General features: G+C 41.0%; 6 protein-coding genes and 1 pseudogene across 9 annotated transcripts; 5 read left to right on the forward strand and 2 right to left on the reverse strand.

The window, feature by feature from the left end:
• Positions 1 to 4,049: 4,049 nt before the first annotated feature.
• On the reverse strand, positions 4,050 to 22,115 carry cdh16 (cadherin 16, KSP-cadherin). Of its 2 annotated transcripts, XM_068335968.1 has the most exons (18): positions 21,994 to 22,115; positions 21,492 to 21,542; positions 21,287 to 21,385; positions 19,805 to 19,939; positions 19,347 to 19,476; positions 19,089 to 19,247; positions 17,819 to 18,015; positions 14,397 to 14,522; positions 13,962 to 14,112; positions 13,126 to 13,338; positions 12,147 to 12,223; positions 9,773 to 9,964; positions 7,535 to 7,776; positions 7,286 to 7,416; positions 6,853 to 7,092; positions 4,980 to 5,096; positions 4,722 to 4,838; positions 4,050 to 4,448 (listed from the first exon to the last, which is right to left on the reverse strand). In XM_068335968.1, the coding sequence occupies exons 2-18, from the start codon at positions 21,534 to 21,536 to the stop codon at positions 4,348 to 4,350; spliced, it is 2,472 nt and encodes an 823-aa protein (XP_068192069.1). In that variant the 5' UTR covers positions 21,537 to 21,542; positions 21,994 to 22,115; the 3' UTR covers positions 4,050 to 4,347. The 2 variants fall into 2 exon arrangements, with proteins under 2 accessions (XP_068192069.1, XP_068192155.1); XM_068336054.1 differs by lacking the exon at positions 21,994 to 22,115 and having other exon boundaries at positions 21,492 to 21,624.
• A 134-nt stretch (positions 22,116 to 22,249) lies between these two features.
• Positions 22,250 to 25,063, reverse strand: rrad (Ras-related associated with diabetes). The gene is made up of 5 exons (XM_068337997.1): positions 24,909 to 25,063; positions 24,270 to 24,660; positions 23,673 to 23,746; positions 23,383 to 23,587; positions 22,250 to 23,225 (listed from the first exon to the last, which is right to left on the reverse strand). The coding sequence occupies exons 2-5, from the start codon at positions 24,640 to 24,642 to the stop codon at positions 22,948 to 22,950; spliced, it is 930 nt and encodes a 309-aa protein (XP_068194098.1). The 5' UTR covers positions 24,643 to 24,660; positions 24,909 to 25,063; the 3' UTR covers positions 22,250 to 22,947.
• A 4,321-nt stretch (positions 25,064 to 29,384) lies between these two features.
• LOC137594174 (ATP synthase F(0) complex subunit C2, mitochondrial-like) lies at positions 29,385 to 31,470 on the forward strand. The gene is made up of 5 exons (XM_068313484.1): positions 29,385 to 29,440; positions 29,716 to 29,816; positions 30,417 to 30,488; positions 30,770 to 30,969; positions 31,102 to 31,470. Exons 2-5 carry the CDS (start codon positions 29,778 to 29,780, stop codon positions 31,214 to 31,216), a joined length of 426 nt encoding a protein of 141 aa, XP_068169585.1. The 5' UTR covers positions 29,385 to 29,440; positions 29,716 to 29,777; the 3' UTR covers positions 31,217 to 31,470.
• Positions 31,471 to 33,946: 2,476 nt separating this feature from the next.
• nsun3 (NOP2/Sun RNA methyltransferase 3) lies at positions 33,947 to 37,117 on the forward strand. 2 transcript variants are annotated; one of them, XM_068318404.1, is made up of 6 exons: positions 33,947 to 34,160; positions 34,269 to 34,372; positions 34,463 to 34,980; positions 35,156 to 35,310; positions 35,475 to 35,596; positions 36,312 to 37,117. In XM_068318404.1, exons 1-6 carry the CDS (start codon positions 33,990 to 33,992, stop codon positions 36,616 to 36,618), a joined length of 1,377 nt encoding a protein of 458 aa, XP_068174505.1. In that variant the 5' UTR covers positions 33,947 to 33,989; the 3' UTR covers positions 36,619 to 37,117. The 2 variants fall into 2 exon arrangements, with proteins under 2 accessions (XP_068174505.1, XP_068174507.1); XM_068318406.1 differs by having other exon boundaries at positions 36,284 to 36,529.
• A 15,670-nt stretch (positions 37,118 to 52,787) lies between these two features.
• Positions 52,788 to 97,824, forward strand: LOC137602421 (ephrin type-A receptor 6-like; annotated as a pseudogene).
• A 757-nt stretch (positions 97,825 to 98,581) lies between these two features.
• arl6 (ADP-ribosylation factor-like 6) lies at positions 98,582 to 102,629 on the forward strand. 2 transcript variants are annotated; one of them, XM_068325411.1, is made up of 9 exons: positions 98,582 to 98,735; positions 99,277 to 99,430; positions 99,577 to 99,638; positions 99,721 to 99,789; positions 99,878 to 99,972; positions 100,068 to 100,197; positions 100,425 to 100,480; positions 100,780 to 100,792; positions 101,203 to 102,629. In XM_068325411.1, the coding sequence occupies exons 2-9, from the start codon at positions 99,311 to 99,313 to the stop codon at positions 101,234 to 101,236; spliced, it is 579 nt and encodes a 192-aa protein (XP_068181512.1). In that variant the 5' UTR covers positions 98,582 to 98,735; positions 99,277 to 99,310; the 3' UTR covers positions 101,237 to 102,629. The 2 variants fall into 2 exon arrangements, with proteins under 2 accessions (XP_068181512.1, XP_068181597.1); XM_068325496.1 differs by lacking the exon at positions 100,780 to 100,792.
• Positions 102,630 to 104,309: 1,680 nt separating this feature from the next.
• slc5a7a (solute carrier family 5 member 7a) lies at positions 104,310 to 110,705 on the forward strand. Its single transcript, XM_068325285.1, has 9 exons — positions 104,310 to 104,421; positions 105,084 to 105,309; positions 105,628 to 105,741; positions 106,151 to 106,306; positions 106,419 to 106,567; positions 106,779 to 106,922; positions 107,639 to 107,792; positions 108,603 to 108,820; positions 108,913 to 110,705. Exons 2-9 carry the CDS (start codon positions 105,126 to 105,128, stop codon positions 109,582 to 109,584), a joined length of 1,791 nt encoding a protein of 596 aa, XP_068181386.1. The 5' UTR covers positions 104,310 to 104,421; positions 105,084 to 105,125; the 3' UTR covers positions 109,585 to 110,705.
• The last annotated feature ends 5,708 nt before the right edge of the window (positions 110,706 to 116,413 follow it).

Consider the following 116,413-nt stretch of genomic DNA (forward strand, 5'->3'; position numbering starts at 1 on the left):
CACATCAAATACTAATTACATCCCGCTTCAAAGTGGTGATGTACTGTAATTGTTAGTGTTCAAATGTTCGTCCGTACGTCCACCAAATATTTTAAAAACTGTTGCAGATAGAAAGATGACACAAAAAGCACATTACTCGGGCGGCAAAGTGGATGAAAATGAGATGATGATTTAGACCTTGAGAAAACTAGGTCAAGGTAAATTTCAACTTTTGTACGTCAGGAACCGGAACAAGATAGATAGAAAGACAAGGGAGAAGGCCAGTGTGAGTAAGATCGTAGATCAAAGCTACTGCTTTGATCTATGAAAAGTACTAGCTTTGATCTTTGACCTATGCAAGTAGGTCAGGGTAACATCAAAGCACTAGCTTTGATAAATTACAGTAGGTCAGAGCACTAGCTTTGATCTTTGACCTAGCTTTGAACTACTGTCTTACTCAAGTCAGTGCGGATTCTTACAAGAAGTGCTGTCACAACGGGTGAAGAAAATCGTGATGGTAGGTCAGGGTAAGTCGCGGGATGTTTGCAGTCTCTGACTACCTGGGTTCTTGTTGGATTTTGTGCCTAAACTTCCAAACTCAGAAGACATGAAGATGCTCAATATGATTACAAACGCATTAGACCGGGAAAGCTAGAAGTCTAAAAATGGAAAAGTGATGTGAGCTGTCCTTCATTCACTTTTCACCCTATAGTTGACTTAGACTATTTCAAAAATCAACACAAAGTGATTTGTGTGTATGTGTGTGTGTGTGTGTGTGTGTGTGTGTGTGTGTGTGTGTGTGTGTGTGTGTGTGTGTGTGTGTGTGTGTGTGTGTGCGTATGTTAGGTAAGGACTTGTTCGGCTTCCTTTAAAAAACAAACAAACGTCCTTTTCTTTATGGAGGAGACGGGCGTAGGTGGTTGTAATGGCGGTGACGTCTCCTGCGTTCGAGTGGAGGCCAGTTGTGGGGGGCTTCCCCCCATTCCTCCTCCTCCTCTTTCTCTTCAGTCCGGTTGTCTCATCTAACTGAATAATAGCATAATTAAAACAAATAATAAAATGCAAATTATGCAGATGGAGCAGTGCTACAAGTAGATTATATAACAGATGACCTATTTTCCACAAGAGAGGCGTGTTTTTCCTTGATTTTCATAGTCAATAGCTGCTTGCCATGGCCAAAAGTGACGCTGAGGTGAGTGGACCAATACGGTCAAGTTATACAACAGAAAAAAAGAAAATCAATATGTTGATAGATGCAAAAACTTGTGGGAAGCATGGGTGACAATTTGTGGGGTAATCAGTACAAGCAACCCCTTCAACATTCAGAATTTATTCATGTTAATGTGAAACACTGATTTCAGCAGCTTCATTATTTGTTGATTTTGGTGTCATAATCACCAAAAGATTTATCAAAGATATTTCCCTGTGGTACCAAGACAGGAAGTGGCTAACATATACTAGTAGAAAACTGTCAAATTTGGACAGAATATGAAATACACAACCTTAAAATAGCCACAGTTGAGGGGAAACTCGGAGCAGAGGGTGGAAGGATTATGAAAAACACTGTTCCGGTAACTGAGCAATGGAAAACCGTTTGGCCCCTTGAGGAAAAGGCGGTCACCGCTTCACTGTTGCCATCCTAAAGTGCCCGTCCACATGTGGTGGGTTTGACCCCTCAGTTCCCCAGACACTTCTGTAGGGTAATTTGGGACACATATAAGTTCAAGCAGGAGTTTATTTAACTTCCAAAGGGAAGGCTCGACACCGAGGGTCAAACTAATCCCTTTCTTTTTGCTCCCTCGTCTCCCACAGGCTTTTTTCCCCCTATTTTTTATTTTTTTGAGCTATGTTGTGCTTTGACCGGAACAGCTCTCCGATGTTATAAATATCCTATAAACGAGGAGTGGGTGCGTACGCTATCAGCAGCATTATTTGTATGTTTGATGAGTCACTGGACACGGAAAATAACCAGTTGAGGAAACATGATGTTTATGAATATGTAAATGTGGTTATTTTTAGATTTTTCATAACGTTTCTGCTCCATTGCTGACATTTGTCCTCCTTGTTAGAACAGTTCAGACAGAGAACATCTGAAATTGGGGGTTTTGGCTTATCTGACAACAGTCTGCATTTGTGACACATTGGATATTGGAAAAAGGCATTCTCTGAACCGAACAAAATAATGCAAACACTTTGTTGATTTGAAATATATGCTCAAAAGTCATGAGGTCAGCTAATAAAATTGTTTTAGCTGATTTTGTTTTTCTCCACTCTGTTTTCACCGATATGAATACACGTAAAGGTTCTTAGGTTGTAAAAACCGTTGGGGTCTCAAGGTTGGATACAATTGTCATGTTATTGCTAAATGACTTTAATTTAGCATTTTTGCACAAGTCTTACTGATTGATCAACCACAACGGCACAATTGATTGATTGATTAAAACAAAGTTCTGTCATTTAATCGTGTAGCCAATTCGATATTGAGAATGCTTTAGCAATATCCGGCAACATCCGCCAGACGTGGAGCAACATTAACGTATTACTTGAATTTATGTCTGGTTTGTTCTGGTGAATAAAAAATAAATATTAATGCTAGTCAAACATCTCCTATTTATTTGAATGACCCAGCTAATTTCTAACTTTGCATCTTTGCCCTCCCATGCTTGAAAGGAAGCAAAAATCTGAAATTCAAATTTCTACCTATTTCACAAAGACAGTTGAATTAATTAAGTTTTAATCAATTGGTTTCTAATACAAGCAGTCTTTTTTTTTTTAGCCCTTTTTTTTACCCATTTAAGCCATTTGTTTTAAATGTGGTGTCTTTGAGAGGGTAAATTATCCCAAGTTAATTCAATTCTTGTTACAGCAGGCTAATAGGTGACTATTTAGCATCTCTTTAATTTGCAAAGCTCTGTCTGCTGTGAATGGGAGGTTGGAAACTGCTGTAACAATGTCATTCAATGGACCTTCAATTGCTGAGCTATTTATAGCCAGACTTCGGTGTCAGTAAAGCACTGCTCGTCTCTTTGGTCGTCTGGGTCAGCATTTATAATGCAGCTATCACAGAGACTGGAGCTTGTAATGTAATTAGAACGATTTCAGCTAGTCACACTCAATTTGTTGCTACAGTGAAAGGTAGAATGGACAAAAGATAATCTACGTAGCAGAGATGATGAACACCTTCATCGCTACAGGGGCTCAGGCACAGCATCATATAGATAAGTCATTCAGAATAATATTTGTATTTCTTCTCATTCATGGTTTTTCATCATTCTTGATGTGACTTGTATCTATCCATCCTATAGCATAGCAATTTAACAGCCTGATGTATTTAATCCTTTAAAGCCTTTCAGGATTTTGAGACTTCTACATATTTTGATATTTTCTTTCCTTGAAAAGCTGATGTATGCATTTGCATGATGCATGCAAAAAATTTCCAGATTATGCAAAAAATTATGCAAATTAAAGCTCATACATACAAATCAATTTTAATTTTTTTTTGACAACTCTGTCAAAAAAATTTTTCCTAAAAATTGATTTTATTGTCCCGGTGTCCGCGTGGGTTCTCTCCGGGTTCTCCGGCTTCTTCCCACCTCCAAAAGCATGCACTTCAGGTTGATTGGCCGGTCCCAAATTGCCTGTAGGAATGAGTGTATGTCTGCGTGTTTGTATGTCTTTGTATGTGGCTCCGCGGTGCACTGGCGTCGTGCCCGTAGTGTCCCCCACCTCATGCCCTATTCCAGTTGGGATAGGCTCCAGCTCCCCGTTACCCGCTACGGCGACTACAGCGGCGGTACATGAAAATGAATGATTTTATTGTCAATTAGTTCAAGACTCAACCTTTAAAGGGTTAATTCACAAGAATAATTGGATTAAGATGTGAAATTTTGGCATTGCCACAAAATATTTTCAAAATAAAATCTCGAGAATTTACAAATTTTTATAAGTTTCCAATGCAGCGTTGAATAAAACGACTTATAGACTCAACACTAAGAGTCATGACTTTTTTCCCCAAAAAAACCCAAAAGATTTATGGTGACAATATATTTAATAGAATATAATGACTTGAAACGTTTTAACACTTCAGTTTTTGGATACAAATGAACAGATGCATAGGAATAACAAAACTAAAAACATAACAAAATATCATGTCCCAAGCACAGAGCTATGGACTTTACATATATTGGACATCATAATGAAAGGGGATATCTTGTGTTCAGAGGTCAGTGTGCATTCAAACATTGATCCAATAAATGAAATTCACTGTAAATTCATTGTTGACATTCATGAATACAGTGTCCTAAAGCAAATAGTGACATTGATTCAACTGGCATGAGCAGGAAAGCAGAACAGAAAGAGTGATCATAATTACAGGGATATCTTCAGGGGAACTGTCTCCTGGTTAGATTTGCTCTGCCGTTTGGGGTTCTGGTAGGACAGTCTCACAAATACTACAATGAGGACAGTTCCTAGAAAAAAAGGAAGATTATTATCGTTTTCAAGTCTTTAAAATCTACAAATGTTTTACATTAAACCTTGAAAAATCTACTGCAATCCAATGCAATTGTCCTGTAGCAAAGTGCAGCTGCACCAAATATTTTTATAAACTCAGCTGGGATAGGCTCCAGCTCTCTGTGACCAGCTACGACGGATAAAACGGTTCAGAAAATGAATGAATGAATATTAGTACATAGGTAATGGAGCTTGTAATGCATTCTAGGCATTGATTCGTGTCTACTTACCGATGAAACCAAAGGTGCCCAGCAGGATGCCCACTGCAGATTGAATGGTTGGCATGCCCTGCAACTGCTTAGCGGGCATTTTGCAGTTCCCTCTGACATTGCAGGGACACACCGTCACTAATAGGAGAGAGTAATGGAACAATATTTAAAACAAATCTTGTACACCAACATGGCTGTAGATCTTTGATAATTGTTTCTACGCTCATGCACCATAACCTCCCAGTACTCCCAGCTCATCAGTGAGAGCGTCAACGTTACCTGGCAGATTTATGAAGGTGCTCCTGGGTGGAGAACTGCTGTCGGAGATGGTGAAAGGCACAGTGTAGACCTCAGGGGCCAGGTATGGGATGTTTAAGGACAGATTGGTGTGAGTATCTGAAGGTCAAAAAAATTGTAAACTTTAAAAAAAAAATTAACTTATGCATTTAACAAGATTTCTTAATGAAAAAATATTTGCATGGCTCTTTTAATTTTTTTTGTTTTCATACTATGAATCTAAAGAAAAAACACATTCTCAAAACTCCATAACAACAACACATTAAATGCGTGACTGGTTTGTCCATGGAGGTCTGGAGTGTGTTTCTATCTTATCTCTGTGGATCAGTCTAAAACACAGGCCTGGCTGTGTGACGTAAAAGCCACGAATGACGAGAAGTGTTTTATCAAGCTGTTTGAACCCTTATCAGAGGGTCTTAACCTCAATGTTTTACCTCGCCTTCATTCCCCTTCATGTCGTATACAGTGCTCCCTCGTTCTTTGCGGTTAATCCGTTCCAGGAACCACACACGATTGAGGAATCCGTGATTGAGATTGCGATCTATTTATTTGATTATTCACGGTAATTTAAACGTTTATGAACCCTCCGCATACTGATATTAAACCACCTTCTATCTGCATTACTTTTTCCCACACTCTTATCGACTGTTTAAAGCACTTGTGTGTCTCATGTCAGTCAGAGACTCACGGAACGGAGCACACTTCCGGATGCCATCAGCCAATAGAAAGCACGTACGGTATCACGTGACTGCCAACTAAAAATCCGCGATGAGGTGAAGTTGCAATCGTATATAAATTCTATGTACTGATAGGATAGCGATTGTTTTCATTGGTTGGATTTTGACCGCCTGCCAACCTCGAACTGTTTTTTTGACCATATTGCTCAATTTCTCTCCTACCTGCTGCCCACAGTCATAACAGGAACCTTTGTGTTGTCATGGCTTTGGGTTTCGATAGTGTATTTTTTTCTGCGTAATTACATGATACCTGCCACGTGTGTCTCCTGGTCCTCCCCCGACTGTTTGCACCTGTGTCTCATCAGCCCCTTCCTATGCATATAGTCTGTGTTTATAGCTCGTCTTTGTGGGTTACCTCACTGAACTAATGTGTCGAAGGTATGAACCACTCTGTCCCCCATGTGGATTTCGCTCCAACTGTGACAGGAAAAAACTAGAATTTGATATTGAAAATAACTGTTATTTGAACATGACACATGTCCGCACATTTAATGTCACTTCACACAAACCCTACAGCCTACATTATATTGGCTCAAGCTCACAATATGTTACAGCTGTTACTGGCTGTGACCAGGTGCAAAGCATTCTGTAAGATTCCTTTTTTTAGCCTCCATTAGCTGGCAGGGGCCCAGTGGTGACGCCAAAGAAATTACACAGAAGATATAATTACAGCAGAGCTCAATCAATACTAACAGGAACATGGGAGTGAAAGCGAGAGGTAAAAACTGCCTGAATGACTAAATGACGGACGTCATAGTGGTGAATCGTTTGTATGAAACAAGTCTAACACAAACACTTTACAGCTGAACAAAGGGATACTTACATGTCACTCGTTCTCGATCAGCATGAAAGACATTATGCAGAAAGAAAATTGAACAATTTCCACATGACTCAAAAGCATTTTTTGGCTGAGACCAAGTCAGTCTTCACTGGCTATACTTACAAAGCCAGTCATCACAATGCCACATCAACTTGATGACATCAAATCAACTCTTTTACCCTCCGAACTTATTCCAAATCAGCCTGACCCTTGAAGACAGCATTTAAATGTCTATCTTAAGTCCTCTCAAATGTACATGTACACATATAAAAGCAACAAGCGTTTGTGGTCACCTCACCATTAATAGGTGTTAGCTTCCAGTTACGTCGAACGGTGGCGTCGCTGCGCAGCGAGAAGTTCAGTCTTCCTCCATGCTGGGGCCCGTCGCTGTCCCGTGAGGCCAGCACCAGAGCTTGGTCCTCCCAGCGAGGCGTACACAGGTACTTCCAGGAATAGTCACCGACAAGTACCGGACTGTTGTCGTTCACATCTAGGATTTGTACAGTGACCAGGGTGGATGCAGATAAAGAGGAGTTTCCTAAGAGGTACACAAGAGACCAATTCAAATATAGCTCAGCAGCTTCAATTCCTGTCTTGGGTCAGTAGATTTAAATCAGCTGCTTTCTCTATATTTCTCTAAAGTGAAGTAAACTGGAGGGTTCTGATGTCAAGGCATTAGGAAATGTTGAATGCTACTTCTAGAATTCATAAAGAAAGTAATGAACTCTTACGTCCGTCCACTGCTATGACCTCCATGGTGTAAGTGCTGTTCTCCTCTCGGTCCAAGGCCTGGACGGTCTTCAGTTCTCCAGAATACTTTCCAATTGAAAAGTATTTCTTTGTGTCTCCTTGAAGAGAGTATCTGTACGATCAAAAAAAAAAAAAAAAAAAAAAAAGGCAGTTCATTAAAGCAGTACATCAAGAGGTAGGTAGGTAGGTAGGCAGTTACACCTAGAGCGTTCATCGGTACTGAGGCTCACCTGATAGGGTGAGAATCAGGGTCGTAGCCGCGGATGGTGGCGATGACCCGTCCTGGCTCCTCGCCTTCTCTGACGGTCACTTCATAATGGCTTTGAGACAAGATGGGACCCTCGTTCACGTCGTCGACATAGATGGAGACTGTCGCTGTGGATGCTGGTCCGTATCGGCCTCGAACCAGCGCCACCGGGTTCTGAGCACTCAACACAAGGATGTACTCGCTCTCACGCTCAAAGTCCAAGACCTGTAGGGACACAAAGGAATGCTTCACAAAACATCTGGCCATAAGCTAGCAACAAACCTTTATTTTGCCTTAATAGCCGCTGTGTCGATTTATTGTTAATGCAGTCTTCTGAATCCTGAGCTGAACTTGTCTTTGCTGTATTTTTGGATCTGCTGTTCTTTTCTACGTGTTCTGACTGTCCATGAAACAAGACATTATTAAACCAGCGGTGCCTTACATCATGCGTTTCAGGCTGAGTGCATCGCTGTTGCCAGGGAGAAGAAAAGCAGACCTTGCAGGGTGTATGAGTACCGCTGTTAACTGGAAGTGACGCATCGACTCGGTGTTATCAGCGCTAAAGAACATGAGCGTGGTAGCTGGAGGCTATGCTCACTAAACTAAAATGAGTCATTACTCAGCTTCACCTGATGTTAGTACTTTTGATTTATTCTCATATCTTGATCTCTCATCACCTTCACGGCTAAAAGCTAATATTTACAATGAAAAGACAAACTCAGGTATAAATGATGTTCCACAGGCATTTCAGTCAGAGTCATATTTCTGGGATATGAAAGTCCTACAGGCTTGTATTTCCACCTACGGCAAAAGATTGAAGCCTCTTAATGATGTGGAATAATCCTATTTCCTATGTAATAATCCTATGATAAAGAATTATGTTTTGTCTGTGTCTTTTTTTGTTGAATCGATCTTACAGTAAAATATATTGCAGGTGTTAAAGCGTCAAAATCAAATGTAAGTTTGTTTGGTTAAATGTGCATGGATTTTATGCATTTAATTTTCATACAATATGCTACTGACAGATTAAACTGAAGATTCACAAATTTGGTAAGTAATGAATAAAGATTTATGCTACCATAACTTTAATTATATCATTAAAAGAGTGATTAATTTAACCTTTTATAACATGCTCCTATTCCCACAAGCTTCAAATGGAATTTTGAGGCTTGTTACCCAGAACAATTGTTACCCAAAAATTGTTTCGGGTAAAAAAAATTTTTTTTGCTATATTTCTGGTATCTCCTTTTCTCCTTATCTTGATGAGACTCTCCTCACTTCCCGAGTGAGCGGTGAGTAATTTCTATAACGAGATTTGTCTGCCTTCCGGTAGTGACCTCAGTGTAAAGCAATTAATTAGAGGATTTGTTCAAATACATTTGATACCACAGCGGCTTGGTTTGAGAAGGATGTTACATTTTGCTAGACTGAGACTGACAGCATACCTTTTAGAAATTGAAGGTTAGACGTAAATGAAAAAACATACAAGAGTTTGGAAAACAGCTGCTCAGACAGGTCTGAATCCAATCCGTCTAATAGCATTCCGAAAAAACAGAAGTCCTCGTGTGCCGACCTGATCCAGTTTTAGCTTTTCAATATCTGCTTTATCTCAGCAGAGCACGTGCAACATGTTTTAATCACATTCATCTATTCTCTCATGGAGGTTGACAATACTGTCTCCTGCCTGGCCCACTTATGGCAGCATCGGTCTACACACACACACACACACACACACACACACACACACACACACACACACACACACACACACACACGCACACACACACTGTGCTGGATTAATGGATACAGGCGAATGGGGAGGCGGTCCAGGGGCAAGAGAGATTACTGGGTATTGTTTGTGCTCACTTGTCTTTGTTTGAGGCGTTCAGGGATGAAGTATTGACATATTCTGTTCGAGGAAAGGCTTTTTTTTTCTCCTTTCCTCGCAAAAAAAAATAATAAAAAAATCCCTGAAGCTGCGCGTGGCTGCTATTCTGGCACAGCCAGCATCTGAATCAGGGGATGGATATGTGCCATCAAGCCAAAAATGAACTTTTCTTTTAATATTTGCGTTCTCAAGAAGAAGACATGTGTCTGTCTAAATCTCTTGCAACCCAAACAGAATGAAGGAAACTATTAACGTGTTGGTTTAATTGAGATTTTTTCATTTTTAAAATAAAAAATTTGAATCCAATCAAATTTACATTGTGGGACTGTTTACCTTTGAAAGCACGAGAGAGACCTCATTGGTCTGCTTGTCCGGCACTAACGTAAAGACCTCCTCCTCATTTCCGGCCTCTACGTTGTAGTCCACCTGCCAGCTGTCTCCTCCTCGAACATCTGCATCTCCTGCCAGCATGGCGGTTACCGTGGTGCCCACCGGAGCGTTTTCTGGGATGTGAAATGGCCCGTACTGGTGGGAAGGGAAAATGCATGAGAAACTAGCAACAAAGCTCCATAAATAGAAGTTAATAACGATAAAGTCAGAACTCTTTTTGGTTTCCTTTTTTATTGGAGGTGGGGGTTGAGGTCACTGGTTTCTCGTGTTATTGTCATTTCACATCGTGTTTGGGATAGTGAGTGAATTCCCTGTGCTGTCATGGCGGTATGCAGCAGCATATGGACGTACATTTGCCCCCTCTTGCCCTCTCGGTGTTAGCTGACCTTCATCCACACACCTCTGTGTGTTTGGACAGCCGTTTAATCTGCCACTCACAGATGACCTCTATAGAAGCTGCTGGGCCTGTGATCTGGCTGCCCCCGTCCACTGGGTCCGCAAACCCAGCCCTGTCACCACTCGCCTCCCGCATCACCCCCCGCCACCTCATCCCCACCCCACCATAGCGCTGCCTTCACATCTCCATGGAAAAAGCTGCACTACTCAGGCATGACCTCCTCAAGAGCATTTTCCACCTCTGCTGGTGTGTGTACGTTTGTGTGTTGCTACATGTGTGTCTGGGTGACACACGCATAAGCATGAAAAAATAAAAATTGGGAAAACCAGAGGACACAAAGAGATGATAGATGTTATGTCAGTAAAATCTATTGTGGAATCCCTTCCTATGACGTCATTTGACACATCCGTCTCCTGACGTTGCCTTTGGAGATGCTCCCGCCGGACTCTATAGCCAATTTCCTCTGTTAAATTCCAGGGCAGTACCTTCCCTCCCTTCTCAAAATAAAATGTTCCTTTACAGCTCACAATGTCAGTGTAGTCTTTAAGTGTCAGTATGATCTGACGTGGAGAACAGCCAAGGACCGGTTCCCCATTATCACAGCATGATGGCTCTCCCACGTAACTTCCAGCAGTAATGACTTTCCACCCTCCTATGAAGAGATGTGGGAGAAAAATCAGTTGATTTCTTCAACCTATTTTTCTTTTGTTGCCAAAATGAAGGAAATGACCGTCTTCTTCCCGGGGCCCGTGACGACAGCGACCTAAGTTGCTTTTCCAAGATAGAAATTGGAGCAAGAAGGTGTTTTATTATAGCCAATGCATCATATGTACAATAATACTTGGCAGTGAGAGGGCTGAGAGGAACATTGTGGTCTATTTCTGAAGGGTCTTTCATGCTTTTATCTTGTAGGAAGTCCAATTACATGCTATTTTGTACGATGACTGAACAAAAATAGTAATTCTTGTGCAGGGAGAACAAAAACTGTACAAAGGTTCAAATAGATCAGTGACTGAATGGACTGAAAGAAATAAAGATACCTCTAAGAAACAGTTAATTAAAGTTAGGAAAATTGGGAAATCTAATATTTGAAAACCAAAGTGGGCTTCAAATTTAAAAGTATTTTAAATGGAAGCAAACATATAATCATCATCATTTCAATTTTTCTGCTTTTTTGTACTATTATAAAAGCAAATAACACATCCAGGGTGTGAATTTTACTGTTTTCATCTAGCCATTCAATGACGCAAGAGCAGAAAATCAAAGCAATAGGTGTCGCAAAACTTTTGAATGAACAGAATGGAGAGAATTGGAAAATTGCTCGTCCTTTTTCTTCATACTTTTGTGTTTGTTTTTGCATGTGAGACTACAGGAAATTCAGGACCCCTGGGGCAGAAATGAGCAAGGAACATTGGCCTCTGAATTGCTCATCTCGATCACAGCAGAATAATTATTTGAAGGAAATTGCCTCAGCTCAACAGGGGCTGCAAACAAGAAGTTGAGAAAGCCTGTTTGAAGTATTTCAGCCATGTATAGTTTTACCTGTTGAAAAAAAAAATTCTCTTACAACACCTCTGAAGATGGTGATTCTTGCACCATTTCTGACATGTTAATTGCACTGGCATGGAAACTTGGTGTAGATCTGACTATAAACAGATAAATGGAAACTTCTGCTAAGAAAGAAAGAATACAGTTAGACAACAAAACCACTTAGTGCACAAAGAACTGAATAAAACTCCTCCAGTAAAACGGTGCCATCACCACAGATTAGAGGGCATATCCTGTTCCCTGCCAGGAAAATGAGATCAGTGCCCTCCTGAGCAGATTCACATCTGTTTAGACTTTCCAAATATATTGTTTATCGTGTCTCGTGCGGATTGCACCATCACAAGCTTCGGAGTGTTTGCGTTATGGTCGTACCTCGTGTTGGGAGAAGACTGGCGGGTTGTTGTTCTCGTCCTGCACAGTCACAACCACGGTGCAGGAGCTGTTCAGGCCTGTTTTAGACACCAATCTGTTAGTGATTCAGGGTCAGCACATCATGCAAAGCACGTTGAAGGAATATCAAGTACCTCATTTTCACACCCTGATCATTGAGTCATGCAGAGAGCGTCACTGGATCCCTGAGGCTAGCAACGGATCGACCCAGAGTGGCAGCGAAGCCACTGACACACTAGCTCACAAGGGCAATATGTCATCTTACATTCTGGCACAGTAATTGCTTCATAGCTGTTGCATTTAGTCACAGTCGTTCTTCAATCTATGCCCTCTTGGGCGGTACGACAACTTGCAGCTTGATTGCCACCCGTGTCTCAATTATGACTCATGCTCTGATTGGCCGGGGAGTCTACGCCATCAAAAGTTAAATAAGGGGGATGGTAATAGGAAAGCTGGACTGATATAGGTCTATATTAGGGAGGCACTATTTTTATTCTTAATGCAGTATTCTTCCACAAATTAGATTTTTTCTTATTTCTGTTATCTCCCAACATTAACTGGGGGAACTGAAGCACAGTTACGGCATCGACTACAGAATGTCCTCAGATAACATTTGGGCAAAGGTAACTAGATTTTAAAGAAATGTAGTCATAAAAAATAATAATAACCACATAAAATAAATAATACATTTCCTGGATGGATCTTTATCTCTAATTACTCTTGATGTAATTTCCCAATTCAGCAGGAAGGAAGACCAGCAGCGAGGGAAGTCATACTAAAAAAGCATTTGAACCTTTTTGTAAGCCTCGCAGTGGTTACCAGAGGAATGAATCACAATATGAGAAAGTAACAATCATCATCGTCGTCGTCGTCGTCTTTGTCGTCGTCGTCGTCATCGTCATCGTCATCGTCGTAGTCATCATGGTAGTCATCATCGTAGTCATCATTATCATCAAGTCACCTTTGGCATCCTCGGCAGTGATAGTGAGGGTGTATTGAGGAGCTGTGCCTTCCATACTATCTGCTTGGACTGAGATGACCCCCGAGTCGCGGTCCACCCTGAAGAGGGCGCGGGGACTCTCCGGGATTTGTCCCACCAAACGGTAAAAGATCCGCACGTTGTCCGTCTTGGGATCATCGTTATCGGCGGCCTGCACCGTCAGAATTTCTGTCCCTGGGGAAATTCCAGAAAGGACATCTAAAGTTGAAACACGATGTTCTGACGTTGTGTAACAGGACAATCACATAGTAAATAGAAGGAAGGGAAGGGGTGGAAGAATAAAGCAGAATTCCTGCTTCACTCGAAGATCACATAGATTCACTAATTGTCCCCTTAATGTCGCTTCCCAGAATCAGAGCCTGTTTTAAAGCGTTAACAAAGGGAAAAAAAGCTTTCATGTCCTGTCACAACACACCGTGTGCTTTTTATGAGCGTGGGTAGAAGTGAGAGTGCTTTCCCCTCTCGACCTGGCAAAAATCCCAATCTGCTTTCACAAAAGGTATCTGGCACTGTCAGCACTTTTATTACCGTAGCTTCTCTTCCAGGCAGCGTTCCTGGGAAATGTTGTGAAACAAAAATCCCATCATGATGTAAATGGGATTGTTCTTTAAGCAACATGGGTTTATCATTACCAGTAATTTATAACTCGACCATGTGTTTAACGTATGGAGTGTATGACTGTTAATATTGTTACACAGAAGAATTTTGATGATGGATTGATGCCCGACTCATTTTCAAGTTGTCCAAATATTCTTTGAGTGTGCTAAGAAAATCTAAAGAAAAAAGCTGTTTGTTACCTCGTGCCGCCAGCTCCTTGACCACAGTATGATACTGGGCCTGTGGAAATGTGGGTCTGTTATCATTTGCATCGCCCACCATCACCCTCAGCTCCACAGGCTTGGCAATCGCTCTGCCATCCGGACGCTCGACCACAATGCTAATCTGAAACTGACACAACAAAGAAGACCGGTCAGACATAGGATGCATGGATGGATGGATGGATGGTTGGATGAATGCATGGATGGATGGATGGACGGATGTGTCACATGTGATTTTGAAGGATTGTGACATAAAGACGATATCAGAAAGACATAAAAGTTGATGTCTTTAGTTAATGCACCGCACATCTCGCAACCTCTGCATTCCCAGTGTTTAGTTGCTTTAATGATTATCGTGTGCTGACAGCTGTTTTGGAGGGGGGGTGCAGGTGGAAAGCTTTCAGTTATGCAGACCTGGTCCTGTGTCTCTCTGTCCAGGGGGGCATTGAGATAAATGACTCCTTCTCTGCTGATGGTGAAGAGCATCTCTGGAAACTCCCCCTCCAGACTGTACTCTGCTTGACTTCCGCTCCATTTGACCTGGACACACCCACACACACACACACACACACACACACACAGACCAAATATTTCTACCTATTATATTACTGTTGTCGGTATGGATTGCAACAGGAAAGGCATTCGGCATGAACCGCTTGCCAATTCAAAATCTGCAGATCGCAAATAAGACAATTCGCTATGGCGACCCCTGACGAGAAAATAAGAACAATGTTTATTTCATCCTCAAACTCAGGTGCTCTGGCAGAGGTCTTGGACTCAGAGAGAACCTGATGTTGGACCTGGAGTTTACTGCAGACAGTGTATGCATGTATATATATTTATGTACTGTAAATATGGAAGTGCATGCGGTATGATTAAACACAAACATTACCACGGCAATCGTTTTGACAACACAGATATAAATGCTGTTTTTGTATCGTTGTGTGACGGGACAATTGTCCTGCAGCGTATACCTGCAAAGCCACAGCAGGCTGCATGATGTAAGCACAGAGCTGAGTGACCATTTATTCACATGATAAGCAGCTAACTGACAATGATGTGGAACAAAGAGCGCAGCCAAAACTAACTATGCAGGCTGAGGGGGATTTTCCACTCTGCTTTACAGCCCTTGACAGAGGGCTGTGCAGTGGGGCTGAAAGGGCCCAACAAACATCACCCAACAAGGAGAGGGCCCCAGATGCAGCAGCGCTCATGCACACCACAGGCCATGTGTGTCTTCTCAACACACTGTCACACACTCCTCCCTTGTTTTGGAGATGGCTGCTCAAACACCAATGCTTGTGTATACAGAAGGCGGCTTCGCGCAGCTGCGTTGGGTTTGTGGACCTCAGAGCCTTAAGGATATGTTTAAAGAGCTGATTAATGATCGCACGCTGCTCTACATAAAGTTTTATACAAAACATACATGAAGTCATCTGTTTTGCCTCTGTCAGTGTTTGAGTTTGCAGAGCAAATTCTGTCTCTCCGCTGAAGTTTTTTTTTTTTGTTTGAACTGCGTCACCGTGGTCTGCAGGGTTCTCAGCGAATTAAAGGAACGAGTGCAGAATAAGAAAATAAATATCAGCCCTGAAACCGTTTGAGGGCCACAGATTCTCGATGTAGTTGGTTATGGTGGCCTTATGCCACCAATATCTGCATGTGCGGAACAATAATAAAGAACCAACCATAAATTATGTGCATAAATAGCACATATTCAAAACTAGCTACCTGCCAATGATGTCCCATGCTTGTAGATTGGGTAGCATCATGTTTCCAGATTTGATAATGTAGCACTGGCCTAAATTAACTAGTAGTCTCCAACTAATTCTGCAACAAAATACAAGATTTAATTTGACTGAGAAATTGCAATTCAATCAGCTAAGAGTCTTTATACATTAATTCTAAGGCCTCAGTTCCACTCTAGCATCTCAAACCTGATTGCATTATATAACCAAAGTTTCGGGCAGACAATCAGAATATTGCAATAAATAAAAATTCACCTCTTGAGCTCCAGTGATGCAAAAGCATTGAAAAAAAAGGCCTAGATTTAAAAATATAACCAGAGCTTGCTTTCATCTCGTTGCAGAATCGGTCAAATTGATCATGATTGATTGATCAGTAATCTCGACTGAAATCTGACTTTTATAAAGAAGACCACAAAGAACACTAAACCACATGTTAATTCCAGAGTCAGTAACAAGACGGCACTTGTTCCAGACGTGATTCCATTTATCATGGGACACAGGAAGGAGAACCAAAGAGTGGGCCTTGAAGGTGACATAACTGGTTTGTCTCACCACCTACTGAGCACAGAAGTCCAGTCATTCAGCGTGGGAGAAAGAAGGCTTCCCCAAAGTAAACATTCATGTTAAACTAATCCAGTTTGTTCTGATAGGATAGGAATAAAACGGATACTGTGACAAAACAGTTTATGGTCAGTGGTGTTCTTCTCAACAATTCAGCGACGGAGGCTTCATTTCTCACCGTCTTCACACGTTTTTCATTAGAAATGAAATCAGATACACTGAAATATTTCCACGTAGCCTCATTTACACGTTGAGGCACACACGCGGCATTTAAATGTGAAAGGGAAGAAGCTGTTTTTCCTAGTATTTGCTGTTAGGTTTTTACACCTAAAGGGCAGATTTAACTGTTAATCTGAAGTGGTCTTTGATAATATTTAAAAAAAACCCAAAACCTAATGTGCCTACACATGTGAATCCACACGTTTTGAGTGGGTGGAAGTGGCTGTTGGAAAGGGTGCGATGAGAAGCGGAGGGTGAGTGTGGAGGAGGTGGGAACGCAGGAGGAGGGGGTGTATTACGATGCACCTACCGTCCACAGCCACTCATAACCTGCACTATGTGTTCAATTCCACATCACAATGTGCTCTGTGATTCTCAGAAGAGAATAAAAGATCAGTAGTATTCTGTGCGTGCACAAAGAAATCCTTCAGAATGATAATGACAAATTATTTTCCATGTAGTGCAAACCCTTGGAGGACTTTTAAGTTATTTATAGACGTCAAGCTGATAGGGATAATAGTACAGCAACCAAGGTGAGATAAGTGCAGGGACAGACGTGTCGTGAGAATGAGAGAAAAGCCTTTAAATGAATGTTACATTAAACACTAAAAAAGAAATGAAGGATAGAAGCATTGACTTAATTAAAACAGACTTTTATCCTGAATTCAGAGCGTTGATGGATGACTGGGTATCATCTGTGTCACACTTTCAGGGATTGGTCCACAGTTAAAAACTGACTCAGTGTGCTTTCTGACTTCTTAAAGAGGGCGACAACATTCAAAATGTACTTAAAGAGATTTTCCTGCTTTACAAATGAGCGATAATTGTTATAAAATGAGTAAAAATACGTTTTTTTTTTCAGGTCAAGGTAATCCAGTTTGATTTATATGTTCAACAAACCACTAAGAAAAGCTGCCGATACTCTCTTGAAATTGCAAATAGTGTAATGGATAAATAAGATTTTATAGAGACTATATAATCAATCCAGTTTTGTTTTATACTTTAAGAAACATCACCATATTTATGCTAACCTGTACAAGTTGATTAAAATTCTGTATGTGTGTGTGTTTCAGCTGTGTGGGAGTGAAAGTGATTACAGCTGTTAAAGTGACTCATTCAGGAGGTGGTCTGAAAGGATGCGTGGCATTTGAACAGCATCAATAATTCAGTATTTGGTCACTTAGAAGGACTCAAGAGGCACTAAAAACAGCAACGGGCAATATGATGACACTTTACTCAGTCGAGACTATTGACAGAGTTTGTTTGATTGTAAAATGATAGTTAACGGTAGGAGATGAATATGCATCTCACCTGTGAGATGGGGATGGGGTAAGGGCCTGGGAGGTTCTCTTGGAGCCGTACAGGGTCGGGTGAGGCCCAGGTGTTTCCGGTCACCTCAACAGTAACTATGCCAGTGGTGAAAAAAGCGTTTGCCTTCCCAGCCATATCCTTCACCATCACCGAGAGCTTATACCGGCCACACATTTCTGGGTCCAGAGTGGAGGCTCCTGTTGGTCACATCGAGATAACTCCTGTTTTCAGAATGATTCATTTAAATTTCCTTTCACAACAGAAATCACTTAAAGGGCAATTACCGTACTGCTAACACGCTTTAAGGACCTACTAACTCACAATGTCCTCTCTTGAATGGTGATCACATTAAAATGTAATATCAAGACGGTGAGCTGATTTTTTTTGGTATGAAGAAGCTTTGTCGAATCCAGCAGCAACAGCGTAAAGTCATCCAGCGCTATAAAGAGCTGTAACAAAGGCCAATAGTTACAGGCCAGAATGGCACAAACAAGAACAAACAAGAACAAACAACACCATCACAAAACCAGTATCAGGTCTAATCTAAATGTATTTGCATGCTGTTATGTCTGTGTTGTCGGCATCATTGTTATATCATTTTATTTAATCATCTGGGTTGGTTGCTTGGTTGGTTCATTAGTTGGTTGGTGGTGTATTTGTTGGTTGGTTACTCGTTTTGCTATGTTGGTTGGATGGTTGGTCGCTCGGCATATTAGTTGGTTGGTTCAATAGTTGTTTGCTTATTTGGTTGGGTGTTTGTTTGTTTGGTTGGCTGATTTTTTTGGTTGGTTGGTTGGGTCATTGGTTGATTGCTCTTTGGTTGGTTGTTTGGTTGATTTGTCAGCACCATCACTCTGAAGCATCTCAGTTTTCCATCAAACCTGGTGAAGCGATGGGTCTTAGTCCAGATTAGATCTCATTAAATTTGGTTCACATCCATATAAAAAACGTGGATCCAGGTTTTTTTTCACTTCATAACTGAATTTAAAGGGAGCTAGATTGAGTGCCGTTTTGGATTATCCTGAATGTCAGATGAAGATACACTTTGATTTCTAGAATTTAAATATTTCTCTTGTATTGATTTCCTTTTTCCAATTTTATTCAATATAACTACAACAGGACTTCTGAAAGAGAGGAGGTGGTTCTGCTGTCTTCACACATTCCGAATGAGAACTCCATTTATTAATTAAACTGCGACTACTTAAATTGTGACAAAAACACAAAAACAGAACTAGTGTGACATTAACTGAATGTTTTTTTTTAGACTGACCTTCCTCGGTGAGGGAAACCTCTCCTGTGACGGAATCGATGAAGAACATTTGGCTTGAGGGAATCCTGGGTGTCTGCTCCATGAGGCTGAACCGCAGATCCGAGTGGGCCGTGTCGCGATCGTCCCGATCCAGCGCCTCCACCCGCATGAAAGGGATTCCTGAGACAGGTGGAGCATGGTGAGGAGAATCCTCCACCGCAGGTACCTCCATCAATCACCAGCTTAAAACTAACTCCACCAACTTCATCCGTCTCCTACCTTTGAGAAGGCCGAGTTGAACGCTGCCTCTCACGCTCTCCTGTATGAAAGTGGGCACGTTGTCGTTCTTGTCGATGACAAACACTTCCACGGTGAAACTCTTCCTGTGTCCTGATGATCTGAATGACACCTGAAATGGACATACAAACACACACGTGATTCACATTTATCAACAATTCAGGTAACACTAGTGGAAATACAATAATTCAAGTCTTTATTTTAAATAACCACATTAATCACATCAAGAAAGTCAATTACGTTGTAGCTCAGGAATATTTTATTAATTATATTTTATTTATCCATGCTAGAATTATATTTTAAATATCTGCAATTCTTTGTTTAAGTGGTCAAAAATGAATTTTAGAAAGAAATTTCCACCGTTTTCCATCAGTTACAGTCCTTTGTGTTTGATATAGGAATATACTGTATATTATAGTTGGAATTAAATTATCTGCTACCTGCAGAGAGTAGGACGGCTGTTTCTCTCTGTCCAGTGGCTTCAAGGCGTACAGAAACTGAGCGTCCACTCCGAATATCCCCTCATCGTCCCCTGTCACCACCAGGTCACTGTAATTACTCGGCAGGCTATGGAGCTGAACGAACAGAACACAGTTCACAATTCATCAGTTTTCCTTCCCATTTCATTCCCGTGAGCACAAACAGTGAAGTGTAGGAGGTCTGGAGCAGTGGTGAGATGTTGACTAGACACAATAATGTAGCACAAAGCCTCCACGTCCACGCACGCTTTTTTGGATATGTCAGAAGTTATTTCTCACATTTCTTAGCATCAATAAAATCTGTGCAAACTAAAAAAACTATAAATATATGCAGTGTCTATGATTTCAGAGCTCTTTGATTCAGCTCTTCTGGCTTGAAATTACCTAAAGCCTGAAGGTAACAGATTCACATCATTCAGTATCACTGTTTTGCTGGATATCATGTTCTCTAATTGCAATCAAGCATGTCAGTCCCGTTCTTAGCGTTCTGCATTGAGCACTTAATTGTGTATCATTCCACTGCTGAAATTAGTCCTCACAAACACACACTGCTGTTTGTATGTGCTAAAAACAAGGACACCCATCTTTTTCAGGAACGTGACTTAACCGTTTATGAATCAAACAGATGGAAAAAATGAATTTCATCAGTTGTATATTAGAATCTTATTGAGGTGACTTGTTTTCAAGGGTTTATATCTTCAGTTCAAATACAAAACAAGATGATTCTCTCAACCTTTGTCTTTAATTTTTCGAGCATCCTCTCCCTCAGTTAATCTGATGACCAAATTATTGCTGTAATGCTTGTAAAATACTTCAATATGTTAAAAGAAGGCTCTTTGATTACTCTGCAGGAGGGATGTGGGTCCTCTAAAAGCATTAATGTTGAAATTAATTCAGGAACATTCAAGAAATTCACTTAAAAGCACCAACTATTAGACCACTGTCCTTTTCATTCATAACGCAAAAGTTTTTTATATCGAACATCCATTTGTAAGCACTCCAATTATATTCTGCTGTGGCAATGAAGACAATAAAAGAGCGAGGGGAGAAAAATACACTCTGCCTTCATTTAGCCGTCTTTATCTTTCCACCATATGTTTTTTCACACTTAAGCAGACTACGGTATATATGAGACATATTAACTGAAAAGGAAATGAAATACAGGTACTTCAATTAGGATGTTCAACTATTCCAAGTTATTACTGTATATATGTCTACCAACTTATCCACTATATAAAACATGTGCATTGAAACTGCTATTCATTATTCCATAATTTTCTTGATTGATTTCGTATTTATGTTTTGCACACTCTCTAACCTCTTTGTGATCGTCAGAATAAGGCCAGGATTATAAAAGTTATATTTTATTCTTCATTTTATAGTAGATTATGAGCCCAAAAAGAACTTTTACTCATTCAATTTAAGTACGTTGAAATGCCTTACCTTGGCCAGATACCATGGAAAAATTCCATCATAGTTTTCAGGGACACCGATTTTAACACTGGCCCCATGGCATGGGGCTAAAGTGTAAAGAATTTTCAACTGCAAAACAATAATCAGATGTCTCAGTGACATTGTTCACGATGCAAAAGGCCTGTAAGTTAGCAAAAATGTGACAATTACAAGTAAGTAAGAGATGCAGTCTTACTATAAGAGCTATGATGAACATCGTTGCAGCTTCACTGTCGGCCATGAGTTCCTGTAAATTTCACACATTTTTAAAGCTCTGTCCTGCAATCAGCACAACTCTGTCTTGTTACTGATTCACAGCAGTGGAATTCTTTCATATGTGAATATTTCACAGTTTTACAAACAGCCTGAATTTGAAAGATATCACCACTTGAAGCACACAACAATATCTGAGTCAGACAGTACTGAACAGAGTACATTAGAGTTGACCAAAACAATTTTGATGCAGGAGGTTTTGTCATTTTATTGGAGCTTTCGTATCTGTCAAATATCTCTTTTTATTGATACCTAATTTCAGGCTGTGGTGCAGCTTAGTACTCCATTAACTCCCTTTTCAGCTTTCAAAGTATAACAACAAACTTTAAATATACTGTTGCTTCACCAAATAGCACCGTTACAATTATAGAAGTTCTATAAATCAAACATCCAAAGCACACCACAGAAAATATTTCCTGTCTTACCTTCTCCGAAATGATGTGTGTTCTCCCTTTGAGAGCTGGGAAGAGTTTAAATCAGGGGGGAAACTTCTATTCCTCACACAGATTAATGGTTAACACCTTCAGATTAACATGCTTAACTAGCATGTTTCCTTCCTGTGAAAAACCAGTGTCTAGTAAGGTTCCACTGCTCCGATAAAATCACAGGAATATTCATGAAGGACTTAAAGTGTCTAAACATTCCCTTCATGTTCCACTTCAGGAAAAATTACAGACAAGATTTTGTTATTTCATTTCATGTTTTATTGAAAATGAAAAATCAGAATGAACAGAATTTCCAAAATCATGTCCACTGAAGTGACTCAACTTATTGCTTCACTCAGACATTCACACCATGAATTCAGTGTTATGGAACACACATTTTTTTTCATCTTATTTCTGACTAGACCACAGCTACTCGGCCAAGGCACGAACCTGCGTGCCGTGTTTCAAGTAAAATGTAACCACCGAATGTCGTGACCTTTTACCGTCTTCTACAATAATGAGATGTTTGTTGAATTCTGCGTCGTTCATTTCACAATATATACATCAACCCCCAGCACTAACGAACAACACAATAACCCAAAGACAAGGCAAACTTAGCAACGGATTAGAAACGACAAGCCTTTGTGTGTTTTTTTAATATATATATAGATATATACTGATCATATCATGACTGCAATATGCTCAAGGCAAACAAAGAGAAATAAACAGTAGAATAAAATAAATGTTTGCAAAGCTTCATGCAAGTTATCACCATTATTATAATAATGGGATCACTTTTTAAGTCCTCTCTGCTTTTGTTTGTGTCTAAAAAAATAAAAAATATATTTTTGTCCAGCTCTATTAGTCCTTTAGGGTTAGTGTTAAAACACACACAGCGTCAGGTCTTCAGAGGCCAAAGAAAAGAAAAAAAAGTCCGTCTGTCCCATCTGGTCCTCAGAGAACCGTTAGGTCGTGGCAGGACTTTGACTTCTGCCTGAAAGCCATCTTCTTGTTCTTGCGTGCGACCATGCGCCCGAGAAACCTTCTCGCCTTCTTGCTGATGCTCTCCCTACGCCTGCAGTTGGCCATGCGTCGTGCGTTCTCCTCCTTGCTGTCTTTCCTCAGGCGGATCTGTCTGACGATGCCCTCGAACAGGTCCTGCACGTTGTGGTGAAGGGACGCGGACGTCTCGATGAACTTGCAGTCGAATACCACCGCGCAGGCGCTCCCCTCTGGAAAGGAAAAAACACAAACATGTGGAGAAAGAAAATTAATATTCAAGATTACAGCTGACAAACATTGAATTGAAAATATTTTGTTTTATTTAACAGCTTAAAATTTGTAATAGCTCAGCGGATGTTATAACATTCTAGGCTCAGATTGACTCACCGTCGACAGACACCTCTCTGGACCGCACCAGGTCGCTCTTGTTACCCACGAGGATTATGGGAATGTTCTCTGACTGTCTGGCTCGACGCAGCTGAATGCGCAGCTCTGATGCCTTCTCAAAGCTCGACTTGTCAGTCACGGAGTACACAATGATGTAGGCGTCTCCCATCCTCATGCACTGCTCCTTCAGCCACTGGCTATTATCCTTCAGACAGGAACAGAAACCAAGAGGCATCACAAACCATCCCAGCTGCTTAGTGGGCAAAATGCACGTGTGATATGACACTCACCTGCTCCCAGATGTCGTACAGCAAAACAGACGTCTCTTCTTCATCCACCACGATAGATCGGTCATATGTGTTTCCTGGGGGGGACAACGGAAAGAGACGCTGTGTTAGACAAAGACACATATCTTTTCTGAAAAGCTGCACCTGTTGCCAGTGCATTGGGTCCCCCCCACCCCTGTTTTTTATGAATATTGAGCGCAGCATCAAGAAATTGCTAGCGTTTAATTTTTTTTCTTCCCCATTACTTGAGGTGTGTCTGACAGCTGTGCAACTGAAGGCAGGGCTGGTGCCTTATTGTAGGTGGAAACTGAAATAATCAATGCATTTAAAGACTTTGTTTGTTCTCATACGAATAATTCTGATTTAAAGCTCACGAGGATCATTTTTCCATAGTCCCTGCAGATGTGTGGTAATTGGGTTTATTGTCTTTATATTTTGGTGCTTAATATCTCAAACATGAACTGAATTAATTTGGACTTTTCTATTTATTTTTTTTCCAGCATCAAGTAAACCAAATCAACCCCTGCTCATTCTATCCTCTCCCTTTCTGCATGTATGTGTGGATTGGTTGATGAGTCATCCTCGTGTGTAACCATTTACCTGCTTCATCACAGTCGTGACCAGCATCCTCGACCCCTCCAAAGACGCGCGCCAGGCTGGACTTGCCGACGCCGTGCTCGCCGAGGAGAACCACTTTGTAAACCTGAGACTCTGCTTCGCTGCCGGTGGAAATCACGGAGTCGGAGGAGTCCGATGCGCAGCTGCCTCGGTGCTGCTCGTTCACGGAGTATGACGCGCAGCGCAGGAGGTTGGACAGCTCGTCTGTTTGTCCGGTCTGAGGCATCGTGGCGCGCAGGTCACGGTCGTCCACGGGCATGCTTCTCCGGTGTAGATTCGGTAGATTCATCGGGAAAGGCACACTCCCTCTTCTCTTGTCCATGTTCCGTAATTTCTCATCTTTGTTCAGAGTCATTGTGCGCGTTCCAAAGGTCTGCGGATAGATTTGACATGCGTAAATTCGTGGCTCGATCGCTCCAAATAGGTCTAAAAGTGCCAGCATGGGGTTGCAGCGCAGGATATTGTCACAGGGTAACATAAATATACGTAATATGATAGAATATAAACCTTTGTTAGGGTCAGTCGCCTGAATATACGGCTTTTCTGACACAAATACTCAAAAAACCCAATCGCAAAATAAGACTAAGTGTAAAAAGTCTCACGATGGTTAAAGACACTTACTCTGTGCTGACGATTAAATCCAATTATCCTTGTTTTGAAGAGCTGCAGCCGAAAAGGCGATTTGACTTGAGTCTGATCAGAGGCTCTGCTCAGCCTTTTTATACAGAGCTGGGAGTGACGTCGGCAGGGATTCGCCCCAGAGAACCACGTCTCCGCTTACCATAGTGGTGCGTAATGGTAACATCAGACAGAAGAGGGGGTGTATGACTGGAAGAGCTGAGGAATCTCCCTTCCGCATCGCCAAATGGAGAGCGTACCTCTGGGGGCGGACGTGGATGAATCTTTAAGGAGGGGAAGCCCACAAAAAGCTAAACTGATATAAATATTTAATGAATTAAGAGACGCTCGGTCTTTATTTAAAGATTTCAGATGTGAAAGTATTCTATAGGGCCTAATGGCTAATGCACAGAATCAGATTTAAGATTGGTCATCCTTCCAAAGCGGAAGCCATTGTTACAAATACACAATATTACAGCAGTTTCAGTTTAATGTGGCGGGGATGCTACGTTGACAAATGCATAAGAATGTCTGATAATTATAGAACCTGCTGCCTTACTAACATACGACATACAGTATGTGTTATTGATTCCGTTGAATGTGTGCACCGGGCGGCGTCCATTTATCCCACTCACCGCCGCACTGTGTGGAAAAAAAGAAAATCCATCCTCAGAATCATAGCTGATTCAATTTGCACTTCTAATTTCTCCTGATGTATTCAAATATTTTATATTATTCATGCAAATCTAATACAAAATAGCGCAACTTCAGACGTTTTATTGCTTTGTGTTCAATCTTTTCACAGCACGCACCAATCGCGCACAGACAACCTGATGTGATGCTCAGGAGACTTTAATAGTGTTGATGGGAGGATGATGCGCTGCTGCCCTCCCGTGGCCGAAAATATAACACTGCAGTTTCACCTTTTGTCAAAGTCCTGAAAAACCAGTCAAATAATTACAACCATCATTTTCATTCATTAATTTTCGAAACCACTTCATCCGCTGTCGCGGGTTAAGGGGAGCTGGAGCCTATCCCAGCTGACTGAGGGCCTGATGTGGGGGAAACCTCGGGCGCGACGCCAGTGCACCGCGGAGCCACACAGAGACACAAACACACACGTTCACACTCATACCTGCAGGCAATTTGGGACCGGCCAATTGACCTGAAGCGCATGTTTCCTGTAGGGAACCCACGCAGACACAGGGAAAACATGCAAACTGCACAGAGCAGGACTCGAACCGGGAACTGCCTCGCAGTGCTACCCACTGCGCCACCGTGCCGCCCACTGCGCAAACAAACAACCGCAATTGTGTGTTGATGATTTTGATTTCGTCATATCATAGTTAATATGTAATCCTCACGGTTTACTTGCTATTTCTTCTTTCTGCTCTACAGTTTGGAACAGATTAGGACTTTACAGTCTTTAGAGATTTTTGTAACACAGTATTAAGTTTTAAGGCCAAGAGTATTGGACTGAGAGTAGGGACTTTGAATGTTGGAACTATGACAGGAAAAGGTAGAGAGTTGGTTGACATGATGCAGAAGAGGGAGGTAGACACGATGTGTGTCCAGGAGACCAGGTGGAAAGGTAGCAAGGCTAGAAGTTTAGGAGCAGGGTTCAAGTTGTTCTATCATGATATAGATGGGAAGAGAAATGGAGTAGGAGTTATCTTGAAGGAGGAGTTTATTAGGAATGTCCTGGAGGTAAAAAGAGTGTCAGATAGAGTGATGAGTCTGAAGCTAGCAATCGAAGGTGTGATATTCAATGTTGTTAGTGGGTATGTTCCACAGGTAGGATGTGAGCTGGAGGAGAAGGAGAAATTCTGGTTGGACTTTGATGAAGTGATGCAGAGTGTACCTAAAAGTGAGAGAGTTGTCATTGGTGCAGACTTCAATGGATATGTTGGTGCAGGAAACAGAGATGATGAGGATGTGATGGGCAGGTTTTGTATCCAGGAGAGGAATGCGGAAGGACAGAGGGTGGTTGACTTTGCAAAAAAGATGGAAATGGCTATAGTGAATACTTACTTCCAGAACAGGCAGGAACATAGGGTGACCTGTAAGAGTGGAGGTAGGAGCACACAGGTAGACTACATCTTGTGTAGATGGTGTAATCTGAAGTAGAGGTAAGATCTTACGCCCATGCCCGAATTCGGGCCCGACCCGAACCAAAATTCGGGCCGGGTCGGGCTCAAAAAGTCAGTAATTACGTTCGGGTTGGGTCGGGCTTTAAACCCTCGGGCTCGGGTTGGGATAGATTATTTTTGGACTCGGGCTCGGGCTTAAGATCTTATGATCCAAGCCCGACCCGGCCCAAACTTTTTAAATATATATTTATATATTATGTACCTCAAACGATCTATGGATATTAAACTAAGGAATACCCTTATAAAATAAATAATTTAGGTAAAACAGAGAAGGCGCTGTATGAGAAACATCCATCTACAATACCTGCTCAGTTCCCTCCGTGCATCAGCTGTATCTTCTGTCACTTTACCTTTCCGATCGTACGCACTGAGAGGTAAGATCATAACCCCGAATCCTTGAAATTCGGGCCGGGTCGGGCTCAAAATGTCCATAATTACGTTCGTATAATGAAGTTATGGAAAAGAGCAGTTGAAGCGGCAGTGGCTCAGCGGTAGAGCAGATGTCTTGAAGACGGATCGCCCGGCCATTGGTGGATCGATTCCCGCTCCCGCCATGACATCCCTTGGAGTGTGAGCTGACAGTGGGAGGTGTCGGCTCACCTCCCAGCCACTGCCGAGGTGCCCTTGAGCAAGGCGCCGTCCCCACCACAAGCTGCTCATTTGGGGCGCGACCTCCGAGCATGACCCGTCACTCTTCCTCCCCTGGACTAACTGCATGATTACAGGACCCTAGTGTGCTGTGTTTCAGGGGCCTTGTTCACAACACTGTGTGTGATGTGCTAAAAACTAACACAACACACTTCAGTACTGAGAGTGTAAAGAGAATTTCCCCTCTGGGGATCAATAAAGTTTGAATTATTATTATTAAGCAGAGGTGAGCAGAAGTGAGTGTTGGAGTCCCAGTAATATTTTTGTTCTGTTTCTTGTTAATTAATACAGAGGTCATGGTATGTAAGTTTTTTGACCGTGTGTGGTAGCAGGAAGGTTTGTGTAAAGAGTTTTGGATTGTGTCGGGATCTAAACTGTTAAATGGATACTTACCTGTGACGGACTCCAGATAAAAACTTGGTTGAGATGAACTATGAGCATGTGACGATTTTCCCTGTGTAAAGGTGAGCGCACGAGAAAATAAATGGGTCAAGCACTCAAAGACATTTGCTGCACAGGACATTGGTTTCTTGTTGCCAGAACACGAGTCCGAAGTTCTCCCCGTTCGCCCCTCAGTGGCACGTAAATGTAACAAGTTTTTATTGAAAGACTTTACAGTGAGCATTTTCTGAGCAGCAGTATGGTTTCATGCCAAAAAAGAGTACTACAGATGCAGTATTTGATATGAGGATGTAAACAGAGAAGGACAGAGGGAGCTGCTCTGTGTTTTTGTACACCTGGAGAAAGCTTATGACAGGGTGCCCAGAGAGGAACTGTGGTATTGTATGAGGAGGTCTGGGGTGGCAGAGAAGTATGTTAGAATGGTGCAGGACATGTATGAGGACTGTAAGACAGTGGTGAGGTGTGCTGTAGGTGTGACAGAGGAGTTCAAGGTGGAGGTGGGATCAGCAGGGATCAGCTCTGAGCCCCTTCTTGTGTCGCTATGGAGATAGTGACTATATTGGTAGAAGGATGCTGAGTTTTGAACTGCCAGGCAGGAGGTCTAGAGGAAGACCAAAGAGGAGGTTTATGGATGTAGTGAAAGAGGACATGAAGGTAGTTGGTGTGAGAGAAGAGGATGCAGAAGACAGGGTTAGATGGAGGCAACTGATTCGCTGTGGTGACGCCTGAAGGGAAAAGCCGAAAGGAAAAGAAGTATTATGTTTTAAGATTTGATGTTATTTTATCATATTTTGCTGCTTTATCAGTCTTGTCTGCCAGGTGCTGTTTCTTCATGTTCCTGAGAATATTTATTTTAATGTTTTATAGATGTGTTTTGAATGCAATGAAGCAAAATGAAAACTGCCCTGTATCGTAATGATAAATTTGAAAAGACATGGAACATCACCAAAATTTAGTCACCTCTGCAATATGTTTGGGTCCATCTTTGGTGAAAGTTTCACACAAGTCTGTCCATTATGTTTTATGTAGTCCTGCAAACAATCAGAAAAGGTGGCTCGCCCTAACCTTTGATTGTTTAGTTGTGTTTACCGTCATTGGTTTGATAAGTAATATTTAAGCACAAGGACATACATTTTTTAGAGTAATTAAAAATAAAGATAAATCAAACAGAGGTGGTAAAGGCGCGAATTACGCTATAAAATAGTACTCGATGTCTAGTACTGTATGTTGAAGGGCTGCTTTAAATCCTATCACATCAGGAAACAGGAAGTCAATCTTCGGTGCCTCAATGCGCATGCGCAGCTCTCTCGCGTCTTCGACCTCTACTGCAAACCGGTGAGTGCTAACCTCTGCATTAAACTGTGTTTTGTGTCAAATATTTCGGATAATTGCGTCGCATATTTGTCTCTTTGTACGTTTTTAGCTTTATTAGCAGTAATATTAAGCCATTCGGCTTTCTCCCATAGTTCATTTCTAGAAATATGACACAGTTTGTAGCTAATCTTGACCTTACTGGTATGCCTCAGCTTAACTTTTCACATGTTTTACACTTTGTGGAGGATGAACCTGCTGATTTTCTTATTTTATTTTATTTTTTTTGTCCTTCAAAGTCAGCAGACACTGAATCAACGCTCTCTCCTTCGGTTGACCTGACCATTACTTCCCTTTCGGAATGTACGCCTGTGTCAAATTCGTCTCCACGCCCTCTCTGGTGAGTCTACACATGAATGAATGAACGGAGATTACGCTCGGTAAAAATGCATCTCCTACTGTGTGCTCACCGGTACGTGAACGCATCGCGGTGAGTCAATGGAAATGTTCCATCCGCTGCTCAGGGAACGACCAGCTCCTAGCTCCTAGCATGCTAGGTGGCTCTCAGCTCGGTACCCGACTGTCAAAGTCATCCCCTGCAAGGACGTCCAACAGTACCAGGAGAAAACTGCATTTTATTTTACTATCAAACAGTTAGATTAATAGTCACATTTATGTACCAGTAATGTAGTTAATTTACAGAAGTTTGACCTGAAAATCTTTCTTCGGGGGATTAATATAGGATTCTGATTCTGAAATACTCCAATAATGTGTTACAACATATAGACATGAACTAATTTGAAACTGGATGTCATTTGAACACATTTATAGAAGTTGTTATTGTATATTTAACAAACTAAATCTCACTTTTTTTTAGAAAACACCTGCTGTCTCGAGTTGAGCTGATGCATTCTGAGGAAATTTTACATGCAGGTGTGTTTCAGCAAATCATTTTGGGAGCGTGAGTGTAATCAAGGCTGTCATTTTTCTGTTTCCATAGGTCCGTGTTGGAACTCGAGCTCTGTACAGACCTCTCTCTGCAACAGTCGTCTCAGATGCCAGGAAAGCAGACGTAAGCTGCTATGAGCTGTGTGCTAATCCTTATAGCTAATTTATTGACCTGGCGAGTTTACTGAAGGGACACTCTGAGGCTATCACAGATCCATTAGCCTCTTTTACATTTTCATTACCTTTTTTTATTGTGTCCTAAGCTAACACATTATTGACAACCGGACTGAAGAGCATGTAGTAATAACTAAAAACCCCATTCATTTTAGAAATAAATGGTACAGTGTCGCTTTGATTCTATACAGTTTTGTTCCGCGCTAACCTCCCATTATTTTTACGTCTCAGAGCGCTTCTCTGCTGGCGCCGCAGAGTGTTGTAGCCACTCAGCAGCAGGTGGCGGTGCGGGGATTCCAGACTAGCGCCGTGAGCCATGACATCGACACCGCTGCAAAGTTCATTGGAGCAGGAGCTGCCACTGTGGGAGTGGCCGGATCCGGTGCTGGAATTGGAACTGTGTTCGGTAGCCTTATTATTGGATATGCCAGGCAAGCTAAATGCACCAATAACCGTTTTTACCATTTTTTGTGTACACCACGAACTGTAAGAATACATGCATGTTTCCTGCGTGTAATGTCTCAAGTCTCACACTTTTGTACTTTGTCTTTCTTTCTCCACAGGAACCCTTCTCTGAAGCAGCAACTCTTCTCTTATGCCATTCTGGGCTTTGCTCTGTCTGAGGCTATGGGTCTATTCTGTCTGATGGTTGCATTCCTCATTCTGTTTGCCATGTAAATCAGGCATTTGCTGTTAAAGGACACATCAAGTATTAGTTGGAGATTCTGTTGAATGGTACAATAGATTCAGCGTATTGTGTTGTCCATTCATGTCTATTGATGTTTCTTAGAAGATTGGCGATTGAGTGATGTGTGAAAGTCATCACTAAACTCATAATTTTAATGATGGTTTTTCCATTTTACTACATATTTAATCAAATGTTTTTGTTAACAAACAGGAAAACAACAATGGCATTAAAATATTTGATTAAGCATGTGTCTTTGTAAATGTTGGGAGGTTTTTGTTTGTCATTATGTATCATCCAGTTGTCTGCTCTTCTGTTCCATTTTTATGAATGCAAAGTATTGGAAATCAGTTGAAGGAATTTTATCTAACTGGGTACCAATGCTAAACCTGGATTTAATTTTTTTAGATTTGATGGTCAAAATTCTAATCAGTCAAATATAACGTCACTATGACCTCTTTTATTTTTTAACCTTTGAGTCTTTATTCAAAATCCAATTTGAAATCCTGTAACCATAACTTGCAAGCCTGGCTAAAAAAGCACATTTAAATCTTGTTGATAGGGATTTTTTATTTGGGCCCACATCAGGTTGCATACTGCCGTAGATACCAGGTCCCTCCATATGTCTGATTCTTTATTTTTCCATTGAGATCCATCCATTTATCTTTAAATGGGGGATTGAAATGAAGAACTAGCGCTCCCCACTGCACCATCCTGCTGCCCCATTAATAGCTATATGTCTTGAAAAAGAAAAGAAAAAAGGGGGCGGGTGTCCATGTCCACTTCAAGATTTAAATGTATTTGTTTTTGATGTAACACATACCCTTATGTAATGGAAACAGTGCTGTGGATCTGTTTTTTTTATATAATGGGAAGCCTCCACATTATATAAATAACATAATAATAATTCAAACCTTTATTGATCTCCAGAGGGGAAATTCTCTTTACACTCTCATGCATTCATTTCTGTTAGTTTTTCAGCACATCACACACAGTGTTGTGAACAAGGCCCCTGAAACACACTAGGGGCCTGTAATCATGCAGTTAGTCCAGGGGAGGAAGAGTGACGGAGGTGAGCTGACACCTCCCAGTGTCAGCTCACACTCCAAGGGATGTCATGGCAGGAGCAGGAATCGATCCACCGATGGCCGGGCGATCCGTCTTCAAGACATCTGCTCTACCACTGAGCCACTGCCGCCCCAACATTTTTCTGCATCAACAATTCTGACTACATGTTGCACAGCCCACCGCAGCTCTCGATCTTCATGTGTTTTTCACTGCAGCACCAGAAGAACGGGACTATCAACAAAAACGCAGTGATTCTGCATTGTAGATGCCTCTGTCAGTCTGCCCCAGAGCAGACAAAAACACACGTAGCTTAACATCACCAAGTCTGAATGAGGAGTGAATGAATAATGGCTCCGATGTAAAGCGTCTTTGAGTGTCCAGGAAAACGATATATAAATCTAATCCATCATTATTATTATTAATAATGATTTTGTACCGTTTGTAAAAGAGAATTTTCATATCACCGAAGCAGCTCCAGCCTAACGTATCATTTAAATGCTAAACATGTCAAGGACACAAGAGTTGAACGTTAGCTTACCCTTTTAAATGAAAAGCCTGTTGGCATCTTGCTATTTAGTTGCCTTATTTAGAGACATGTTATACTATTCATTTTGAATTGTTGTATTGAGTCAGCTTTAGTATTCATTTTGATTGAGAGTCTGCTTATGTGCCTATTTGAGACTCAGCATTATTTTATTTCTGAATTTTATTTTATTTAACTATTTGGATAGCATTTTTGAGAAATCCACCTGGCCTAACTGGTTTGCTGATATGCTTGGCCTTTTTTCTTTTGAATTTCATTTATAAAGTACACTTAACCTATAAAAAATGCGGATTTCAAATCTTCTTGGTGCATTCTATTGATTAGTCATGCACTACAATTTTGTAATGTCCTACAATTCAAATTCTTTATTTGGGGGCCTTTAGCAGGTATGAGAGTGAAATGTGATTAATTGGATTAATTAATTACAAATCCTGTAATTAATTAGATTTAATATTTCATTGCCTGACAGCACTAATTTTTACTGTTTTACTTCGGAGGTTACTAGTGAGGAGACAGAAATTACTTTTTACACCAAAATAGTATAAACTGCCGGGGGTGGCAGTGGTCCAATGATCACAGGATTGGCGGTTCCCGCTCAAATTGCTCATTTGGGCGCACCAAGGAGCTGCCCATCCTAACTCCCATTTCATGCATACAGAGCGTGTGTGTGTGTGTGTGTGTGTGTGTGTGTGTGTGTGTGTGTGTGTGTGTGTGTGTGTGTGTGTGTGTGTGTGTGTGTGTGTGTGTGTGTGTGTGTGTGTGTGTGTGTGTGTGTGTGTGTGTGTGTGTGTGTGTGTGTGTGTGTGTGTGTTTGTGTTTCCCTTCTGGGATTATTACTGTATATAAAAAATCTGATATACCTACTGTGCTGTAGAAATAAAATAAAACACATAAATGCTGCTGTAGTTTGTTGTGGACAAAATTCGACTGTATTTCAGGTCGAGGCCAACAATATCGTGGAGTAAAAAAGCTCTATAAATACGAATTGGAGCTCCTGTTTTTATATCGCTAAAAGTCGGGAACAAAACTTCTGGTGGAACTAAGAAACGCTGAGTTTGTGGAGGACGGATTTAACGGACGTACGCCTCCCTGAGTTTTACACATACGGGAATCAAATTGTAAATAAATGCTAACCCGTGAAGCCAGAGAACCAAATGAACAAATACATGAGTTATATGCACCGGTTTAACACCACACGGAGGACAATTTGTTTGAAATCTCCGAAGCTGACAAGGACATCTTTATGGAGGTGCTTTTCTTCTTCCTGCTACACCGGACCTGAGGTTTTACGTCCGAAAAAGCGAGAAGGAGCCTCCGGTAACCAGGTAACCGGTTGAGAAGGACTCACAGACGACACTATAAAATCATAGGGTTACATGAGTATAACGCGTTTCTGTCTACGATTCATTTTCATGACGGTCTGTTTATGACAGGTGACAAAAAAGCACCGTAAACCGAGAACTTCGTGTCAACAAGTACTGGAGCACTTTGACCAGCAGTACAGTCAGGAACTTGGAGACTTGTGGGAATCTGTGAGGTAGATTTTATAAGAACTTCTTACAGCTCTTGTCTACACAGCATTTATACGCTTCCTCCACAGAGATTCCTTCCCTCCCCTCCCCTGCAGATCAGCACTCCTGGATCCTCAGTCTTGGCAGTACGGGGTCATGATCAACCGCTTCAGCGCTGTGACAGATCTTCCACAGATTCTCCAATCACAGGGTTTCTCCTCATTATTGCCACAAACGGATGGGTTCGAGTCGCTTGCTAATGGCCAGTCCGTGATGTCAAGTTCTCAAAAACAAGCAAGGGATTCTCTTCTCAAATCTCATTACATCTCCAGAGACCCCATTATTGACTCTCAACCCCAGTCTTGCAGCACCACTCAGGCACTTGATCGTAACCTTCAATCGGAGCCTTCGTGCAGTTCGACTCATCCGTCGCTACGGTGTTACATCAACCCGTATCCGGTGCGGTTCCCCTCTCAGGCTCACAGGCCCGGCCAGTTAAAGCAGTACTACCTCCTGAATGCTGCGTCCCTGCTTCCAGTGCTGGCTTTACAAGTCAGAGATGGGGAGAAGGTTCTGGATCTCTGTGCTGCTCCTGGAGGCAAAGCTGTAGCCATAATGCAGTGTGCCACTCCAGGTAAAACAAGAACTGCAAAGCATAGGTCATATACAGTTAATTACAGCTTGGAATTAAGTGTGTTGTAAATAAAATAAGTCAAATATAACACACAATGCTGATTTGATTAATGCGTAATTTCTGATTTGCATTGATTACTGGTTAATAGGTAACACAGCCTTGTGTTGTGTTTCAGCACTTCTCTGCTGTAATGAACCGGACCCTCACAGACGGGCCTGGCTGGCTAAAACCTTGGAGTCTTTTCTGCCCAGCTCACTAAGCAGCAGAGTGACTGTAACTGCACAGGATGGACGCTCATTTGGACAACGTGAAGTCGCGGTGTACGACAAGGTCTGAGGAGTCACTTCTAGGATTTTGTATTCTGTATGTGGAAATAAAATATCTTCAGGACAAGAGTTTCAAATGATGTGGAAACAGTTGTTTTTCACTTGGTTTTTCGAACAAACTGAACTCTTTCACTCGGTTTTTCTCATTTCGTGCTTCTTTCTTTGCAGGTTCTGGTCGATGCTCCATGCTCTAATGACAGGAGTTGGTTGTATTCTCCCGACAGCCAGCAGGGGGCGCAGAGACTCAAGGAAAAAACAGCACTGCCTGCGTTGCAGGTTCAACTGCTGCGGTAAGTCTTGCCTTCAGTCTAGAGAGGCATCGTTATCAAATAATGACATTGTTTCATTCAAGAAAGAAAATTACAGAACATTTGAAAAAGGCGGTGTCATAGTTACAAATTTCACTAAACTGAAATTGTCATAACTAGAAAAACAAAACAAAGCTGGTGATCATCTTTGTTTTTACCAAGTGAAGTTTGAAGGCAACAGAGAACAGTGAGAGTGTTCCATGGGGGATGAATTCATAGTCATCAAAATGCAGTTTATTTTCTGCGCCAAGGAACTTTTCTTTTTGCCATCATTGATTTTTTTTTTTTAAACATTTTTGTCTGTTAGAAGGATACCACAAACAGTGCCTGACCCAGATTTAATGAAACTTGGTGGAAGAATTGGGAATGGAACAAAGAAGAACACATTAAGTTTGAAAGTGGATCTAAAAGGGGGGAGTCCAACCACTAATGACAGGATTGTGATGGTTGGAGTTTGTTTTCATGCTCACAGAGTCACATTACGATGGTCAGACCATCACGGAACAGTTGCTTTTATAGCGTCACATGATGGGGTAACGGAGCTGCCTGGGTGTTGGTTTGAGCTCTGACTGCTGTCTGGATTATTTTAGTGTTAATTAGGAGGCTGCATAATGTTTTCCTGCTTCGCAGCAGCGCTTGAAATGTTCATTTAATCTCTTTGTTATCCAGAATTGCAGTATTTGCCTTCTCGCTGCAGGTCCGCGCTATCGACTGTACGTCCGGGGGGCGTCGTCGTCTATTCCACTTGCACGTTGTCCCGCTCTGAGAACTACGCCGTGATTGAGACGGTGCTGAACGATTGTCCTGAGGCCGAACCCGAAGACCTGTGGAAGGAGCTGGCTCTTCCTTTATCAGAACACTTTTCATTTACTCACTCTGGCGGTGGAGCAGAGACGCTCATTAGCACATCATCTTACCGGCGCAGACTCGGCATTTTAGTGTTTCCTCAACCCAGCAGGACCTGGGGGCCCATGTTTGTGTGTCGAATCAGGAGGAGGAAATAATGTGTGGACATTTCAAAGTGTTTTCTTTGCTCGACTATAAGATGCAAATCAACTGGCTGAAGACTCAAAAGACAAACTCACAAACCCACACTAGGATGGCCAAGGGCCCACATGGCCCGCTGAAAAGTACAAGTGAAGCATTTAGCAGCTGAAGAGTGACACATCCTCCTCAGCAGTTTACAGAGAGCAAACAGCTACAGGGAGAATCAAGACGTGAAACGGATTCTAACTCTGTTCTGAGAAGACATGTTTACAGATTTAAAGGTGCTCATATGTTCATATTACTGTATGTTTACCACATAAACAGCAGTTGATCATTTAATGAATGTTATTTATTATGGATTTGATTAATCATATGAATGTTACAAATGCTTCAAATCAAACATCAAAAATAGCACTAAACATTCTTTGTAGAGCGATTTTGTAATTAAAGGGCGAACTTCTATTCCATTTGTGTGATTTTTAGTTTCTAATTGTGCTTTGAGTGATATTTAGATTACGTCACATTAAATAACACTACCTTCATCCTCCAGGGTTTGAGTCTGTAAATCATTTTGCGCTCATAAAATTCAGATTACTCCTTGACTTAAGTGATTTACACGTTTCCGCCTTAACTCTACGACATGTTTATTGTCCTACGTTTGATTTAAACTATCTTAAAGCCGTAAAACCACTGCAAATGTTTTCAGATGTGACTCAACAGGAAATTGAATGTTCCCGGTCTGAGGGAAGTTTAGTTTAACACCTGGAAAGAACAATATAGGAGGGATATAATTAACATAGATCGTCTGATTACACTTGACCCCCTACCTGTCTCGTCCAGGTCTGAATTAAGTTCTCCAAGTTTCATCACAGAAGCGATCTGCGGTCTGCCAGCGCTCAACCCGTCTGGATTTAATTTGGGAATGTGGCCTTATCTTCTATGGAAGCTCATTACTCGGATGGACTGCTCCTTGTGTCACACCTGAGTTAAAAATAGAACATTTCATGGGAGGGCTGTGGCTTTTTTTCACCACGCTGTTATTTCCCAGACCAGAAGTCAAATGAGTTCTGTAAGTAACCAGAGAGTACCGTCTGGACATAAAAGCCCAACAAAAAGATCCTTCAGGCACTTGAGTGTGGACACCCTTGTTTCTGGCTTCCAAATAGAAGTAAATGTTGGTTCTGAGAGAGCCCACGAGACGCCATTAAAGGATATGATTGTTAAGGTAGAGATGCAAGGGCCTTGCAGTGGACTCAACCATTTCTGGGTGCATCTGTATGGGTATTTTTATTTGCTGTCCTACTTCTGCTTCACTTGTGCATGGCTTAATAAGCAGCTGCGGCCTCTGATAGGGCCGCATCATTACGTCGCAGCATCTTCTTAGGAACATAAAGGTAGCAAGATGTGGAAATGAAGTGGGCCTTTAGTGGGTTTTAGCCGCGTTCATGACCTTTGCTTGAACTCCGGGTTTGTTGATGCTTCCCCGTACTGCAGTGTTTTCTCAAGGGGAGAATCTCCAAGCAGCTTTTCCTCCACTTCAAAGGCAGCGAATGTGGGCCTGCTTTGCATAATCAGGTGGGGAACAGCTTTTTGCCAGAGAGGCAGGAATTAATTTGTGCCCCCGCCAGATGTAATCATTAAAACTGTAGTCAGTGACAATAGAGGGGAGGAGGAGGACAATGGAGGAGGAATGGTTGGAACAGTGGGCAGACTGAGAGAAGGATATATAGCATATGATGTTCCTCATTGCTAGAGGACACAGCAGCTAAGCTAAGCAGCATTTCCTGAGCTCTACTGAGCGGGAATGACAATTCTGTTCAGTCTGGGAACATTTATGTCCATCACACTGATTGGATGTGTTGGCATGAAGTTAACCCTTACTTCTAATCCTTACTTTTAAATCGCATATAATTTTCCCATGCATATTTGGTGTCAAAAATACATCACAAGCATGAATTTGGAATCCAGATCAAACCATTCCAGCAGCTTTAATGTTTCAATTGCAGCGTATAAATTATGTTCCTCATTAAACACTTTGCGTTCTAGTTGTTCAGTATAAATCAGCAGACAGACCAAGTGATTTACTCCTGGCAGTTGTTTATTTTATACATTTTGATTTATTCATAATTAAAATACTGGAAAACATCACAGAGAAAAGCTCCATTATTTTTGCTGCTGAAATCCAATTGGATTCAGTCACTATGTGAATATTTTGTGTTGACAGTGAAATATAGATTTAGTCCAATTTGGTGTTTCCTCAAATGTCTTCATTTGTCATGATCAGGAATGCTGCTTTTGGTGCTAAAATGAATGAAACATCACAGAGACCAAGTCAAGACTGGGCTGCATCTTTATGTTGAGACAGGAACAGCAGGATGATCACACACGTTTGGAGAGAATAAGCAATTCGTCCGTGGAAGGAGGTGGACTGGACTTTCTAACTGCTGTACAACTGGGATGCAATAATAATGAAAGCCTCCAAGTCATTATTTTTATCTCTTCTGACTGGAAATATACACTCCTGGGCAAAAAAGGGGAACCTTTATTTAAAACATGAAATGGGGAAACAAACAATGCTGAAAAAAAAGAGAGGTACAATGTAAAGTAAAGGAAGAGAGCAGTCTTTCGTTACACAGACTCAAAATGTGAAAAGCAACTTAACAAACTTGTGCGATCGCCTCATTGGATGTTCGATTGGAGAGATGGGTTTCTCAGGGAATTGAAGAAGTTAAATGAAACCTGTCCACAGTTTTAATTCAGAAAGCAAATTGTTGACAGAGAAAGACAAACAAGAACACTTGAAGAGCAACGCGTCACCCTTGATGAACTGTTATGAAGACATGCTGCGGCTGAGGGGAAAGAGACATCCATTACAGCTGCAGGAGAAGACAAAGTGTGGGCTCAGAAGGCTGGAGGCAGGACAGATGACGTCGGTTGAGACTTGCATCCATCCTCCCAGGAAAAGAAAGGATTGATTAGAAGATATAAAACTAAAGCGTTGGGACAGAATGGAAGGGAGATTGAATTTGAGAGGGAACCACAGGCTCTTTAATTATCAAGCCATCATCTTCCCACAGATGAAATGCATATTGGAACAGCAGGTCGTCAAAGTGGGTATGAATCATGACAATTTAAGATTTGAGTGTAAACCACACGACTTGTTAAATAAAAGGCATTCCAACAGTCTTTTTCTCCATTTCCAACCCTCTTAGTCTGTGTGGATTGACAGAACGGTGAACAGCAGAGCCAAAAACAGTCAGCATTACAAAGAAAGACGAGCCATTTAAAATGAGAACAGCAATATTAGAATTTTCTTCAACCTGTTACAAAAATCTCTGTCCCAGCCCAGAAAATCTCAAAAGTATTTGAAATACTATCTGGAATTTAGAATTGATAGAATGCTCCTTTTATTACCCGTGAGCATGTGAAATAAAAGTGTGTGTGTGTGTGTATACTCAGCCATGATTACTGAATATCATCAATAGCATCACATTTTTCATTTACTTATCGACTCATCTGCTTATCTAGTGGCTGTGATTGGAGATACTGTGAACCTTCTGACCAACAAGGACCAAAGAGAGGCTGGTCATTTGGTATTTGGATTGTAGTAATTCTGACCAGTCTGTGGACACATGGAAGACAAGTTGAGACTTGAATGCAAATTATGCAGATTAAAATAAGCTGTGGTTTTATCCATGAAATGTTAATTCTAATGTTTCTTACAGGTCACAAAGCTAAATTCTTCCCAGAGCCTTGCATTAAGACCTACTTGACCTCTGCATGGATCCCTGCAGCACATGTACCAAAATAAAATGTTCATATATACTGAGCTGTCTCGCATCAGTCCTGTTCCGTTGAACTTCAATCTTTGTTGAAATAGAAACTGTTGGAGTGGAGGAGAAGCACAGATATCAGATGCCCCCCCCCCCCCAGAGAAAAGAGGCAGTGACAGGAGAGAGGCATGTAGGTATGAGTTGTTTGTTATAAACTGATGGATTTCACACCAACACTTCACACCCCGTGATAGTAAGTGCATGTCCTATGATTTGAGGTAATATAGAAATAATCCAGCCTTCCTGTGACCTACCTTTAAAGTGCCCAGATAGTCCATCCATCAGGTTGTGTGTGGGCAGACAAGCACTTCTGACACATAATGTTCATTTTCAGCCGATTGTTGTGGGATGTGTGTGACTGCGAAGCGCTGGACTCGCCATGCCTCCTTCTTTTTCACACATTGGATTTCTATTTTTTGTTAAAGCTACCGATTGTGCTACCTTGGCAAGTTCGATCCGTCACGTTGATCCTTTTGTTATATAAGTGTGTAAATGTTTTTCTCGTTTCAGACTTTTATGCAACGCTGTAAAACAAAAACGCTTCAGTAGAATGGTAATTAGGGAGAAATGCTTAAAACTAGGGTTGTCTCTTTAACACGTTATTTAGATTAATTAATTATGCTGCAAATTAACGCGCTATAAAAATGAACGCAATTAATCGTTAGTGGCAAGTCAATGTGCAAGCATTTTAATTTTGGCCCATTGAGGGACCCGTAGGCCGCAGTGTTACATCACTTCATACCTGCGCCACTAGTCAAAAGCAGAGTGACTTACACCAGAGATGGACGCGACACAGGAGAGCGAGGCAAGCCCATTCAGACCTTTGGGCGGAAAGTTTATTTCTAAAAAGAACAAAGACGGGACTATCAATAAAAATGCAGTGATTTGTACCTTTTGTAAAAGAGAATTTTCATATCACCGAAGCAGCTCCAGCCTAACGTAACATTTAAATGCAAAACATGTCAAGGACACAGAGTTGAACGTTAGTGTACCCTTTTAAATGTAAAGCCTGTTGGTATCTTGCCATTTAGTTGCCTTATTTAGAGGCATGTTATACTATTCATTTAGAATTGCTGTATTGAGTCAGCTTTAGTATTCATTTTGATTGAGAGTCTGCTTATGTGCCTATTTGAGACTTATCCTTATTAATAATAATAATAATAATAATAATAATAATAATAATAATAATAATAATAATAATAATAATAATAATAATAATAATAATAATAATAATAATAATAATAATAATATTTCTGAATTTTATTTATTTTATTTAACTGTATTTGTATTACATTTTTGAGAAATGCACCTGGCCTAACTGGTTTGCTGATGTGCTTGGCCTTTTTCCTTTGAATTTCATTTATAAAGCACACGTAACCTATAAAAATGTAGATTTCAGATCTTCTCTTCTTGGTGTATTCTATTGATTAGTCATGCACTACAAGTTTGTAATGTCCCAGAATTCAAATTCTTTATTTTGGGGGCCTTTAGTAGGTATGAGATTAAAATGCGATTAATTAGATCAATTAATTATAAATCCTGTAATTAATTAGATTACTTTTCTTAATCCTCTGACAGCACTACTTACAACACATCATGAGGCTGATGGGTACATCTTGTGTTCTGGAAGGGATGAACTGAAATTTGGATCCAATGGTGGAGCCGGTGGAAAATTCAAGTATTCTAGACTTCATGACTACTTGGGAAGAGATTTTTTGGATGAACCCACCAAAATCTGGAGATAAGCAAAATTTGGGTTCTTCAACTGGAAAACACAGAGGCTTGAACAAAAGTTCACATCAATCTATCCAGCAGTTGCTGAGCTACTATAGTCTGGATCAAAGAAGTGGACAGGCTGACCATTGCTGCTTCGCTCCACAATGAATGAAGGCGCCTGCTCGCCATGGGCTCGCCTGTACATCTCCTTTTAGTTCAAAATCAATCCCCCGATTTCTTTTCAAGGGGTTCCCAAGGCGTGCTGAAGGTGAAATAGGGGCCAATGCAGTCCATAATCTCGACTCATCAATTAGGCAGGTGGCAGAGGGGAAACGTGTTCTATTTATCTCGCCTGTCATTTTTTTTCTTTACCTCCCTCCCTGCCCGTTCTGTGCTTTCAGAACTCACTATTCTCGCTGTCTCCTTGGCGCTGGATAACTTTTTCTTTCCTTTCCTGCGTGCCTATGTATCTGGCTGTCTTTCTCAACCGCCCCCCACCCCCCCAGCATCCCTCCCCTCTCTCCCTCTCAGAGCCAGTGTTTGATCTTGCCAGTCCCAGCACAGAGGTAGACAGTCATGCTGTATAGCTTTTCTCTGCCTATTAATGTCTTAACTCCTGCTTTGCTGTGTGCAGGACGTCCACCGAGACATCATTTCAGCATATGCACGCTCCAATGACAGGGGTGAATCAGAGTGTGTGTGTGTCTGTGTGTGTGTGTTCATATAACATGAACGAATGTGGTCACTAGCCCGTTGTAGTCGATCATGCTGTTGTGTTGGGTAGAGATGATATAAACAGTCAGTGCTGAGGGAATTAGTAAGCATGGAGGTTCATGATATATATCATGATGATATATCAATGAATATTTCATCATACTTTACTCCTAAATTTTTAAATAATTTCTTATCAAGCAAAACAGGAAGTAACAATTTCCTCTGAGGCATAAAATGAACTTGTAAATATGATAAATATAATCCATGTTCGGCGGGTTTGAAGACTCTATTCCACAGTGTGATGCTCAGAATAAATAATGTTGAAATGCTAAATTTTCAGACGTCAGAGAGAAGATCGACTGAATTCGCTATAAAATGATGATCAGCCCAACGGGCAGTCTGACTCATCGCTAGAGGGAAAATATATTTCCTTGAATTTACATCATTTTAGGTCAACACACTTCTATGGACGTCACCAATCTTGTTTTTCTTCCTGTTTGATTCCAATGCTGGGCGGAGTAAAACCTGTGAAAGGTAAACCTTCCACTAAAGTCCTCCAAAATCCGTCAGGTTCTGACAGTTAAACATGGAGTTAAGCTTTACTCCCACAATGTTCAAGGAATGAAAACAAAAATTCTCTGGATCAGTCCATATTTTCCTATTTACTTCAAATGTAATGGATTTGCTTCCCTGCCATTTACCCAAGGTTTCCTCCAAGAATAATGAAAATCTGTTATGCAGTTTCCATCTAATCCTTTTGTGTAATCCTCGGAAAATATAACCTCCTTGGCGAGATTGGTAAAACTTTAAAGCGTTACCTCATCTGGGGATGTCTCAGAGTCTGGCAGATGGCTGGTGTTTAACGATGAAGACAATAGCGCTTCCTGATCCGATACTACGTCGTCTTCTGTCTTGCCTGGACTCAGGACCCTCGGCCAGAAACGCCTTCTTATCTATTTAACGTTTAAGATCCCAAATGAATGAAGAATTTCCAGCTAGGATACCCAAACTTAAAGATCTCATGTATCACCTTCAACCGATCGTGTTATGATTTCACTATGATGACAATCTTGAGCGAATTTGGAGACTAAAAGGGACTAAAAACTGGTTAGCACCCGGCTTTAAGGATATTTCAGACGGATTCAGTGATTGTTCATCATCATTATATCATATTCACCAAATGGTTTAGGAGCAGTTCAGATTCAACTGAATTTGAATGAAATAAGCTTCCTTTCCTCTCTGAGGTGATCTCATGCCATCCTCCACTTCTTTCGCGCTCTCTCTCTTGCTGCTGTCTATTCATCTTCTCTCTTCTGGTATGATAGCTCAATTACCATTCCTCATAGTCAGGCTTTAGACGCGAGCAGAATGGAGTGGGATTTCTTGACCATGTAAAAAAATAAAAGACTTTTTGAGTTTCGCTTCATTCTGTCTCCAGCTGACAGAACTTGACTCAGTGTGAGAATTGTAACACCTGTAATTTAAGAGGCTTATGGGATGGAGCTGAGGTTCCAGTCGATTCACTGAATTCAGCATTCAGCGACAGAAGAAGGCAGAAACTTCTAAATGAATGTGTGAGACGATCAACACGTCATAAACTCGGCTTTGTATAAACACAGATATGAACCAGGCAATATCATCAGATTTGGTTTTGTTTTAAAATACCTCCTTATTCTGCTCCAACCTTACGGAATGATGGAGAGTAATTTATTCGCGTCTTAACAGTCATTTGTTTTCCATCCTTGCTTTACGTCCCCTGATACGTTCACCCCCTCTTCCTTTTCCAAAGCTCCTCTTTCTCATCTTCGTCTCTTGTAAGTGCTCGCTCCCAGCCAGGAGCCTCAGGGAGCGGCACGGCTTGATTGTACTTTGATGTTCTTGTGAAACTTACAAGTGCACTCAGGACTCAGGACCCATAACATACATTTTGAAGACCGTTTACCCAGGAGGAACGCTGTACACACATGCTGTTTTATAAAATCCTTGCATTACAGGGGGCACATTAATGGAAGAACATCCTCTCTGTCGACTGAGATGGCAATTTACTCAATCTTTAAATGGTCACATTTTCGTTTCACACCCGGGAGTGAAAACATTTGTATATTTGTAAGATGTTTCATCAAGCTCCTCACCACTGCCTAGCCTTTATAGATGCCCCAACAGTCTTTCATCAGCCTCTTTTACCAGTCTCAGCAGAGTCATTGGCCGCCACCGCCAATGTCTGGATACCATGTGGGATTCACGTCGCTACTGCTGAGGATTGACGCCCTTCATCCTCAATCTCCATGTCTGAAGACTTACCGACTAATTATCGCTTCATCTCCTGCAGTATGCCCTTATCTTTGCCTCATTTTCTGGAATTATATTTAGGATATCAGTTGTTTTCGCAGAGGTGGAAAGTAAAATAGAAATAGTTGCTGTAGTTACATATAATTTTCAGGTATCTGTGTTTTATTTGAGGATTTATATGCCTTTCTTCCTTACATTTGATGCAGTGTCATTGTTATTTTACATGCTAGGGCAGAAAACACATAGAAAACGCTGTCCCTTGGCATATCCATCAATCAGTGTCAGGCAAGATGGTGGAAACAAGGGGAAATAAAACATGGAAGGGGATAAAACAGATGGCATAGAGAGTCTACCATGAAGAAAAGGAATGTTGTCATGTATTTTGCAGAAGTGCTTTTCTCTCTCTTACTCCTAAAAAGAGTTAGAATTAGGCTGTGAATCTTTTGAAATGAATATAACATGAAAATGAGAAGAGGCTCAGTGATGTTTGCACAAAACAGCCGGTAGAAATGTCCTTAAAGGGTTACCTGTTCTCTTATACATTTTTTTAAACTATACTTCTACTTGAGTACAGAATGTGTGCACGTCAGCTCCCCCAGCCACCCCCCTATGCTCTTTGTGTGGGCTGTTTTCTTTCTAACGAACACCTTGACACTGACTAGTCGGGGCGGTAAAATGAATTCATCGCTGAACATTAGCTTAACCACAAACCGTGAAGCAGAAATGAAGAATTGTTTTTCTTCCGCCAAGGAATTTTCCCGTGAATTAGTCTAATTGAATATTTCCTGTACACACAACATCAACAACAACAACAACAACATCAACAACAACAAATACAGAGACACAAAAACTACGTGGGAGCAGGACCAGTTCAAGCAGATCATTATAGATTATAGTACAGATTTTCAGATTCACAAACAACGGCCTTAGTTTATTACATCCCGTGAAGTGGTGATGTATTGTAATTGTCAGTGTTTGTGTGTTCGTCCGTCCATCCGTTCGTCCGTCTGCCAAATATTTTCACAACAGTTGCAGATAGAAAGATGAAAGAAAAAGCACATTACTGGGGCAGCAAAGGGGATGAAAATGAGATGATGACCTTGACCTTGAGAAAACTAGGTCAAGGTCAAATTTCCACTTTTTTTAAAAACATTTTTTTGCACATATCTCAGGAACTGGATAAGATAGAAAGAAGAAACAAAAGGTGTTATATTCAGGGAGGCAAGGGGATGAAAATTAGATCACAACCTTGACCTTGAAAACTTGAATTAACAGATTTGCTTTGTCACCCAGGCCGGTGATACATCTTGAAAAACTGTTCTTTACATTAAGAATGTCAATTTATTCACATTATATATGTATTTTTTTGTAAATTATTGCAGAACAAAAAAAACATTACTTCCGTCAAACAATAGTCTTCAGAGAACTTTGAATAAATACTTTTCGAAGACATGAAACACTTCCCATCCCTTGATCACTCAGTGGATTCCACGTCCCACTGGGCCTCTTAGACACAGCATCTATCTGGTTCCAGAACCCCAAATCTGGGTTTCTCTCCCGACATCAACATTGATCTTCTAACAACAGGTGTCTGCAGGTGTTCAAATACAGCCTTGCATCGACTGAAGCCTCCCTCCAGCTTCAAAACAAAGGAAGTCAGCTAAAGAGGCAGCAAGATAAGGAGGGTTGTCCTCTAGATGTTTGATATTTCACCTTTTCTCTGCACAGGAAATATAAAGTCTAATCCTTAAATCATCCTCTGAGGATTTACTGTGACATACAGTAAAAAGCTTGTTGAGATAGTTGTACTTCCAGAAAGTCAGACAGCTTTATATAACCGACTCAATTTATACACACATTCTGTCATATTGTGATGATGACTGAGTGGCTTGCTTTGCATAATATTTTAATGTGTGTTTTTCAGTGTTTATCAGTTCTTTTTATCGTTATGGATTTTATTCCTAAGGTCTGCAAAAACCTCAACAAAATGTTAATGTTGACCTTTTTGCTTTGGACAAAAATGAAACTTCTCCCTGAGGGAAATAAATGTTGATCAATCAAACATTATATGCTCGCAAAAAGGGCAGAATTATTCAAGAATGAATATTAAACACACATGACTTCATTTTTCTTTCCCCTCAAGAGCTTGTTCGTCGCTCATTCTTCTGTTCGTAACAAAGACGTAGGGGTTTTGGGGGCGTAGCAGAGACAGGGTTGGTTCTTGTTCTCAAAAGAATACATTTTAATGAAAAACTATACCTTATAATAGAAAGAAAAACAAAAACAAATAGAAGATCACACTTTATATGATCATAGAGATGCTATATGTATGAAACAAGGGTTAGTTGTTATCCAACTATCCATCTGTTATTCTTCTGTAACAGCTTACACTTTTTTTGAGGGGAGGACAGCAACTTCATAAGTATGATTTAAAGGGACAGTAAACTCATTTTAATTTATATTTTGTTTATCATTATGAAAAAATGTCTGGCATCATCACCGGTGTCAGGTCACCTTAAAATCTGCGCTGCAACAGCCCTACTATCTGGCTCCCCAGCAGGGTCATGTGGGGTCATGGGTCATCGATGATCATGGTTACCTGTGAGGTGAATGGATGTTCCAACATCACAGGACTTAGACACAAAGATAGAAACCAATCTTTCTTCAAAATACCTTCTGGAAAGATTAGAGAGCAATGGAAAGCAAGGATAAACAGGGTCAAAATGATCAAAGATCCAAGAATCTGCCAAGAGCACTTCACCCCGGATGATTTTGAAAGAGATTTGAAGGTAAGATCATTTTCGGACAACCCGTAGTATTTATTCTGAATTCCCAAGGTTTAGTGGATAATTAATTCATGTCTGGAGATACTGGAGGTTTTGTATAAATGTTTTTATGACCAGATTATCATGTGATTACAGGACTCACGAAAAGTAAACAATATCAAAAGTGATAGACAGGTCAATTGATTAGGATTGTTTCCCCCGGGGCTTGCTACTAATTTACAACAATTACCTCAGATTCTGGGGGGTTATCTCCTTGATCGGTATCATATAGGGGCTTCTATAGTTTGCAGTTATAATGCAGTTATAAGATAGGGTCGTACTTATAGGGGATAATTACACCCCCAGATGGGTTCACAAGGAACTCCTTTTCAGAATCTGATGATGATGATATGATTTGAGATGAGTTCTTGATAAATAAGTGTGATAATGTTGGCTTGTAATGCTGTCTCTTGTGACGCTGATATGGATTCACCCTGATGTCTATGATTGCATCACTTCCGCTGTCATGGAGCGCATCATAACTTATGACATATTTTGTTTGTCCAAGGTCCCCATTGATCATAAAAAAATAATAATGGCACCAAAACGTTTGTTTAATTATGTACTTCAAATAATACCCCGGGTTCATTTTGACTTTCCTGTCCCTTCAATCAGATTAAGATTAGATGAATATGTGAGTGACATGATTAATAATTACATCAACCAAACAGGATCACAACAGTAAGGTGCATCTCTGATGTCTGTGCCATAAATGCATCAGCGACAGCGGCTTGACCTCATTCGTTTCTTTAATCTCTCAACATCCTGAAAGCACCTGACTTCATTTAATGATTTATACCTTTTTCTACACATCCACAAGGTTGCTTAGAGTATCGGTTCACAATAAAATGTTTGGAATAAGCAGTCCTTCTCCTGATAATCCCTCAGGCTCTGACGGAGGTGAGGTGAAATGTCCACACTGGTGTGGGTCTCTAGAATAATGTATTCATGTGAGTGCTGGATGGATAAAAATGTACATGGGGATCCAGATGATGTCAGAGCTGATCTTTGTCTTAGTGGTGTATGAATGTTATGAAACAGCCTGCATAGACATATCAGATACTCTCTTTAAATAGAAGGAAAAACAGAAAAGACACTACTGGATGTGTTGGATTACATAACATTTTTATTTGTCTGTGGTGACAGTTTGTGTCTGGATTAACTGTATGCCGAGAAACTGGTCTGGAATGAAAACGGACTAGAATGAAAGCTCCCAGAAGGGTAGCCAATGTCTTCATTTAGACTCGGAGCCATGCCTCATAATCTGGACAGACTGTCATTCCTGCACACCAACCTAAACAAGTTAATGAGCAGCAAATGACCAAATCACTTACCTGAAAATGAAATTAGCTTCTGTAAATGCCTAAATGTAATTCCTGCGCACAAGAAGGAATCATTCATTCAACGATCAGGATCTGTAACTCAAAAAATAACCCCTTCCTGTCCATCTAACCCACAAAGTCCCCTTCCCCTTGGATAACTGCACTGAACATCTTCCTTTTCGATGACTTCCTTTCCTACTTTCCCTCTAATCATCCAATACAATATAAAGGTGTATTTTTTGTTTCCGTCTGCTTCACCAATATTTCTTCTCTTTCTTCCCGTCCTTCTCACTGGCCTCCTCCATCGTGCTCTTGTCTTCTCTCTTCTGCTTGAACAGTTCCATGTCAGCCCTTAATTGTGTTTTGATGTTCCTCCAGACCTGCAATTGAGCTCCATTCTCACCAGCCAAAACAGAAAAGACATTCGTCATCACCGAGGCGCTAAGAGACTCCGAGACTGTCTGCTGCATTTTCTAAGAAATTATAATGGAGGGTCATTATGTCTTCTTTTTCTTCCTGATCACCCCTTTATTTTGCCTTATTTTTTATCTATCTGTCCCTCTGTCCATCCATCTTCAAAGACTTCAGAGACTGTGCAATGGAGCAGGAACATCAATGTCAGAAGAGACCAAAGACCTTCCTTCCCCTCGGGGGCCCATGTCACATGTAATCACTGCTACTTATAAAACACACACACACACACACACACACACACACACACACACACACACACACACACACACACACACACACACACACACACACACACACACACACACACACACACACACACACACACACACACACACACACACACACACACACACACACACACACACACTCTGTTAGTATATACTAACCCTCGACTGAGCTTGGTTCGGGGAGTAAATATTTGTGCTGTGCAAGCGCTAGACAGAGGAAGGCTCCTCACCTCAGCTCTGTGCCACCAAATCATGAAATATTCAGAGAGAGAGAAAGAGAAATGGGAAGAAAGGATGGAGTGAAAGTGGAAGGAAAAGACGGAAAGAGAGACAGAAGTCACATAGCAGAAAATGATAGATGGAGGGAAACATGTGGACGGGTGTCTCGGTACAACGGCAGAAGGATCTGATGAAAAAGCAAAGGGTTGTTTGAGGAGAGTATGATTAAAGGGAAGAAATAACAGAGATGTTGAGGGAATGAGCAAACAGGCTGAGGGGAGAGACAGGTAGAGAGGGGAGGTTGAGGAGGATGACAGGAAATAACGAAGGCAAAGGAGCAGCGAGGGAGAGAAGGGTTGGGAAAATGTGGAGGCCAAATAAAGATGTAGACTGACAGGCAGACACAATCAGCAATAATTTGGCAGTACAATGTGAGCAGTCCTAGAGCATAGGAGATGTGGGAGGGAGAATGGATGCGAGGGAACGGTGCTCTGAAGCTCTTTACAGTCAGTCTGTAGCCAAACAGGGATAATCCCCAACCAGGGTTTAATAAGAGTTTATTCCCTCCACCTGGCAAAGGAAAGTTACGTGCATCTCATTGGAAAGACTCTGTATAAGTTGCCCTCCTCAGCTGTAATTCTTCTCAATTGATTAGTTGAAAGTTCACTTGAAAACAAATAAACTGATGAATAAAATAAATGAAATGCTTTGTAATCCCAAATTATCAAAAGGTACCGGTGGGAGACGCATGAGAAAAAATATTGAAAAGTTTTTGATGCGGAAACGCTCCCACTCACAGGATAAATTGGAATTCAATCTGTAACCATGGAGACAAGACAAATAGAACTGAAGAAAAAAGAAAGACCAGACATTCGATGTTTGATCTATAAACTTGCATATAAACTCAAACTCAGATATTGTGAATATGATTTTCTGAAAACACTTTGAAAAACTTTCCCCAGTGTTTGAGATCACCTTTTCTTTTCACAGCAGTATTTGGAAGGAGAGGACATTCCCTTTATTCCAAATTTGGGAAACAAATTAAGACGTGTTTGATTAACTCAAAAGATATGTCTTCACCCTTTGCATTGAAAGTATAAATATGACCCTATCCCTTCTCTTTGAATGCATTCGTCTAAAAACATCATTTGGTTATCTGCCCCTGCAGTGATACTTGGGTCACGTTTCTGAGAAAGCTGGAAGAAGTTGTAATATTTGTAAATCCTCATTTCCCATCAGCTGATATAGCCCTAGGTGGGTTAAAGGTGAATGTAGCCTCAGAGACACAATAAAAATAATAAAAAAAAGACTTGCTCAAGCTGCCCCTGGAAACAATATGGCTCGAGACTGTAGTCTATTTTAGCCGTGCCACAGGTTGGGCCTGATTAGCAAACTGGAATACATGCTGGTTCAACCAGAGAAGTTCACCTCGACATTAACGTTAAATATTACATCACTGTCTGCGGCTGGGAATCTGCAGCACTAATCGTTTTCTATGTAGGAAACAGTGGGTTGAGCTGTCCCCACCCAACACGGTGGTTCCCAGTTCGAGTCCCACTGCGTGCTGAGTTTGCATGACACCCTCATCCAGCAGGAGGGTGCTCTCATTGACACCACATGCTGACATTCTCCAGTCGCGTCAGTACGAATGCAGTCAGCATCCATTTAAAGTAACATTCAAAAAGACACTGACTGACTATTCCAACTTTACTTTACCCACTGTTTTACCATATGTAATCACTGAGATGAATACCTTGACAATATCACTAAGCGCCACCCCATAAAGGCTCCAGAATATCTGTTCTGTTCTCTATTACATGTCATGTCCGTGTTGGAGAACACACCTTTAGTAGCACTGCATTGATCTCCTTTCTCTTTGTTGCAATCCTTCTGGGTTTTTTTTTTTTTTTTTTGTCTAATAAATTCAGACATTATCTTGCTCTCGGTTTTCATCTTGAACCCTGGACAAAGGTAGACAGCAGGGAACACAAACCAATTTCGATAAGATTTTCACTCTCACCTGATCTGTTGGATAATAGAAATAAGATTCTTTTTTTTTTTTTTTTTTTGCAGAATTCTATCATCCTTTGGAGAAAAAAAAAACTGATCTTGGCCAATATTTCTTTTATAATTGAAATCCCAATCAGTTTGTCTGTCTTGTCTTTCTTACCTGGCCCATTTTTAGACCCCCCCCCCCCCACACACACACACATTACATTACCTTTCCTTCAACATACACCATCCGGTGCTAGTGCAACCCTCACTGGACACGACTGATCTGCGCGTTTTATAGTCAGTTGAGAGAGAAATTAGGTCTACAAATATTTTATTATATTAGATGTGACATAACAGTCAGCTCCTCAGCCTGCACCAAACCCTTCTCTCCATTGAGAGGGAGAGAGAGAGAGAGGGAGAGAGAGAGGGAGAGAGAGAGAGAGAGAGAGAGAGAGAGAGAGAGAGGAAGAGGAAGAGAGAGACGCAGTGATAGAGACGCAGTGAAGGATGCTCTGACTGACAGTGAAGTGGAGGGTTTCCCTTTCTTCTCTTTTTCTCTCTCCTCTCATTATAATATATATTATATGACAATCACTCTGACTTTACCAACACCTCGCGTTAAGGAAGTGCGCTTTTGGAGACTTTTTTTTGGGGGGGGGTAGTCTCCCCGCGTCTTTTCTTACATTTATTACCTTTTTGAACTTGCTTAAGCTCAAGTCGATGGATGTTCCTCTATAGCTGCGTGTCATCGGAGAGAAATTCGGGATGCTTGGCTGAAAAACAAAAATCTAACTTCTGTGGATCAGACATACAATTTTCTTTCATGAAGACTCGTCACCGTTCCGTGTTGGGGATCCATGTCAAAGTCTGCGCTGCGTTGTAGTTCGGTGCGCCTTTGTGTTGCGTCAACGATGCGTTCCGGTGGGAAATACTGTGTGTTTGCGTTTCTGCTTCAAAGTATCCTGTCGGACCCGGGAACTACAAACCAAGGTGAGTGCAAGGTGTGTTCCCGGCAGAATGAAACGATCTGACTATTAAGAAAAACCGCTTCTCTTCTATTACAGATAATCTCATAAGTCTTCATTAGAATTATCAAACTTAACATTTGAGGCGCAGGAAACATGCGATGCCTTCACTTGTCTTGTGTTCAGAGTTCTTTAATGGATCGCTCCAAGATTTAGATTTAAAACTTGACTTGAGGCTCAGGTCCCCCTTTCCTAAAATCATATTTTGTTTGAACGCCCTCCCCTCTCTTGCTCTCGCTCAACATACAGAATGTAAAACTTGAAATCGATCCTTTACCTAACAGCCACCGACGGAACCAATTACAGCTCAGCGCCGGGCATCTGCGCTCCACGGACTCATAAAATTGTTTCAGCTTTCCATTTTCATGCTTGTGGATTTTTCACCTCGTCATGGTAACTTCACACCAGAGTCCAGCTAATACTCATGAGGAGATATGAGTTCATTTTTATATTTGTTAAGTCAGACATAAATTTGCTGGAGGTGGACTGTAGAATATATGATTTACCATTACAGGAGGAAAAAACAACAACACCTTCACTGCTTTACAGGAATTCTGTTGCCATACATCCATCCATCCATCCATCCATCCATCCATCCATCCACCCATCCACCCATCCATCCATCCATCCATCCATCCATCCATCCATCCAGTTTTCAGTTTGCCTGCTTTCATTTCTTGGCATATTTGAACAACAAAAGGAGAAGAAAATCTTTCTATTTCAGCAGAAATTGATTCTTTCTTGCTTATTGGGAGTCTCAGGTTCTAGTTGGTTTTTTCCTATACAGTTGAATGATTGAATTGAGGGGCCATTCAAAATAAACTCAAATGAGGCCTGACCCCGTTGAGGTTTGATAGCAACAAATAATAAGCTTCCTGGTTTGTGTCAGGCGGAAGAAAACCTCTTTGTTCATGTTTTTGGTGTATCGCCACCGAAGGGGACACGCAGGGGTCGTGTCAGTCTGGTTGTAAGAGGAAGGACATGATCTATCAAAACAAACAAACAAACAAACAAACAAACTCAACAGTATCCAATGAAATATCACACCAGCAATGTCGGTAGCCAGCTTTGAATTAAGTGATTCAATTTGCTTATTTCAGGAACGTTTGAACCGAGGAGATTTTCATTTCAGTTCAATCACACTTGTTTGGTCCATTTACATTAAGGTGAGTTTTTGTAGTCGTAGTAAGCTTCATTGTCCTTATTATACATTCATGAAATAATTTATTTATGTGTGAGACACGAGGGAACCTTTTAAGTGTTGTTAAGTGTTGGATTTCGTCTTGTTTGATACAGTTGTAGCTGTAATTATCTTGGATGGATGTTTTAGAAGAGTAATCCCTTGTGTCCACACACACACACGTTAGGCATCAGCCGACTTAGACGTAAAGCTACCATCTTTAATTCACTTGGACACCACAGTGGTACAGTACTGGATTCAACCTCCCAGACCAGTAGCTGCTGGTTTAATGATGGGCTTCAACGAGAACTGTGACTGGAAGGTCGAGAAGAGGAGACTCAAAGACAAGAAAAAGAGGGATGTGGGAAGAAAAAGATAGAGATGAGCCATTTTCTCAGTTTAGCCTGAGAATTAAAGATTTATTTCTACCAAACCAAAAGCAATTGTCGGGACAGAAGCATGGAGCACCACTTTGGTGTGGATAGCTATGAATGAGCCTAGAAACAAGTAGGCTGAATGAAAAGATTAAGGAATAAATATTCAAGGATTCAGTAAACCAATTTTTCCAGATATAAGACTTTAAAAGAGGGAACAAGTTGAAGTATCTACAGGCCTTAATTTGGGCCTGGAACAAAGAAATGTCACTTAATTTTGTTAACTTTTTTTCCCAATGACCCCTGACTTGTCGAAGCGTTGACTATAGGGACCCGAAATCTCCAGCTTCAGTACAACTGTCAGTTATACTGATTCTGGTTGTCAATTTCTTCCCGCCTGTCTTCTGTGATGCGTTCATTTATTCATGGATGTACATGTAATGGATCTCGGCCCTTAGAACATTCCCCTTAGAGAGGACTCTTATGGACTCATGGGTTGTACTTACGCAGAAACACAACTTTCATCATGTTGGGTAGTGACTGACAATATATCTATCGGAATAATTTACCATTTTAAAAAATGTATTCCCATTCTCGAGGGTATTTCATACAGTTGCCCTGATTGAGAAGCACAAGATGTACGATGTTTCTCATTAGTCACATGGGTAAACAGTTGTTGTAACGTCATCGGTTCTCAACATCTCCCTCATCACACATTAACAAAGATCTGTCAGAATGTTTCATGCTAAAGATAGGTCATTTATTCATTTTTTATTTGCCTTTTCAGTCATGCCAAGAACCAAGATGGCGTCACCCTGTAGCTAAGAACCCTCGCCCTCGATCAATTGATGTCAGCTTGATTTCTGCTAACTGGACTTGTGGTGTCACACTTGAAATTAAAACACCAGAGTGGTTTGTCAATTTTTGCGCAGTGTGTCGTTCAATTGACCCAATTCTGATTTCGGTGTGTCACGGATTGGTCACGAATCATGAACGCGGAAGCACGAAGGAATCACATGGAATCAGATGTTGTCACATCAGAATCAGGCCTCATTCATATGTGCATTTTCATCCGAGGAAGCAGATCATACATTTCCTGTCGATGCGAGTCATGCATCAATAAAAATTAGCTAGATGATGTAGCCAATATTCAATTTGATCTTTTTCTGTCGCCACATCTTGGAAACTGAAAACATGTGGAAACTGAATGCCTGTGGCAGGAAGGAATATCTTACAACGAGTATCTCATGTTAATTATTATTTCATATAATTTAAGATTATCATGTCTGGGTTTATATGTCTGGATTACTGTATATGTCTGGGTTTCTAGTATCCATGAAGATCAGCTGAAAGCCAAGTTTTGAGCTGGTGTCACAGTATGTATGAAAAGTACTTTGCACTAAATTCTGTTCTGCAGTTCAAGAAACTTTGATAATATATTCATTTGACTTTTGTAAATTTTAAAATTAAAGCATTTAGTGAACACTGCATATCAAGAAATGTTGTATTTAACGACATGGGGATCGTAGGTCAAAAGAAATAAGTAAAAAAATTAAAACATATCAAGTTAAAATAAATGCAGGTAAACAACTGGGTATATACTTTATATACAATAAAGATATACTTTATTGATCCCCTCGGGGAAATTACATTTGTCACTAAGGTGTACATTTGTTACATTTTTGTGTTAGTTGTTCCACACAGTATGTAGAGGCCCCTGAAACAACCACAGCACACGAGGGGGCCTGTAAGCATGCAGTTAGTACACAATACACAACATCAAGCTGTACATCGGGAGGCAGAGTGACGGGCAGCAGCTTCCTGGAGTGCGCCCCAATAGAGCAGCTCGTGGGGGGGACGGTGCCTTGCTCAGGGGGGCCTCGGCAGTGGCTGGGAGGTGAGCTGATGGCCTCCCACCATCAGTTCACACTCCGGAGATGTTCTGGTGGGAATGGGAATCGATCCACCGATGGCTGGACGATCTGTCTTCAAAACATCTGCTCTACCGCTGAGCCACTGCCGCCCCACATAAACAATTAAAGTTACATTTTGACATATTCGCTTCCCAATTAAACCTTTTCTGCAATGGTTTTTGAATATTTTTGCTCAGTTTTATCCTCATGTGAATACATGAGATAAACAAACCCACTCATAGAAGGGCAGCTTTATGAACCTTAGAATCATTCACATGCACAAACACACCATGTGAGCAATTAAATTTATCATTACTCTCCCTCATAAGGGCAGCCCTCAGCATGGCTTTATTTGTTGTAACATTGCCTGTGCTGCCTGTGCGTCATTCTAAATGTTATTTATTGATGGCCCCCAAGTGAAAGCCCTGTTCATGCTGGAGGTGAGCTTTGTCTTCTCCATGCCAAAACTATGAGCAAGAAGGTGCTGCCGGGGCTCAATTAAAATTTCTTTTTGCTCTCTAAAATTATCTTTATAATACTAGTGCTGGAACAGATCTGAGGTTTTACTTTCTAGTTTTTAAAATTTGCTTTTCTGTTACTAAAAGTTAAGCTAATACACATTTGTTTGCTTTACAAATAATAGCAGTTGAAATCACCTCCATGCAGGAACTATTTGTGGGGTTGTTTTGGTTTTCTTTGGCAATAAATCTAGATTCAATCTAATGATGGGTGGCTCGGTGGATGTTTCCATACACTATTGTGTTCAGGTACCGAACACGTCATCCTGCAGTGCCATTGGAGGTGCATCAGTGACACATCCCAAGTCAAACCATGATGATTTACCAACATCTATAGTTTTTGTGACCACATTAATCTCTAGAAGGTGATAATCCAGGAAGATTCACACAGAATTAGTGTGTTTCCAGACACAATAGCCAGACACGAGTAATGAGATTTGGGCCACTGATGAATAGCCAATGGCAAACGTATGTGTGTGTGTGTGTGTGTGTGTGTGCGTGTGCGTGTGTGTGTGTATGTTTGTGTGTGTGTATGTGTGTGTGTGTGAGAAAGAGTTTGTCAAATTCAGTATGTGGTCTCAGGTCATTTCTTATTTCCTGGTTCGAAAGTAGTTGCAGGAATTCATTATTCTCTCTCTTTCTCTCTCTCTCTCTGAGTGTGTGTGTGTGTGTGTGTGTGTGTGTGTGTGTGTGTGTGTGTGTGTGTGTGCGTATGTGCGCGTCTGTGTCTGTGTGTGTGACACACAGACAGTAAAGGCAGCTGGTGAAAAAATATTTGCCGCTGTCATACATGGGATGGACTGTTGGTCATGATCATGCATAATTAGAGTTTATTAATTTGAAAAATTAAAATGTCCATCTGACTCCGTACGTCTCACGGCCCCTCTCACCCCCTCCCTCAATCCCTCCACACCCTCCCTCAACGCCCTCCCTTTAAAAAGCCAAGGCCGTCTTATTGTAATTCAGGCTTTAATTACCAGGATGAGATCAAGACTAAATGAAGTCTTTGTGAATACTGAAGTGGTTCAGTATCTCTTCCGGTTATCTCTCTGGCTCTTAAAACAGGAGGACCCCATTATGAGTTCACATTTAGTCCGCTTAGACTGGAGTGACAGGTCAAATAAGGATATGACTCTTTGGTCAATAATGTCGACCACTGAAGTGGCACGCACTTTATTGATGGAGATTGTAATTAACTAACTGTGTGGAGACAAAGGAAATTGCACATTCATCATATCAAATTGGCTCAGGGGGCTTTGCAAGGACCAGATAATGATTCTTTTCATGCCCAAACCGTGACCAGAGTGCTGACGGCTTGGAACCGTTGCGCTCGTATGAACACAATGAAAGTAACGCAAAAATAGCAATGGGTTTGCCATGTTTCACAATCTTAAGTGACAAAGTGAACAAATAAATCGCGAGCTGAAAGATAGGAAAGCATTAAACGTACTAATCTTTTCTTTGGGGCTGTTCAGCGTCTGGCTTGTTTGTTTGCTTTAAATGAAATTCAAAGTAGACTGGATAAAATGCTGAAATCGAATGATTCCATCTGGTTTTACACAAAATGAAAGTGTGTTTGAAGTGAGCTGGAGTGTCTCTGATAATTATTTCCAATATCAGGACACACTGAATTTATATACTTTAAAAGTATATGTATACTAACAGGAACCCGTGGAAATTCCATGATAAAACAATAAAATCAGACTTCATACCAAACATATGAAAAGAATAAATAGCTACCTTGTTCTATGGAGCAATATAGATAGTAAAAAAAAACTTTTAAAATGCTTGTTGGTTGATAGGCTTTAACCCACTGAATGTACAGCTTAGTTTTTGTATAACCCCTACCTTTCTTTTTTTTTTTGGCAATTTTCCTTTTGTCCTTGGCATTCATTGGCTCTGAGTAAGTGGTATGTCTGTTTTTGTGATGCAAACCTTTCCTCTGTTTCAGTCGGAGTTTCGTTTCCATTTTCTATGTCGCTCCTGCTGTTTAGACTCTCTTCTCAAAAACATGAAAATTGTTGGAACAGTTATGACACTGTAAAATTATTTAACTGGGAAGTCCGTGTGCAGTTATTTCTTATCCTAACATAGCAGATGCCTTACGCCGTACTGTTCACGTGATTTACTTCTGGCAGATGCGCCGTGACTGGTTGGGTGCTGTGATTGGTTGGGCACTTGATTGACAGATAGTGGGTGGGGTTGGTGAAAGTGTGACAGCGAGAGACTTTTTCAAGTGAACTTATTCAAAATATGTGTGGGGATAATGACATTATTTGCTGACAATAAGTTCTTGATGTAAGATTTTATTTTGGCACACATTTCATTTTGAAACAGCCCGGAAACTGTTTCCTGTGGGTTCGCACTGAGCTGAGAAGTTTGCAGAAACTTTGTAGCCTTAAAATAATGTTTTCAAATAAAACCAAAAATTGTCAAAGAAGAGGGGAGTTAAAATAAAATGTTAAACCGCTCGGTAAAATGCCACAGATCACAGTAACCAGAAGTGCTTACCGATCCCGGTGGCCCCGTCTCTTGACTGCAAGCTCGACCTCGTGCTCTGGCTCGTGCCCGACCAGTCATGTTTCCCCAGACAGCTTCAGTTGAACTGATCAAAGAACATATTTGACTTTTTTTTAAATATTACCAAAACACTGGGTAACCAGGAAAACTAGACCAACACTCTTCCTCACTAGTAGCATCAATAACATATAAAATATAAATATAATATATATAATATATTAAAATATAATATAATAATATATATTAAATATTATTATACATGATTATATATATACTGTATATTATATCATAAATTATATAATATAATATAAATAAAATACTTACATACACACACTCACACATATATAATATATATATATATATATATATATATATATATATATATATATATATATATATATATACAGTATATATATATATACAGTGTATATATGTGTGTGTGTGTGTGTGTGTGTGTATATATATATATATATATATATATATATATATATATATATATATATACTGTACATTACGCAACATTCATAAAGCCTTCCCAACTGAAACCAAAACATAATTTTCATGCAAAAATTTTTATATATATTTTATATATATGTACAATTTTACACACACACTCACACACACACACACACACACACACACACACACACACACACACACACACACACACACACACACACACACACACACACACACACACACACACACTCACACACACACACACACACACACACATATATATATATACAATATTACATATTCAAAAAGGACTCTTGAGCGATCAAGTGAAAAGTCCAACGTACCCCTGTGTTTCACTTGCAAACTGGTCTTCAAAAATAATTTTACTTCCAATTATTTTTGCATGAAAATGATGTTTTGTTTCATTTGGGAAAGATTTATGAATGTTGGGTAACGTGAGGGTTAGTGTCAGGCACATAAAACACATTGTTAAGTTTATGGGAGGATTGTAGCTACAGATGATAAAACGCTGAGCTTTAATTACATGTCAGTGGAGAAACATCCCTCGTACCCACCTCCATATTACTGGTTTTATCACATCATTACATGTAGTTGTACTCTGTTAATTTGTACTGTAGTAACAGTTCGTGAACAGTTTGGGTTTGAGGACACAGGGAATTTCCAGACAGTTGTGACCGGAAGGGTTGACACCCTTTGATAAATCAGAGGTTTTGAATGAAGTCATATTTTGTTTATTTGAACATTAAACCATCCTTAGCTCATCTGTCATTCTCCTTTATCTGTCTGTGGATTATCTTTGATATCATGCGGCGCAGAAAACTCTTGACCTCTGAGAAGGAGAGTACTAATCTTCACCCAGATGAAGGGTGGATCTGTGTTAGTGTTGCTGTTGTCTCAGACTCTCCTAAGAGCTGCCATTTCATACATGGTTGAATCTTATGAGGGTTTTCAGCTCTGCCAGCTCCTCATTGACAGCTTGATAACTGTTATCTGCTCTCTTCCCATTCTGTCACCTTCATTTCTCTCTCTCTTTTTTAAATTCACCGTTCGACCTCTCTCACGCTCTATTTCTGCTCTCTGCTGTCATCCTTTGTGCTTCTGCTGTCGTTCTTTCACTCCTTCAACTTTTCCTCTCCATTTTACGTGACTTTCTTTTCCACTTCCCTGCCCCCTTTCCAGTGGTTCTGTTGGACACTACGACAGTGCTAGGAGAGCTTGACTGGAAGACGTATCCTGTCAATGGGGTAAGTGTTGTTTGCGTTTCATAAAATATTAACTGTTCAACAAAGTAATGAACAAATGGAATACAGTAAGTAGATCTCCAAATGCCCTTAAGCCTGGCCAACAAAACTTGCTTTGTGACATGGACATGGCAGTGGTCAGACCAATGTGTCTGCCTTATTAACATTGCTGGTATCAAGATGAATACCTCATTAAAGTTATTCATCAGGTAAAGTTGCAAATGTCTGGACATCTTCCGACCAGAATGTTCATTGGAAACGTCGTGGGGTGTGATGAGTTGTGTTGTTGAGCTGAATGGTGTTGCCAGATCTCATGAGAGAAACAAGGAACCAGATCCACAGAGCAGCTGATTTTACCTCCTGCAAAATGCGTGAAGGTAGCTGCTTGATCAGTTTATTACATGAATTTATTTTGTGTTTCATGAGTAAAAAGATTAAATAAGATAAAAAAAGTTTTTTTTATAATTTCAGATGCTTGTCTCTTTCATGTCCCTATGATAGGGGACTAGGGGGCATTAAGACGCTGTCTGCTACACTCCCCTTTCATTTCAGATACATTTATGCAGGTTTTCAGGAAATGTATCGATATGGATGAAATGGAGCAGGATTACTGGAAGCAGTTGTGGGAAGTGAAGCTTCAGCGCAAGCAAGGCATGACAAATGTGCAATGATGGAAAAAACATGGGTTGCAACCTGTAACTACCAATATTTATAAGCGCCTTTAAAGAAAACCCATTAACTCTTGCCTGTTATTGTCATGGTTCTGCTTTTAGATAGATAGATAGATAGATAGATACTTTATTAATCCCGGAGGAAATTGCATTAGGTAGCCATTTCATGTTTAATTTGGAAAGTCCTGTGCTTTAGCCTTCTATTCTTGTAACTTGTTTGGCTCCTTTGATTAGTATCATTAAAGATTAAGTTTACAAGATAGTGAATATATTGGTAGAAGGATGCTGAGTTTAGAACTGCCAGGCAGGAGGCCTAGAGGAAGACCAAAGAGGAGGTTTATGGATGTAGTGAAAGAGGACATGAAGGTAGTTGGTGTGAGAGAAGAGGATGCAAAGGACAGGGCTAGATGGAGGCAATTGATTCGCTGTGGCGACCCCTGAAGAGAAAAGCCGAAAGGAAAAGAAGAAAGATTAAGTTTACAGGTAAATTTTTAAATACAACACTAACATAAAAAAATTCAAAACAGTAAAATAAAAATAGTAAAATAATAATTTTATCTCCTGATTTCCCTGACCCAACTGCATCTACATGAGATGTATTATCTCCATCCCAAACAACCACACCGATGAAAAGCTGCTTACATTTTATTGCATCAGTATTTGAAATCTGAAATTGTTGTTTAGCAACCACAGTCTTTTATTTTGCTGCAGTTAATTTACATACCTGGGCTCTTTAGCTTAACCACCATTTTGAACCGTTGAACTGGGACGCTCACTTCTGTTAAGTGTCTGCATTTAAGAGCAGAGATAACTCTGTTGGGTTAGAAATAATGGGCCTGGGGGATTTTAAGGAGCTAGACCCACGCCTCTGTGGACAGCAAAGAGTGATCAACTTGAATTATGCCGCAATCACAAGAAAAATGTGGTTCCTCTGTCCTATTTTAATACCCTGCATATGATTAAGGACTAGATAGATTGATGTCAACTTTATGTGTGTAAGTGTTAGTTTTTACTTTCTCAAAGCTGTTAATCTTTCTGATAAACTGCAAGAAAGACCTGAATACAATTCTATGGACATGTAATGTAGAAGTTCAGTTAATAAGAATGTACTTACATAATTCAAATGATTGCATATTACAGTGCGCCCTCTCGCATAAGCGCATCAACGCTCGCGGCTTCACCTCATCGTGGATTTTTGATAGGCAGTCACGTGATACCGTACGCGCATTCTATTGGCTGGGCTGACAGCATTCAGAAGTGCGCTATGTTATATTATATATGTCATTACTTGACTTACTTGAGACACAAAAGTGTTTTAAACAGTCGATAAGAGTGTGGGAAAAGGTAAAACAGATAGAAGGTGGTTTGATATCAGTATGGGAAAGGGTCATAAACATTAAAATTACTGTAAATAATAAAATAAATACGGGTGGCATGGTGGCGCAGTGGGTAGCGCTGTCGCCGCCCAACAGGGTGCGGGTCTGGGTTCAAGTCCCGCTCTGTGCTGAGTTTGCTTGTTCTCCCCGTGTCTGCGTGGGTTTTCTGGCTTCCTCCCACCTCCACAAAAGTTCGCTTAAGGTTAATTGGCCATTCCAAATTGCCTGTAGGAGTGATTGTGTGTGTGCTTGCTTTTAAGTCTCTGTGACGCTCCGTGACGCACTGGCGTCGCGCCCAGATTTTGCCCCGCTTCACGCCCTAAGCCAGCTGGGATAGGCTCCAGCTCCCTGTGACCCGCTCAAGCGGATGCAGCTGGTAGGAAAATGAATGAATGAATTAATAAATTAAATAGATTATCGCTCTATCGCCGAATTCGATAATCGCGTGTGGTTCCTGGAACGCTTTAACCGTGAGGAAAGATGGCACACTGTATTTACAAGCAGTAAACGTAGATTTGATCAGGCCTTGAAATGCAGCGTATAATTCTTGCGATGCAAAGCCAGAAGGGAAAGCAATGTGGATTTCATTCTTATAAATGGAACTGCGAAACAATAATTTGTCCTTCATGTTGTGACTAATTTGGGATGCCAGGTCGTAGGGGAACTGGTTGTGCTTTCAGGGTGAACCAATAAATAGAAACAAATACTGAGATATTTTCAGAGCCAAATACAAATATTGAAATGCCGTCTCTTCCCAAGCAGGCCGGCAGAAATAGTTCGCTTTTTTTCCGCTATTGGGTGAAATGATGCCATAAATTTCTTTAACAAAAACAGAATGCCATCACCGTGATTCACATCTAATCAATAATTCATCAAAACTGCAAATTTCAAGATAGTGTCATAAGATTTTTCTACCTTTCTTCCCTGAAGTCTGACATTGACAAATTGTCTTATTTTAATCAAAACCTAGCACCTCTTGGCGACGCAGAATGTCTAAACTATAATTGTTGGTGCACTATCTGTCTCAGCAAATGTAGATGAGTCTATTAACGTCCTTTTCTTTTTCCACATTAATGCATGACTCTTTGGTGCTTATTTCACATTGTTATTATTTGCAGTCATATATTTCTTTTGAAGGAACAATAGGTGACATTTTTTGACATATTCCATTCAGACAAAATGAAATGTTTTGCTGCTCCAACCTCACTGGTATCCATCTGTTGCCCTGAAACCAGTGAAAAGATATGGCAGCGTCTGAAGTATATTTCTGTTGCTAACCCCCCATTCCGTCCTGCCGACAATAAGCAGCTGTCCCGAGGATAAATGATAGAATACTGTCTACCTACGCTCTGCAAACGTGCACATGAATTCAGAATTTCTAGCCAACAGTCAAACATTTCAGCAGCCTTCGGTTGATGCAGGCAAACATCCACGCGAAGACAAAAGAGACCAAATGCCAAAATGAAATCTTAGAACCTGTTTGTTTTCAGCTGATAACAAAATCTGCATTCATCAGTGATCTAAATCTTTGTCCAACAAGCACCAATGGTGTGTGGCATTACTGTGAAGAATGGCCGGCAGACAGGAAATTAAGCCTCGGACGCCATTGGGAATGGTTGGGTGCAACGGAAATTCCAAAACAGTCCTTAGAGGCCAAAACATCTCGGACCATTATCGGATGACTTTGAAAACTGTTTGCTCAACCACCGTAAATATGATGATCAATATTCTTGATGATTGAATTTTTATTTGCGTCTCCTTCCTTTGGGGCTCCATGGACTCCTGGAACACGAGTCCAATAGTGACATTCGATGCATCAGAAGTGCTGCTACCTGATGCATGATGTCAGGTAGCAGCGTGAGTTGTTTCGTGAGGTAAAAATGAAAAAAATTAAACTTAGATCCGACCATAATTTGGTGAAAGATGTCTCTGTCCATACCATAAGCCTCTCCTGGTGTCACTCTAAAGCGTGACATCAATCTGGTTATCACTGATTTGGAAGATAATCTTTTATAATGAAGGCAAAAGTTGTCTCTTAACCTCTTTTCAGCAATAAACAACTTTCATAACAACTTTCTACTGCCTACTATCTTTGCTCAGTGGATGCTTAAGATTCCTGTCACGAGTCGAGCGCAGAGTTACTGCTGTCGGGAATTTAAAAAAATATCATAACAAGCAGAGTGAGAAACTGCACAACTACTCACTGCAAATATTCAAAAGTGTGAACAGCTCACTGATTGGGTTTTTGGAACTGCTTCTAAATGCCCCATCAAGTATTAAAGTGTCTCTGTGAAATCGGTGAGGGGACAACACCAGCGAGTCATCATCAACCTCAAAACACTTTCAAAGCAGGCTGTTGAACACAAATTTTCCTGAGAGTCCTCTGGAGTGTCGGCCCAATGGGATGTGGACAAAAACAGCGAGCAGAGGGAGGACAAAAAAGGCTGCACCGAGTGAACAAAAACACAGACAATTATCACGCACCAATTTACACAATTTTTAAAAAAAATTCATCATACAACCATTTCCTACTTGAAATCCAGATACGTGTCTTTCTCCCTGAAAGAAGCTACACAGCAGAAGTATCTTTACAAATCGATCAGCGACGACTACTAAGCCGTGAAATTTTGACCCTCTTGAATTCTGAAGAAGGACCGAGACTTTTAAAGTCAACCACCATCTAATACACAACAATGAGAAATCATTCCATCATTCTCGACTTCTTTAAATTAAATCGTAGTCGCTGTTGTCATCCATCGATGTAAACTTAGATAAAATCCCTTCGAAAAGGAGAAAGTAGACCTGAAAGAGGCCTCTGTGTAATTGTGGTGGCGGTGTCACTGTTGGTCGTAAATGCTTTAACTGATTTTTGGCTTAAGTGAGGAAATAATTAACAAACTCAAGGGTAAGGATGCTTATCGTGGAAATTAGGCTCCAAATTATTTTGTTCTCTGTCATTCATAGTTTTCTCAGTATTTAATCACAGGGTCAACAGGCAAGTCATCTGCTTTCCGAAAACCTCAAATTGCATTCTCTTCTGACAACATCAGTGTCAGACCGTTATGTTTTTTCTTCACCTTTGCACTAAAAACGGTCTCCGTCTGCTAAGCTCGGGGCTAATAAGCAGAACTATTAGTAGGTGCATATCTGATTGGCTCAGAGTACGGAGGATGCAGCTCATCTTTCAAACTTGGAGTTTGCGTTTGCTTCCTCTTCTTCGAACCATGCCACATCCCAAGGGTGCATTTTAGAACGCCAAGGCACAGAAAGTGACAAATTACCATTTGGTCTTGTTTGTATGCATAATGGATCCTCAATTATTTAATGCTGATCTTATGCAAACCAGAAAGCCTACCTTCTCTTTTTTTTTTCCAGGATAATGAGTTTCTGTTTCGAGTCTCTAAGACGGGCACTGAAATATAGAGTCTATACATAGAGGCAACTTAGGGCAATTGTGCAAGTTTTGCTTTCCATTTCCATGGCTTTCACTTTTACACACTTGAAGAAAATGCCAGGATGAGTGGGCGTGGGAAAGCCTCGCAGAGGCAGTTGACTTATGGCATCGGTGAAAGATCGACGTTTTGATTTTTAGCCATGCTTGTGAATTGAGGTGATGCGATCCTTTCAGTCTTAGGACCTCTTCGATCTCCTGTGAAGTATCTCAATAACTTAAATGAATTGCCATGGAATTGTTACAGATCACAAGCAAGTTCCCAGCAGATGGTGATTTGTAGTAACTTTCAGCCCCTCTCATTTTGGACCATCATCAGTTTATTAAAAACTTACCTTAACCCTGAAAATTACCTTCCTCAGCTGTACATTATGATTTCCAGTCGAAGACGTGCTTCGTCCCCTCCATTCATCCTGATCTTGAGCGTATCTCTTCAGTTCTCTAATCCAAAGCAAACTGCTCAGGAACAAAATCTTCAGCTGTCAGTTGACAGAAACATTTCTCTAAAGGCCAATAGGAGGTTCATCACTCTTAAATTGATTGTGTAGCTTCCAATCATAGAAAATTCCGGTTTGCATTTTTTTGTGGGTGATATTTCTGTGGTAGTCAAGGGAACATTTCATGTTGGATTCAGATTGTCCTTGTGCTGTTCAATTTACTCCTCATACACTAGAAGCGCATCGGTAAGGGGTCGTTTAATGGTCGCTATGAATCTGAAGAATTATTACAGAAAGGAATGAAACCTCATTTAAGTGAGAATGAGTTTCTTTTTTAACAGACTTTTTGTTAGTCATTAAAGCCTCACAGACCTGCTGGCATCACTGCAAAATTGGTAAAATTTTGCACGGAATATTTATTCCCCATCATAATTGCTGTACATACTGCATATGTGCAGTAAATGAATGCACTAACACAGACATCCTCTTTTTTTTATCCTGAGATTTTCCATTTCTAGATTATGCTCATTTGTCTTTGATATTTCCCATAGCATTGATATATGTATGATTACACACTACCCCAGAGTCCACTTCACAGCATAAAGGCTGGAGTTCAAAATTAAAGAAGTGATTATAATTGATGAATTGTTCAGCCCCTGGGTGTCACGCAAAGTTAATTTAGATAGCTTAATTAATATAAGATGAATTGCTTTCACAGAGTTCAGTCAAGGTTAAAGTGTTGTTAAATAGTTTATATCGGAGAATCTCAGTTGCCTTGGATCAACTCGTTCTAACATTTTACCTTTTTGTGACATATTCAAGATGCACAGCTATTGTTTGTTCTTTTTTAAATGTAAATATATATGCAGAACACATTCAAGACTGCATCTGTCGAACTTCCTCCTACACACCAACACAGTGAAGAGTAAAATAATTCTAAGTAGATTTAGAGTGTTTTCCATTGAGCTACTCATGCACCAGCCTTTGGATGAGGAATGGAGAACACTTCAGTCCTCTGTGTCTGAGACTGGGAGAGATCCGGCTGCTGGGGGGATGTAGACTTGAGTATTCCACGCTGAAATCTCTGCTGGATATTGACAAACCTTTAAATCAGAATTCAAGGGATGGAGCTTGGTAACAGCATTTCCAGAAATAAACATGATAATTGGCCTGCAAATTTGGTCAAGTATGGATCTCTCTCTCTCTGTCTCTCAACAACTTCTGCACACCCTCCCATAAGAATTCAACAATTACCAAGTGACACATATTTCCTGTTGACTGTGGTGCGGCGCTGAATGCAACTCTGCAATTCTGTTAGAAATTTGGTGGTATTGATGAGGAAGTCCCAAAAATAGCATGAACAAAAGGACATCCTGGCATCTTCTTAAGATGAACTGATAAGTTAAATAGCTTTTGAAGCTCCCTGCCTCAAACCCCTGTAACAATGCATTCACAATCTTTTGTGAAACATTTCAGAACCTATAACAAAAGGCACAGTATGACCTAGATAGGGTTCTAAACGTTCACTGCTCTTTACGTGCAGGAGCTATGAATGCCTTGCACTGGAGGACATATCATATATTATTTCCCGTCTCCACGACAGCCTTCCTTTAATGCAGGCTCCATTCTGGCCGAACAACACTTCGGTTTCCAAAGCAAAACATTCCACACAAATAAAACAGCATATTTAAAAATAGTGTGTAACTGGATGACTGTGACAACAAGTTCACGCTTCTGTGAAATCTTAGGATTCTGAATGCTATCAGACGACAGAAGGATGTGTAAAATAGAATTTCATCCTGCACAGTTTGTCTCAATTATACATTTTAAGCAAAATATTTTATTTGTTGCAAGGCTTACAGTACCTCCCTGAGATCTCGTGCCCTTGAGATTCAATTGCTTGTCCAGCTGTGACACAATCTCAGCTCCCCATTATTTGCTACAGGAGTGAGAAAGAACACATGTCAATAAACATCAGGGCTTCTGACGCTTTGATCATCGCACCGTTAGAGTGGAACAGACATAGAGAGTCTGGCTGATGCAACAGCTTGAAAACATTGATGCTTCCCAAACGCCCGGTTTCTATAGAAATTTAAATTTCACAGCTTTGCAGTAGAGGTTGAACGTTTTGCGGAGCAGCTATGAAATCATAGCAGTCATGGATGCATGTGCTGCAACCCAGTGCAAACTAATGTCAGAAGAATGTACTGTATTCTCTAGAATTGTCACCATAGCTGAAAATGTGCTGTCCAGATGGATGAGTGAGAGATGTTAGACAAATGTTATCTGCAAAGTAACCCATGATTTCTCTTTATATTCTAACAGTGGGACGCGATCACAGAGATGGACGAGCTGAACAGACCTATTCACACCTTCCAGGTGTGCCACGTATGGAGCCGAACCAGAACAACTGGCTGCGATCTGGATGGATTGGACGGCAGGCGGCCCAGAGGGTCTGACCCATATCACACATGCTGTATTTTCTTTGAAAATGTTTCTGTCCTGATCTTGTGATTCATTTATATTTTATCTCAGGTGTATGTGGAGCTACGATTCACTCTGAGAGACTGCAACTCCATTCCCTGGGTGTCCGGTACCTGTAAGGAAACGTTCAACCTCTTTTACCTACAGACAGATGGACCGCTCCCTGCAGCGACACGTTTTCGACCCCACTGACTACGCCAAGGTTGGTTTTTGGTTCTGTGTGATGGAAATACGTTTCACATCATTCAGGAGCAAATGATATGTTTTATTATTGACTCTAAGGTGGACACCATTGCTGCAGATGAGAGTTTCACCCAGACAGATCTTGGCGATCGCGTCCTCCGTCTCAATACTGAAGTCAGGGAGGTGGGGCCGGTGATGCTGAACGCTTCTACTTGGCCTTCCAGGATGTGGGCGCTTGTATCGCTCTTGTGTCCGTCAAGGTCGGGAACAGCTGGGAAGTTTTATTTCTACCCTACAACTGAGTGGAAGTGCCTTGAGCTTCTTCTTTTCTCATTCCTGTAAGGTTTTCTACAAACGTTGCCCATCCACCCTAGGAACTTGGCAGCTTTTCCTGACACAGTGCCGCACACGGACTCGTCCTCTCTGGTGGAAGTGAGGGGTGCATGTGTTGAAAACGCAGAAGAAAGGGACACGCCCAAATTGTACTGTGGCGCCGATGGAGACTGGTTGGTGCCGCTGGGTCGCTGTGTCTGCAGCATCGGCCACGAGGAGTCGGATGGCTACTGCCGGGGTGAGACGTTAGGTTGGGGTTAGGGTTAGGGTTAGGGATAGGATAGGATAGGATAGGGAAGGGAAGGGAAGGGAGGAAGGGAAGGGAAGGGAAGGGAAGGGAAGGGAAAGGGAAGGGAAGGGAAGGGAAGGGAAGGGAAGGGAAGGGAAGGGAAGGGAAGGGAAGGGAAGGGAAGGGAAGGGAAGCGAAGCGAAGCGAAGCGAAGCGAAGCGAAGCGAAGCGCTGAGGGTCTTGTGTGACCCCCTCCTTTTCTCCCCCTCACATCTCCACCTCCCCCTTCATATCCTTTCTGGTCTCTTGTCACTTTGTTTACACTTCAGTTATACCCTGTCCTTTTTTTCCCGTCCTCCTTGTCCTCTATTTGCTCTCGCTCATTCCACCCTTTTAATTTACACTCCTGCCATCTCTCGCCATCCTTTTCTGCTATGCAATCAAAACAATGTGAATGTGAAGAGATTGTTGCGTGTCACTGAGAGTTTGCCGTCGTTTTAGAATCGGTGATTTGACTTTCAAGATGAACTCGCTTGGAAAGCAATTTCTTTTATTAAGCTGTTTTCGGGATATGTGTCCTCTCTTGCCTTGATAAATGGCACACAAGTGTAATGATGCAAATTTTGATTACCAAAAGGTTTTGATAAAATATTTACTGGGATGCCTCTTCTCTCCTCGTTAGCCGTATCAGTATTACAGTACCTCAAAGTGGCCTGTTGTTAGCAGGGCAGATGTGAATGAAGCTGTTGCTGCGTTGAGTTGCTCCACATAGTCTCTGGCCTGGTTTCCCATTAGACAGCACAGACACACTGAGGGCTAGCTGGTTAATTGTCTTCATTTGTTAGCTTCACAGTTAATTTAGCTCACATCTAGTCTTTTGGAAAAACTCCCCCAAACCTCTCCTTCATTTATGAAACTCAGATGTACTCTTGTAATTAAAGCAGATGCTAAATTGAGCCAGACTACTCTAGAAGTCTCAGCTTGTTGGACTGGAATTCATGCGGTAACCCTGTGGTGATGCGATTACTCAGGTTATTGCGGAGAGAGAACTCATTAGTACAAACCGATACGTGGGACAGAATGTAATATCTCCCTTATTTATTCAGCGGCTGTAATTTTTCTGCTTATCTTCTCTCTTCTGTCTTCTTTTTATTTATCTTTTTCAGCGCTCAGTTATCTTAGAGTAGTTAATCAGCAGCCTGTCAATAGAGATTACTGATGAAGCAGCTTAGCAGCAGCATTCTCATGGCGTCCCTGGTGAGTGCCCTACATCTTTACTCTCCCTATGCAACAACTTTGGCTGACAGTAGTTGTATCTCTCGACTGAAGCGAGACAAAGTCACGCAAAACAGTGAATGGGTCAGCAACTCGTTGAGCAGTCACTGGCATGTCAGTTGCATTTACGTGGTTATACAGGCTTTTGGGTTGTACACTTTTCTAACTCGTTTTCTGAGCCTGTCCCAGGGGGCTTTGGATGGGAGGCATGACACACCCTGGACAAGTCATCAGTTTATTGCAGAGTGACATTGAAAGGCAGACATTCTTACATTCTCACTAATTTGCCTATTTTGCTTGCATAAATCTTGATAATGAAGTGTCAGCTGTAAGTACACAGGAAAATGGAACAAATAGGTCCAAGCATTAAATTCTGTGCAATGACACCGCATGTAAATGAAAAGTGCAAGCATACTAGGGTTACACCAATCCCATACACAAGATCAGCATCAGTGCTTTTACTTGTGTGATGTTCATTCTTCTAGCATCCAAGGAAACGAAACCAGAGGTGCTCCTTTGTTTTTCTATTATCTGTAGTCATACTGAAAAATGTTAGGAGGTTCTGCTGAGGATGACCTGCCAGCATTAGTGATCTATAGCAACAGCATATAATGGCCTTGTAATTAATGATTCCCGTTTTTGACGACTTATGGTCAATTATTTTTTTCTTCCATTAATAATTTCCACAGGTCACACTGAGCTTACACTCTGATGAAAATGTGCACTTTGCAAGTAGTTGCACGAAGTTTAGGCATGAACTTGTGATGACTTCTGCTTTCTCCTCGCTCTCATTTTGGAACACTGCTTCAAAGGGTGCTGTGATCAAAGCTGTCTGAGAGTCAGCGTGGGGAACGAGTGAAAAAGGCAGAGAGAGAGACAGAGTTAGAAAGAGAGAGAGAGAGAGAGAGAGAGAGAGAGAGAGAGAGAGAGAGAGAGAGAGAGAGAGAAAATAGGGAAAACCCCTGTGCTTCCAAATATGAGCAGAGCTCTGTGCAAACGCGTCTGTCTCTCCCTCCTAGCTGCAGAAACAAAGGCATCGGCACTTATGAAACCCTGCTTTCCACCCCAGTAGCATTCTGCCAGACTGTTTTGACATCTCAATCGAATGCTTTATTATTATATTCCTTTCATCACTGTCAGCCACAAGAGGATTACACAAAAGATTGGCTGGTTATATCATGACCCAGATAAGGCAAGATCACGGCGCTAATGCTATTTGTTCCACGTCCTTTCGTCACGCCGTCACATTCAAAAAGAGATGGTGGATTGTAGGGAAGCTAATAGAGACGTCTTTTCAAAATCTGTTTGAATTAGACTATGTAGACAAAGCCCACCAGCGAGATAAGTGAAAATATCATAGTAGAGAAATATGTGATCAGGTATTCTATTTCAACAAAACCTGTTTTTGCAGCTAACACCTTCCTAGTGATCATTAAGCCAACAGAGCCCAGTTTCTCTAACAGGGAGAAAATTATCAGACATCTTCAAATTGTACAAGTGGTCAGTGTTTTTCCTTTTCTGTCTTTCCCATTTGAGTCAGTGTTCAGAGAAATCGACAATACTTAGCACGGCTTGCTCACTCATGACCTTGACTGTCTCAAGACACGGAATCGATCAGGTTGGGATAAGTACAAACTTCTGACCGTATATTCAGCTGAAGTGGAAAAGGAAATGAGGAAATCAATAAATCCTCATAGGTGTATTTGAGCGGTCATACCCTCTTCTGTCCATTAGGACTGTGTTTACTCTGGACTCTATCGTAGCTCAGCCAGACTAGAGCATCATTCATTCTCTGTGAACTTTTCCATCTGCATATCAAAGCTGAAAGACCAGGGTAAACACAATCTCTAGCTCCATCTGTTTCTGACAGCATAAGCAAAAAACAAAATATCCAACTTTGCACAAACAGTTAAAATCTGTGAGTCGGCACACCGTTACGTTCCTGCAAATGTACAGGTAGTTAAAACTCCAGCAGTCTCAACAGATACCCCCAACCAGAGACTAAAGTTTAATTGTGGCATGGTGGTTTGAATTCTGTTTGTCCATTCTGTTACGGATCAAATGACTATGTGTAATTTAAAATGGATTCCCTGTCATGAATTATAGTATCACCAGATTCGTCACTTCCCCTTTCAACATCTCTCAGCTCCATAAAGGCATGAACTGAATGAAGTTCAGACATGCTTGGGGTTGGGTTTAGTTGGTTGGTTGACCAGTACAGAGTTGAACTGGGAGCCAAAGGATTCTGTGAGCTTGGTCACATTTGCTTTGATGGACACGTTTGGCCCACCTCCCATTCAGATTTTCCTCCATGAGCGAACAAGCTGGTGAATCTCTCAATGTGTTTGATTTGGCCTAATTTAAAACTTTGATCTGACTGTTGTTGGGGACCAGTGCCAGTGTTTCCATTCAAAAAAGTGTCAGTGTTAATGTCTAACTTCACCTGTGCTCGATCAATTGAAGTTGTAGTCTTGACTGGCACATTGTTGCCCCAATCTAAATAAAAGAGCAGGCTATAATTCACAATGATCTTTGGATTAGCAGTGGCAGCACAACTTCACCATGAACAAGCTTATATATAATCTGTGTTCTGGAACACTGTTCTGCTGTCAGCAGCTCAGTGCTGCATCACACACTTTGTTGCTCTCGTGTTTGTCATCCTATCAAGTTGTGGCCGGAGGCATTTTGCCCTGCAGCCGTCAATGCTGTGTCGTTAAAAATGAACATTTACCCCTTTGCCTGGTAATTCCAACTTTTTTTTTACTGTTGGAATCAAGCTCAGCTCATGCTCCTATCAGGCAACTGTTGTCATCTAACTTCTGTATCTGTGTTGGGTTGAAGGTTAGCATCATTTGCACAGTTTGTTGTGCTGCATTCAATTCACCAAATCAAGTGCCAAAAATGACATTTTATTATTATTTTTGTAATAATTTAAGTGCAAAATGAAATTAAGTGAAAGTGAAGACAGAATACAGTACTTGACATACAAAACGTCCAAAGTTTGCAACAAATGCTTAATTAATTGTGTGAGTGAACACTTTAGGATTTTTTTGCAACAATGCAAGAAAATTCATATAAAAATAGTCAATTGAATGTTATGTAAGTATAATTTCTCATTATGGAATCACATGTCTGCAGGAGTATTATGTTAAGTGGAGTTTTGTTCTAAAAATAGCCCACAATAGATGAAAGCCGCCAGTTTTATACATTTTATACACTTTTCTCAGACATACATTAATATTTTCACACTTTTCTCTCTTGTCAAGCCTCAGTAGAAAAATAAGTCCAGTATTATTATGTACGGATAATGTTGGTGTCCATTTTAATGCTCTTTTTCCTGTATTCACTGATCCACAAGCTAAAGCAGACTCCGACGGTCTTAACTGCGGATAGTTACAACCCTTTTAGCAACCTTGTTGAAACTTATTGTTGCTGTCATCTTTCTTTTCTTTTCTTCCTTATTTATGTAACAAACTAAATATCCTGTTGAGGTGAGATTAGCACCAGCATGCAGAACAGCAGTACAGAAATTCACATTCATAGTTTAATTGAAAAACCAAAACTTCCTACAACAGGTTTTAGGTGAAAAGGCAAGGAATGGACCAACATATGGTGATGTCCGTTTTGACTTGTCGCTAGACTGGGGGGGGGGGGGGTTTCTGAACCACTGCTTTGAGGCTTTCTTCAGACATGGAAAAACAATGTGACTGATGAGGTTTGAACGACTCAAGTGGTTAATTCACAATCAACACACTAAGGGCTTCATTCACCAGGTGAGCCAGTTTAGTGGTTCGGATCAATGGGCGTGAATTTGGTTCCAGATGTGTTAAAATGAATAAAACGGTGCGGTAAGAACGCTTATTGTGTCAATACCTACTGGATTGATTAGATTAGTGTTCGGATTGCTGACGGTTTGCTTTCTAATTGCTTTGCAATGGAACCAATGAGAAAGAGATCTCAAGTCTGGGAACATATTGAACTGGTGCAGCCGAATAAAGTAGATTTTAATTTCTGAGAAAATTATTTTCAAGCTCTGTTGCTAAAAAGTAGAAAAGAATAAACCATACGCATGTCATTTTAAATTTGCAGCTGAAGTGTTTGCTTTGTTCCTTTCACCTGACGTACAGTAACAACACATCTTCATTGATGAGACTTTACCGTGCCAGATGTGGGAATGAAGCAGGTCTTTTATCACATAATATAGAACTAGTTTGTTCCAGTGGCCCTAATCCCCTTGTGTAACTCACACACACAAACACATATGTATATATTTATATTACTGTATATAGACATGCATGAATATGTCATCTATATCTCATATTGGTTTATTGAACCCTGAAAGGATCAATGATCATAAATCAATTTCTCATAATATATGGCTACAATATAGCAATCAAGGATTAAAATACTAAATTAAATTATATTCAGTTTTATTAAAAAAATACATGCAATACAGGAAATGTCAAAGCACTGTTTTCTTGGCTCATTGACCATTGTGTGGTTGCAGTACAGTCACCCTGCCAAAGAGGGTGCCCACGTTCCCAAGGAATGGTGCGCCGAGTAATGAAACGATTTTCAGCACTATTGTCCCAAAGGGTTTGAAGCCCCATGAGGCGCTAATCAGACATCACTACCAACAGGCAAAATCCAAGAAAAAAACAAAATCACAGGCAAAACCCAGGAAACAAACAACGTCCAAGACACCTGAAGAGTAGGAAGAGTTGGTGACAATCTGGCCCTGAACTGAGGTCTGAGCTGAGCTGAAGTCGGGGGAACATGATTGGAGATGGGAAGCAGGCGGTTGAAGCAACACAGGTGACTGGAATGAGTGGACTGAGTGGGAGCAAACCCTGGATACAGAGAACAGGAGGAAAAACGGGAACTGGGACCATGACAGATTCATTACATCCTGCGAAGCAGTGATGTATTGTAATTGTCGGTGTTTGTGTATTCGTCCGTCCGTCCGTCCACCAAATATCTTCCCAACCGTTGCAGAAAGAAAAATGAAAGAAAATTCACATTACTCTGGCAGCAAAGGGGATAAAAATTAGATACATTTTTTTTGCACATATCTCAGGAACCGAATAATAGAAAGACAAAACAAAAGACATTATATTCAGGGAGGCAAGGGGATGAAAATTAGATCACAGCCTTGACCTTGAAAAACTAGGTCAAGGTCAAATTTTCACTTATATACCTTTTTAGGTACACATCTCTTTGAGATATGAACAAAAAACAAAAAGAAACATTTTCAGGAAGCCAGAGGCACAAAAATGTGTAGGTCAGGGTAAAATTTTGAATTCAGGGGTGTCGCAGGATGTTACAGTCTCTGACCGCCTGTTTATTCTGTTATGGCGCCCTACAGCTGCGTAACTTCCAACTTTATGTGCGATGGTAAGCATCTTCCTTTGGCTTCTGGGTGCTACTGCAGGTGCCTTTGTTGGTGCAGAATGTTTTGTCGACATTGTGGGGTTTGTTGGGGACAAAACTTGCAAACATACATTATAGCACTTCGGTCACACTGCTGGCAATCGAAGACACACAGTATGTAAATTTGGAAAGTTGAACGCATTCTGCCTTGGACATGAGACATGGTAAGGAAGAGATTGATTGACAATTGTCTACAGCCACTCAGGACACAGAACACAATCAGAATGCAGAATGCAAAACTCAGTGTAAAAAAACAAACATGCAAATTTGTGCTAAAAAACCTGTGAAAGTGCAAGGCTACAAAAGGTGACCTGCTTTACAAAGAGGGACCGCCGTATATTTATTTTGTTCATTTTATGAACAACAACGTGTTCTAAAGCCAAATAATGATGATGAACAAAGTATGTCTTGCTGTCTTTGTGCTTTTGTGAGAAATGTTTTCAAACTTTTTGATAGGATCAGTAGAAGTCGGCCATTGTAATTGCTTTTCGGTGGCGATCTTTCCATTGTATACCGTAGAGTATGGAGCAGCAGGAAATTCAAATGAATATGTGTTTTTTCACCCTTGGCAGAAGCTCAGCTTAGCGGGAAAGTAATATCCAAGAGAATGAGGAGCCTTAAAAATTGGAAACTATGTGACAAATTACTCCTCTCATGAGGAACTATTTAGCGAGGAAATCTGTTTGTGCGTCAATTTTTCATCTCGTTCCATTGTACATATCATCTCATTTATGAAGTTTTCTTCTTTAATTTTGATATTTTGTAAAAAAATCTCTATATTTTTTTGTTTCACCGTCATCGACTAAAAATTTTCTTCTCCCGCATTCAAAATGACTGACAAAGAATGTTTACCTCTGACCTCTGAATTTCAAGTTAAAAACAGAACATATACTAAGCTGTATGGGTGTTTATTTATCAATTTCATTCCAGTTATTCTGACAGAATTTGCACTTTGGGAGTCATAAGTAACTGTTTTTTTAGATTTCTTTTCTTCTTTATATACACAAAATCTATTAATTTCACTTAACAACCCGTGCAGATTCTATGCTTATGATGAAACACCTCTGAATAAATAAAGGTTAAAAACTTTGATCGATTGAAATACAACAAAAGAATCTCACTTTTCATGACCAAAATGCCAAACATTTGATGTTTTCAGGTTCTTTTTCAGTTCAATCTGGAGAGACTACAAGAATGAACAATAGGTGAGATAATTCATCATTAAAGTTATTGTGAGCAGGAATTTTTAGACCAGACAGAATGTCACTTGTTTAGTCTAAAGCACTTGCCACTGTGGCCTTGTATGGTTTAAAAGCAAACATTTATTCCATTCCATCCATTTATTCTATCCATCCATCCATTTTCTTGTAGATAAGATTAAGGCAATTGTCTCGTCTACATCCATTTATCCATCTTGTGGGTCACAAGTTTGGTATAACCGATTCACCTGAACTACATGGTTTTTCTTGCTGTGGACAACAGGGCTGCCAACTGTGCCACAGCGCAGCCCTATTCTATTCTGCCAAAGTATTATGTAGAATGACCATCTAAAGAAATGCCTTGAAACCGAAGAAGCATCTCGAGGTTTGTGTAGCTGGTCTTTCTGAGCTACATCAATGTTTTTATTTTGTTTAATGGACAGATAGTCAACAGTCATGCTCCTGTGTCGAGACACTCACATATTAAATTCATAATTGACGTAAAAGAGCAATATATAGGTCGAAGGTCAGCTAAATCGGTCTCTATGGGGACGGAAACAATAGTGACACATTTATAGCAGAACAATGTCAATCAATACATTCTCTATGGCCATTTATCCTTCACAGGTCCCTGGGGGCTAGAACCTACCTCTGCTGACACTGCACTAGAAGCAGGACAAAGCCAGTTTATTATGGACCCAACGGCTATAGAGGCAAACAACCAATCAAGCTGATGGAAGGGAACCCATACAAAACAGGGCAGAACAGAATACCTTAGACGTGGACTTGAACCTGGAACTTTCATGTTGTTGGGCACGAAGGTTGAATACTGGGTAGCATCTCATCTTCATTCGCACGACGCAGCAGGAAACTTACCCCTTATGGGCTGCTATTAGTGAGGAGATGGGAATAATGCATTAGGCAACGACAGAATTGTACGTAATGGTGTCATTACTGATGATGTGAGAATAATTTTGGTAAATATATGGAAATTAATAAAATTCAACCATTTTTTTGCTTATTCCATTGCATTCTCTGTCTCATAGCTGGAACAATGATCTGTAAAATTTAAATTGTTACTTCCCCATCCACTTAATCTTATACAAATCACTGCAAAATATAATATGTACTTTATATATAATATAATTACAATTGCACTTTTTATGCATTTCCTTTTGCCCTGCTGAGATAAGTCTGGGGTGAAGGAGACTGGAATAGATTTGCCTTATTTTGATCAGCCTTAATGGAAAAAGCAAAGTAGAGGGAAGCAGGAGGAAGAGAATGGAACAGCAAAATATTGGAGGAAGGATGAAAAATCAAGAAAAGGTGAAAACTGTTGTGGAGCAAAATGGGAGAGATAACACAAGGGGAGTTGGTTGAATTAATGTAAAAAAATAAATGGAAAGGTAAAATGGGACAAAACTGGAGTAAATAACGTGGTGGGAAAATGAAGACGTAAAAGTGAAGAAAGCTCGGGCCGGCAGAATGGATCATGTAAGTGGATGGAGGCTTTAGACTGACAGCAGGTGTTTGCATTTTCCTAATGTATTATTTGTATGTTAATGGATCTTTTCTAGCCTGCCTGACAAACTTTCTCTTCTATATTCACGGGAATGAGAAAGTGAGGATACTATTAAACCTGCTGTTTGAAACTAATGGGCTCCAGAGACCAGTCCACGGGTACATTTATTTCTGTAGCTTAGACTCATTTCCTTCTCCGTGTACCTTTTGATCTCCAGAAATTTGACATTTAATGCTACATATGCATTTTCTTCTGCCTTGGGTTCAGTAGTCCTTAACATAGGGACACAATTGGTTCCGAAAGATTGTTCGTATGTTGAATAATTCGTAAGTTGTTATTTATTAAATTTAAATTTTTAGTAGCCATTTGAGGTCATCTAAATGCCATTACTATGCTAAATACAAAAATACTAAGGACTTACAAGAAACAATTACAGGACATAAAACCACACATAAAATTAAATAAAATCCTGTAGTATCATAATGTAACTTTAACTTCTTTACCTTTGTTGAATTAATTTTACCTAGGCGGTGTAGAGGCTAAGCCCAGCTTTAATCCACTGAGGTATTGGTTGGCTTTTTTTGAAGAAAGGCCAAATGTGTGGTAACCGATGGTAAAAATACAAACTAAAATATGAAGTAATTAATGGTGAACATCAATTGAAACAACCATGTGCTTTTGTTGGTAACAAAACGCCTGCTGAGCCTCACCTTGTGGTGCTGCTAAGACATACCATTACTTCCTAACCCATCTCTTTCCCTGACGTTTGACCCCATCTAGAGTGTTGATTTTGTATATTATTTCACATAATTTTAATTGTTTTTATCTAATTTTATTACGTTTTTAACTTATTTTATTTTTTATTTGATATTTTATTTAATAACAATGTGTTCATGCTTTATGGAAACCTTGTGTTTACTTAAATTGTGCTACAGAAATAACGTGGATTGGATTGGGTTAAGTTAATGTGTATCAAAAGCATATTTGCGGATCGTTGGACTCTTCTTCCTAACTCAGAAGAGGGTGGGGTGTTACAGGTGTGTGCTAGTTGTTAGCCTGAACAATGGGCAGGTTCATACGTTTGTGAGCTAATAAGAAGGAGACAGTGATCCATAGTACCAGTGGAAATAAGGTCAGACCACTGGTGAGGAGAGAAGCAGCTGGGGCTGTGAATTAAGGGTGAATGTGCTGATGGAAATACAATCGCATGAGGAACATGAACCTTGCGTAACTGGCTTCTTCTTCCTTGTCCCTCTCTTTCTCTGCAGCTTGTAAGCCTGGCTATTTCAAGGCATATGCTGGGAACACCAAATGCTCCAAGTGTCCTCCACACAGCTCCAGCCATGACAAGGCAGCCACCATCTGTCACTGTGACAAAGGCTTCTACAGGGCAATCAAAGACCCTTCCACCATGGCTTGTACAAGTCAGTTGAGCTGCTTCCAAATCCAAACTCTGACAGATAAAATATTATTACAGCCTCTTTACATCTTTTTATTTGTAGTGCAATTCTCCCTGAATCTATTCAGTCGAATTATTTTTTTTAGTTTACTTGCTGCTGAGTTTCTTTTAAATGATTTTAATGACCGTATGCCAGTTTAAGATCTTCATCCACAAGGTTTTACAAGTATATTTATACTTATTAATGTATATTTAACACTTACAGGACAAAGTAATCTCAATTTTTGCCTAAACAGGATGGAAAGCAGACTGTTTTTTCATGATTTAGAAGATGGAGATAATGTTAATGAATCTCTCAAGATGTCAACCGTGTCTGAAATATGATAATAGATGATGTGTTTTCCAATTCTGCAATCATCAGACAGTAACCAACACCTTAAGAGTCATGCTACATTTCAAAGATGCTTGTTGACAAAAACATGACAAAATGATTGGTCGTTTATCACTGAGTAATCTCCCTCTTCAGGGCCTCCATCAGCTCCCAGGAACCTGGTCTCATTGATCAATGACACAGCTCTCTTCCTACAATGGATGCCGCCCAGTGACACAGGGGGAAGGAAGGACATCACTTATAACATCCTATGCCAGCGCTGTGATGGAAGCGCCGTTGACAGCGATGGGACACAGTGTGAGCCATGTGAACAGGACCTGCGCTTCATCCCGCGGCCACTCGGACTGACCGGTACCTCTGTGGCGATACTAGATTTTGCAGTTCACACAAACTATACCTTCCACCTTGAGGCCGTGAATGGTGTCTCCGGGCTTGGCATGACCACACGGGCCCTGGCGAATGTTACCGTCAACACACACCAAGCTGGTGAGTTAAAAAACCTTATGGTTTTATACTTCTGTTTGCTTTAACGTCTTCATCCAGCTGTGAGATGACAAGTACAGGAGATGTAGCTCCTGAAAAATGACTGGATTGACTTACATTGATACAGTCCCTTCACCCCGTCAAGATTCACAGTTCAATCAGGAGAGACAAGTGAATGACAGCAGCAGATGATATGTGATCTCAAGGAATATTGCGAATGAGGAGCAGAATCAGTCCCGTGCAGCACCGGCAGCAGCATAAAGTAAATCCCTTCATCGACAGTAGCGGGTGGCTGTGGCGGCTGATGGCTCTGCTTAGACGTATCAGCCTGTGATTACGGGGCACTGATGAGGATGGGGAGTGTGCAATACATTATGAATGAACCAGAGATAAATAGAGAGCCATATTTAATCAGTTTGTATAAATAACAACAACAATGAAGGCCATATTTCCACTGTGCTATTAGATAGATACAGTATTTACAACAGCTTATGGACCAATTGAGTCAAAACTAAAAGAACATTTGCAAGAGGCGTAACGGTTTGATTCCCAAGCGAACTTTCAAGTGACAGCTCATTTTATCACTTGTTTTATGGGTGTTTAAATAATAACAATATAAGATCAGGAAGTCCAATTATTATTCCAAATCCAAAAAAATATTATCCAAATAATGCCAAAAATTATTCTCTATTAAGATGGGTTTGGACCAATAATGGAAGAACAATAGCAATGCAGAGATTTCACATTGAGCCCCAAAATGTTGCAGTACATTAATAATGAAATTAGCCTTTGGGTGCCGCTGCGATAATCATGAAAATCAATTGTAAAAGATTTTGAAGGGCTGAACCAGTACATGGTAAGCTACAGAATATTGCAACACATTCATCATTTTAATCCTGCTGGTATGAGCAAAATGGCCATCTGGAATGGTGGGAATGTTCCCAGTGGACCTTTCAGCCTGTGGGATGGGAGCGAGCCAGGCAAAACCGATACAAGAAAAAAAATGTCTTCAAACTCCAAAAAAACCAGCAGGTTGCAGAAAGCAAAACAGAACTTTATCTCGTTGTTCCAGAAAGAACCACCTAACCTACATAAATGGAAAAAAATGACAATAAATTAAATTTACATCCTCAGGTTTGAAATATGCATACATAATACCCAAATCAAGTCTCATGCATAACGATGGGAAGATTTTATTCTGCAATAAGGTTGGCCTTTTCTGTTGACCCTGTGTCTTCTTCTAGCCTGCCTCACCGTCCAGCCCGATGTGCCAATACATGATCCATTTTTCTGACCCCTAAACTCCTGACTAAGCTCATTTTGACTTGAACCTACCTCTAATTAGTACAATCTGACTGGCCTGAGGTCAAATACAGCTAGCAATCATCCTCCTGAGCTTGAAGTTAGACCGATTAGAGACCCGAGATCATCTACTGAAACCTTAACCTTATATCATAAAGACAAGAATATTGAGAATAATTGATGGACTGGGCTGGGACTAACGAAGAAGAGTGGATTAATGAATTAATTTGGAAGAGTTTTTCCTCTTCAATACAAAATGATCTTCTTGGCATAGAGAAGTATGGGATTTGTGAATATATAACAGTTTTACAATGCATTGTCTTCTTTCAACACCTTCCTAAGAACGTGTTGCTGCGCCACACAATGTTTTTTTTTTGCTAAAGCAGTAAATTCATAGACTTTCAGATGAGCTGTAAATTGTATAACAGATGACAGGGACAAAGCCTAAGAATTAGAACATTTCTGTCCAACGACGCAGACACCCCCGCTACTGGGAAAACTCAATTTATGGTGATGTGGGTAAACCATAACCTCTGTTATAGAAGACCAATCTTGGTTTCCAAAAAATGTAAAAAAAAAAAAAAAAAGAATCAAATTCAATCAACTAATTAGACATGCACACCTGAAAGGCTTCTTCAAAGAGGCATGAAATTTCATTGAGCGTAGCCAATGGTGTATTTAAGGAGATGTGGTCCATAACCCTGTTCTACTGCAGGAAATAGATGTCAGTGCGTGTCACTTCCTACCCAAATCTCTGGCGAGGTTTGCTAGGCTGATGAGAGTGAGCTGAAACGCAGAAAAATTGTTTCTGTCGAGGTGGAGGAGCAGCATGCGGTGAATTTCCCAAACTGCTTTCCTCTTTAGACCTACTGTACTGACATACACTTGTTTAGGTGACAACCAGTGAATTTCATACACATATTACATTTTCACACAGACTTCCTTCATCTGCATCGACAGGTTCTCACGTGGTTGGTTATTTTCCCTTTCGCTCATTCTCCCACACACATGTTAAAATAGACACAAGCCTATTCATTTATTAGTTGTCATAGATCGTACAGCTACATACAGTACAGTTCCATATATAGCTACTGAATATATTCATTCAGGAGAGCAGGAATATTCTGTACTTTCATGCAAGATTGAGTGATCTTGACTTCTAGTTTGTGATCAATCATCTGCATATAAATTGCAATATAATCAAATCAGGTTCAGTAAACCTATGTCCTCATGCACACATATGTTTGGATGGACCTGAGATGGACAAGTTAACAACCAGTAAAGGCCACTACAGGCGATACCAGTAATTGATTGTGATTTAACGTCGATAATGGAATAATAAGCAATCAAAAGTTGGAAATGAACAATGTTATGGCGAGGAGAAAGATTTATTGACTGTTGGCATCCATCTTTTAGTTAGCAGTAGATTTATGTCTCATTATGCTTTAATTTTCTCAATCTATTTATCAGAACTGCCTAGAATCTCTCTTCCCAATTGTCTGTGAGCTTATCTAACCTTGATAAGATCAAGAGAGATGCCTGATCTCTTTGTCTTCGGACTAAGTGGTGTTTATTGCCCCAGCAGTGGGATACCGTGGAGTTCTAGGTCACTCCTCTGGCAGTATATCTTTGGTCATGAGAAAACACAATAATCAGCTGTCTGGCAGGATTCTGATTTTCTGTATTTATGAGCTATTGTTTACTGAAGCATTTCTCTCTGAAGCCTCCTCCCACAAAGTTCACTGCGGAATTGTGTGAAGAGGCTCAAAGAAGTCAGTACAAAAAATGTTCTTGTAGAGCCGGAACACAGAGACACCCACAGAGAGAGGCTCTGTGTCAGAAGCAAAACCTTACATACGGTGAGGCTGGAAAGGTTTAGTCCACGCAGAATCTGAAAAATATTGACTATTGAGCCATTGAAAAGACTATTGATAAATCTATTGATAACACCAGTGAAGCTGACATGCTTGTTGACTCAACAAATTTATTTTTATGGCTGGCTGTCTCAAAACTAATTTAATTACATTTGTAATAGAATTAAATTGCTAACTAATGACAGCTTTAATGATGCTTTGAAATATTAAGTTTGAGTAGCTGCAGTATTAAGTGGTTAAATTCTGTACAGATTACTGTATATTTGCATTGTCCTTACAGTGACTCATTAATAATCTGTGACTATAAGAAATGCTTGTCCTTCTTTGCCATTTCCCTGTTACCAAGAGAAATTTGGTCTTTTCTTTACCCTGTTAACTTAGTGTATGTGCACATGATTGGGTGTTACAGCGATTAAATAACATACCGGTATATAAAGTGGTTAATGTTAAAAATGTATTGGTCAGCAATATTGTTAGCAATTTTTTCTAAAACATTGCTAACCAAATTGCTCAGAATGCAGAGAAGCACGCTGACGCTACGGATAGAGCTGTTGCCTCACAATAATAAAGTTCTGGCTTTGATTCCTTTCCAGAGTCTGTATATTTTCCCTGTGTCTGCATGGATTCTGTCCCACTTCTCCTGCTGCACCTTTTTCTTCTAAAGAGGCTGATTTTTTTTTTTTCAATTCAATTTTCTTTTATTTGTGAGAACTACAGTGCTTTGCGAAAGCATTGGCCCCCCAAATGTTTTTTGACATTTTGCCACGTTTCAGGCTTCAAACTTAAAGATAACAAACTGAAATATATTTTTCAAGATTCAACAACATGTGAGACACAATCGTGAAGTGGAACCAAATGTATTCAACATTTTATATGTGCAAATGTGAGACCAAATGACACACAGGTGCACTCTGTCATTGTCATCATTTAGGTCAATATTGGATTACTCAGAAGTCATCAGAGGACTTCTGGAGTTAGTTAGCTGAGCTGAGAGACCAGGGGGCCAACACTTCTGTACATCCTACTTTTCAGTTTTTTATATGTAAACACAATATAAAACATTGAATAAATTTGGTTCCACGTCACGATTGTGTCTCACATGTTGTTGATTCATGAAAAATATTTTCAGTTTGTTATCTTTAAGTTCGAAGCCTGAAATTTGGCAAAATGTCAAAAAGTTCTTGTGGGGGGGCCAATACTTTTGTATGTGGGCTGTTATTGTGTAACTGGAATTTGGATGATTTTTCAGCTTAGTCAAAAGGGAATGGTCGAAGATCAACAACCAAGTGGCCTTCTAGTTGGTCTTTTTGCAAATTCAGTGGAATGGTTTAGACTCTTATATTTTTATCGTTATAAATATTAATTTTAGGAAAAATAACAAAAATCTTGTCATTTTCTCACATGCAAAAGCAATGTGAGAACATTTCTTACTGGTTTGTGGTATCCTGATTCACAAGATATTCTCTTTTACTTTGCTCTTTTCCCCTTGCCTCAGTGGATTCTCTTCATCACCCTTGCTGGGAATAAGACAAACTTCTATTTATATGCTCAGATGCAAGGGAGATGGAACCCCATGGGATTTCTTTATGGCTCTCTCTGTTTACTCTTTCTCTCTTGTTCCCTCTCTAGCTCTTCGTTGTCTGCTTAAGCATCTATATTTGAGCGGTTAGCCAATAGCTAGAATTTCTACAGTGCATTGTCACAATCTGTTGATGTGGATGGGAGTTAAACTGTAATGAGCAATAAGTGTTTCCTCTGTGCCACTCATACACAGCAGTAGGTATGTAGAGCCATGTGTTCTAAACGAAAAATACCCTGTTTGAAGGGTTTGGAGGGTTTTTAGAATGTTTTTAGATATCCACACATTCACACAGGCACATACTCATACATATAGACATATATTTAGTGATACAGACAGACATTGCCCTGAGTGACATGATTCCCCTGAATGGGGTTACGGTGAACTGGATCATTTCTGGGTAGAATATGACCTTCTTTTTTTAAACAACTTAAATCATACCCCCAAAGTAGTTTTTATTTAAAATGGCCGGATCTATCTATGAATAACTTTGAGCATTTGATCATTTCACTGCTCTCCTGCCAATTGGTCTACCACATACTGTATGGTGGTGCAGACTCTTCAGGGAGTATATGCGTCATGTACGAGAGTGGCATATTCATGCCATAGGACCCTGTTTGAGTCACGCTGCAGAGCAGGCTAAGCCGACCTACTCATGTGTGGAGCCTGGGAGACCATGCTGTTCCTGTGGGCAAAATTTGATTTGGGGACGGCTGGGGAATGGAGGATTGCCTTATCTTCATTGGTCAATTGGTTTCAGACAGATACCTAGGGAGTCATAGCGCCACCTTGGGACCTGGATGTCAGTCCTACACTCTCCACAGGACATGGTTCCCATTTTGCCCTGTGTGAAGATGATCACTAGTACTATATGTACATGGCAACTTAACTGGTGTTACACACTTCATCTGTCCACTGGAGACAAATCTTATATTATATACGAGTCGTTACACTCAGAGATCAATGGTCACAGTGTGACCTATAGTGATCTGTTTCTCTGAGACAGTTTTCAGACATCAATCCAACTTTAAATTGCTATTCCAACAATGATCTACCAAACAGCTCAGTTGACAACAGAGGAGCTGGGGCTATTAGTTTGCTAAATCATATTCTGTTCAAGCGAGTGGTTTATGAATAATTGATGGAAATATTTGAATCTCTGTTAGATGGTTTTGTGTTTCCTCAGCAGCCTTGTGTAAAATATTAAGCCAATTCCTGCTGCAATGACAAATATGAAAGCAGTTGCTTTAGGTTTTGTAGTTTGATTAACAATTTTTTTTTCCCCAAGCAGGAGTGATTCTAGATCTGAACAGGAAATGGTTTCTTGACCCATCTCAAGGTAGCATTCAGGGAGTTTACTAATGCTATTAGCATGCTAACATGTGTAGCCACAAAATGTCCAGAGACAACCAACTGTAAGAAACATGTGATTTTCTAGTCTTTAATACATCGACCTGGACTACCAAAACTGCACGACTCAATGAGAAATCATTCCCCTGCCTGTTGCATGACATTTTCTCCTTCTTACTCTTTGTACGACAGGAATATGATAGCAAAATACCTTTGTCTGAAGTTTAATGTGAATAAATATAAAGAGCCAGAACAAGGAAACTGTCTCTTGTGAGTTTTATCAAATGAGCTCAAACAAAAAACAAAACAAAAAACCCCCAGATCTCTGCAGTAAGGTCAAATGCACGGACGTCTCAGGAGGTCAGGATTGTTTTATTCATAGTGTGTTCTCTCACACAGCCTTGATGTACAGTTTACAAATAACAGAGCAGAAATCCTGGAGTCCATATGGGGCGGAACACAGCACCTATGCCAAGGTTTCATGATAGATGTATTTAGCTGCAAAGTCTACATGAACTAACAAGTGCTGCCCAGTGTCTCTTCTTCCTCATCTTCTTAAACTCCATATGTGGTGACATTCGTTCATTCTGACCTACTGCATAACTGAAACTTATATGGGAAATCCCATTTTGAAGTCACAGTGAAAGTAGGTAGGGCTTTCTCTGTGGCTTTCTGCGGACAACTTTGTAGCAGGGACTTTTGCGACCCAACGGTTTTGTAATGAATGAGTACCCCCATTATTAGTAGCTGCTGGAGATTGGGTTCATAAGGCTGGTTGGATGTTGGTTAGCGAAAGGAAGGGATACCAGTTGGTTTTGATGATGATCAATGGGATGATCACCAAAAATCTACCTTCTTTAGATATAATCCATTTCAGAAGTTGGAAGAAGCCTTCAGAAGTTAGTCGAGTAAGATTATCACATTAGTTTGATCTTGCTGACATGTGTGCATCATTTAAAATCACAATCAACAGTGGTGAATTAACTCCTCCACCTCATCCCCCAGGTCCTGCCCTGGTAGGTGTAGTCAAGAAGGCTTGGACCTCTCCAAATAGCATCGCCCTCTCCTGGTCACAGGTGGAACATCCGCCCTCGGACATAGTGGACTATGAAGTCAAATACTATGAGCTGGTAAAGTCTTCCACCACAGACACACACACACACACACACACACACACACACACACACACACACACACACACACACACACACACACACACACACACACACACACACACACACGCACACACGCACACGCACATGCTCGCGCAAAAAGATGTTTTCTTGAAGATGACCTCATCTTCTTTGTCTCTTACACCTGTTGTTCTGCTTGTTCAGGAGCAGGAGCAGCTGAGCTACTCATCGACACGGACCAAAACACCCAGCGTGGTGGTCACAGGTTTGAGACCCTCCACCATCTACATCTTCCAAGTGCGCGCTCACACTGTTGATGGATACACTGCCTTCAGCCCCAACTTCAAGTTCACTACTGCAGCTGAAGGTACTATTGATGATGATGATGATGATGATGATGATGATGATGATGATGATGATGATGATGATGATGATGATGATGATGATGATGATGATGATGGGGAGGAGGGACTTGTGATTATGGATGCAAAGACTAATATTCATTTAGGGTTTATTTTTTAATCGAAATACAGCAAGAGCTCCTTGGACAGGAACTCCATCAAATCCCTGGAGATGCACTGTAGTTATTTTTTACTGTGGATCAGTGAGACTCAGACATCATCTCTCTGTCTCTCTCTTTCTCTTACTCTGTCCTTTTCTTCATTGTATTTATTTTCCATCCAACCGGTCAAGGCAAATGGCCACCCAAAAGAGTCTGGGTCCTGCCCGGAGTTTCTTCCTCAATGGGGGAGTTTTTCCCCGCCACTGTCACTTATGCTTGCTCTGGAGGGTTCTGTTGGGTTTCTCTGCTGTTAAAGCGCTTTGGAATGTCTGTTGACGTGATTCAGCGCTTTACAAATAAAACTAGATTGATTGATTGATTTATAACGTGTTCCAGCTCTGTGTATTCCTTATGCATGCAAGGATAGCTGGTGATTCTATTCCTGTTGCGTGCAGAAAGAACGCCACCACCTACACGGCACACCTTCCGTTCTGAGCCTGTCCACCTTAACGTGCTCACAAGTCACGAATTCAAAGTGTTGAGCTTTCCTGTTTACCTTCATTTTATGCCAACAGCCTGAGCTGATGCTGATAGGTAATTGACAGTAAAATATTTAGGGGCCCATTAAAATAAATGCCGCTATGGATCGCTGAATAAATGCATCACATGAATCAAGCAACCAAACATTTAGACAGAGTGTCCTTTCAGAGACACCATTAATATTTCTGGTCGGTCTCCTGCTGTTCACTCGTTTATTGGAAACTAAAGATAATGGTTAAAAACCCCAGACATGGCACACATGTCTCAAATGTACTTTCAATATATGGACAAAAAAGTAGTTTTTTTTTCAATTTGCTCTTTCAAAGACGCTTTTCACATGGATTTTGTAGTGATTTTTTTGCCCAAAGACATTGCAAACTAGTTCAAAATGTGGGTAAGAAGACACTACAACATTCCCAGCTGTGATGAATGGGCATAAAAATCCAATTCAACAACAATGATCAGCTTTTCTCTCTGCTTTCTCAATATCTTCAGATCCCGATATCGCAGATCAGGGTCAGGTTCTGGTGGTCGTCACGGCATCTGTAGGGGGCTTCTCCCTGCTGGTCATCCTCACCCTCTTCCTCCTCATCACTGGCCGGTATGCCACCACCTTCCATGCTCACCTCCCCCCTGCGCCTCCTCGTCTCATAATCTCTGCAAGTAGACTCCCTTTTCCCACCAAGCAGACACTCTTATTTTCCAAATGGATGAACCAATTTTCTGCCTAATTACTCCGCATAAAATGCATGTACCGGCAGTTTGCTCCATTCCATTAACTGTCATAGGTTATGTCAGACATTTGTCTTCCATCTATTTCTGGTTCGCGTGATTTTATCATTAGTGGTATGTAATGTTTAAAATATTTACCAAAGCACTATAAAATTAGAAGGAATAACTTTAAATTACACAGAGAAAAAAATTTCCACAGCAAAAAAATTGTTAATTTACAAGAAAATTGGTGGGTGAGAAACTTTTCAAACTCATTTTGGTATGCCACTCAGCAAATCACTTCATATGAGGTGAAGTTGATTGACCTCTAAAAGGGGACATTAAATCACATTTCAGTACATATTGTGTATTTGATCAATGAGGAGTTAATGCAGAGCCTTACAGATGACTGGATGTGAGGAAAACTTAAGAAATAGATTTTTTATTTCTATTTCAGCTGCATGAAAATATCGATAATGCCTGCTTAAATCAAAAGTCACACAGAATTCAGAGGGTAGCTGTTTTTTCTGTACATTTTACATGAAAAATACAGTTTTTTTCCCTTTTTTTGTTCAGCAGTAGCAGTAGTTGGTTGCCTGAACTCTTCCTCTCTGGCCCTGAAAGACTTGAATTTTTAGATTTCTGACCAGGTATAAGTGAAAAAATACAAATGCCCTAAAAAATGTCTCACAGAAAAGCTTTTTTTTTCTCCATTGGAGACATCTTAGTAAACCGAGATTGATGGTGTAGGGTTGTGGACGAAAGCATCTATAAATAGTCTTTGTGTGGTTTCGCATGTCAGAATAAATTTACACTTGTCCACCTTCTTTCATGTAGGCAGTAAATCTGTTAAATCCCATACGTGCTTCTTGCCGATGATAACATTTAGAAGCTTGTCAGCGGAAACGGAGAAAAGATTGTGAAGAAAAGTGTGATGATGTTTTTATGTGGCGACACTCATTGAAAGTTCACCTGTGCAGGTGTCAGGGGTACATTAAAGCCAGGATGAAGTCAGAGGAGAAGAGGAGGGCTCGCTTCCACAGTGGACATGGTATTGTATTTGATTCCTTTAGTGTGTGGGTGTTTGTACGTGTGTGAGTGTGAAAGTGTGTCTGTGTGTGTGTCCAACTGATAAAGAAGATGTAATAATTTATAAATTAATCACAATTTTTCAAAATAAAGGCATCCCCATCCAAAGCACTACACAAGCTCGTTGACAAGTTCATCTTCATGCATACTTTTAAATTATTATTTGAGGTTTCACAAAAAATGGCAACACTTTCATTTTTGCGACGACACATAAGCTCCTCTTACAAAGTGTTCTACATGCGTACCTGACCCGCCCTATTTCAATGACCTTGTAGAGGATCTCACACACCCGTAATTAGATTGTAACAATTGTGTAGCTGCTGCTCTGTTTTAAGAATTACAGAACCGACCTGAATGTGGTGCTACAATTACAGCTGGAGGCAGGGTTATTGATCGCTCCACAGGGGAGGCGTCTGTAACAAAACGCCATCCTGTAATTTACCGTCAGGTCAGTCAGAGCTCCTGACGGATTCGATCCGAAGCCTGCAGAGTACAAATGTGTCTCTTTGTACCCCACAGGCAAATCTAACCGCCCTGTCATCTGCAGGCCATGTTAGAGGATTTAGGGATTGATCCAAGATGGGATGAATGTCCGGTAATTGTTATTATAAGAAAGCATCAGCCAAATACTTTTTTGTGTGTGTACATGGGTATGTATGTGTGGAGGTGTGTGTATGTATAGCTATTTCAAACTCTACTTATGAAATTTGACAGTAGTAGATGACAATACGCTTTACAAATCTGAATACTCATTTGCAGATTCTGGTACAAATTCACAGATTGGGGTGGCAGTAGTTCAGTCCATTCAGTCTTGGCCTGGGGACCGGAAGGTGGCCAGTTCAAGACCCATGTTGGACAAAAAAGTTTGGAGTGTGAACGGGCAAAGGAGAGGCGACGAACAGTTCACCTCCTGAGCACTGTTGAGGTGCCCTTGAGCAAGGCACTGTCCCCTTTATAAGTTGCTCATTGGGGCGCACCATAAAGGAGCTGCATGTCCCTCTACGGCCCCGTCCACACGATGCCGGAACTTTTTGAAAACGCAACTTTTTTGTTGAGTTTACGCCTTCCGTCCACACGACAACGCAGATATCCGGAACGAAAACGCAACTTTTTAAAAACGCTGGCCGAGGTGGATTTTTTAAAAACGCTGGGTCTGCATTGTCGTATGGACGGCGTATCTGCAACTTTTTTAAAACGCTGACATCTTGCCTGCGACGAAAACCTCTGTGACGTCATATTTATGGGCCCATGTGTTGTGACAACAAAACACGGAGGATTCCTATTGGATAAAATTTGACTCAATACTGCCACCACATGGTTTGGCATGCTTATAGCCGTCTTTGAAAATGCACTGGTGTGTTTACGTGTGGATGGAGATTTTTTTGAAAACGCTGTCGTGTGGATGCAAATCGTTTTCGATGCATTTAAAAAAGTTGTGTTTTTAAAAAAATCCGTCATCGTGTGGACTATGTCTTATCTGCATGCATACAGCCCCCCCGTGTGTGTGCGTGTGTATGTCACGGGCCTGTACATACAGTATATACCATGCATGTGTTTAAAAACATAGACCAAAACTAGAGTGGACAACTAGTTTCCCTTAATTAATAAAGTTGGATTGACAAAGTTGGTATAATCTTAAATCTCAGCACATATTTAAAGATTATACGAAACATTTCAAAATTTTCGTCCTTTCCATAGGAAGGAAACACATACACACGCACGCACCCACGCACGCGCGCACACACACACACACACACACACACACAAATTGAATCTGCCTCTTCATCCAGTTGCAGCCAGTTAAACTGAAGCTGGATATTTATCACATAGAAGATAACAGGCCTTCAAATACAAATGCACAGCCAGCACATTCTTCACATCTATTTCTTTAATCAGTCTAAATACTTTTTCCTGGTCGTTCTTTGCTGTTGTGTAGCCATTACCCAGGTAGAGGACAACATCAAGCTCCACAAACCGGTAGAAAAGGTTTGCTCTTTATAAAGCTGGGCTTTAGACACCCTGGAGACGAAATAGAGTGTACCTTCCAAAACCTGAATCTATCTCAGACACCTTCACCCCTCTGCAATATGTGCTGACACAGCAATAAAGTACACCCAGTCCCAAACCCATCTGCTCAAAGTGTAGCAGGGGTGCTTCAAGTTTGAATCAATTGTGCCGTTCATCACAGCATCCCCAGCCTTCGTCATGGAGGAAGATGATAAAGCTGAACAGCCTGCGGTGTCTTTATGTGCTGCTTTACTCCTATTTTACCTTTTTCCCTTGATGAAATGAAAAAACACACTTTCAGTGAAATAGAAGCAAATACATTTATTTATTATGACACCATATGATTGAAGCAAGAATCAGCATCTCTAGGAGATTCTGGAGAACATTTTTAGTGAATATCAGATCATTAAAATGTCAGAACTCTGTACACTGCCATGCCATGTAAAAAGTAAAGGACTATGTAATTGTGTTTCTTCTCCTCCAGTCCCGTTCTCTGGAATAAAGACCTATGTGGATCCAGACACTTATGAAGACCCCACTCAGGCTGTGGAGGAGTTCACCAAAGAGATAGATCCCTCATGCATTTGCATCGAGAGGGTGATTGGTGCAGGTAAAATGGATGGACACCTGTTTGTGGACACATGAGCACTTAGTCACATTTAATGGAACTATTATGTTTTACAAGAAAGGATAAACCCTATAAAGTCTGTATAGGTCATTGAGTTTAAATGTTTATAGCCTCTCTTAGCGAGATCGTTTTGGAGTAATTTATTGTATAGTTCCTCGGAGGAGAAAAGCCAGAGTGAAGACAATAAATAATTATGACTGACTGTTCACTGTATCCAACAGCTGTTAGTGGGTGCTACCTGTAAACTCAGACACGTGACATTATTGCCGAGTATTGCAGCAAACGCGCCATCTAGTGGCAACTACATGTCACTGTAGATGTTTATCGCTGCAAAGAAATTACAGTATTTCTGTTTGAATGGACTTATCAAGTTAATTACTGTATTCTAGCATAGGTACATATTAGAAGCCAACACACAAATATACTGTTATTGTATAAAAGTACCCAAGATCCATCACCTGTGTTCATGTTGTGTTGCTTTAACAGGTGAATTTGGAGAAGTCTGCAGTGGACGACTGCATATGCCAGGAAGGATGGACATCCCCGTGGCGATAAAGACGCTCAAGGGTGGCTATGTGGAACAACAGAGGCAGGACTTTTTACGTGAGGCTTCAATCATGGGACAGTTTAAAAACCCAAACATCATCAGCCTGGAGGGGGTGGTCACCAAGAGTAAGCTCCATATATGCATTCTTTCCCTTCAGTTTATTTTCTCTCTTTGCCACTCAAAACGTAATATTTGCCTTCTCCTCAGGCAGACCCGTAATGATAGTTGTGGAATACATGGAAAACGGAGCACTTGATTCATTCCTGCGAGTGAGTGGGACACATCTTCACACCTGTTTTAATACAAAGCATTGCTTTCCCTGTCTCATAGCTGTCATCTCTCTTTCTTTCCTTTCCCTCCACCCCAGAGGTGTGACGGTCAATTCACAGTTCTCCAACTGGTCGGCATGATGCGAGGCATCGCGGTGGGCATGACCTACCTTGCAGAGATGGGTTACATCCACAGAGACCTAGCTGCTCGCAACATTTTGGTGGATGAGAACCTAGTGTGCAAAGTGTCAGATTTCGGCATGTCCAGAGTGCTTGAGGACGAAACTGAAGCAGCATACACGGCAACTGTGAGTGTGAATCTGGACTAGTCATTGTACCAGGAACTAATCCCACAGCTGGAGATGTTTAATATCTCTGTTTTGTGTCAGGGAGGAAAGATACCCATACGCTGGACGGCACCGGAGGCTATCTCTTATGGAAAGTTTTCCACGGCGAGTGATGTATGGAGCTATGGCATTGTTATGTGGGAGGTCATGTCATATGGAGAGAGGCCCTACTGGGAGATGTCCAATCAAGATGTAAGCTGTTGGTCTTAAAACTTAAAAAAAGACCAAAAAAAATCCTCATTAAAACAGAATTACTAATTAGTGGTTAACTCGTCCATCTCAGGTCATTCTATCGATCGAAGAAGGATACCGCCTCCCGGCGCCAATGGGCTGCCCCGTCACACTGTACCAGTTGATGTTGCACTGCTGGCAGAAGGAGTACAGCCAGCGTCCGTGCTTCGGCAGTGTGCTCCCCTTCCTGGACAAACTCATAGTGAACCCCAGTAACCTGCTCACGCTGGTGAACGACGTGCACAGGTAACAAACACAGCAAACGTCTGACAGCAGCAAGTTAGAGACATTTAGATCATTCCTGCTCAGTGTCTACTAACCGCTACTCCATTCATCAGTTTGGAAGCTAATCTGTTTGCGCTCCCTAACTCCATTGTCTCAGTTTCCCTGACTCCCCAGAGGACATGCCAGATTATCCTCTTTTCATCTCCATTGGTGACTGGCTGGACTCCATCAAGATGAGCCAATACAAAAACAACTTCCTCGCAGCAGGATACACAACGCTGGATTCTATTTCAGCTATGAGCATGGAGTAAGTGAGGCTAAATCACACAGAGTGCCTCTAGAGTATCTAAAAGAACATTAAAATGAGAGCAAAACAGCAACAAAAGAAACTATTTGTACATTTATTATGTGTGTGCTCACTTTGTGTTTGCATTGTTGCTTATTTGTTGCAATGTTTACATCCTGCCCCCCCCCTCAGCGACATCAGGCGCATCGGGATCTGTTTAATTGGTCACCAGAGGAGAATCATCAGCAGCATACAGTCTCTCCGCCTGCAGCTTCATCGCATCCAACACAGTGGTTTTCAAGTGTGAGACCGGCGCTGAAAGACAGACTGTGTCACACTGAGCTGGAGAACCACCAGCCTGTTAGGTGTAGGAGGTACCACACACAGCGCGTGAGGGAGCGGTGCACTTCTGGACCACACGTGGGTCTGGTTAATAAACACTCATCGTCTCATGGACCATTATCAATACAGCATCCACAACAACCAACCTCTTTTGGCGTCGTTATCTCAGACAATGCTAGCATTCACTTGAATTATAGGACTTCTTTTTCTTGTGTCTATTCAAGTCTTCACCAATACCTCTTTCTCTTTCCAAGTGACAATCCAATGGTTTCTATTGACTTTGAACCGTCTCAAGTGTTGTTACCTCATAAAGAAAGATGTGGTTAAAATATAAGTTATGGTAAAGAGTTATATGATCCAGAAGGTTGATGAAACAGAACGCCAGAAATAAAGTTTGACAGAATGGTGAAAGTTTTTTTCTGAACTAAAGACAGCTGAATGTCAAGAGATTTTATAGAGATATATGTTCTATCTTCATTTAATGCTGTGTGTATTGTACAAAACGTCTTGTGAAAGTTGTAAGTTTTATTCAGTAGGTATCTTAATAAATAGATCTATTTTAACATTTCATTTTCTCTCAGACTTTAACAACACCAGGCCCAGGGATCTATCTCTCTTTACAGCTCACACACATTGACACAAGCACATGCACACGTATCCATGGATGCTTTCTTTCAAACACACTCTTGCACCATAACAGCGTCCTCTTATTTGTATCTCAAGAGACTGACACGTTTTCTGGACATGAAGAATTGTCAGGTGAGTTTGTCAAATGGGTCCCTCAAGATAGGTTATAGATAGTCTTTAGAAAAAAAGACAAATGCTGGACATGCTTTTAGCTTAATTAGAGTTCATGGTTTTAATTGTATTTAACCATAATTGTCTGTAGGGATTTGAGTTCCTTACAAATCCAGTTTGAAAACAGCTGATGAAAGAAAAACTGAGAAGTGCAAAAATACTTTGAGAGAGAAAAACTACACAAATAGGTAAATAAATGTGGTATCCTGTCATTATACTGTATAGACACATATGTTTATTTTAGCATCATGGAGCCCAAGGGCGTCTTGCAGGACCTCAAATTAATATTTTCTCCATGTAGCTCTAATATCAGTGATGTTCTGTTTCGGGTTCCAAAAACTTCTTTTTATCCTACTTCACTTGCAGCCATGCATTCACTGCATGTCTTTATGGAGAACTTGCAGTCCTTGCATAAAAGATCTCACCCTTTACATTTAAGCTCAGCATCAGCTCGGACGCTTCCCCGTGTCGCCAGTAGGGGGCAGGGGCGACCCGACAAGCGTCTCCCAGCAACCCAGTGTAAATAAATCCGTGCTCGAGTGGAAGGAAAATGAATGAAACATTGGTTTGACCTGGTTATTTAACAGACCAGCAAAAGCCAACGTTAACAGGATTCTGGAGGCAAGATCCCACAGCTAAATCACAGGTAAACTCCCGTTCAGTAAAACAGTACGTGGAAAGATATTACAAGCAAACGATAGCAGCTAAAGCAATCCGTTAGCTTTATTTGCAGCGTCGTAAAGTAAAGGTAGGTTCAGCTTCAAATGTTTACTTTATGCTTTATCGTTATTTATTCGCTACTAATTTGAAAAGCTGGTAGTAATAGATGCGTTTTGTGTGTTCGCCGAGTTAAAATTTTTTATCGGGTAACAGCGGCTAAACGCTAGCTAGGGCTAGCTAACAACAGTAGCAGGAGATTAGCTAACCTCATAGCTGTCAGCTGGGACCTAGCTAGAGCTCATTAGCATGCTAGCTAGAGCTTTGGGACGTGAACAATGCTAACGCTGCTAGCGCTAGCTGCAAAGAAGCACGAATCACGAACGCCTCTGTTAATGACAAACTGTGTCAAGTATTGTTGTACAAAGTAATTACCTTTAACTGCTTTGATGTAAATATGTTGACGCCACCTACAGTCTGCACTAAAGCTGTTATTACATTCTATTAATCGCTGCATCTTCGTCTCTCAGATCGGACTGACAGCTCACGGTCGCCGTGCCGCGGATGGGGCTGTTCGACAGGTTGGTGGGGTGGCTGGGGCTGAAGAAGGAGGTGAATGTATTGTGTCTCGGTCTGGATAACAGCGGGAAAACCACGATCATCAACCACCTGAAGCCCTCAAATGTAAGTCTGTTTGTTTTGTAAGGATATGTCTTTGAAATATTATCATATCAGAGCACTAATATAGTTGACTTGAAAAGAACTGAAGATATTTTACTCACTGCTGATCTTTTAGGTTTTAATTTACATTGCACTGTTTTTATCTTCAGGCCCAGGCACAAGATATCGTCCCAACCATCGGCTTCAACATAGAGAAGTTCAAGACTTCCAGGTAGGGGCTGCACTGTGACTAAATTTGATATGCTTTCTTTTGACGATTAAGATGCGCCCACTAAAGTTCTGTCTTCTTGTAGTCTTTCATTCACCGTGTTCGACATGTCTGGTCAAGGCAGATACAGAAACCTTTGGGAACACTACTACAAGTGAGTGTGCTGGGACTGTAAGTAAACACTAGTCTTGCTCTGGCTTCCTTTTATTCACATGAACTCCTGTGATCTCTTCATTCCTCAGGGAAGGCCAGGCTATCATATTTGTCATCGATAGTGCCGACAAACTGAGGATGGTAGTCGCCAAAGAAGAGCTGGACACGTTACTAAACCATCCCGGTAATCTGTGCATTTAATATGACCCCTGCACCGGTTTTCTTTTGCCATCTATTGCACTAAAGTTCTGATGTTATTCTTCCCCCTCGCCACGGTAGATATTAAACACAGGAGGATTCCCATCTTGTTCTTTGCCAACAAGATGGACGTCAGAGATGCTCTGTCTTCGGTTAAGGTCTCACAGCTGCTCTGTCTGGAGAATATCAAAGACAAACCCTGGCACATCTGGTATGAACACTAATGCTTACTCACTAACACAGTGTGTCTGTACATGAATGACAAAGCAGATACTCACTGGGCAAACCAAGAAGGGCCCGCCCCCACGGAGAGGAACAGTTTAGGAAAATTCTGTCTGCAGGAACCCCAATAAGTTCAGACATTTAGTTCAGACATTTCTTCTGACAAAACAGTTTTCAGTGTATGTTTTAAACATGTCTTGTGCTGATGTGTTTCAGTGCCACAGACGCTCTGAAGGGAGAAGGTTTACAGGATGGAGTTGAGTGGTTACAAGGTACGTCAAACATTCATATGATTAAAAGTCTGAATGTAATGTACCACAGTCACAGAATCCATGTGTTCACAAGGATGTATTGTAAAGGCATTCTAAGAAAGGTTAAGAGTAGAAGTGGGAAACGTGTGCCTGTATCCTTTCAAAATTAATGTATAGTTTACTTGTGTATGTAAAGAATATAAAATCTCAAGTTTTTTTCACTCTTACAAGAAATACTATTAACTTCCTGTTCCATCACGTCAACATTGTTTTTTCTCTTTACCATGGTTGACTCTCTCGTTCATTTGATCCCTCCATAGATCAAATTATGCAGTGAGTACTTTGTGTTTTCTAGCAGTTGTCTTTACATATTGTGTTACTGTAGATGAGTGTATGCTAGAAAAACTCCAGCAGTCTACTGTGCTGTTTGTGACATGAGTCCTGGAAGGCTCCCAGTACATAAACTTTATCACCTCAAGCCTTTCGGCTGATGAATTTTGGATACCCTTTCAAGAAAAGTGCTGATGTCAATCTCTTTCAGGATCATTCTGCATGAAGTTTATCACTCAGGTATAAAATACTTGAGTCAGCAATAGTCTGGTGGGATTCTGGCGTACCCTGTTGCAGAAGACAGCAGTATAATCCTTAGAAACGTCCCAACCTGCTCTGGCAGCATTAATAGTTCTCCACTGTTGTCTTTTTTTATATTTACCTGCATTTTTCTTTTTTTTTTCCTTCTCTAGATCAAATAAAAACAATGAGAACGTGAGGGCATGAAGACACTCAAAGCAGCGGCATCCGTGATAACGACAGATGGGTCGGTGTTGTTTTCAGCAGCATCACAGGGCTGTAATGTTTTTAATGATTTTTTTTTTTTAACGGCTCTTGTGATTCACTCAAAAAGTGAACACGTGATTTAATTATCTGGTAACAGTAATGACGGTAAAAATCCTTCTAACCAAAGTGTGAAGTCAATGAAATTTATGCAAATTGACAAATTCTGCGCATTAACTTTTGGTGATTACTGTAATGAATGGAGATGGATAAAAACAATGGCCTGAAGGGGTTATAACATCTTTAATTAAATGGTTTGCGCCAAAGAGGAAGGTTGTTAATTAGAAAATACATGAAGCAGCCTGGTCCATCTAACCATCACATTAAAAAGACGGTATTTTCCTGTACTTAATATTTCATGTAGCCACATTTTGCTCTTCAAATAGCTTGAAAATCTATTTGCATATATGAGGTGAAATATATTTCAGGACTTGGTAGTTTTTGATTTCGTGCTGTTTCTCCTGGCAAACTGTTCACATTAGCTGAAAAATCGTTAGCTCGACAGTCCAGAAGCTCATTTTCAGCCAGGGTTTCTGTCTATGCCTTATTCTGTTGCTCAAAGAAATAAGAGAAAAGTCTTCTCAGAGTTTATTCCAGAGGTTCAAAGGCTGGAAGCTTCCCCTGAACTGGTCCAGTTTGAACCGGGTTTCACTCCAACTGAGGTGTTTCACTGTTTTTGAGTGGTTTCAAGACAAAAGGGTTAAACTGACAAACATCTGTACGATAATAGTCGTTTATTTTATATCATTTGAGCTATTGTCTTCACAAATCCAGTCTTTTACTCAATACTGAAATATGACAGAAAATATTAAGAGTGTGATATTTTTATAATGGCTGTTCTTAAAGTCTTGTTTACTTTCAGGGCTTCAGGATAAAGCGCAGTTTGGTAAAAGTAGGGCGTTGACTGGCTTCAAGACACCAAAGTCGTCTTTTGAAAGAAATTTTGTTCATGGTTTAAAAAATAGAACTGTTGAATGTATTTACCAGAGTGTGTGGAGTTCATTGGAGGAATCAATTCCTTTACTTTTTAGTTTAAATAGACTTCAGATCATTAATTCTTCTTTTGTTTCTCGCGGGCTGTTAAGACCTGCGCAGTGTTTTCATAATGTACTGTTTTAACGTTGAAACACTACCGAGTTGGCGATTTACATGGACAAACCGTTCGCACATCATCCAGGCTTCAAATTCAAACTTGAGCACAGGTTCACCTTAGCATCATGAGAGCTTTAGACTCTTTTTTTTTTGTGTGTGGGTGTGTGTGTCATCAGATGTGATGTGTTGCATTTTTGCACACATCACATCTGCACAAATTGTACATTATGTGTTGATTTTTAAATAAATGCTCTGGAAAATGAGTCTTGTCTGAGGTTTATTTTGCACATATTTCTCCTCTGACGGCTTCATCTGTGCCTCATGTTATCGCTGGATCGTCTTCATCTCTTCCTCCCTCCCTCCAGAGCATCTCGAGTGCTGCCAGCACCAGCTGCTCATTAAACCTGGTGTCCTTGGACCCCGAACGATTCATCCATTTGAATGCAAACATTCATTTATACTAGTTCTGAATATTCTTCTCATTGTGTTCCACGACGCACTGCTTCATAGTCGTTCCGATTTGTTTTGGGTTGTTTCTCTCTGTGTTGTAATTTCCTGATGGAGCAACGTGTGTTTGAGGCTCTAACATGAAGCCTCAAACAAGAAGATGCTGCAGCCATCTGTCAACGTTTCCAGCTGTCGGCCAGGATGTTCGACATGTTGGCACCAATATTGCAGTCGCTTCTGAGACCAACAAAATCTAGTACTTCATGTTATTCTTAGTGAATCAGCCCCTTAATTGTTTTTTATTTGTGATTTTATGTTTGTCAGATTAATCTAAATTTAAACTGGGGCCACAATAGGATTAGCCAGTTGAGTCTTCAAATAGACTGAGTATATGATTTTATGCAGAGTGTAAATGTCTCTGCGTGTGTAATTGAAACGTTTTTTTAAAAAGCCGGTGATAACCGTGAGCCTCTGTCCAGGGTGCTGACAGCTCTCTATGGCCAGTGGGGGGCGCTGTGCGCGTTTGGCGGTTAAAATACTGTACTTTGCCATCCTTTCTCTTGACGAATACAAACCTCAACCATCCTTAGAAAATAACTTCTTCGTTTCTCCGTCCGTTTGTTATTATGCTCTACGCGGACGTGTTTTCTTTCTTTCTTTCTTTTTAAAGTAAGACTACCATTAATTCTCCAGCTCAGGATCCGTCCTAATTGGTTGCCTGTCAGGTTTGACAAGAGCAGCCCACATTAAACGGCTCCAGGCTGAAGAGACCATTAAGTAGACACAGTTCATTGATACATCCATAAGAGGAAGCGACAGTCGCGGCACACGCATGGTTTGGCATGGTGATGGTAATTGTTCAAAGGTGGGGAGAAATATTCTGAGCTACACCCCCGCCCGCCAAAAAATGAGTGTCAGGCCGTTTCTGGGCACGACGGTGGAGGAAAAAAAGGTCACATTGCTTAAAAAATGAACTCATAGAAATAGATGGTTTGCATTTGGGTGGTTAATGCTGCTGTTGGTACGCTTTAGATGTGTAATTCTCCCCCTGCAGGATAAAAATTGTTTCCGTGCAGCTAAAGTTAATTGAGGTTGTTTGGTAAAATGCAAGCTGAGCAGAATGACAGCGGATAAAAGGCCACGTGAAGAATGGCTGCTCTATGAAGCACCGTTTACGCACCAACTTTGGCGGAGCTGCAGCCACGTTCCGTTTAAAAACGCTTCCATAAATGAAAGCGAGTAAAATTCTTTTCCTGTCATTCAGTGATTTATTAAGTAAAAATCTCCAGTCATTCTAGCAGTGGAACAAAATAATTTTTTCCCAGTCTCCTCCAATCACAGCAGCTCTGACGTGTTTCCGTGCAAGGTGCTCATTAAGAGGGACGTTTGGTTTTTCTGACGTGCGTCTCAGTCCTCTGACGGCACCTGCCCCCCTTATAAGCCTCTGTAAGTCACCCAGGAGACCTCCAACGCTTCACTTGGTCATCGCGGCGCCACAGGCGGACAAGGCTCTCCATAAACAATCCAGTTGTTCTTATCACCGACTTCTGCCTCAGGCGCGCCGAGACGTTACTCAATAAATATTTGAGGTAAGTTCTGTCTTTGGTCTGGTTCGCTTATCCAGTCGTGTTTAAGAGGGTGATGTCTGGAGCGGATGACAGGGGAGTAAAATATAGTTTGTCTATATCTAGTTATGTTTTTTTAATCATAGATGCTGTGCGTAATTGTCATTTTACGCACGTCTACCAATTGAAGGACTGATCAGATTAGAACCAATCAACAAGACCAATTGCGATTATTTATGAAAAACTCTACATTTGTGTTTTAATCTTCATTGTAGGGGCTGATTTTAGATTTCTCTGAACTAAGAGTAATGTCGTGGCATTGACTGTACGTCTTCCATTTTTTTTAGCGTTCACTTTGTTTTATCAATGTTCACTTTTTTTTTAAACGTTCACTTTGTTAAGTTATCAATGCTCGCCACAAATAACATATCCTCAGTTTGAAAATAATTTTTTTTTTGGAAAAAAGAAGAGCTTTTAGGGACCAAACAGAGCGCGTAAAATTCGTAGAACGTTTTTATAACTCCAAGTAAACGCATGTTTGGTCAGCTGGACCTACATTCAAGTTGAAACTTGTCAAAATGGGCAAAATATTTTGCTCTGCTGATGTCAAGACAACTTAAGCACAAATGATCGTCTTTATTGGCCGTGACTGAGAGATGATCCTGTCTTTCCCGTGCCCCAAGCAGGTGTCCATGCCCTCCCGTCGCTAGGAGAAGACCGGTGCGACGATGACCGTCCATGTAGAGGGGCTTGTGGCTATCGCGTTCTTCTACCTACTCATTCTTTTCGTGGGCATTTGGGCGGCATGGAAGAACAAACACTCCGGGGAGGCGGAGGGCACCGACCGAAGCGAAACCATCATGGTCGGAGGGAGGGACATTGGATTATTTGTCGGTGGATTCACCATGACAGGTGACATTTTTGCTTTCATTACTCAAATCCCGCAGATTTTAGCAACGACGAGGGAATTAAGTGGTTTTTTTTCAATTGAAAACTTGAATTTCCCATGTTAAGTCTGCTGAAGTTCATTGTTGATTATTCATATTTATGATAGATTTTGCTAGTTCTGAAAAAAAAAATCACTGCAAAAGTAAATTAGTCAGATGCCACTTTTTTGAATGTCATTTTCTCCTGACATGACGTGTGTGTGTGTGTGTGTGTGTGTGTGTGTGTGTGTGTGTGTGTGTGTGTGTGTGCGTGTGCGTGCGTGTGTGTGTGTGTGTTTTACAGCGACCTGGGTTGGAGGAGGTTACATCAATGGCACAGCTGAGAATGTGTATTTACCAGATTATGGCCTGGCCTGGGCGCAGGCTCCCTTTGGCTACGCCCTCAGTCTTGTTGTGGGTGAGTGCTGCTTTGTGTGTGTGTCATATTTGAACACAGGTGTAAAACAACTTCTGATGGAATTTCCCCACGTTTTACATAAAGGACGGGTTTGGAAGCTAATCAAATCGTCACTGGTGGTTCGCTGCTCAGGACAATCCTTATGCGTTGTTTGTTCATTCCTTTTTTTTCAAGATGTAATGAATGGTTTTGTTATTTTTAGTAAATCTGTTACAACCCAGCTAGAGGACTGTGGAAATAACAAAACAACCCAGATATTAAAGATGGAACACAAACTTCTATTTAGAACCTCTCATTAAAGTCAAGTGTTTACCTAAACCGTAAATATGCGTAAATACACACTTTGAGGTCTACATACAGCAGCCCAGTCCAGATGGAAGTTTCTGACTGCCTCCACGTTTTATCTCAGGTGGACTTTTTTTTGCAAAGCCTATGCGTTCACGAGGTTACGTCACCATGTTGGACCCGTTCCAGCAGCTGTATGGGAAACGAATGGGGGGGCTCCTCTTCATACCTGCCCTCATGGGTGAGATCTTCTGGTCTGCTGCTATTTTATCTGCCTTGGGTGAGTTCACGTTTCACAGTAGAATAGAAACAATTCTTCTTCTTTTTTTTCTCGTGTCTGTGATGCTGCAGTTTTTACACACCTTCCTGTTCACATTTGCTCCCGACCTCAGGTGCTACCCTCAGCGTCATCGTGGATATCAACATTAAGATTTCGGTGGTCATCTCTGCGCTCATTGCAATCTTTTACACCCTGGTTGGAGGACTTTACTCTGTGGCCTACACTGATGTTGTGCAGCTGTTCTGTATTTTTGTTGGCCTGGTATGTTCACAAGTGGAAAGTCAATGTCCTAAATCACATTATGTATGAAAAATAATATTCAAACATAAGTTTTTAAGGACATGAAGTGGCGTAAAATGTTTTTTTCTAACAGACTGAAGGTTATATATGCAATGAAAGGTGCTATAAAACAAGAACACAGTTATGATTGCTGTTAAAGGTGTAGGTCTTGTAATGTATTTCTTGTCTGCAGTGGATTAGCGTGCCCTTTGCCTTGTTGAACCCTGCCGTGTCGGACATTGCGGTTACCGCGGTGAAGCAGGTGTACCAGTCGCCCTGGAGAGGCAGCATTCAGAGGAAAGACACCTGGGTCTGGTTGGACAACTTCTGCCTCCTGGTAGCAGAACCAACAACTTATTCCATCCATCCATCTATTCATCCATCCCTTTGTCAACACCTAAAAAAAGATAAATCAGACTGTTACATTAAATACTGACACACTGACAGTTTGGTGATCAATCGGAAAAATATTTAGGGATCATTTTGATCATCAGATGTGCTTGGCTCTGTTGATTTGTTTTTATTTCTGTTACTGAAATAATCACATCAGTGATTTATATATGAATACATTTTGATTTGAATCATTTAGATCAAACCATCCTCTGGTCTTGACATCTGCATTATAGACTGTAAACTGAATCAATTAGAAGAACCTGTAGTTGAGGGATGTACTGTATTCATTTATTTGAATTTTTGTAAAATCTACCAGGAGAAGTCAAGAAGCCTGAGGTCAATTTTGTCTTATAAGACAAACTGAATGAAATCTCAGTCTGTCAGAAATATTTACTCGCTCCAAAGATCTGTGTTGTTTTCTTGCTAACACCATCATGCATTCTTTCCATCCATGCATCCTTATCTTCGTCTCTTCGTGCACAAGCACCTATCTGTGCACAAGCACGTGGATGCACATGTTATCTCTGTTCTGCTGGTATAACTAGAAGCAAGGGCCTAAGTTTGATTTGGAAAGTATCTTCAGCTATTATAGTGCTGTTGGGGTGATTTTTTGCGCCATATGTGTGAAACTGACCTCCGCTCTGCTTTGATTTCTTGCAGATAATGGGAGGAATCCCCTGGCAGGTGTATTTTCAGAGAGTCCTGTCCGCCTCCTCGGCCACCTACGCCCAGGTCCTCTCCTTCCTGGCTGCTTTCGGCTGCCTCGTCATGGCTGTGCCCTCCATTCTCATCGGGGCCATCGGGGCCTCCACAGGTGAGAGAGCTCGCTCATAAGCTATGCATATGGAGGGTCTGTGTCTGTGGCTGGGGGGGGGGTGTATGGGGTTTATGGGCCCTTAGATCTGAGAGCAGCCTGGTAAATAGCAGCTGGTTCTCCTCATCTATAATGAAGCACCAGTCCGTTTAATAACCATGCTGTTTGTGTAAATATTACATTAGATGGAGGCGAGGGACCAAATTAGAGGTTTGATCAGCAGATTTTTAGGCGTCAAATTTCTCAGGGAACATCTGAGTACATAAGTTTGTTATGTCTCGTTTCGGAAATAAATTAAAAATGAACATGTGTGAAAACATGAGCAATCGTGACCAATTAAACTGATGCGAAAATAGAATTTATTTGACTTTAGTGAAATTGGTCAGACAAGCCCACCTTTATAAGAATTAAGAAATGAAAAAGAAATGATATCTTATTTACAGTATTTTCTGCACTATAAGGCGCATCGGACTTCAATGAGTGCCGTATTTCAAAACCTTTTCATATACAGTGTATAAGACACACTGGATTATAAGGCGCACTGTTGGCTTTTGAGAAAATTAAAGGCTTTTAAGTAATTGGCCAATGATGACGATGCATGTGTGATGTAATGGTGAGTAAATACTTTCATTCGTAACAATCATGAAAACCTACCAGGCTGTCATCATACAGTACATTATTGATTAGTTTCTGCATACTGGGAATATTGGACGTCCATCTATCCATCCATCCATCCATCCATCCATCCATCCATCCATCCATCCATGTAGGGAATATTGGACGTGTCTTTGTAAACCTTCCGTTTGCTAGACTGGAACCAGACATCCTACGGGGCCATTCCTCCCAAAGACAAGGACCAAGCGGATATGATTCTACCCATCGTGTTGCAACACCTTTGTCCGCCGTTTGTCTCCTTTTTCGGCCTGGGTGCAGTTTCTGCCGCCGTCATGTCGTCTGCGGACTCTTCCATCCTTTCAGCGAGCTCGATGTTCGCGCGGAACATCTACCAGCTAGCTTTTAGGCAATCGGTAGGTACATGTGCATCACCGGATGGCTTTGAGTCCTAAGAAGTCTTCTGTTTTTGAATTTCATGATCCTTTATCCACTCCTCTCTGTACAGGCATCCGACAATGAGATTGTGTGGGTGATGCGTATCACCATCTTTTTATTTGGAGGCCTCGCCACGGTGATGGCGCTGGTGACCGGCACGGTTTACGGCCTGTGGTACTTGAGCTCGGATCTGGTTTACGTCATCATCTTCCCCCAGCTGCTCAGCGTGCTCTTCATCAAGGGCACCAACACTTACGGCTCGGTAGCGGCCTACCTGTTCGGCATGCTGCTGCGTGTGGGTGGAGGAGAGCCCTACCTGCGACTGCCTCCGTTCATCTACTACCCTGGTTGGACCACCGAGCAGCGGATGAACCACATGACTGGACTGATGGAGGAAGTCATCGTCCAGCGGTTCCCCTTCAAGACCATCTCCATGCTCGCCTCTTTTCTGGGAAACGTCGCCTTCTCCTACCTGGCGAAGTATCTATTTGAAAGCGGCAAGATTTCGCATAAATACGACTTCCTCGACGCAGTGGTGTCCAAGCACAGTGGAGAAATCATGGATAAGACCACGCTTGTAACCCGTGGCAACAACATTGGTCTGTCGGAGATGGCGCCCGTCAAACCGCGGTTGAGTGTGACTTTGGCAGCTGCATTCACACGCCGCGACACATTGCCAACGGAAACGGTGGAGGAAGAGGAGGAGTCCAGTCCTGACTCCTCTCACCTCGATGAAGAGTGACATTCTAGAATGTGATCGTATATGTAGAAAAAAGACGTTATTGAACTACTGGAGAGCTGGCTATGTAGAAACTCTAAAAAAAAAAGTTGCAACTAAAAGACGCAAAATATCCACAGCGTGCCACAAATCGTCTGATTGGATAAAAGCCGGATGTCAGGATACATAGCATAGTATCACACCGACACTCATATAGCACTAATAGATAGTTAGGTGTACTTTGCATTCATCCTTTTTTTGAGATACAATCAGAGAATCTGAGTCTGAAATGTCACATCAGATACGTGACGACGAATGAAACGACTGACAGAAGCAATTGACTGGTTTCAGAAAGACTTATGTATTTATTGTTGTGTTCTGATGATGTAAAAGCAATAACGCACACGCACACGCGCGCACACACACACACACACACACACACACACACACACGTAGTACGACATAATCGGGAAGTTTTATAGCTTTAGCGTCACATCAAGCCAGTAGCTTTATGTCACATGCAAACAAATTCACATTCTGACCAGTGTTTTTAATCAAATACCCATCGTGTCAGGATATATGTCATTTTTGAAGAAATTGTCTCTATAAATTACATTAATCTCTACTGAAACAATGAATCAAGAAAGAAACAATCCACTTATCCCAAGTAGAAAGCATAAATGCGGAAGTTGACTTTAAAAAGATCACGAATATTCTCTGTAATGTCAGTTTTAATCATGAGAGTCAGTGTAAATTAGTGTATAAAGTTATCCTGTGTTACTGCCTTAATGACGCTCATAAGATTACACTCAAAGCTGTGACTGGACTCTGGTCCTTTTGCAGACAAAGACTTGAATATGAATGTAACCTCTAAAAGAACGAAAAGATCTCATTATGTCAAGTGGTGTACCTCGACTGTCGTCTGTGCACGTCTGTGTGTGTGATTTTTGCAAAAGACAAACAGCGGCAGCGGAATCCATTCTGTGTTGCAGAGAGTGGCATGAAGATTCTTTTCTCTGTGTCGTGGATGTTTGTGTAAATATAGTGGGATGTACAGATATCAAAAATGATTCTATCTGAGAAAGACGGTGATCGGATGGAGAAGATGCTGTCTAAATGTTTATTTATTTTTGATGTCGTACGCGATGAAACAATAAAAAAAAAAAAAGGAGAAATTATTTGGGAATTTCACCAAATCAAGAGTAACAGTTTGGAAAAAAAACGCCCACTGACTAGTTTTGGTTTTTTCAACAGGTAATTTCTTTTAATCTCATTACTTAATTATCTTTTCGTGCATTAATGAGATATCTTAGACTCATTTTTCAGGACATATAGCTGTCTGTTGTTGATGAAAATGTCTGTCTTTTGCAGGCCGGTCGGGCTCTTTGTCATCCATCAGGCCCTTTTAGCTAGCCGGACGCAAAAAAGGGAACATGTCGGAAAACGTGACTGAAATTATGATCGCTTGGCTCGCATCTTTGTCCCCTTCCTTAGCTGCAGTGAAAGACGGTATCTTAAAATAGCCCTTCTCTCTCTCTGCTTATTTACATTACCTTAAGTGCTGCGCTCTTTCTTGTCCGGGACTCTGGGAGGAGCCACCAGAAGATGGGCGGGGTTTGCTGGTGGTCAGGCAGGAATAGAGTTAGAGGGGAGGGCGTGGCTTACAAAATTCGCCAATGATGACGAGCAGGAATGACGCAGGTGCCCCGCCCGTGCCCTGCTCCTCCCCTCGCTCAGTGGCCGGTGTCCTTTCTTACGTCCTTGAGAAGTGAGACCAATCCCATAAAAAGAACAAGAGGGCGGAGTAAGAGCGAGAGCGTCCCAATCTCCATTCATAGAAAGTACCTCAGAAAGCACTCATGATAATTGACAATTATGAAGGGAAACTGTCGCTCGCCCAAGTCAATCCATTTATTTACGGCTTTACGGGATTTTTGAATGAGGGGGTGATTTTTTCTTTGGAGCCTCTACTAGGGAGCTTTTGGATCTAAACCAAATAATATTCATTCATTCATAACAGCTGGATATTTTTAGAACGTCCCATAATGTCTTTTCAGGAGTCACTCATATTTATCCAGGGTAGATTATAAATGCTTTTCTTTTCAATCGTAAGACTTTCGAAATGTATAGATTTTTTTATTTTTTATTTTTGCTTTCCCATTACGTAATTAAATAACCCAGATGATCAGTCTTGATCAATAGGTCATGCAAACCAACAACGAACCTTCAGAACACCCACTTTCCTGAAAAAACATCATTTGATCATGAAAGGAGATCTTATTAGGCTTCAGAGTGTTTGAATAAATAATAATTAGAATTTTTCCTCCATTGTGTTTCATCTCCAGCAGCTATCGGATTCATTTTTTCCCCCCAGACTTGTGTGAGAACACAGAAACCAGGGGGAGGGTGTGCAGAAATGAGATTACACAGGACAGACAGATAGACATCAAAGCAGAGTGACTCATGATTATTTCAAATGTCATTCCTTAAATTTTGTGTATTGGTTTAATTTTGATAAGAGGTTATAGTTAGATCCAAATTTGATCAATGTGAATTTCAATTAATGTAACTGGAGTGGGGGAGGGGTGCAAGATGTTTAAGACAAGTAAATTTATTGACCACGTTTAGAGGAAATGAATAACGCTAGCGAACAAAGATCAAGAGCTGCAACCTCTGCTGCTCCAATTTGAATGTAAAACTAAATGCTTTCATTCATTTAATTTAATTATGATTGTATTTTCCGGAATTGTATTTACACTTACTTCCATTTTACAAATAACTTTATATATATTTCCTGCAGTGCCCCTTTGAAAGGACATCTGTAATGATGGTTACAGGCCTGAGTAGAACCCATTTGAAATGCAGACTGGCTTAAATATTTCTTTTCTCTGCATTTTTTTTTTTTTCATAAAAAAGTTCAGGCTCCTTTTCAAACCATCTCCTTCAATCAATAATCCTGATACGGTTGGTACATGAGTAATTTTCGCTTGACAGGTTTTACTGCTCTGTATGAGACGCCACCGTCTCCTCAGGCCCGTCCCAGCAGATGTGCGCTGAGGCTTTAAGTTACTACGTCACATTTTTTTGTGGAAGTTGAGCGCCAGACCCTCCCCCGATTGGCTTTGATGTCGTAAAATTTTGCTCCACTTTATCTTTAAGATTTTAGGTGGCCACCGAGACACCGTTCCCCTTGAGCGGAGCGTCCTGCGCGGTGAAGGTCACAGAACTGAGTAATGCGAAAAATCGCAAAGGGGCACTTTAACATTCCTCTTTGTGAAAAAATGTCAAATGTACAATTTGATCGTGACGAAGAGCGTCAGAATCTGGATCTCCGGTGTGAATGAAAGCAGCTTGTAGCTCATCCGAGGCCGAGGCTCCACCATCACTTTGGCAGGTCACTATTTATGTCCTGCTTAAGTAATGTCCCCCTGTAATGTAATTGCGAGGCGGATAATTGGAACATCGGGATAGGGAACATGGGCCAGGGAGGAGGAAGAGGAAAAGATGTGGTGCTGGTCTGAGAAGGAGATCGGAGATAGGAGGCTGGTGGGTTTCATCCGGGTTGACATGAGGAAAAAACAGTTTTTATTTATAGCTCAAAACATACACCAGTAACACACCGCAAGGTAATGTCACATCTAATTGCTTCCCATATATCTCCTCCATCTCCTCCATTAGGCCCTCTGAGGACCTGAAGAGCATCTTTAGAGAAATGAATGCAGCGGCTGTTCTAATCAGATCAGCCACGACATTCTAACCCAATAGAGCCGGCTTTGTTCTGCAGCAGGTAGACGGTCTGTGTCCGACCACAGGAATGAGGGCGCGATCAGCAAAACAGCCTGATTCCCAGTCATGTATCACGAATCTGCTGCACCGATATGAAATTAGAACCAGTCAGAACCTCAGAGTCTGTTTTTTTGTTTGTTTTTTTTGTTTTTTTTTACAAGTGGAGGGTAAATCGATGATAATTTGATTTTTACCATCAGACCTGCATGCCTGGACAGTCGACTGACAGAGAGACAAAATGACACACAAGACACAGCATAACGAAACCTTCCTTATTCTTATGTACTGTTACTGTGATCCTACATGACTTAACTGAAACATTACATATTTAGATTAGGACGAAAAGAGTCAATCACTCTGTTTCCTTATGGATTTAAACGACAAAGCTGCTTCATTTCTTGACAGGAAGTCAACAAATTCAGTGAAAATCAACGTTCTCTCCTACTTTCCCTGAAATGATCAGTTCTTCATTATATATTTTACAACCACACTGCTGTACAACATGTCCTTTTCAACCCATCTCTCTTCTCGAGGCAGGGGAGGAGGAAGGGACGTGCTGGATGGACAGGACTTTTTTTTGATCTTATAGAAAGTCAGTGGGGAGAATAATGCCAAACACACTGGATGAAAAGCTCACTCCTGCCTCGGGGGACCTGTTCCCTCTCCCAGTGAAGGCGCTGGAGGAGGGGCGTGGGGGTGGATGGGACCCACGTGAACTATTCAGACACACATTCGTGCACGAAGCGCCTGGTGGAGGGTGAGTGACGCAGAGGGACAGAAGTGAAGATGGGACGTTTTCTTAGGAATGTGGATTCAGATGAGAGAAACATTAGACTTCTCAGTAGCTGTGCATGATTTAGTGTGGATTAAGTCGGTTACCACGACGTCACATTAAAACACAGAAATGACTGCATGGTGTGACGCTCAGGGACAGTCATGGCGGCCCTCCAGAGATGAAACAAAGGACAAAGACTGGGAGGGAATGGTGGGAGGGTTGGCGTCGTACCTCTTAGATCATCACGATGCATCAGCCTCCAGCCCCGCCCTTGTCTTTTGCGCTGTGTGTGTGTGTGTGTGTGTGTGTGTGTGTGTGTGTGTGTGTGTGTGTGTGTGTGTGTGTGTGTGTGTGTGTGTGTGTGTGTGTGTGTGTGTGTGTGTGTGTGTGTGTGTGTTTGAGTGTCTTTGGTATCAGTGCCCCAGCTGAGTCGGAGCCAGAGGATCCATTAGAGCTGATTGAGGAGCACAAGAGTGCAGACGTAACCCTGAGAAGGTGACGAGAACACGCACACACACACACACACACACACACACACACACACACACACACACACACACACACACACACACACACACACACACACACACACACACACACACACACACACACACACACAGTCTGGTCACATAAAGCACGGATAAAATAAAAGGCATTACACACACTTACACACCCGCATACTCACAACAGTTCTATCCTTTATCAGTGGGGGGGTGTGGGGGCGGGGATGGGGAGGCAGAAATCAATATTTGAACCACAGTGAGGAAGTGACGCTATGCTGAGCTCACCCTCATTCACTCCTCCCCACTAACATGGTGGATATAAAAGTTCATATTAAGTGGAGCTCATGTTAAGTGGAGCTGTGAAGTGTTGACACCTCCCACTCTGGTCCTGGACAATCGGACCTGAAGTTAAACCTTTGGAAGATTCTCTTGAGTTATTTATTTATTTTTTTCCTATCTTGACAGGGAAGGCCGGGGAGGTTTCTGCCTCCTCCACCTCCTCCTCCTCTTCTGCTGCCCCGGGGTGAGAGAGGGAGAAGACAGCCCGTGGTTGATGGGGGAGTAGAGGAGATCACACTCCACTGCGCTGCAGAGTGACAGTCAGGGGGTGGCCTCATCGTCACATACAGGTCACATGACTGACATGATTGAAGCACTAAACACACACACACACACACACACGTATCTGTATCTATGTCTCACAATGACAAACCTATAAAACAGTACATATAATGCTGTCCATCGATTGTTTCATTTCGAATTGAACAGATGTTTACATTTACTACACAAGACCTTATAACTGTTAGATTTCATTAGGAAGCAAAATGTATTTCTCTGTCTAAGAAAAAATTCCCCCAAAATTGTTCTTTATTGCAGAATTTTGCTCCAAAACTGGGATCCAAAAGGATAAAATAGAAAATAGAGACCTTTCGGACGAGGAAATGAGCTCTTAACCTTCATGTTCGCTGGGATATGCTTGAAAAGCTAAACATTACAAGATTCTTCATCCAATTATCTTCTGCCAGACAGTGAGAAAAATGGTGACATTTAAATGATGACAAGGACATGAGGTTGAGACTGGACAGAGGACTAAAGCCGGTGAACAAAGCTCAAAATTACACTGACCCCCCCCCCCCCCCCCCCCCCCCAGAGGAGCCTTAAATTATTAAACTGATTTTCTATTGGTGTTTTGTCTGAAAATGTGTTGAAAAAGCAGTTTGACATCCTGTGGTTTAAATCTAAAATAAAATAACCTCTCAATGAGAGCAACACGTGAACAACCTGTACTTTTGTTTATTGGCCACTAGATGTCAGTCTAACCCAAATACTCAAAAGCCTTAAGAAGGAAACAGAGACTCCACTAGTCAGAGAACCTGACCCCCTCCTAAAATAGTGTAGTGTCTTTCAATAAAGATTTTCGACACACTGCAAGCCATGGAGAAAGTTTCAATACCCATCACGTGTGAACAGCTCTTTGTATTCTAATCATACCACCTTTAAATTCTCAGTGGAAAAATGGAAGGCCAGACTTTTTTTTTCTTGGAGGGATTTCTTTTAATGGAACAGTATAGATTCACAATCCTGAGATTAAATTTCTTGTTTTCAAGGTACAGAGTGAGTTTTAAATTTCAAACCGACCTGTTTCTAATCACTCGTCTTTTATGTGACCAGTTATAGAAGGTGTTAATACTATCCTCCATACTTAATGTAAACAGTAGGAATGGAGAGTTATATAACAGCTTGTCTGCTTCAAGTAGGGCTGTTTTATTACGATGGAATAAATACTGCC

This window comes from Antennarius striatus, chromosome 1 (genome assembly GCF_040054535.1).
Source record: "Antennarius striatus isolate MH-2024 chromosome 1, ASM4005453v1, whole genome shotgun sequence".
In the NCBI taxonomy this organism is placed as follows: Eukaryota; Metazoa; Chordata; class Actinopteri; order Lophiiformes; family Antennariidae; genus Antennarius; species Antennarius striatus.

Excerpts from the sequence above, each read along its gene's own strand:
- arl6 (XM_068325411.1), top strand. The coding sequence starts at position 99,311 with ATGGGGCTGTTCGACAGGTTGGTGGGGTGGCTGGGGCTGAAGAAGGAG. Across the intron at positions 99,790-99,877 it reads CTTTGGGAACACTACTACAA|GGAAGGCCAGGCTATCATAT; the intron begins GTGAGTGTGCTG and ends TTCATTCCTCAG. Across the intron at positions 100,198-100,424 it reads GACAAACCCTGGCACATCTG|TGCCACAGACGCTCTGAAGG; the intron begins GTATGAACACTA and ends GATGTGTTTCAG.
- slc5a7a (XM_068325285.1), top strand. The coding sequence starts at position 105,126 with ATGACCGTCCATGTAGAGGGGCTTGTGGCTATCGCGTTCTTCTACCTA. Across the intron at positions 105,310-105,627 it reads CGGTGGATTCACCATGACAG|CGACCTGGGTTGGAGGAGGT; the intron begins GTGACATTTTTG and ends TGTGTTTTACAG. Across the intron at positions 107,793-108,602 it reads GGCCATCGGGGCCTCCACAG|ACTGGAACCAGACATCCTAC; the intron begins GTGAGAGAGCTC and ends TCCGTTTGCTAG.
- LOC137594174 (XM_068313484.1), top strand. The coding sequence starts at position 29,778 with ATGTACGCCTGTGTCAAATTCGTCTCCACGCCCTCTCTG. Across the intron at positions 30,489-30,769 it reads CAGATGCCAGGAAAGCAGAC|AGCGCTTCTCTGCTGGCGCC; the intron begins GTAAGCTGCTAT and ends TTTACGTCTCAG. Across the intron at positions 30,970-31,101 it reads CTTATTATTGGATATGCCAG|GAACCCTTCTCTGAAGCAGC; the intron begins GCAAGCTAAATG and ends CTTTCTCCACAG.
- cdh16 (XM_068335968.1), bottom strand. The coding sequence starts at position 21,536 with ATGGCCGACAGTGAAGCTGCAACGATGTTCATCATAGCTCTTATA. Across the intron at positions 21,386-21,491 it reads TGTTCATCATAGCTCTTATA|TTGAAAATTCTTTACACTTT; the intron begins GTAAGACTGCAT and ends ATTGTTTTGCAG. Across the intron at positions 18,016-19,088 it reads GGTTTCCCTCACCGAGGAAG|GAGCCTCCACTCTGGACCCA; the intron begins GTCAGTCTAAAA and ends TGTGACCAACAG.
- nsun3 (XM_068318404.1), top strand. The coding sequence starts at position 33,990 with ATGAACAAATACATGAGTTATATGCACCGGTTTAACACCACACGGAGG. Across the intron at positions 35,311-35,474 it reads AAGTCGCGGTGTACGACAAG|GTTCTGGTCGATGCTCCATG; the intron begins GTCTGAGGAGTC and ends CTTTCTTTGCAG. Across the intron at positions 35,597-36,311 it reads TTGCAGGTTCAACTGCTGCG|GTCCGCGCTATCGACTGTAC; the intron begins GTAAGTCTTGCC and ends TTCTCGCTGCAG.
- rrad (XM_068337997.1), bottom strand. The coding sequence starts at position 24,642 with ATGACTCTGAACAAAGATGAGAAATTACGGAACATGGACAAGAGAAGA. Across the intron at positions 23,747-24,269 it reads TCACGACTGTGATGAAGCAG|GAAACACATATGACCGATCT; the intron begins GTAAATGGTTAC and ends TGTCCCCCCCAG. Across the intron at positions 23,588-23,672 it reads TGTACGACATCTGGGAGCAG|GATAATAGCCAGTGGCTGAA; the intron begins GTGAGTGTCATA and ends TCCTGTCTGAAG.